The 138,761-nt window shown below is 53.8% G+C and overlaps 29 protein-coding genes across 30 annotated transcripts; 21 read left to right on the forward strand and 8 right to left on the reverse strand.

The window, feature by feature from the left end:
* Positions 1-12,958: 12,958 nt before the first annotated feature.
* Positions 12,959-14,548, reverse strand: IUM83_03171 (RNA-dependent DNA polymerase; the record flags this gene model as incomplete). Its single annotated transcript, XM_067927156.1, has 3 exons — positions 12,959-13,138; positions 13,224-13,901; positions 14,441-14,548. The coding sequence occupies 3 exons, from the start codon at positions 14,546-14,548 to the stop codon at positions 12,959-12,961; spliced, it is 966 nt and encodes a 321-aa protein (XP_067791747.1).
* A 795-nt stretch (positions 14,549-15,343) lies between these two features.
* Positions 15,344-16,645, reverse strand: IUM83_03172 (Retrovirus Polyprotein; the record flags this gene model as incomplete). Its single annotated transcript, XM_067927157.1, has 1 exon — positions 15,344-16,645. The coding sequence occupies one exon, from the start codon at positions 16,643-16,645 to the stop codon at positions 15,344-15,346; it is 1,302 nt and encodes a 433-aa protein (XP_067791789.1).
* A 2,995-nt stretch (positions 16,646-19,640) lies between these two features.
* Positions 19,641-20,357, reverse strand: IUM83_03173 (Tubby-related protein 3; the record flags this gene model as incomplete). The annotated part of the gene is made up of 2 exons (XM_067927158.1): positions 19,641-20,062; positions 20,126-20,357. The coding sequence occupies 2 exons, from the start codon at positions 20,355-20,357 to the stop codon at positions 19,641-19,643; spliced, it is 654 nt and encodes a 217-aa protein (XP_067792013.1).
* An 8,202-nt stretch (positions 20,358-28,559) lies between these two features.
* IUM83_03174 (GTP-dependent nucleic acid-binding protein engD) lies at positions 28,560-29,533 on the reverse strand (the record flags this gene model as incomplete). The annotated part of the gene is made up of 3 exons (XM_067927159.1): positions 28,560-28,756; positions 28,820-29,112; positions 29,184-29,533. The coding sequence occupies 3 exons, from the start codon at positions 29,531-29,533 to the stop codon at positions 28,560-28,562; spliced, it is 840 nt and encodes a 279-aa protein (XP_067792012.1).
* A 320-nt stretch (positions 29,534-29,853) lies between these two features.
* IUM83_03175 (Pectinesterase) lies at positions 29,854-30,447 on the forward strand (the record flags this gene model as incomplete). The annotated part of the gene is made up of 2 exons (XM_067927160.1): positions 29,854-30,352; positions 30,413-30,447. 2 exons carry the CDS (start codon positions 29,854-29,856, stop codon positions 30,445-30,447), a joined length of 534 nt encoding a protein of 177 aa, XP_067792011.1.
* Positions 30,448-30,531: 84 nt separating this feature from the next.
* IUM83_03176 (pectinesterase) lies at positions 30,532-31,550 on the reverse strand (the record flags this gene model as incomplete). Its single annotated transcript, XM_067927161.1, has 2 exons — positions 30,532-31,284; positions 31,341-31,550. The coding sequence occupies 2 exons, from the start codon at positions 31,548-31,550 to the stop codon at positions 30,532-30,534; spliced, it is 963 nt and encodes a 320-aa protein (XP_067791921.1).
* Positions 31,551-34,534: 2,984 nt separating this feature from the next.
* IUM83_03177 (putative thioredoxin) lies at positions 34,535-34,813 on the forward strand (the record flags this gene model as incomplete). The annotated part of the gene is made up of 2 exons (XM_067927162.1): positions 34,535-34,700; positions 34,776-34,813. The coding sequence occupies 2 exons, from the start codon at positions 34,535-34,537 to the stop codon at positions 34,811-34,813; spliced, it is 204 nt and encodes a 67-aa protein (XP_067791920.1).
* Positions 34,814-35,780: 967 nt separating this feature from the next.
* IUM83_03178 (putative polygalacturonase) lies at positions 35,781-36,305 on the reverse strand (the record flags this gene model as incomplete). The annotated part of the gene is made up of 1 exon (XM_067927163.1): positions 35,781-36,305. One exon carries the CDS (start codon positions 36,303-36,305, stop codon positions 35,781-35,783), a length of 525 nt encoding a protein of 174 aa, XP_067791822.1.
* Positions 36,306-37,029: 724 nt separating this feature from the next.
* Positions 37,030-38,229, forward strand: IUM83_03179 (glycosyl Hydrolase Family 88; the record flags this gene model as incomplete). The annotated part of the gene is made up of 1 exon (XM_067927164.1): positions 37,030-38,229. The coding sequence occupies one exon, from the start codon at positions 37,030-37,032 to the stop codon at positions 38,227-38,229; it is 1,200 nt and encodes a 399-aa protein (XP_067791821.1).
* Positions 38,230-38,453: 224 nt separating this feature from the next.
* On the forward strand, positions 38,454-39,275 carry IUM83_03180 (uncharacterized protein; the record flags this gene model as incomplete). The annotated part of the gene is made up of 1 exon (XM_067927165.1): positions 38,454-39,275. The coding sequence occupies one exon, from the start codon at positions 38,454-38,456 to the stop codon at positions 39,273-39,275; it is 822 nt and encodes a 273-aa protein (XP_067791662.1).
* Positions 39,276-41,546: 2,271 nt separating this feature from the next.
* IUM83_03181 (Pectinesterase) lies at positions 41,547-42,566 on the forward strand (the record flags this gene model as incomplete). The annotated part of the gene is made up of 1 exon (XM_067927166.1): positions 41,547-42,566. The coding sequence occupies one exon, from the start codon at positions 41,547-41,549 to the stop codon at positions 42,564-42,566; it is 1,020 nt and encodes a 339-aa protein (XP_067791663.1).
* Positions 42,567-43,470: 904 nt separating this feature from the next.
* Positions 43,471-43,674, forward strand: IUM83_03182 (uncharacterized protein; the record flags this gene model as incomplete). Its single annotated transcript, XM_067927167.1, has 1 exon — positions 43,471-43,674. One exon carries the CDS (start codon positions 43,471-43,473, stop codon positions 43,672-43,674), a length of 204 nt encoding a protein of 67 aa, XP_067791659.1.
* A 3,782-nt stretch (positions 43,675-47,456) lies between these two features.
* Positions 47,457-48,475, forward strand: IUM83_03183 (the record flags this gene model as incomplete). Of its 2 annotated transcripts, XM_067927168.1 has the most annotated exons (2): positions 47,457-47,706; positions 47,763-48,475. In XM_067927168.1, the coding sequence occupies 2 exons, from the start codon at positions 47,457-47,459 to the stop codon at positions 48,473-48,475; spliced, it is 963 nt and encodes a 320-aa protein (XP_067791661.1). The 2 variants fall into 2 exon arrangements, with proteins under 2 accessions (XP_067791661.1, XP_067791660.1); XM_067927169.1 differs by lacking the exon at positions 47,457-47,706 and having other exon boundaries at positions 48,209-48,475.
* A 2,899-nt stretch (positions 48,476-51,374) lies between these two features.
* Positions 51,375-56,955, forward strand: IUM83_03184 (Gag-pol Polyprotein; the record flags this gene model as incomplete). The annotated part of the gene is made up of 3 exons (XM_067927170.1): positions 51,375-51,944; positions 52,494-53,401; positions 56,760-56,955. The coding sequence occupies 3 exons, from the start codon at positions 51,375-51,377 to the stop codon at positions 56,953-56,955; spliced, it is 1,674 nt and encodes a 557-aa protein (XP_067791848.1).
* A 1,853-nt stretch (positions 56,956-58,808) lies between these two features.
* IUM83_03185 (Pectinesterase) lies at positions 58,809-59,828 on the forward strand (the record flags this gene model as incomplete). Its single annotated transcript, XM_067927171.1, has 2 exons — positions 58,809-59,506; positions 59,609-59,828. 2 exons carry the CDS (start codon positions 58,809-58,811, stop codon positions 59,826-59,828), a joined length of 918 nt encoding a protein of 305 aa, XP_067791666.1.
* Positions 59,829-61,509: 1,681 nt separating this feature from the next.
* On the forward strand, positions 61,510-62,950 carry IUM83_03186 (uncharacterized protein; the record flags this gene model as incomplete). Its single annotated transcript, XM_067927172.1, has 2 exons — positions 61,510-62,256; positions 62,309-62,950. The coding sequence occupies 2 exons, from the start codon at positions 61,510-61,512 to the stop codon at positions 62,948-62,950; spliced, it is 1,389 nt and encodes a 462-aa protein (XP_067791664.1).
* Positions 62,951-63,276: 326 nt separating this feature from the next.
* On the forward strand, positions 63,277-63,960 carry IUM83_03187 (uncharacterized protein; the record flags this gene model as incomplete). Its single annotated transcript, XM_067927173.1, has 1 exon — positions 63,277-63,960. One exon carries the CDS (start codon positions 63,277-63,279, stop codon positions 63,958-63,960), a length of 684 nt encoding a protein of 227 aa, XP_067791665.1.
* Positions 63,961-67,094: 3,134 nt separating this feature from the next.
* On the forward strand, positions 67,095-68,498 carry IUM83_03188 (Glutathione peroxidase; the record flags this gene model as incomplete). The annotated part of the gene is made up of 1 exon (XM_067927174.1): positions 67,095-68,498. The coding sequence occupies one exon, from the start codon at positions 67,095-67,097 to the stop codon at positions 68,496-68,498; it is 1,404 nt and encodes a 467-aa protein (XP_067791667.1).
* Positions 68,499-69,313: 815 nt separating this feature from the next.
* IUM83_03189 (Leucine-rich repeat protein soc-2) lies at positions 69,314-70,252 on the forward strand (the record flags this gene model as incomplete). Its single annotated transcript, XM_067927175.1, has 1 exon — positions 69,314-70,252. One exon carries the CDS (start codon positions 69,314-69,316, stop codon positions 70,250-70,252), a length of 939 nt encoding a protein of 312 aa, XP_067791668.1.
* Positions 70,253-70,710: 458 nt separating this feature from the next.
* Positions 70,711-71,607, forward strand: IUM83_03190 (uncharacterized protein; the record flags this gene model as incomplete). The annotated part of the gene is made up of 1 exon (XM_067927176.1): positions 70,711-71,607. One exon carries the CDS (start codon positions 70,711-70,713, stop codon positions 71,605-71,607), a length of 897 nt encoding a protein of 298 aa, XP_067791863.1.
* Positions 71,608-72,115: 508 nt separating this feature from the next.
* On the forward strand, positions 72,116-73,093 carry IUM83_03191 (elicitin; the record flags this gene model as incomplete). Its single annotated transcript, XM_067927177.1, has 1 exon — positions 72,116-73,093. The coding sequence occupies one exon, from the start codon at positions 72,116-72,118 to the stop codon at positions 73,091-73,093; it is 978 nt and encodes a 325-aa protein (XP_067791862.1).
* Positions 73,094-74,172: 1,079 nt separating this feature from the next.
* On the forward strand, positions 74,173-75,141 carry IUM83_03192 (elicitin; the record flags this gene model as incomplete). The annotated part of the gene is made up of 1 exon (XM_067927178.1): positions 74,173-75,141. One exon carries the CDS (start codon positions 74,173-74,175, stop codon positions 75,139-75,141), a length of 969 nt encoding a protein of 322 aa, XP_067791865.1.
* An 82-nt stretch (positions 75,142-75,223) lies between these two features.
* IUM83_03193 (putative U3 small nucleolar RNA-associated protein) lies at positions 75,224-78,172 on the reverse strand (the record flags this gene model as incomplete). The annotated part of the gene is made up of 1 exon (XM_067927179.1): positions 75,224-78,172. One exon carries the CDS (start codon positions 78,170-78,172, stop codon positions 75,224-75,226), a length of 2,949 nt encoding a protein of 982 aa, XP_067791864.1.
* Positions 78,173-78,527: 355 nt separating this feature from the next.
* On the forward strand, positions 78,528-80,237 carry IUM83_03194 (TKL protein kinase; the record flags this gene model as incomplete). The annotated part of the gene is made up of 1 exon (XM_067927180.1): positions 78,528-80,237. One exon carries the CDS (start codon positions 78,528-78,530, stop codon positions 80,235-80,237), a length of 1,710 nt encoding a protein of 569 aa, XP_067791861.1.
* Positions 80,238-82,763: 2,526 nt separating this feature from the next.
* Positions 82,764-83,571, reverse strand: IUM83_03195 (putative pectinesterase; the record flags this gene model as incomplete). The annotated part of the gene is made up of 2 exons (XM_067927181.1): positions 82,764-83,266; positions 83,361-83,571. 2 exons carry the CDS (start codon positions 83,569-83,571, stop codon positions 82,764-82,766), a joined length of 714 nt encoding a protein of 237 aa, XP_067791687.1.
* Positions 83,572-84,376: 805 nt separating this feature from the next.
* On the forward strand, positions 84,377-99,550 carry IUM83_03196 (TKL protein kinase; the record flags this gene model as incomplete). The annotated part of the gene is made up of 2 exons (XM_067927182.1): positions 84,377-84,512; positions 99,240-99,550. 2 exons carry the CDS (start codon positions 84,377-84,379, stop codon positions 99,548-99,550), a joined length of 447 nt encoding a protein of 148 aa, XP_067791794.1.
* A 586-nt stretch (positions 99,551-100,136) lies between these two features.
* IUM83_03197 (TKL protein kinase) lies at positions 100,137-100,572 on the forward strand (the record flags this gene model as incomplete). Its single annotated transcript, XM_067927183.1, has 2 exons — positions 100,137-100,324; positions 100,431-100,572. 2 exons carry the CDS (start codon positions 100,137-100,139, stop codon positions 100,570-100,572), a joined length of 330 nt encoding a protein of 109 aa, XP_067791688.1.
* A 957-nt stretch (positions 100,573-101,529) lies between these two features.
* Positions 101,530-103,155, forward strand: IUM83_03198 (TKL protein kinase; the record flags this gene model as incomplete). The annotated part of the gene is made up of 1 exon (XM_067927184.1): positions 101,530-103,155. The coding sequence occupies one exon, from the start codon at positions 101,530-101,532 to the stop codon at positions 103,153-103,155; it is 1,626 nt and encodes a 541-aa protein (XP_067791793.1).
* A 7,109-nt stretch (positions 103,156-110,264) lies between these two features.
* On the forward strand, positions 110,265-110,642 carry IUM83_03199 (uncharacterized protein; the record flags this gene model as incomplete). Its single annotated transcript, XM_067927185.1, has 1 exon — positions 110,265-110,642. One exon carries the CDS (start codon positions 110,265-110,267, stop codon positions 110,640-110,642), a length of 378 nt encoding a protein of 125 aa, XP_067791792.1.
* Positions 110,643-138,761: the final 28,119 nt, after the last annotated feature.

The raw sequence follows: 138,761 nt of genomic DNA on the forward strand, positions 1-138,761 counted from the left end.
CATATCGACGAGCACGCGATTCACGCGCTCGGTTTGACCGTCCGTCTGCGGATGATCCGCAGTCGACATTGAAAGTTGGCTCCCAAGAAGTGTAAACACTTCTTGCCACAGGTGCGCTGTGAAGCGCGGGTCTCTGTCCGACACGATGTCGGACGGCATGCCATGGTGTTTGAACACCATGTCGACGAGCAGACGGGCCGTCTGCTTCGCGGTCACCTCTGCTGGCACCGCAGCAAGATGTACCATCTTGCTGAAACGGTCTACAAAGACCACAACACCGGTGTTCCCTCCGCTATCCGGGGGAAGACCAAAGATGAAGTCCAAAGACATGGACTTCCAACACTCCGACGGAGTCGGTAGTGATTGCAGTGGAGCCTGCGCGAATGGCGCAGGCTTTACGCGTTGACATACCTCGCAAGCACGGATGTACTTGCGCACCCACTTATACTGGTGGTGCCAGTAGAAGTCGCGCGTGAGAAGGACGTAAGTCTTCTCACGTCCGAGATGTCCCACAGTCGGGGCATCATGATACTCGTACATGATCCTGAGTCGCAGGTCATGGTCATTTGGCACGACAACGCGATCCACGTTGTCGTCGACTGCATTGTAAAGCAGTAGTCCGTCGTGCACACGAAAGCGGTGTGCACGCGCTCGAACGTGCTTGGGCAGCTTCTGACGGGACTTGTCAGAAGGCGATGTGCCATAGGCCAGCAAGAGCTTCGCGTCCGTGTCGTGCGCGTACGCGGCCTTCACATCATCCAATAGAGATGATGTGGGTTTGCTCGATCGCATGGCGTCAATGGCATTGACGTCAACAGCTTCTGCATAGTCCGGCCGACGTGATAACGCGTCGGCCACTACATTCAATCTTCCGGGTTTGTATTCGACCCGGAAGTTATACTCGGCAAAGAATGAGAGCCATCTCGCCATTCTTTGTGAAATGTGTGGCGACTTCACTGCGGTACGCAGTGAAGCATGGTCGGTGTAGACCACAAATGGTGTACTTCCAAGCAAATAGACTCGGAACTTTGCGAGTGCGTACTTCATGGCAAGGAGTTCCTTGTCATGCACCGGATAGTTGCGCTCAGCTGGCTTCAGCTGACGCGATTGGTAGTAGACGACACGATCACGGCCCTCGTGATCGTGCTGCATCAATGCGCATCCGATCGCGAAGTCGGATGCGTCACATACGACGTGAAATGGACGATCTTGGTCAGCCACTGCCAAGATCGGTGCCTCAGTCAAGCCCCGCTTGACTGCATCGAATGCCTTTTGGCAATCGAGTGTCCAATTCCACACAGCTTCCTTCTTAAGAAGCTGTGACAGCGGGCGGATTTTGCCCGCGTAATCCTCCACGTACTTGCACAAGTACGTGGCCAAGCCAAGGAACTGCCTCAGTTCCTTGACACTTGAAGGCGTTGGCCATTCATTGATCACTCTGACCTTTTCCGGGTCAGGGCGAACACCATTCTTCCCTACGAGACACCCGAGGACGGGTATCTCGCTCGCCCCGAAGCTACACTTCTTCAGGTTCGCGTAGAGCTTATGTTTTCGCATAAGCTCAAGTAGCTTCCGGAGATGCACCCTGTGCATCTCTACGTCGGTCTTCCCGTCCACAGCCCGGCTGTGGATGAACACATCATCGAAGTAGCTCGGTGCGAAGTCGCGCACCGAGCGCAACAAGTGCGTCACGCACCTGTTGAAAGTCGCAGGGGCGTTCTTAAGCCCCTGTGGCATTACTAGCCATTCCCAGAGCATGCCGCTTGGCGTGCTCACTGCCGTGAGAGGGATATCGCTCTCACGCATTAGGATTTGATAAAATCCATCTCGCAAGTCGAGAGCACTGTAAACGGTGCTCCCGGCCATCGAATCGATGATAACATCTTTTCGCGGTATCGGCGTCTGCGCCGGTACCGTCGCATCGTTCAGCTTGTTATACGCATGAACGATGCGCCATCCGCCCTGTGGCTTTTTGACACAGAACGTCGGAGCACTGTGCGGGGACTTTGATTCCCGCACTTGTCCTGCTTTGCGATGACTTTCAAAGAACTCGTCGATTGCTTTTACTTGCTCTCGCGGCAGTGACCACTGCCGCGTGACACAGTACTTCGTTCCCGGCACGAGATCAATCTCGTGCTGAATGCCCTTATCCTGCGGAAGCTCCGCAGGAATGTCTTCCGGGAGTACGTCTTTGTACTCCCTTAACAATTCGTAATAGGGACTCGACTTCAGCGAGTCCCAACCTTGTTCCTCGAAGCGTTCTCGCTTCGTCTTCGCACTGAGAGTGTCTTCACTCTCAGTGGTACTTCCAATGAAGAGCTGCCTCAGCTCTTCGCTCTCGCTCTCCGTTCTTTCGTTGTCCGAAAGAACGCAGACTTGCTCGATGCGTCCATCGTGCAAGTCGCGCGTGAAGCGCTTCCATCTCATGGCTGGAAGCGAAGTCAACTCCGACGCCATCGTCAGAGGACTAGCGAGTTCCATCTCACGATACTGGAATCCAGTATCGGTGCGCGTCAAGACGCTTAGCGTCTCGACACCCGGCGTTTCCGCCCCAGTTTGCCCAGCAGACTGCTCTTGTTGCGTCTCGGTCCCGGACCGAGACTTGCGCAGCTTTTTCCGCTTGCGCCGTCTTCTTGTTGTGCGGAGCCCGGCTCCGCACAGTTGTTCTTCTGGTCCAGGCCCGGCCGTGGACAGTTGTTCGCCGACGGACCCTGTCCGCGGGCGCGCGGTATCAAGCCCGGCTTGACCGCATTTTCCTTCGTGCAGCTTGGCTGCACGGTAATGTGTCCCTTCGTCGGCAGACCCTGTCTGCGGGCGCGCGATATCAAGCCCGGCTTGATCGCATGGCGCTTCGTCGTGCAGCCCGGCTGCACGACAGCATGCAAATTGCGTCAGTGCAGTACGTTTGCAACCGTCCGCACTGTTTGCAGCGTCAACTCCCGGAGTTGACACGCCTTCGTTACCTCGACGCCATTCATTGGCGGAACCCCTCATGACCGAGGGTGCGTCGGCTCCCGGAGCCGACGCGTCGTTGTCGACCTGACCGCTTCGGGTCAGGGACAGTCCCTTACACGCTTGAACGTGGGCGTTGGTTCCCGGAACCAACACATCTTTTTCTTCCGACGTCGGCAGCATTGCCGACGTTGGTCTCACTTGTGCGCGCCCTCGCGCACTTCCTGGGCGCTCCGGGACAGCAGCATAAAGCGCTGTCTCGACTGGTGAGCCGCGGTAACAGGGCCATCGCTCTCTGTTCCGCTGTCGCGTCCGAAGCGTACGAGCGTGCGCTTCTTCCAGTCTATCACCGGATCATGCCGTGCAAGCCACGGCATGCCGATTACTACGTCGAACTTATCGTCCAGGTCCAGGACGATAAAGTGTTCGACAAACACTCGTTGTTTGTACGAGAAGCGCACGTTCACGACGCGCTTCTCGGTCTTCACGATGGCACCTGTTGCCAGTCGTACCTCCAGAAGACTTCGAGGTACATTTACTTCCTCGAAGTCAAGTCTCGACAGGTTTCGTAGTCGAACAAAGTTGTTCGACGCGCCTGAATCTACCAAAGCTCGAAGAGAGTCACTCGCTCTCTTCGAGTAAACCTTCAAGATGACTAGGTTCGGCCTGTCATCTTGTTTCTTGCAGTGAGAGCTGGTCTCACTGGGGGCTGCAGTCCTCAGTGTCGCGTGCCCGATGTCGGCACGCGCGACTGCATTACCAGTAGGGCGCCCCGCGCCTACTGGATGTTCGCGTTTATTGTTGGTCCGCGGCGATGCCTAGCATCGCCACGACGGCCACCTCCAGGGGGCATGGGAGCTGTGCACTCCCGTGCAAAGTGACCGGTCCTTCCGCAACGGAAGCATCGCACGTTACCTCCCTGCTGCTGGTAACCAGCAGTTGTTGCGTTCGAGAGGTTCATTGGTTGTGGACCTCCCGTCCTCGCTACCGGGCGCGGTTGCGGCCTTGGCACGTTTGCATGGAGTTTAGCCTGCCGCAGACTAAACTCTTCTTGCATGGCAAGAGTGATTGCAGCTTCGAGAGTACTCGGGTACTCTCGGAAGAGATAGGTCTTCACGGGCCCATCTCTAAGTCCTTTCATGAACGCGACGACCTTGGTCGCCTCGTCAATCGGGTTAGTCACGATATTTGATACCAAATATCGTGCGCGCTGCGCGTAAGCATGGACGTCATGCTTACCCTGCTGAAGGTCGAGGAACTCCGCCCTCGACCGGAACTCGTTTTGCGGGGGCTCAAACGCTTGTTTGAGCTCCTCTTTGAACACTTCGTACGTGCTGAAGCACGTAGGATCGGAGAGTCGGCGTCCATACGACCAACTCCTTGCGCGTCCGCCAAGGCAGGACATGGCGAACGCGACCTTCGACAGCGGGTCGACGATGCGTCGAGCTGCTATGGCTGTGTCGAGCTCGACAAGCCATCGGAGGAGAGGCTCGCCCTCTCTTCCCACGTTATTGCTTACGCTCAACTTTAATGGTTGAGCACGCGGTGTCGTCCCTGACGACGCCGTCACTGAGGAAGCAGCGTCACGCTGCTCCTTCATGATGAACGCCAGAGCAACACCATGTTGCTCCGTCGGCGATAGCGTACGCAGCATCGTGGCTATCGCCGCTTCTCCAATGACTGTTGACAGTCGTTGGAGGGCCTCCCACTCTGGATCAGACAGGTGGGGGCAGTCAGCGCGTGCAACATGCGTTGCAGGCGTATTGGAGCTCTCCATGGGCACCTCCGTGCTCATGGGGTTCTCGGCTCCGCGTTCGTACACCGCGTACGAACGTCAAGCAGTCGGTCGTTGGACAGACTACAAAGTGCTACCAGGTATAGTGAGTCTAACTTGACTCACTACTTTAGCTTACACGTTGCGCAACGTGTATGAGGAAGCGTAAGTACTTAGTAATTACTTAGGTTAATTATATTTGAATACACAAATATAAGTTAAGTAAGAAAGGATTCCAAGTGACTTAGATTAGGTAAAATGAGAACTGTATTGTTTGTGAAATTGATCTTCCTCCAAAATCTGCTAAAACTGTTTATCATCTATGAAAGGGGTTGACAGCGGCTGGCTGTCAGAGTCCCGCTAATGTGCACGTCTCTAATTGATAGAAAGATGCTGCTTTCTACCAATGGGATCTTTGGGTAGGTGTGGACCACTCATTGTGGTGGTCCACTTCAATGTATCCATTGGTGTGTCTTACACCAATGTGAGGAAGTATCCAAAACTTTTAACAGATAACCTATCTGTTAAATTCACAAGTGGCTTGCAGCCACTTGTGCGTGTAACCCCGTTACAGCAGGGATATGCGCAAAGCACACAGAGCCCCACACGGGTAGCTTGCTCACGTTGGGAGGTGTCCCATACACCATCTCATACGGTGTCTTATTTCCCAACCGCGCCATAGGTATGCGATTTTGCACATACGTCATGTACATAAGCGCCTCTGGTCACCACTTGTGTGCCATATCAGCGTCTTTCAATGCGCAGCGAACTCTGTCCAGTTTGCTCTGATGATCTCGCTCTGCAGCACCACTCTCTTCAGGGCTGTAGGCATTCGATGTTTGGAATGCAATTCCTTTGCTTTTACAAAAACTTTTAAAGGCTGCATTCACAAACTCAGTTCCTCCATCGGACCTAATCCGACGAATCGTGAACTTTCCCTCACGCTCCAGCTGCAAAAGTAGCTCCTCTACTTTCTCAAATACTTCTTTCTTATTGCGCAGGACATAAGTCCAACGCCATGACGTGTTGTCGTCAATGATGCTCAGAAAGTATTTAATTTTCCCGCAGCTGCCATACACCCCAATTGTTTTCATGGGGCCGTTTGTGTCCATGTGAATGGTGCTAATCGGGTGTTCGTCTCTCGAACTCCTCGCATTCAGGTAGGACATCCTCCGTTTCTTCATCTCTGCACACGTTGTGCAGAAGAACGGAATTTTTCTTAGACCTGACGCGGCTAATTTTGGCATTCCAGCCACTAACTTTGCGCTTAGCATCGCAATAACTGCCTCTTTATTGAGGTGGCCTAGTTTGACATGCCACTCTTGCAGTGTGCGCTCAAACCTTTTATTATTAAGGTGAGCTAGCGGCTTACAGGACCCTTGCTTCACTGCGTTACACAGCAGTTGTCTTTCTTGCAGCGTTTTATTTTGCATATAATACGCCCCGTTGATAGCTTTCGCAACAAAAACTAATTCGTTTTTGAAAAGTACAAATTTGTAGTCGCCAGTTAAGGATCCCAAAATTTGGTACCCACCGCGCCTGAGCCAGAACTCGCTCAGAATGTTCGAGGTAGCGTCCGGTACTAACGCAATATTTTCGAACAGAAAAGGTCTAATTCCTCGTGGACCATGCAAATACAACTTTATTGTACCAATATGTGTATTTGAATGCTTAGAGCCCTGTGCAAATGTAAACATGTACTGGGTGTTGGGTTCCTTCCGCACAAACCGCGCTGTCTCGCTGGTTAGGCCATGACCGCACCCTGAGTCAAGTACCCAAGAATTTGTGGTTATATACATTTCATCATCTAACAGAATTGGATACAAACTTCGCACCTTTTTCTCGAGCTCAGTCAGCATACCGGCGAAGGACTTCGTCGTCTCAGCAATCTCTTGATTGCTGTCCTTGCCTGGCTGCTTTTCCATGTCCACGTCGCCGTCCGGTTCCTTACCCGCGGCTTGAGCCTTGCCCGTGGCGTCAGCATTCACTGCGTTGACGACGGTATCCATTGGCTCGTCTTCGTCACTGAAGGGCAGCGTGCCCTTTCCCGGGGTCACGGGCACCTCGAAGTTGCTCGGAGGCGGGATCGTGTACCCATCAGCTGTCGGTCGTGACGCGCCGTGTTCAGCGTTGCACGCGTCCACCGCCACGGCTTTAGCCAGGCACTCATCCAGTGGGACTTCACGTCTCACCTTGGCCTTGGCCCTTCCCTTGCCGTTGCCCCTCATCTTGGGCGTTGGCTCGTGGACTTCCTTGCGAGCCTGGCGGCTTGGCCTTGACCAGATGTTCCGGCGGTGCACGCCAGCTGCCTTGTCAAGTGCACGCTTGGGGCAGTTGATCATCTTGTGTGGCCCAACATTGTTCATTTTGTTGTGCCCACCACCACAGTAGTGGCAATTCATTGCACCAATGTTGTAGTGCAAATCGTGCACCGGCCCGTCTACGGCCTTGCGCTTGCCAAGCACAGGCCCCTTCAGATTTGTGGGAGCCGTGTTGACATGGTTGACCGCCTTTCCGCTAGCCAGAGCCCAGATCTCGCTCTTGCTCTTGGTGCCGAAGATGGCATTGAGCTTGTCGCTCACCTTCTCGAGCGTAAACCCATCCTGGGTCAGCTCAACCGAAGAGCCCCACATGTGCCTCGGAAGCACTCCGAGCACCATCACCAGCATAAGCTGGGAGGTCAACATGTGGCTGTGCAGAGCCGCGTGCGCGTTCACGTTGACTTGGCTACGCACACTGTTGAGATCTTGAAAGAGCAGTCCCACGCTCTTGAAGTCGGTGCACACCATCTCCATGAACTGCCGAACCAGCCCGACGACGCCTGCCGCGTTGCTGAGGCTGTACTGTTTTTCAACGAGCCGCCAAATTACATAGATGGGCTCGTCCATGCGCTTGGTCGCGATTCCCTTGAAGTCGCCCGGCAGCGTTTCGCACAGCAGCTGCTTGATGTACGACGACTGCTGACTCAGCAGCGTCTCGTGCAAATCGTGCTGCCATGCCGCGTCTTTATCCTCTGCAGGAGGACGCGGCGGCATTACCGGCTGGCTCTCGAGCAAATCCTCGAACCGAGTCAGCGGCTTTGCACGCTTGTGCTGCAGCTCCTCCAGCGCGCGTTGTTCGCTTAACGCCTTGAGGTGGATGACCAGCTTGCTCTTCCATGATGCGAAGTGCAGAGGCTTTCCGCTGAACCGCAGCGAGTCGACCGAACTCTTGTCAACTTGGGGCTTGCTCATGTTACTTGAAATGTTAAAATGAACAGAATACTGTTGGTAACTCTCAACAATATATTACTCTTAACCTCTTATTCCTATGCCTACTACTCTAGGTCCGTGCTCGGTACCTGGAGGCAAAAGAGGAAGTGAGCTCGTCTTCGGACTGCGTCCTCGACAGCTCACTCCTCGGCCTCTTGTCGTCATCGCACTATGGATGGCAGGCAGCTCTCTGCCTGTACAATCCAGATCGCAGCTGGCGATCCGAACATTTTCCTCTCGTACGTGCTAATATAAACATTAACAACTTAACGAGGTTTTTCTTTCATTATTCAATTACTCGACTGGCAGACAGGCGTTGCCTGCTGCCATTCTACGAGAGGGGCGCGCGCTGCGCGCCTCCTCATTCAACAGTTCAGAACCTGTGCAGTAAGCCAGCAATGTTCTGCAAAGGGGGGTTGAGTACTTGGTGGACTGGATCGCCGTGACACTGCAGCAGTCAGCGGAGGAGGGGGTGACCAAGAACGAGTTTAGGCCCTGGTCCAAGTGAAGAACGTGTGCCAATGAAACGAGGGCTAGGTGAATAGTTGAGATTCTTGGTCACGACTGGCACATGTGCTGTGGCTGGTCCAAGGGTGCACCGCCAACCGCCACGACCACCGCCCATCGTGCCGCCCTGAGCTAAGTACATCATCGTCAAGGCGACACCCTTGATTAGCTTGTGCTTGGCGTTGGGGGCGGGATGGCGAGTGGTTACACTGTAGATTACTTTGTAGATGAAAGACATGAAGCCTTGTCACACCACAGCTTCTTGTACCAGTGTGTATGTTTGGCATGCAAAGCTTGCTCGAAGGTCGTCGAGCTAAATGTTGAGGTGTGCGTTAAATCCCACGAAGGCTGCGCTGGTCCGCAACCGAGATGGTAGCAGCAGCGGCACAGGCAATAACAATTGCACATATTGCAGCAGTTTCTCTATCCATATTGCTAGCACAAAAATTCTCTGGCTGGCACACGTCGTATTGGCGTTCCAGGAAGTTGTGTTCCCGGTCCGAATGGGTACAGTGTACCAAACCTGTTAGCCAATTGAAAGGCTTGAAATTGCCCAGCTCGGAACACGTTCTTCACTTGGACCAGGGTCTTACTCCTTTGCTGATGGTTCGTCGAAATGGAGTAGTTTCCTGGCGTGTGGAGGCCCTCTGCGAACATGTGGACATTCTTCGTTGGTTTCGCGATGTCGGTCGCTTGAAATTTCCATCTATCGCGGCCTTAGCACGCGTTTGGCTAGGGCGCAGTCCTTCCAACGCGTTCCAAGAGCGTGTCTTCTCTACAGGGGGATTTCTGATGAGCAGCCTTCGGACGAGAACCGACAACGAACGCGCGGAAATGCAGGTCATACTCCACCATAATCGAGTGGAAATCCGTCGTATGGAGCTTGACAGCGATGGATACAAAGGTCTGACGATGCAGGAGGTCGACCACTTAAACTTCTAGGAATTACTGGAAAGTACTACAGACACCGCGCCTACTTCCGACACATGGGTACACGGATAATCTTCCAGAGCGAAATGAAATGTTGCAGGTAATTTGATTTAAGGAATCTATACCTGCAAGGTTGAGAGTCGAAGAATTACATCGCCTACCTGTACGTCGTCTTCGTAGCTGCATCCATCAGTGTCAACTGGGGTGTCCTTGGGGCCCAAGTAGCAAATGCCAGTGTGGCGGAAGCAGTTCTTGATCTTTTTCTTCCCCGTTATTTCACGCCAGACCTCTTCGCTCCATCGCATAGCTTGCGTCATGGCCGGGCATGCCTCAGCCAACCGTATAATGGCTCTCTTGTGGCCAATTTTGAGCCACCGGCCCATTGCTGCTTCGCTTGCGAGGCTTGTTCCAAAGTGAGTGCCAGCAGCAGCAAGCACTGGGTGAAGAGGCCCTAGGTGCCTATCATTTTCCCGCGCAAAATGGTCTCTATAATTTAATTTTTGTTTTGTATAAATATAGCACGGGTTATTGCCGTACCCCCGTGTCGGAAGTGACCGCGCAGACTGTACAGTACTACTACTGTAGTATTACTACAGTAACGGAGATCCTCTGAAATGATAGTGATGTTACTGTAGTAAGTCGAAGCCACAGCTGCCCTATTAATACAGTAATTTTGGGAAAATTCGTGTTACTATTAACCCCTGCCTACAACTTGTCGCGACGTGTATCAGATGCATACAAAACGCAGTATACTCAAAATCCTCCCCGAAATATATCTTTCCCGGATAATAGTCATTCAGAGCAACGTAGCATGTGTGTGTGCATATGTATTGTGGTTTGCAGATATTTTGTCGCTCGGATTTAGGGCTTAGTTCGATCTCTGAGATAAAATAATTCGAAGACATAAACATGCGACATGGTAGTAAATCGACCTCCAGACTGGAGGTCCTGGAGTCCAGGTGTAGGTAAGTCTTCCTACTAAATATAACGAGCGCATCGTTGGTTCTTAGGACGCCGAGGTAACGTCGCCGGCCACTGCTACTCCGATACGGCTCTGTTGGTCGTGTTTGACGGCTCGTTAGCTTCGTCGGTGAGTGCACTAGCGGCTCCTGCATCACTGGGCTTTCCGCCTCTCTGTTGCGCGAGCTGCACCCCGCCATGTAAGACCGCATGTTGATACTACGCTACCATACTGAAACCAAGTGTGTCGCTAGCCCTTGTGACTCTAATACTAATCTGTTGAACGTGTTTGATGGCTCGTTAGCTTTGTGAGTGTACTAGCGGCTCCTGCTTTTATAATGAGCCCACCACGTGGTGGTGATTTGCCATTCGACAAGCAACTTCGAGGCTTGGTGACGTTCAGGACTTCCTTCTGTATAATCCCACGCCACAAACCCACTATGATCTAACGCCGCAAGTATAGACAATCGCTTGCCTCTACTAAACGGCAACCGAACCACCGCCTTTGTATTCCGTTTTGATCATGCATATCTACGATACGCATGTCGTCCATCCTTCGACGTTTCGTCGATAAAAAGCAGTTGCTCAGGATAAGAATACATAGCTTCCAACTTAACCTTGTACGCATTCACGTCGTGTGGCACAGCCTCTCTTGCGGCTTTCGTTAAAACTTTTTGTGTCAAATTCATATCAAAATGCAAGGCTCTACAAATGGTGCTTAACGAAACATTTTTCACTTCACGACAATTGTTTCGTATCAACTCCTGTAGCTCCTCTAAATAAAATGTAGGGTAAGCTTTCACGTACTTTCGAACACGAGTTACTACGTCGTTCGGCCAACGCGACGAGCGGTTAGTTTGATTTCCTTCATCTGCCACACCATCGGTCAAAAACAACTTGTACCAACGTTGCAGTGTTCGCACGTTAGGCCCAAACATATCGCTAACATACTGTCGGCATATCCCACGCGGGGACAGATACCATTACTCTAGACTACTCAGTTGACACCTCCTGGAGCTGAGCCTCGCCTAGAACGGGAGCATGACATCATGGGAGTCTCCAGCGTTAGCTGGCCCTTCGTCCACCGTTGACGACAGGGATAGGGACAGTGAGGAGAGAGCGATTATCGGCGACCGCAACCCCGGTAGGTCTTTAGGCTGCTCCCCGCAAGCGTTCCGGTTTACATGCAATATACAGCGGACTCGGAGCGACGGCACAAGTGCGCTAGCCGTGCTCCATGTCCCTCGGCACGACGCCAGCGCGCATACTGACGTCGAAGCCCCCGCGGTTTCTCTCCGCGGTCGTCACCACCCTACTGCTCTACCACGCGCATACGTAACCCCGAACAGCGTACCTCGTGCAGTGCCGCCGTACCCCAATTCCCGATAGGTAGCAACACTAACTCCGCGTCCGACACCAAGTAGCTTAGATTAGCTCGTCGTTAATGCTCTTCCCGCACTAAATCCAGAACTCAGGGCCAGGCTTGCCAGCCCGCAAGGCCGCACCCTCCTATCTACCGAAGTCCCCCCGATCCGCGCCTATCCTGCTTGCTACGGTGTCCTTGCTAACCTACCTCACGCTGTCTCTCAGCCGCTCATCGGTTCTTCCTCGTCGCCTCTCCTTCTCCGCATACTGCACGTCGTTCGTCCTAGCCGTGTCGTCTCTCCTTGCGATCTTCCCGAGTCGCCCAGCTTCAATGGCGACCCTCTGCATCCCTTCTAGATCCCTCGCGCTTGTGGCACCAGCCCGCTGGCTTGCATCCACCACCAACTGACTGCTCGTTCACTCCTTCGTCACCGTCCTCTTCGTCATGGTGACGCTGTCAAGTCGATCACCGTTCGCCCGTCGTCACGCAGGTCACCGTCGTGGAGCTTGGCCACGAGAAAATCCCTACTACTACACGCCATCCCCGGCTGCGAGATCGTCCTCGATCTTGCCGCTATCCAGCAGCTCTTCGAACTGTTGGGCCGTGAGCCATCGCTTGCCCATCGGTCCACCCCGTCGAGTACTGTACTCCACTTGATGCTCCAATACATAGCGTCCGGCGCGATTCCGCACGCGTCGCCTCGCCCGCTCAACAATGTAGACAACGCTGGCAGTGGTGCCGGCTGTCGCCGACGCCCTCGTCCCTGCAGCATCTCGACCGCTCCCACCGTAACTGCACTTGCACCATCTCGTTCAGTGCCGTGGCCGTCGTCTCGGACTTCGTCGTGCGGCTCGGTTGTCGGCCGTCCTTGCCCGGCCGCTTGTTGCTCTCGCTCACCTACTTCCCTCGTGGCTTCGTCACCGGCACTACACCTTCGTACTTCGGCACGTGCACCGCCGTGTAGCCCTTGATCGCCGTCTGGACCCACTTCCTCGGCTTCTGGAGCCCCCTGCCCGTCACGTGCAGCACGGCGCCGCGCAAGCCGTGCTTCTCGCGCTGTATCGGCTTCTCGTCGCCGTTGCTGCTTCTGCTTCTCGTCGTCCTTGGCATCGCCACCCGAGCGCGCCTTCCTCTTTCGCTGGCCGTTCCTTAGTGCTGCTTGGCGTTGCGTGGGTGCCCAAGTCGGCGCATTACCACCAGCGTCACCGCTCGCCGCGACTATTCTCGGGTTCGTCGGTTCCAACGTGGCAGTCGTATCTGCCACCACCAGTCGTTCATCTTGTCCAGCGGCACCTTCTGCCCATTCACCGGTATCGGTGCTTCTTCCAGCGCCACCACCGTTTCTCGTTTTACCCACTGCGTCTCCGACAGGGCCAGCAGCTTCAGGTTCTGGTCCAGCTTCACGCAATGGCACCACTGTCACACTTGGCACTCCGTCGCTTGTGCCACTCGCACCTGGTCCCAGCAGCGCTGCATTCGCCACCCGGCCGTCGCCACGTGAGCCAGTCTCGGCTTCGTCGTCTTCCTCCGCCAGCTCGGCGAGGATTCGTTCAGCAATCGCGCCCAGCGAGTCACTCGGGCAGCTGCTCGCCGCCAGGAAGCTGCTGTGCTTCACCAAGTGCTCGCCTGTGTCGTCCCGTACAACCTCCATGTTGTCGAACCCAGCGTCCTGCACAACCTTGGCCGGTCCTACCCATTGATGGGCGAGCTTCGTGATACCCTTGCCTCTGGACGGCCGCAGCACCCACACCAAGTCGCCTGGGCTGAACTCCCGGCGCTGCCTGACACGCCGATTGTAGAACTTCTCGCGGCGGCGTTGGTCCTTCTCCAGCGCCTTCCGTGCCGCTTCCGTCGCTCTCGCCAAGTTCGCCACCAATCGCCGCTGGTACTCGGCGAACTCCCCGACCTGCCGCACACCGCTCACGCGCAGCAACTCGTTCGGGGCTCTCAGCCGTCTGCCCATCATGAGCTCGTTGGGGCTGAACCCCGTGCTCGTGTGTCTCGCGCCGTTGTACGCATAGGCCGCACACAGCAGCCACTGATCCCAATCATTTTGAGCCTCGGCCACGTAGAGCGCGACCACATCCTTCCACGAGCGATGAAATCGCTCGACGAGCCCTAGCAACACCGGCCTGTACGGTACCGGCGTCGTCTGCTTCGCCTGCAGTGATTCACCAGCGCTTCAATCACCGCGCCGTTCAACTCAGGCGCGCCGTCCATGACGAGCTCGCGCATCGGCCCGTACACCATCACAAATTTCTCCAAGATGAACTTGGCGATGTCCTTCGCCGTATGGTTCGGGACCGCCGCCACTACCGCGTACCTCGTAGTGTAGTCGACCGCCGCAATCACCTAGCGGTTGCCGTCGGGCGTGACTGGTAGCGGGCCAGCCACGTCGAGCGCCCATCGATCACCAGCAGCCCCTACACCTTGGCTCCGTAGCGGAGGGATGACCTCCTTCGGTCTTGCCTTCCTGCTCCCGCAGTCTCGACACGCACGCACCCATCGTCGCTCATGCCCATGTCCGGTCACCAATAGTTCACCGCGAGCCTCGCATACGTCTGCAGGGTTCGTAAGTGACAGGAGTAGATAGAATCGTGACTCTCGCGTACAATGCGCCACCTTCCCCTTTCTCCACACCGTACACGCAAAGCTTAATGTCGTGCCATGGTACGTCAGCCGAAAGAATGTCCTTCCCACCTTCATGTGCACGTCGACCACCGCGTCGTTGCCCACGCCCTCGAGTGCGCTCGCTTCGCTGCTGTCGCCTAGTCCAATGCCAGCTTCGTCACTAGCGCCGCCTCGCATCCGTCGTTCGCGCCCGTGTTGAAGGCCGCCAGTAGTCACCGCGGAGAGTCTTGCTGCGCCATCCCCTGCGCTGAACATCTCCTGGCGCCTCGATACCGTCTCGTGAGTCACGGTGCTGCTGGAGACAGCTCGGGCTGGTCGCCTTTCGCCATCCCCAGCTGCAAACGTCACCTGCCGCCCTTGAGCCTTGGCCTGGTGCCGCCTCGCATTCTGACCGTGCCTCCGTCTCTTTGTCTTCCGTTTCATGGCGTTGGGCCAGCCTTGTTGGTGGGCTGTGCGCCGCTCGTCTTCAATATGCTTTCCCGGGTCCGGATCAGCGAGCTTCAAGGCCGGGTCCCTTACGCTCGCTGTCCGTTTCCCGGTTGCTTGCTCGTTCCTGACCCGTTCTGCCCGTACACCTCGGCGAGGTCCGCCTTCTTCACGTTGCAATCCCGGACGAAGTGCCCCTCCTTGTTGCAGTAGTGGCACTTGGTCCCAGGGCGCGGCACGAACGGTGCCCGTGGTGCCCTCTGCTAAAGCCGTTCAAGGTACCGTTGAAGGCGCCCTTCACGCGTCTCGAACACCTCATCCTGTGTGACGTCTCGCGTGCCGTACACGCTCGCGTCGTGCTGACCTTCGACTTTGAATGCCTTGGCTCGCTGCCTGGCGTTCTGATCACCGCCTCCAGGCCGCTTGCCGCGTTCTCCGCCACTCGTCGTTTGATTTTTCGAATCTCCGCCCCGGGCGGCGCTTGTACCAGCGGGTACCAGTTCAAATCCTGGCGGTATCGCCCGCCACCACTCCGTCGCACTGGCTTTACCGGACAGCACCGGTCGCCCCCAAGGTGTCGTACCTTGGTGGCCTCGCGGTCGTGCCCCACATCGGGCCGTACCCGCTCACCACACTCCCGAAGTTGCCGACCAATCCCGACTGCTCCTTGCTGCTCGACGCTGTCACCGACGCCGACGCTGTGAAGGGCCCGCGCCCGTGCGCGGCCTCGCGCTCGTCCCAGCGCGCCATTGCCGAGTCCAAGCCAACACCATAGCCCTCACCGTACTCGCCTACGTGTGGCACCGCCATGTTCACGGCCTCGTCCAACGTTCGTGGACGATGTCCGCGCACGTGCGTCGCTCCCTCGCTGCTGCTCATGCCTTTCAAGAAGGCATTCACGAGCCAAACTGCGCCTACGTCGCCGCGCTCACCAATCTCCCGTAGAGACTGCGTGTACTCGACCAGTCTCTCCCCGCGCATCTGACGCCGCGCGTTGAGGAGGTCGACCACCTCCGGCCCCGTGTGCTGCGTCATGTACTTGGCGCGGAGCATGTCGGCCAACGTGTTGATGTTCTCCTCCGACTCTGGTACCGACTCCATGACGGTCGCAAACCAGCGTTGCGCCTCGCCTTCCAAGTTCGACGCCACCTCGTGATACAACTGCTTGTCGCGCCACTCAACGCTCATGGTCACCGCCTGCCGCCGGACCTCGGCCCGCACAGTCTTGAGCCACATCGTGACCGGCATGACATCATCCAGGCCCTTGAACTTCGTGAGCTTGAGGGACTTCGCCTTCTCGCGCACGATGATCGGTCGCGCTGGCTCCGCCTCACTCATCGTCGTCGTAACCGGTGTCGCGGGTCCACGCCCAGTTCCAGCACCACCAGGACCGCCGTCACCACCAGTCCCAGCTGCGTCTCCTCGACTACCAGTCAGTGGCGTGCAGATGGTCGCCTCCGCGGTCGTGTCGGTTCCCGTCGGCGTGTCCGCGCCGGTGCCGGCGTTGCCACCGCCCGGCCCACGCGGAACGCCACTCGCATGAGAGTCGCCGTCTGATCCACGGCTTCCTCTCACCGTTCGTTGTCCGCTGTCAGCGCCGGCAGCGTCTCCTCCTGCCGAGGTTCCGCCGCCCGATTGCCCGATCGTCGTCGCCGTCGGCGTGTCGCCCGACGCGCGCCGAATCTCGTCCGTCGACAGCATGACGGTGCCGCCATCCCCAGTCACCAAGGTGATAGCCGTCGTGTGCTGCCTCTTGGCCGCTTCAGCCGCAGCAGCCGTGGCTCGCTCCGTCGAGGCTGCGCGGCGTTGCGCACGCTCTTCTCTCGCCGTTTCGTTTGTCGTCGTCATGTCCGCTAGACACCACAGTAACACATCAATTAATCACACTCGTTCATCGTTTCGTTTCCGTTTCCGCTGCGGGGTCCACCCTCTCGACGCTAGACCCGCAAGAATCTCACGATCCCTGCACGGTTTGCCCCTGTATGACCACCATGTCGGCATATCCCACGCGGGGACAGATACCATTACTCTAGACTACTCAGTTGACACCTCCTGGAGCTGAGCCTCGCCTAGAACGGGAGCATGACATCATGGGAGTCTCCAGCGTTAGCTGGCCCTTCGTCCACCGTTGACGACAGGGATAGGGACAGTGAGGAGAGAGCGATTATCGGCGACCGCAACCCCGGTAGGTCTTTAGGCTGCTCCCCGCAAGCGTTCCGGTTTACATGCAATATACAGCGGACTCGGAGCGACGGCACAAGTGCGCTAGCCGTGCTCCATGTCCCTCGGCACGACGCCAGCGCGCATACTGACGTCGAAGCCCCCGCGGTTTCTCTCCGCGGTCGTCACCACCCTACTGCTCTACCACGCGCATACGTAACCCCGAACAGCGTACCTCGTGCAGCGCCGCCGTACCCCAATTCCCGATAGGTAGCAACACTAACTCCGCGTCCGACACCAAGTAGCTTAGATTAGCTCGTCGTTAATGCTCTTCCCGCACTAAATCCAGAACTCAGGGCCAGGCTTGCCAGCCCGCAAGGCCGCACCCTCCTATCTACCGAAGTCCCCCCGATCCGCGCCTATCCTGCTTGCTACGGTGTCCTTGCTAACCTACCTCACGCTGTCTCTCAGCCGCTCATCGGTTCTTCCTCGTCGCCTCTCCTTCTCCGCATACTGCACGTCGTTCGTCCTAGCCGTGTCGTCTCTCCTTGCGATCTTCCCGAGTCGCCCAGCTTCAATGGCGACCCTCTGCATCCCTTCTAGATCCCTCGTGCTTGTGGCACCAGCCCGCTGGCTTGCATCCACCACCAACTGACTGCTCGTTCACTCCTTCGTCACCGTCCTCTTCGTCATGGTGACGCTGTCAAGTCGATCACCGTTCGCCCGTCGTCACGCAGGTCACCGTCGTGGAGCTTGGCCACGAGAAAATCCCTACTACTACAATACTGCATACATGTACATATTCCATACACATGAATTAGAAAAACGGCTCGCCAACGGTAGTCGAGAGAGTACATGCCGTACTTGTGCAACGTGAAGGTTTTTGGAAACTGCGGTGCTTTGACAGATCGGCAGATCGATCTGCGACCATTCGTCAAGTGTCCAGATGTAAGTGTCCTATTGAATGTTTTATACATATATATATCGCGGCATTACAATCCGTACACAGCCATCACGATTTAAAATAAATCGGCCCGAATTGCGTTTTTGGATCGGTTAGCGTAAATCGAGATCGATATCGAGACTGGCGATTATAACATGGAGGATTTAATGGCCATATGTCTTTATATCGAGCGCCAGATATTACAGTGCGCGTCAAAACTGGTATAGGACCACCCCTGTTCACCCTCATAACTCAATCAATTTTATCATTTTGAGGTGGGGGTTCGACAGTAGTTGTGAAAGACGCTGAGAAAGACCTGCTATGCGCTAACACTCGCGTTTTTGCACTTTAACGGGTGGCTCGTATACAAGAAACTGTAACGGGAGAGCGCACTAATAAGTAGCGTTCAACCGGTGTAACAGTAAGAGAGTAAACCACCCAGCCACGAACACTTAGAGCAGGGGGGAGCTTAGAGTACATTTGAACGTATACTACTGCGATTGTATTGACGTGCTGGTCCGTCGCATTGCTACGAGTACATATAGCAGCGATACCATTGTATGGTATTGCATGCAAGGTACATTTTGCACACATGCTACAAAAGGTATACACGAAAGGAGAGAGACCTCTGTGAGTTGGAGTGGTAGGGTGCTGAACGAGCACACTGCAACCGCGGACTTCCCTCTCCTGCCGTACCCACGTCTCCACCGTTGTCGATGTCAAGAGCGTCAATGAAACGTTGGCAACCGCTTTGTCAGCTTCCTGTCGTGTAGTTCTTATACGGTAACTCGATCTCTCGAACGAACGGTGCGAACCATCTTACCAAAGGGATTGCAGATGTAATCTAGCAGTGCTGAGAGTCCATGTTGTGCTTGTTATACGAGTTTTATCACTAGGTACGTTTGGCGCACGAAGCCTTCTATTACGGTGATTACGGTTTCTACTGATGTCTTTTGGAATTAGTTCAAAATTGCGGGCGTAATTTGGAATTTTCCATTATATTAATCCATGTATAATACCAGTACATTGCAATGTACACGTTGCTTTGAAACCCCCTAATTGTTGAAGCAGTCCGTACATGTGAAGGCCAGAGCCAGCTACAACGGTAAGCAGGTGGAATAGTGGATCTGCATTCATCTGCAATAGTGTCAATTTCGCTGAGTTCGGTCCGAACGGCCGCTGCGCGACTGGTAAGCTGTTTTTTGTCGTACGACACCATAACATTTGCAGTGCTACCCCACCCCGGATTCACGTGGAAACGAACTCCATTCAATTTCAGCAGTCACTGGAGGCCAGTACCTCCTCGCTATCGCACTACACGGGACTACGTTTGTCGGTGACTTTCGAGTTAATCCTCACTTTGAGTTTTCCTCCTTCCCGCTCAAACCTGCTCGACAAATAATGCAGCTCTTAGCTCCTCTCATCGCTCTCCTCGGACTCGCGACCACCGTTGAGGGCGCTTGCAGCGGACCCAACACCCGCACCACTCCTCCGCCTGGAGCCATCGTCGTCGATGCCACCGGTGCACAGCGTGGCAGCTTCCGCACCGTGGCGCAGGCAGGGCTGTCGATTATGGAATTTTTATTTATCTGTCGTCGTGTCCTTCACTAAACGATGAGAGGAAACGTAGGAAGACATCGCATAAATAATGAGACAACTACACATGAGCGAGAAAATTATGCGATAATGAAAACAATAACGAGACCCAGTGCATCTTTCACCGCGTGTATTCTCTTCGTCTTAGCGAGTTGCGTCGTCCACCGTGCGCGCGTCCCAGTAGCCGCTGTTTTGACGCAGGAACAGGATCATTTCCAGCGTAATGGGCTGAAGGCTGTGCCTTTTTTGGCCGAACGTAGTGCGTGCCGTGCTAAAGAACCTCTCCGCAACGTTAGAAGTGGGCTCGATGCAACTCAAAAGCTCATACGTCGCTTCCTTGGTGGCAAGGCGGCGACGCTTCTGCAGCTGCTCGACAAATGAGCCTTCGTCCTCGCTTGCGTCTTCGTCGCTGCTTCCATCACCAGTTCCTTGGCTCACTTCGTCTTGACTGCGAAAAGGCTCCAGCGCGGCCTTCTCACCGCGCTTGAGGCGGTTAACGTTTCCACCAAGAACGCGCACGGTGCCAGCCTCAAAGTCAGGGCTATGGACGATTTTGGCCCGGGGTCCTGCACCATGCATACAACAATTAGTCTTTCACAAATAAGATAATTTAAAACCAGAAAACGCACCGATGAACTTCTCGTAGTGTGGCTTGATTGCGAGAAGCCCGTCAAACCAGACACGCGCATCAAGCAGCGTGACATCAGAGCGTTGCAGCGCCTTCGAAACAGATTCGACCTTCTTCAGGTCCTTGAGAAGAGCTCGCAGGCGTCGGTTTGTTGCCGGAGGAGGCAGATAGTCGACAAGGTCGTCATCGCGCGCGTCGAGGTGCTCGAGAAGGTCGAAGTGCCTGTCGACCATTTCAAACGTCGACGACCACCTTGTGTCTTGACGAATCACTGGCCTCAGAGTTGTTTTGAACCTTTTAAATATATATATCACAACTGTAACGGGGTTACACGTACAAGTGGCTGCAAGCCACTTGTGAATTTAACAGATAGGTTATCTGTTAAACGTTTTGGATACTTCCTCACATTGGTGTAAGACACACCGATGGATACATTGAAGTGGACCACCACAGTGAGTGGTCCACACATACCCAAAGATCCTATTGGTAGAAAGCAGCATCTTTCTACCAATCAGAGACATGCATATTAGCGGGGCCCTGACAGCCAGCCGCTGCCAACCCTTTCATAGATGATAAACAGCAATTAGCAGATTTTAGAGGAAGATCAATTTACAAACAATACAGTTCTCATTTTACCTAATCTAAGTCACTTGGAATCCTTTTGTTACTTAACTTATATTTGTGTATTCAAATATAATTAACCTAAGTAATTACTAAGTACTTACGCTTCCTCATACACGTTGCGCAACGTGTAAGCTAAAGTAGTGAGTCAAGTTAGACTCACTATACCTGGTAGCACTTTGTAGTCTGTCCAACGACCGACTGCTTGACGTTCGTACGCGGTGTACGAACGCGGAGCCGAGAACCCCATGAGCACGGAGGTGCCCATGGAGAGCTCCAACACGCCTGCAACGCATGTTGCACGCGCTGACTGCCCCCACCTGTCTGACCCAGAGTGGGAGGCCCTCCAACGACTGTCAACAGTCATTGGAGAAGCGGCGATAGCTACAATGCTGCGTACGCTATCGCCGACGGAGCAACATGGTGTTGCTCTGGGATTCATCATGAAGGAGCAGCGTGACGCTGCTTCCTCAGTGACGGCGTCGTCAGGGACGACACCGCGCGCTCAACCATTAAAGTTGAGCGTAAGCAATTACGTGGGAAGAGAGGGCGAACCTCTCCTCCGATGGCTTGTCGAACTCGACACAGCCATAGCGGCTCGACGCATCGTCGACCCGCTGTCGAAGGTCGCGTTCGCCATGTCCTGCCTTGGCGGACGCGCAAGGAGTTGGGCGTACGGACGCCGACTCTCCGATCCTACGTGCTTCAGCACGTACGAAGTGTTCAAAGAGGAGCTCAAACAAGCGTTTGAGCCCCCGCAAAACGAGTTCCGGTCGAGGGCGGAGTTCCTCGACCTTCAGCAGGGTAAGCATGACGTCCATGCTTACGCGCAGCGCGCACGATATTTGGTATCAAATATCGTGACTAACCCGATTGACGAGGCGACCAAGGTCGTCACGTTCATGAAGGGGCTTAGAGATGGGCCTGTGAAGACCTATCTCTTCCGAGAGTACCCGAGTACTCTCGAAGCTGCAATAACTCTTGCCATGCAAGAAGAGTTTAGCCTGCGGCAGGCTAAACTCCATGTAAACGTACCGAGGCCGCAACCGCGCCCGGTAGCGAGGACGGGAGGTCCAGAACCAATGGACCTCTCGAATGCAACAACTGCTGGTTACCAGCAGCAGGGGAGGTAACGTGCGATGCTTCCGCTGCGGAAGGATCGGTCACTTTGCACGGGAGTGTACAGCTCCCATGCCCCTGGAGGTGGCCGTCGTGGCGATGCTAGGCATCGCCGCGGACTAACAAAAACGCGAACATCCAGTAGGCGCGGGGCGCCCTACTGGTAATGCAGTCGCGCGTGCCGACATCGGGCACGCGACACTGAGACTGCAGCCCCAGTGAGACCAGCTCTCACTGCAAGAAACAAGATGACAGGCCAAACCTAGTCATCTTGAGGTTTACCTCGAAGAGAGCGAGTGACTCTCTTCGAGCATTGGTAGACTCAGGCGCGTCGAACAACTTTGTTCGACTACGAAGCCTGTCAAGACTTGACTTCGAGGAGGTAGATACACCTCGAAGTCTTCTGGAGAACACGACTGGCAACAGGTGCCATCGTGAAGACCGAGAAGCGCGTCGTGAACGTGCGCTTCTCGTACAAACAACGAGTGTTTGTCGAACACTTTATCGTCCTGGACCTGGACGATAAATTCGACGTAGTAATGGGCATGCCGTGGCTTGCACGGCATGATCCGGTAATAGACTGGAAGAAGCGCACGCTCGTGCGCTTCGGACGCGACAGCGGAACAGAGAGCGATGGCCCTGTTACCGCAGCGCGCGCACCAGCAGGTGCGCGCGGCTCACCAGTCGAGACAGCGCTTTATGCTGCTGTCCCGGAGTGCCCAAGAAGTGCGCGAGGGCGCGCACAAGTGAGACCCACGTCGGCAATGCTGCCGACGTCGGAAGAAAAAAATGTGTTGGTTCCGGGAACCAACACCCACGTTCAAGCGTGGAAGGGACAGTCCCTGACCCGAAGCGGTCAGGTCGACAACGACGCGTCGGCTCCGGGAGCCGACGCACCCTCGGTCATGAGGGGCTCCGCCAATGAATGGCGTCGAGGTGACGAAGGCGTGTCAACTCCGGGAGTTGACGCTGCAAACAGTGCGGACGGTTGCAAACGTACCGCACTGACGCAATTACATGCTGTCGTGCAGCAGGGCTGCACGACGAAGCGCCATGCGATCAAGCCGGGCTTGATATCGCGCGCCCGCAGACAGGGTCTGCCGGCGAAGGACATTACCGTGCAGCCGGGCTGCACGAAGGAAAATGCGGTCAAGCCGGGCTTGATACCGCGCGCCCGCGGACAGGGTCCGCCGGCGAACGACTGTCCACGGCCGGGCCTGGACAAGAAGAACAACTGTGCGGAGCCGGGCTCCGCACAACAAGAAGACGGCGCAAGCGGAAAACGCTGCGCAAGTCTCGGTCCGGGACCGAGACGCAACAAGAGCAGTCTGCTGGGCAGACTGCGGCGGTGACGCCGAATGTCAAGACGCTAAGCGTCTTGACGCGCACCGATACTGGATTCCAGTATCGTGACATGGAACTCGCTAGTCCTCCGACGACGGCGTCGGAGTTGACTTCGCTTCCAGCCATGAGCTGGAAGCGCTACACGCGACTTGCACGATGGACGCATCGAGCAAGTCTGCGTTCTTCGAACAGCGAAAGAACGGCGAGGCGAGAGCGAAGAGCTGAGGCAGCTCTTCATGGGAAGTACCACTGAGAGTGAAGACACTCTCAGTGCGAAGACGAAGCGAGAGCGCTTCGAGGAACAAGGTTGGGACTCGCTGAAGTCGAGTCCCTATTACGAATTGTTGAGGGAGTACAAAGACGTACTCCCGGAAGACATTCTGCGGAGCTTCCGCAGGATAAGGGCATTCAGCACGAGATTGATCTCGTGCCGGGCACGAAGTACTGTGTCACGCGGCAGTGGTCACTGCCGCGAGAGCAAGTAAAAGCAATCGACGAGTTCTTTGAAAGTCATCGCAAAGCAGGACAAGTGCGGGAATCAAAGTCCCCGCACAGTGCTCCGACGTTCTGTGTCAAAAAGCCACAGGGCGGATGGCGCATCGTTCATGCGTATAACAAGCTGAACGATGCGACGGTACCGGCGCAGACGCCGATACCGCGAAAAGATGTTATCATCGATTCGATGGCCGGGAGCACCGTTTACAGTGCTCTCGACTTGCGAGATGGATTTTATCAAATCCTAATGCGTGAGAGCGATATCCCTCTCACGGCAGTGAGCACGCCAAGCGGCATGCTCTGGGAATGGCTAGTAATGCCACAGGGGCTTAAGAACGCCCCTGCGACTTTCAACAGGTGCGTGACGCACTTGTTGCGCTCGGTGCGCGACTTCGCACCGAGCTACTTCGATGATGTGTTCATCCACAGCCGGGCTGTGGACGGGAAGACTCGACGTAGAGATGCACAGGGTGCATCTCCGGCATACTTGAGCTTATGCGAAAGCATAAGCTCTACGCGAACCTGAAGAAGTGTATCTTCGGGGCGAGCGAGATACCCGTCCTCGGGTGTCTCGTAGGGAAGAATGGTGTCCGCCCTGACCCAGAAAAGGTCAGAGTGATTAACGAATGGCCAACGCCTTCAAGTGTCAAGGAACTGAGGCAGTTCCTTGGCCAATGCACTTGTGCAAGTACGTGGAGGACTATGCGGGCAAGATCCGCCCGCTGTCACAGCTTCTTAAGAAAGAAGCTGTGTGGAATTGGACACCCGATTGCCAAAAGGCATTCGATACAGTCAAGCGGGGCTTGACTGAGGCGCCGATCTTGGCAGTGGCTGACCAAGATCGCCCATTTCACGTAGTGTGTGACGCATCCGATTTCGCGATCGGATGCGCGTTGATGCAGCACGATCACGAGGGCCGTGATCGTGTCGTCTACTATCAATCGCGTCAGCTGAAGCCAGCTGAGCGCAACTATCCGGTGCATGACAAGGAACTCCTTGCCATGAAGTATGCACTCGCAAAGTTCCGAGTGTACTTGCTTGGGAGTAGACCATTTGTGGTCTACACCGACCATGCTTCACTGCGCACCGCAGTGAAGTCGCCACACATTTCACAAAGAATGGCGAGATGGCTCTCATTCTTTGCGGAGTATAACTTCCGGGTCGAATACAAACCCGGAAGATTGAATGTAGTGGCCGACGCGTTATCACGTCGGCCGGACTATGCAGAAGCAGTTGACGTCAATGCCATTGACGCCATGCGATCGAGCAAACCCACATCATCTCTATTGGATGATGTGAAGGCCGCGTACGCGCACGACGCGGACGCGAAGCTCTTGCTGGCCTATGGCACAGCGCCTTCTGACAAGTCCCGTCAGAAGCTGCCCAAGCACCTTCGAGCGCGTGCACACCGCTTTCGTGTGCACGACGGACTACTGCTTTACAATGCAGTCGACGACAACGTGGATCGCGTTGTCGTGCCAAATGACCATGACCTGCGACTCAGGATCATGTACGAGTATCATGATGCCCCGACTGTGGGACATCTCGGACGTGAGAAGACTTACGTCCTTCTCACGCGCGACTTCTACTGGCACCACCAGTATAAGTGGGTGCGCAAGTACATCCGTGCTTGCGAGGTATGCCAACGCGTAAAGCCTGCGCGAATGACGCAGGCTCCACTGCAATCACTACCGACTCCGTCGGAGTGTTGGAAGTCCATGTCTTTGGACTTCATCTTTGGCCTTCCCCCGGATAGCGGAGGGAACACCGGTGTTGTGGTCTTTGTAGACCGCTTCAGCAAGATGGTACATCTTGCTGCGGTGCCAGCAGGGGTGACCGCGAAGCAGACGGCCCGTCTGCTCGTCGACATGGTGTTCAAACACCATGGCATGCCGTCCGACATCGTGTCGGACAGAGACCCGCGCTTCACAGCGCACCTGTGGCAAGAAGTGTTTACACTTCTTGGGAGCCAGCTTTCCATGTCGACTGCGGATCATCCGCAGACGGACGGTCAAACCGAGCGCGTGAATCGCGTGCTCGTCGATATGTTGAAGAGCTACGCTCACTCGTTCCAATACTGGAGCGAGTGCTTATCGATGGCAGAGTTTGCCATCAACAACTCAGTGCATGCCTCGACCGGGCATACACCGTTCTACGTGAATGCCATGCGGCATCCACGCCTACCGAGTTTACTCGGAGTGATGGCTCCCACTTTAAGTGGGGGAGGATCTACGACTGCAATACAGCAGCCGCAGAAAACCGCTGACACTTGCACAGTGTCAGCTGCAACAATGGACAAATTACATGAGTCTGCGCAGGGCGCAGACTCCCCTAACAACAAGGTTAACTACCACGGGTCTGCGCAGGGCGCAGACACCGCAAGAACCACGCAGAGGCCGGGCCTCTAGCGGAGAGCGAGCTGAATGACTTCAGCTCGGATGCAATCAGTTTCATCACCAAAAGACAAGCCGTGATTCGGTTTGTCCAAGACACTATAGCAGCTTCTGTTGATCAACAGAAGCTGAACGCAGACAATGCGGGCAGAGGCAACATAAATGAATTTAAAGTTGGTTCATTAGTTTTGTTAGCTACACAAAACCTGCCTAGACATGCAGTTTCGGATTTCGGAGCAAGCAAGCTTGCTCCGCGCTTCATCGGGCCGTTCACTGTGTTGGCACGGCACGGCACGCATACACGCTAGACATACCGTCTAGCATGCGCCTCCATCCGACCTTTTACGTCGGACGGCTGAAGCCATACCGGCAGCACGAGCCATCTAGCTCGGCTGACCCGAAGCCTCGGCAGGAGCCGAGGCAGAAGCGGAGGACTTGGCCTCGGCGACGAGCAACCTCTCCTCCAGCGCGCGGACGCTGGAGCAACCCTTCATCTGGGTCCCCAGCTCGACCTGGATATTCGAGGCGGTCTGCGAGACCGCCGCGACTTGGGCCTTCTGGTTCGCCAGCTCCTGTTTTTAGGGCGGCGAACTCAGCGCCCTGCAGACGCTCCACGACGGTCACCCGGTCGTGGAGAGGCGCATACTGATCAGCCCGGGGCTGATCATACCCGGGCGTGTTCCCACCCCGCCACCGCCGATCCGTGACGCCCACGGCTCAACCCGCTGGATTGTTGAGCGGATTGTTGACCATAGTATCCCGAAAACGAACCCTCAAGGGGCTCGTTTTCGTATTCGTTGGAGAGGATTTCCTCCCCATCGAGATACATAGAGCCGCGGAACGTCTTGCTGGAGGACGTTCCGGAAATGGTGAGGGCGTACGAAGAGCAGTACGCGCTGGCGCAGCGGGAGTAACACGAGCGCTGCGATCATCGCTAGCGCCCGAACCCTCACGTGCTAAGAACTTAGCACGGAGCTCGTTGAGACTCTCGGGCACACGGAACGACGTGTACCCGTTCAGGTCGCGGTCGCTCAAGCGGACCGCGTCTGGAAAGCACTTCGTGCACTGAAAGCCCTCGGGCACAGCGCATGGCACATTTGCTCTCCTCAGCAGCAACATGAAGTTGCTCCAGCTTTCCACGCTTCGAGTACGTCTCGAAGCGATCACGCGCTTGCTTAATCCGATCACGGTAAGCACTCGGCCTCTTGTTGAAGTTTTCAACAAAGGCGTTCCAGCTTTGACAAAGTGCCTGCCATTCGGGCACTTTGCTGCGAGAAGAGGTCTTCTTGCTTTTGGAAACCATCGGAGCTCATGAAAGAGTCCGATGTAGTATCGCGCCTTTGATGCGTTTCCGCATCAAAGTGCAGCTCGGCAGCCACAGCGTCATCTTTGATGGCGCTGCATACGTACAGCGGCACCTCATTCGGAGGTACCGAGTTCCCAAACCGGTCCGCAATCTCGGATGCGGACGGCATCCAGGATCGCGCGCTGCAGGCGCAGCGCGCGGAGAGCCTTGAGCTTTGACATCACGCGCTGCAGCAGCAGCGCGCGGAGTACTGAGAGCCCCAGCGGAAGCGAGTGGGGTATCGCTCAGTACGCGAACGCTTCGAACTCGAAGCGTCCGATTCGTCCCCTTCACGCGGGCGAACGTTCTTGGCGTGAGGGTCGAGCGATTCGCTCGACACTGAGTCTTTACGCTTTGAGGGCGAGTCTTCCTCGCCCTCCATGTCTTCATCGTCGTCGTCGAAGTCGACGACGTCACCGTACTTCGCCTTCTGGCGTTCGAGTAGTCGTCGATGGAGAGATGACTCCCCATCGACTTTGCGGACTTCTTCTGAGGCGCGCTCATCGTTGAATGAGCGCGGATTTCTTCTCCAAACGCGGAGAATTGACGAATGGTCAATTCCAAAGATTGACGTGCGGGGACCCCGCGCGTCTAACCTTATAAGGGGGGATGGTGTAACGGGGTTACACGTACAAGTGGCTGCAAGCCACTTGTGAATTTAACAGATAGGTTATCTGTTAAACGTTTTGGATACTTCCTCACATTGGTGTAAGACACACCGATGGATACATTGAAGTGGACCACCACAGTGAGTGGTCCACACATACCCAAAGATCCTATTGGTAGAAAGCAGCATCTTTCTACCAATCAGAGACATGCATATTAGCGGGGCTCTGACAGCCAGCCGCTGCCAACCCTTTCATAGATGATAAACAGCAATTAGCAGATTTTAGAGGAAGATCAATTTACAAACAATACAGTTCTCATTTTACCTAATCTAAGTCACTTGGAATCCTTTTGTTACTTAACTTATATTTGTGTATTCAAATATAATTAACCTAAGTAATTACTAAGTACTTACGCTTCCTCATACACGTTGCGCAACGTGTAAGCTAAAGTAGTGAGTCAAGTTAGACCCACTACAACAACCGAAAACAAATTATAGAAACGTCACAATATTAGCAATTCTTTCCCAGAAGCAGGTAAACATCACTATTTGTATACCGTAGTTTAGCCGATTGAGTGAGCGTGCGCAGCTTGAGTATCAAAGACTGCACTAAGTCCAAGTCGGCGCTGAACTGCTCCATATCGGCTTGAACGGCTAGGTTCAGTCTGTGACTGGCGCAGCCCACAAGGGGGACGCCCATAAGCGTAGCTAGCAAGCGATTCACAGAGCAATTATCCGCCACCACAAAAAGGCACTGGGTTAGCTGCTTACCGAAATCGCGGGGCAGCATGTTCGCTAGGAACTCCATATGACCGCGAGCCGAGAGGTCTTCCTCAAGCGCGTTCAGCAGGGGGGCCATGCAAAGCAGCGGCGTCTTCCTGGCGCCTTTAACTTCGTAGCAGGCGAAGACGGCGATGAAGTGCTCGGAGGCGTGGGTCCACCCGTCGAAAATGAGGCCGAAGCGGTCCGGGACCTCGGCCGCGATCGAGCGTTCCACAACCCTAGTGAGGCTGTTCATGGCATGGACTAGTGTTTCTACACAAATTGGGTCAAGATTAGAGTAACTAGTCCAGAATAGACATCACAAATTGTAGTTAGCCTTTATACAAATATGACATGCATCGAACATCATTACCGTCTAGCTGCTCGGTTCTCGCAAAACGTGAGGGGCAGATTGTTCTTTTGAATCCAGTCGAGCCATCCAAACACGTTGAGAGCTGAGCGGCGGACGTAGTTCAGCATTGAACCCGTCTCAGCCGTTGATGCCGACAGCATCACTTCCTGGTAGTCAGGATGCTCACGGCGCACATGCTGCATGAGGTCGCTGTAGCCGTTGCGCCGCGTCTGCTTCCGTACCGTGCCGCACCGACATCGATAGTACTCGAGGATGACCTCGTCTCGGTCATCCCGGCACGGACGGAAGTAGAACCCGGTAACTTGGGCCGGGGAGAACGCGGCGTGACGAGGGTGAGAGGCGACAGACATGACAACTGGGCTGGAGGAGGATGTGGTGGTGGTGCGAATTGCTCAAAACTGAGAGTGAGCTCGCGAGCGGTCTGTGGGCGGCTCAGTGAACACCTGAGGGGTAGTAGCTGGCTGAGAGAATGGTTGGAGCGTAGCGCTAGTGAGTTTGTTCGATTGCTTGGTTGGATGTGGAAATAATGATAAAGAGGGTTCAGTCATAAGTTATGACAAATGTTTGCGATGGCTAATAAATTATCAATACGGCACAGGGAGTCGTGGTCATAAATAATTCCATGAATACATGCGAAATTACTGAAAAGACCATGCCATAATCGGCAGCCCTGGGCGCAGGGTGTTGCCAAGCTCTCGGCCTCGACGACACCGCAGACGATATTCGTGTTCCCGGTGTGTACCGTGAGCAAGTGACCGTGCCGAAGCTGAACGGTCCACTCATTATCCAGGGCTACACGTGCGACACAATGGCGTACGGAGCCAACCAAGTGTTGATCACCCAAGCCAAGGCTCAGAAGGACACCCCTGCCTCAATCACCAAGAACCGCAACGACCTCACCACCACGTTGCTGCTCAAGTCGGACAACGTCAAGGTGTACAACCTCAACGTGGCGAACACGGCCGGCAACGTCGGCCAAGCAATCGCCGTGAAGGCCGACGGCGCCAACTACGGCTTCTACGCCTGTAAGTTTTTGGGTTACCGGGATACTCTGTGTGCGAACAAGGGCCCCAACCTGTACGCGAGGTCATACATCAACGGAGCCGTCGACTTCGTGTTCGGTTTGTACGCGAAGGCGTGGTTCGAGTCGTGCGATATCGTGTCTCTCGGTAAGGGCTGCATGACTCCGCTGCAAACCCGTCCCAGTCATTGCTATTGGATGCCATCAGTTCACCCTCTCAAAGGAGAAAATGGTCACCGTTGATTTTTTTCTACTCATGAAGAAATCTTACGTAGATTCAAGAATGTAGATGCTCAATACCTCTAGAGCGTCACGATGTACGTCAGCCTACAGGTACCTGGTGTCAACCCACCACTGAGTCCTGTAGTTCGCCCCGAGGATGTCCGTGATAGGAACAGCCTTCGCCAGCCATCCACTAAACCCCGCGCGCTTATTGGTGGCTGCACCAGCGCCGCGGTTGTTGAACTCCTTGAAGTAAACGTTGGCGACGTTGTTGTCGCCATTCCACTTCTGCCAGCCCTGAGGGTTGATCACGTTACTGAGGCCACTGTTTTGCCACACAACGCGCGAGTAAGGCTTCCAGGGACGACCGAGGTAAGCTGATCCAATACCGCCGGTGCCGGTCACCCGTGCGTTGTTGAAAACGTACTGGGACGGGTTTGCACCGGAGTCACGGCCCTTAGCGGCAATGCAGCCCTTACCGAGAGACACGATATCGCACGACTCGAACCACGCCTTCGCGTACAAACCGAACACGAAGTCGACGGCTCCGTTGATGTATGACCTCGCGTACAGGTTGGGGCCCTTGTTCGCACACAGAGTATCCTGGTAACCCAAAAACTTACAGGCGTAGAAGCCGTAGTTGGCGCCGTCGGCCTTCACGGCGATTGCTTGGCCGACGTTGCCGGCCGTGTTCGCCACGTTGAGGTTGTACACCTTAACGTTGTCCGACTTGAGCAGCAGTGTGGTGGTCAGATCATTGCGGTTTTTGACGACAGAAGCGGGGATGTCCTTTTGCGCCTTGGCTTGGGTGATCAACACTTGGTTGGCTCCGTACGCCATTGTGTCGCACGTGTAGCCCTGGATAATGAGTGGACCGTTCAGCTTCGGCACGGTCACTTGCTCACGGTACACACCGGGAACACGAATATCGTCTGCGGCGTCGTCGAGGCCGAGAGCTTGGCAACACCCTGCGCCACGGTGCGGAAGCTGCCACGCTGTGCACCGGTGGCATCGACGACGATGGCTCCAGGCGGAGGAGTGGTGCGGGTGTTGGGTCCGCTGCAAGCGCCCTCAACGGTGGTCGCGAGTCCGAGGAGAGCGATGAGAGGAGCTAAGAGCTGCATTATTTGTCGAGCAGGTTTGAGCTCCACGGTAAGGTTATACACGTAGAGATGCGGCTTGAATCGCTGCTCAGACCACTTGCGCTTGGGAATGGGGGCGGGGTCTGACGGCTCCGGCGTGGGCGGTTCCGTCGGTGATCCTCTCCCATGAAGCGTCCCGCTGCTTGCATTTATAGCTTCTGTGAGGGAGGGGAATTCGTGAACCCTCGATGTGAGGATAGACTATTCGATTGTAGAAGTCCCAGATTCCAGGAGCTTTTGAGGCCTGGGAAAAGGGCACTGAAGCGGGGTTATTCCTGGTGTTTTTAGTGGCATTTTCTCAGGTTACAGGGCAAAACGTGGTGATGCTGAACACGTTTTCCCTGGAACCTGGCAAAATGTCACTAATTTTTGTCAGGTTCCACGTTCCAAGCGTTGTCTAGACAGCGCCATTAGGGGGATGGCTTGCAATGAAATCCTTTCATGATGCCGGCTTTGTACATGTACGAGACCGCGTAGCCGCAACAAACCCGCGCGGGGAGCCCGCGAAGCAGGGCCGCGCGGTATTTGCGGAGGCGGAATACTGGTATGTACCACTGTAAGGGTGATGGGCGCAAAAATACAAATTTCAAGTGTAATTTGACCAGCGACAAAAAAAAATGTGTACGTAAGTTCTGCCTTGTCGCAAGCCGCACCGCACCGGCGTCTAGAGTACTGTACGGAGCACTTGTTCATTTGCTGAAAGTGTGAAGCGGCTTCACTGAAGCCAATTCGTGTGACAACGCAATGGCGATCAAAAACGTATCGGCGCTTTGCAACTTGCAACTTCACCGTGCCGCCACGCATACCGCATCGCCCCTGTCCTAAGCGAAGTTTTGTCCTAAGCGAATTTTTATTTTGGCCAATGAAAACAATGTATTGACACCACATGTCTGTAGTTAAAATTCCATGTTGACCAGCTAATTATAGGCTGCCACCAGCCATTCGGTCTCAGTGTTCAAAGTGCTATGGGTAGACCACGCACCACAGGAACCGGCAAAAAGCCAAAGCGCTACACCCGCATTGCAGTCGACAATACGCACAAGCGCCGCCTTCTCGAATTCCTGGCTGCTGACTATTCTGTAAACGAAGCTATTCCACACTTCTACCCAAATTGCAGCGAGTCCGATACTCTGCGGAAACAGAAGCAGATTTCAAAATGGAAAAAGCAACAGGGCCACATTGTAGCGGTCTGTGATGAAGGAAAGGGTCACCTCAAGAATCTACGCTACAGTGGACAGGGCACCGTCCTCTCTAGTGACGCTGAAGGTGATATTGTGCTGTGGATCAACTCTATGCGTAAGGATGGCTGTCCTGTTTCGTGCCAGATGCTTAAGTACAAGGCGCTGGAAGTTGCAGCCGACGAAGGACTTTCCCTCGCAATTTTCAAGGCGTCTCATTCATGGCACTGTCGGTTCATGCGCAGACACAAGCTGTCTATTCGAGCACCGCGGGTTCAATTCCCGCCGTGTCCATACTTCGATTTGTCCAAAATACCAAGAATTATTATAACTTTTACTTTTTATCATTTAATTCTGAGACTTGGCAACAGATGTACCGTAAACTGTGTACATTGCAGTTCGCTTAGGACAGGGGCGATGCGGTACCGTAGAAGATTACGATGTACGTTTGTTCTTGTTCGTAAACGTGCAGAAATGTGCATGAACCGAATCTAAGTCTCCACACCGAATTATTTATGTTATCGCATACGGTACAGACGCCTCCGTTGATCCTTTCTATATCACATCCACCCTCCTTTTCGAGTTCAAAATAGACTGTGTACGTAAGTGTACCAGTACCCCGACGTTGGGCTCTTACTGTAACAGCACTGCGATAAAGCTATCAGTCACCTTGGGCCGAGGGCCATATAGAGTCATAGAGAATGCCTGCCTGACCGACCTAGCGCTGTCACTGATGCCTATAAAACGTCAAATTGTTCAAACGACAGGAACCTTTCACTGCGTGTAGCTAGCTGCTAAATAGCGCGAATTCATAGATACAACAGCGGAACTCTACCGATATTTGTGTGGAATGCAAATGCCACATCATGCTCGTTGTAGTAACCTCATAATTTATTTTCTTTTAAAAAATCTTCATTTATTGTGAGATAACTTGTTCTAAACTTTTGAAGTGTTTCACTTTTGAAATTCTAGATTAACAGGCGATCCAGTTAAGAAGAGGGAAAAAAGGGCCCAAAATGGGAAAAATCGTCGAGCCAAGTAATTGCGGTCTTTATTTTCAGGTCGTGAAACTAGCATCATCAGATAGATCGATATTTTAAACCTATAAATATGCTGTCTTTATTCACTTGAACGCAGCTCACATCTTGCATGAGCGCTCGAAAACAGCGCCTCCGCCTGATTGCCCTTGGTGTGAATGCGATGCATGTCTAAATTCGGAAAACGAGGAGGTAGAGTGGTCTGCATTGCCCCATCTCTCTACAATGTGTCCCCATCTCTCTACAATGTGTCCCCATCTCTCTACAATGTGTCCCCATCTCTCCACAATGTGTAGCTTCGTCTCCACAAGGACGGCAAGACGGCGGTGGGCTCGTGGGAGGGTGAGAACAATTTGTCCATCGCGCAGTTCGGCAGGGAGAGCGCGCAGTAAGCACCGCCTTCGGTCCTTGCACTCGGTCTCTGTGGCTCAGGTAATGAGCGGATAGATTCCGCCACCAGAGTCTTCTCGTCCCCCCTCCATTTGGAATTCTGCGCCACAGAGAATTCCCCCCCTCCAACAGGGATGAGAAAAAAAATATGGAAGGATTTTTTCGAAATAAAAATATTAGCAAAAATATTTTTATTTTCATTTTTATGAAATTTTTACCATTTTTATACATTAAACCCCGCTGAAACGAATCGCCTGGAGCTCAGTAACACAGTAATTACCTGAATACTGGCCTCAACGCATACTGATGAGTGGGCTGCCGCCGCAGGGCTACTTCAGCTTCAAATGTGGCGGAGCCGACCATGCCGATCGAGGTCAAGACACCTGAGGACTTCAGCGGCGCCATCGGCGAGAAGCAGTCGGCCACCGTGCAGTTCTCGGCGCCGCGGTGCGTGGGCTGCACGATGGTGACCCCCCAAGGTGACGCGGCTGACGGAGAACGAGTTCCTGGCCGTCAAGTTCCTAAAGGTGAGCACCGAGGAGCTGGAGAGCGTCTGCAAGGAGATTGACGTGGACTGCTTCCCCACCTTCCGCGTGTGCAAGGACGGCGAGAGGACCGCGTCGCACGTCTGCAAATGTAGGGCCCCACCTAATAGAGCGCTGTTGTCAGATTGTGTCCGATACAAAACCGAAGTGTTTTATTTTCGTACTTACACGAATAAAAATGAAAAAAATATTTTTATTATACTTTTTTCACGGATAAAAATATTTTAAAAAAATTGCCATCCCTGCCTCCAACCCATCGAGACCCGAGCCGTCTGTACCACTATCAAATGTCTCATACCTCCAAATCCCTACAAATGCTTCAAACAGCGCTAGTATCGGCATGCTGCTTGCATGCCTTGCCATGGCACAACCAGTGCAGCTACGAAAGCCGGGCTTGATTCATTCGTCATTAGAAATTCTAGTTATGTTCCGACTAAAATTTCATTGAAATAGGACAATTTCCGCATTAATTTTTCTCACTCTTTTTCGTACCAACGGCTACACATGGTGCCTGTGGCAAATATCGGGTCCATTCAACACACCAGCACCTGCATGTTCTTGCTGACTACTATCGTGTTCTACAATATAATGCAGAGTGTGCTCCTGTGTGTAGTGCTGTGCAGCTTGAGCAGGTTCGTGATACATGTATTGGCATCGTTGTCCATCGGTTTACTGGCGCTGACCTAGGTGATCCTTTTGGCCTTCCTATGGCCCAGTAGCGTTGCACCGTATAATAGATGCACTTCAACAAAGTAATCACTGCAAAACTCTCACGTCAACCAAACCGAGAACTCTCGTCTGGAAACCTGGGGAAATGCAACACTAGAAAATACGTTAATCCCAGTGGACACGCTCGCGGGGGGGGAATCTACTCCATGGATGCCACCCCCTACAACCAGTGTGGATAAAGCCGCACCCTTGCGGCTTTATTTCGTCCAGGGCTCTGTCGCGATTTGCTAGATAAAGCCGCAAGCAAATTCAAAAAGCCGAATAGAGCCGGCCCTATAAAGCCGAAGATAACTCCGCGAGATTGGCTATACAACGGTATACGAGAGGCTATACCTACTTGTATACTCGGCTAATTTGTGTGGGGTTTGTGTTAGCGCTCGACTGCATGGCCAGGTAGTCGTCCTGGTTGTAGATCTTGTTTCCTGTGATGGTGACGTGGGCGTTCTTGGTCAGGTCGAAGCTGTCCGTGTTCTTAGAGATGCCGTTGCCAGTGCGGTTGTCGATGGTCAAGCCCCTCAACATCATGTCCTTGGATGTTACGATGCTGGAGGTGCGGAACGGCATCTTCTCGGTGGTGAAGCCCGACACCATCGAGCTGATGACGTTCTTCAGTTTGAATAACACCGGCCGCGCGATCGACTGACCCTGCTCCCAGTACCACGAGCCCTGGCCATCCAGGACGCCGGAGCCCTTGACCGTCAGGTCCGCGCCGCTCACGCGCACCAGCGGACCCTCCCATTCCAGTGTGCTGAACCTCGAGGTGCTCACGAACTCGATGGTGGCGCCGGTCTTGGGCAGGCCCAGCGTGATGCCGGCAGAAACCGTCAGCGAGTCCACACGGGAGCAGCTCCGACCCAAGAGCTAGTTCAAGATGTGCCCCCTCTTGAACGTCACACTCAGACGCCTGAGCAAGTTGCGCCAGAGTTAGTCCCGCGAGGTGGAAATGAGAAATGAGGTCGAGCAGCGCTCAACGAGATGGAGCGCAACACGCTTGAGACACCGTGGCCGTGGTTTGAGTTGGAGGCCGTCCGTTGCCGATGATTCAGATAACGTTCGGGTTCAGGATGCCCGAGAACACCAGGTGGAACTTGTTCTCCAGCGCGGTGTGGCCCGCGTAGGAGCCGCCGGCCTCCCGCAAGAGCTCGGTGGTGGCGCGACTCTCCTTCTTTCGGCTGTGTAATATACAAAATATAACAAGCCCAATTAGGTACGATTTGTCCGGTAATGTCCGGATATTGGCCGCCACTTGCCCCACAAATAAAGCCGCGGCTTTATCGATAAAGCCGCGGCTAAATTATAAAGCCGATCGGCTAAAAAATCGATAAAGCCGAAAAGCCGAAAATAAAGCCGCGGCTTTATCCAACACTGCTACAACACCATACCGGGACACGCGATGCAGATACATACTGTACATGTACAAGTCCTGTGCGGAGTTGGATGCCACTTGGTGATTGGCAACACATCTCGCTCGTCTTCCTACAAGAGCACAACCTGGGTACTGGACGTGTCCCAGTAATCCTGCCTTGGGTCCCGGCCATTGACTTGCTTACAAGCCAATTCGCCATCTCCCGCACGCAGCAGCATGAGGAAGTTCCTGGTCCTGCCCCTGATCGCATCGGCCGTGGCCGCAGTCACGGCCGCCGCTGGTGACCTCCCGTACTCGACTCGGATGATCGACAGCGTCATCAGCCGCAACCAGGGCGTGGTCTCATCGGGCGCCGTGACGAGCACCCTCGAGTCGGGCGTGCTCACGCTCGCGATCCAGTCGTGGCTCAAGACTCACGGCAAGGGCGGCGACTCGGACCGCGTCACTAAGTTCACGACGTACGCCGACTCGATCGTGACGTCCATCTCGCCGTCGTTCAAGGACCCCGCGTCCGCGGCGAAGATGCCTCTTGACCGCCTCACCATCGGCCAGGCCCTTCTCAACATTAAGTCCACCGAGGGCTCGCTCACCACGGCCGAGACGAACACGTTGACGCTGCTCAACACGTCGCTGACCCTGCAAAACCGCAACCAGTACAAGGGCTTCTGGTACTACGTCTACCCGTACTGGTCGTACCTCGACGGCGCGGTGTCCTTCCTGCCCTACATGGCCGCCGCCCCGGGTTGGTCGTACGACGACATGCTGCTGCAGATCAAGCTGCTGTACACCAACACGTTCAACAAGTCCACCGGCTTGGTCGTGCACGGTTACGACGCGCAGAAGAAGGCGGTGTGGGCCGACAAGGTCACCGGCGCCAGCCCCTACGTCTGGGGCCGATCGCTGGGTTGGTACCTCGCTGGTCTTGTGAACGCCTGGGAGAAGATCGGAGACTGCAACGGTGGAGCCAACGCCTCCTGCAAGCTGCTGGCCGCTGAAATCCAGCGCCAGGCCTCGCTGCTGTGCAACAGCATCGCCCACTACGCGGACAAGCAGACGGGTGTGTGGTGGCAGCTCCCCACGCTCGGCGGCAAGAAGGGAAACTTCCTCGAGAGCTCCTCCACGATGCTCTACACCTTCTCCATCCTCAAAGGCCTGCGTCTCGGCCTGCTCAAGGAGAACGGGACTGGTCTCAAGGCCACCGCCATGAAGGCGTACGACTACACCGTCAAGAGCGGCGCCTTCCTCCTCGACTACGGCAACGGCACGGTGGGCTGGAACGGCACTGTGATCGTCTGCAGCCTCAACTCGACGGCCACGTACGACTACTACGTCGGCCGCCCCACCCTGCTCAACCACGCGCTGGGAGAGGGGGCCTTCGTCCTGGCCAGCCTGGAGGTTGAGCAGCTTGCCAAATAACAAGGAGAAACGAATAGTTGTGTCACTGTTAGAAGACTCGACCCAATAGACCAACTAACGAAAGCGGAATCGAAATTCAAGCTTCCCACCCTTGGAGCAGTAGTTGCAGCGTGATAGAGGCCACCAGACCTAATAATTTGTACGATGGAAAGGGGTCATACACCTGGTCATTTCGTTCGACCAAAAAGTGACGGATATCCACAACTGGTTTGTTCAGGTCGACCATGTCGCGCAGCCCTGCATACCATGGCTTCCGCAGCCGCCACGAGCTACTGGCGACACAAGTCGTGTCATCGGATGAGTTTCTCCACTCTATCGAAGCGTACGGCCCCAACGGCCTCGTGCACCCGCGCGAGAGCTTGAGTCCCATCGCGGTGGTGCTGCAGCCCGACGAATCTGTGGACGGCTACGAGTGGAGCTTCCGGCAGTGGCTGGAACGACAGGAAGTGACGCCCGCCATGCTGGAGAGCGACCCGGAGGAGGAGCGCAGGCTGCGACAATGTTTCGTGTGCTCTCGAGTGCAGGACTCCGCTTCCAAGGAGTGGTCCTCGACAAGTCCAAGGTGCAAGCGCCGTTGGGTGACAGTTGACGACGAGCCGAGCAGCAGGGATGAATCCGAGCAATACGAGGCGCCTTGGTCAAAGTATGCTGGTGACTTGGCTCGGCAGCTGACGGAGATGGAAGGCCGGATTAACGCCCAATTCGTGGAAATGAAGCTAGAGCTACGAGGCCTCCGTTGCCGAGAAGAGAGACGAGCGGAGGAACGAGGAAAGAGTGAGGGCGCGAAAGAAACTGGGACGAGTACTTCCCTTTTACCAACTCTGAGCATCGTTCCTGTCAAAAGGGAGAAGGCAAACCAACCAGCGCACAATGCAAGCATTTACAAGACTGCAACCGAGCTGATGTCGAGGGCGATGCAACTCGACTGGGATGGCACTCAGAAGCGGCTTGTCGAAGTCTACACCCGTTTCAACGAGAAGATTATGAAAATGAAGGCAAGCCATCGCAATTTTGTGGACGGGGGGTTGGTAGCGACCGTGAAGTGAGCCTCAAATCGCAGCAGTTCAGCACGGAAGAGGGGCGACGTGATGCTGCGGTGGTTGCACACGAGTGGAATAGAAGACAATGTGAACTCTATCAAGCCTTTGACCGTCCAGACTACGCCGAGGACGAAAGTGGCATGCACGAGAAGTTGGCGGCATCTTATAAAAAGTCTGAGCTGCTTAGCGACGAGATGGAGTCGCTGCAAATAAAACTGAGGAATTGTCTCAGCTGGCTCAACGGGGTAGACGTCGGTGACGTCAAGTGGAACGCTCAATTTGAGGATCTCCAGCAGATATCGAAAGTACTATCAGCAAAATGTGTGATAATGTCGAGGATTCAAGACCAACGCCGCACGCTTTGCGTTAAAATGCTGCAAACAAACGAGGTGATCCGCTCTGAGGTCATCCGTTTAATGGACTGCGCCCACGGTTGAGGAGCTCGGCGAAGTCAAGAAATTTCTTCCCTCTTCCCAGTTCCTCCACAACCCCACACAGCTCAGACTCCATCCAACAAATCGAAGTCAAATGACCCTTCCAGTAGGATCGACGTAACCTTGTGCTAGCGTCTAGGACAATGATACTAAAGAGTATACAAAGGAAGAAGAGCAAATGGCATTGGTTTCTACGTTCAGGAGTAACGTAGTGTGCTCACTTGTTCAATAATCGAGACCGTGAGTCTTCTCGTGCTGTTTTTGCTCAATTTTGTGCTCCATCTTGATCGAACCATGAGCTGTTCTGTTGATTCATCTGAACCAAGTCGTGAACGCGTCTGCGTTTGAACGACTTCACTCACTCTTCATTTGCTTCAACGATGGGAGATCTCTTGGAGAACTTGTCCTGCTGCGCTCGCTCCTACACATACGGTTTCTACTTCGCGTGCTACTCCGTTCAAAATCCAACCCCTCTCCAGCCATAGTTCACCCATTGGGGCATTGTTTGCATCTGCTCGACGAAGCTCATGCACTGTTCTTCCTTGTCCTGCCCTCCCCTCAGCGTAGCTGCTGGCCCTGGCCGTTTGGCCGGAGATTTTACCTTCCGCCATCGCAGCTCCTTGGATCGCGTGTCTGCAAAGTCCAGCCGCAAGAGCTGCTCCACTTCGGGATCGGCCTCTAAAGCTTCTAGTGTGATGAATGATCAGAGCTCGAAACTTTGCTCATACCGCCTCATAGGTTCTCTAGGGAGAAGAAGTACAGGTATCGGCCTTATCAACTGCTTCCCCTGTCATTCTTTGTCGCATTCCAATTCGTGTGTCGTAAAGCCAATTGGCATCCTCTATGGATCACTGCCTTACCGTGATTTTTTTGTCTTCGCCTTATCGTCCGTGGCATCATGATCCTGCCATTGCATGAACGCATTGCGTCTGAACGTTACGTGGTGCTGCGCGGGCAGGCGATAACGAACTTACCGGGTCTACGAGGTACCGTAGCGAATGAAAGATATTGCGGTTTAACAACGAAAAGCTGGCCAATGCTATCATATCAAACCATACTGAGGCCTCATACACATGACAATCACTATTTTTTTTTCATTTTGCAGGCGAGTTCATTTAATGCCATTGGTTCATGATTTTCAATATCCACAGCCGACCCTACTCAACAAGCACATGACCGCTACGTATCTAGGAAAGTTTTGCACTTCCCGCTCAGACGATTACATGTATGTACGGATTGATTTCAACTCGGCAAACGAGGGTTGCGAAAAAGTGCTTGAACCGTCTCAATAGAAGCACGAAGAGAGATCTGAGCGTGGCCACTACAGTACATGTACACAATATGATGTCATTTCTCTAGTGCATACTTAGCAGTGCAGCAGGAGCGGCAACAGCCGCCTCATGACTGTTTTATCTTGCGGGTTTGTGCGAGTTCATGTTTTGGGAAGAGCTTCCACGAACACCGATACTTATTTAGTATTCATGGTTCGCCAGTAACGAAGGTCTTGACCAGACTAAAATGCTAGAACTGACTCATACAGTAGTACATGTAGAGCTGATTCAATGAAACCTAGGATCCTGGCCAAATTCTGGCCGTGCGTGATGTTTTTCTATCACGCGGGGCACGTTGTTGTAAATGTACGTGTACGAAACGCGCGCAACGACGTAACGTTTACAGTGCAGGTACACTTGTATCCTTTGCAGCCTCACATCCGGACGAACACGTGCACGGCACACGAAAATTCAACCAACCACAGTGATTGCAGTGCTGCGGACGCCCCCACGACTACTGTTAGCTGTTTCTCACTTTGAGATTCTCCGCGCCCAAATCAACTCGACTGGCAATGCAGCTCTTGGCTCCTCTCATCGCTCTTCTCGGTCTTGCTGCCACAGCCGAAGGTGCTTGCGGCGGACCCAACGCCCGTATCACGCCCCCGACAGGCGCCATCGTCGTCGATGCCTCTGGTGCGCACGCCGGCAGCTTCCGAACCTTGGCGCAGGGTGTTGCCAAGCTTTCCACCACGACGGCGCAGCAGACCGTCTTCGTGTACCCGGGCGTGTACCGCGAGCAAGTGACTGTGCCGTTGTTGAACGGTCCGCTGGTGCTGCAGGGCTACACCTGCGATACCAAGTCGTACGCCGCCAACCAGGTGACGATCACCCAAGCCAAGGCGCAAAAGGACATCCCCGCTTCTGTCGTCAAAAACCGCAATGATCTGACCACCACACTGCTGCTCAAGTCCAACAACGTTAAGGTGTACAACCTCAATGTGGCGAACACGGCCGGCAATGTCGGCCAGGCCATCGCCGTGAAGGCCGACGGCGCCAACTCCGGCTTCTACGCCTGTAAATTTTTGGGTTTCCAGGATACTCTGTATGCGAACAAGGGTCCGAACCTGTACGCGAGGTCGTACATTAGTGGTGCAGTCGACTTCGTCTTTGGACAGTACGCGAAGGCGTGGTTCGAGTCATGCGATATCGTATCTACCGGCAAGGGCTGCATTGCGGCCAACGGCCGCGACTCCGCCACCAACCCGTCTGAGTTTATTTTCAACAATGCCAACGTGACTGGCACCGGTGGCGTTGGAACTGCTTACCTGGGTCGCCCCTGGAAGCCCTACTCGCGCGTCGTGTGGCAGAACAGTCAGCTCAGCAACGTGATCAACCCTCAGGGCTGGCAGAAGTGGAATGGCAACAACAACGTCGGCAACGTTTACTTGAAGGAGTACAACAACCGCGGCACCGGTGCTGCCACGAACCAGAGAGTTAGTTTCGGAGGGGTGGTGTCGAAACCTGTGCCCATCACGGACATTCTAGGAGCGAACTACAAGACGCAGTGGTGGGTCGACACCAACTTCTTGTAAATTGGTGATATGAACCATCAGCTACACCGCGTACTACTGTAGCGGATTAGAATCTCCAATGAGATCCGTTGAGTAAGAACAAATAGACGGCACCCCATGTTTTTCATCTTCTGACTGGCGACGCTGACATATCTTGAAAAGTCAACTCGTCAGCAACCTCTACCTTGAAGTAAGAAAGACGAATTGAGCGGAATGTTTCAAACTTCTCGTGTGCGTTGGCTGCTCAATTGTTCTGAAGAGGGTCTCTCTGGATAGAAAAATATTCGGACAATACTTAAGTACGAAGTAGTTCCTGGACGCAACCATCTACTGAGTAGATTCCACTCTCAGTAAAAAAAAACTTGAACAAAAAATAATACTTCGAAGTGCTTGATTTTATTAAAAACCTTCTGTGAGCGACAAAAAACAGTTATTAGAAGAGCTAAGGGTCCAGCTAGAAATGTAGAGGCTTAGGTGCAAACCCAGATTGCGAAACTGAGCACAGTAGATTACTTTAAGCAATATCTTGCGCAATGATTCATTACATGTTGAGGTTGGGATGAATCCGGCGTCAATCCCTGCCATTCTCCAATTTGCCTTCTTCCAGCACAAGGAAGTGCCACATCTCGCCTCCGCAAAGCCACTTCCATGGTCGCCGTCGTGAGTTGCTAACGAGACGTTGGGCCAGTCCCTAAACCATGAACACCAACTTGCTCTGGATGTAGCTCGACTTTCAATCGAATTCCGGTGCTGAAATGAAATAACTGCTGAATCCGAAGAGGAGTTCAAGCACCAGTTGCGCAGAAGAGATGTGGAGCTCTACTCCCTGTACTCGAGACCAGAGGTAGAGCGCCGACTCCGACTGGACTTCGCAGACTCGAGAGCGTGGGAGCAACGACACGAGCGTGTTGCAAACCGGCGTGAGATGTTGAGCCGCCCGGGCAGAGTGCGCAGTCGCAATGAGCTGCTACAGATGGAGGAGATATCCCCAGATGCGTTCTTCCGGTCGGTGAAGTACTTCGGACCCAACGGGTCGCTTCGTGCCGGGGCCAAGTTGGAGCCGATCGCAATGGTGCTCAAGACGAACGAGCCGAGAGGGGTTTTCGAGATGGCTTCGAGTGATGGCTAGGCACCACGAATGCCGCGCCAGCAGAATCGAAGGACGACCCGGAGGAGGAACGCCGTCATCGCCAAGCCTTTGCTTACACTCGATCCAGGGAGCACGTTGTTATGCAGTCGAAAAAAGAGTTTCTGTCACCGACGTCGCACAGGCAGCAGTGTTCGCTCCCCCGTTCGCGCAGCAGAAGCACGAGCAAAAGCAGAAGCAGCGGCCCAGAATATAGACGGAGCCGAAGCCGGACGAGGAGCTCGTCGAGCGATTCCCGTCGTCGATGTTTGAGAAGAAGTACATATCGGGATTCTGGCCGTCGCGGCAACAGTTGATCCAAGAAACGGCGTTTCTCTACATCGTCACCAAACCAAGGCAAACTCCAAGTCGGTATGAGGCAGGCAAGGAACAATTTTGCGGAGCGCACGAATCTCGGAAACCGGGACACGGATCTGTCGGACATGCTCAACAACGATCTGTGCGGTGGAGCAGCTCCAACTCCACACTGTATTTCTTTGCTATCGCCGACGACTTCCCCAATCGCCTCGGATAACACAGATTCGGAGTTTTCCGTGAACCAAGTCCCACAAGATCTCAGCACCACAGACAGCGCTTTATCAACGGATCAAAGACAAGATGGCACTGCGAAAACGGACGATAATCCGGTACCTCTCAAGCACTTGGACTGATTAAAATCCTGAATCGACCCTCACAAGCCGAAATCAAGTATGTTTTCTCCGTCGTGATGAGTCAGCAGTAACTTCGACAGGAAATTCTCAACTCGACACAGGTTCCGGCGAGGGCCAAGCACGTCTCCTTTGACCCAACCATGCAGCTTCTGGTCGATGAGTACGCTCGTGTGGTGAACTGTATCATGGTGAATGAAACAGCAATGAAGGGCTTTCAGGCATACGCGACGGAGATGATGGCCTACGACGAGGCAGAAACAACCAGGCAGTGATGGCCAAAAATGTATTGCGGGTATTGGCATTTTGCAATACCAGTAGAAATACTTTATTGCAAGCCCTCTGGGATATTGCAATACGTATTGCAGCGCCGCCGGATATTGCAGTACTTATTTTAAAGCGATTCTGGGATCCCTTTTCAAGGTGATATCCAAAGGTCCCGCTGATTTACGCATCGAGCGCTTTTGGCGCGAACTGCGAGGCGTGTGGTCACGAGAGCTCGGCCTCCAAATTTGGGCGCGAACTCGTTAGCTGGAGCTGTGAGCAGGTCTCACTTTGGTTTTTGCCTTCTAACCAGCAGACGCCATGGCCCTCCACTCCAGCCCACTTTCGTTCGACAGCGTTCCTGGCGACGTCCGCTTCTACTACAACATCTCTCTCGCCGACGGCGTGGTCTCGTATCAATGCCGAAAGTGCCCCACCAGACCGAAACAGGCTTGGAAGTTTCGATACTCGAACGTGCGGAAGCATCTCGCGAGCTGCATTGGAGATGATTACATGGAGAGATACGAGCAGAGTATTCGTGCTCAACCTAATCCACTGGGATTTGTTCGTGAGCAGTACCTGTCCGGGAAGGAGTTGAGCGTATTTAGGTGGCGATGAAGGGGGGCAACGGCAGCAGCGACGCTAGTGTTGAAGGGTAGTATTGCAATAGTATTGCAAACAAACCAGGTATTGCAGTACTTACTGCAGGACCGGAGAGTAGTTGAAGTAGATATTGCGTGCTTGTTACTTTTTTACAATGCCCAGCAATGAATTTTTGGCCATCACTGCAACCAGGTGCCAGCAAGAAATCGAGGAGATGAAGGCGTCGACCGACAACGAAATACAGTGACGCGATGTCGCGTTGGCTGCGGTGCTCTCCCACGACGTGGAGAACAAGTGGGACAACTGCTAGCTCCAAGCGTCCCCACGGAAGCACTCGCTCGAGAAGGTGACAGCAATCTGGTGCAAAATCGCTTGTTTATGGCAGCATTGGAAGTGTAGTTGAGAAATGCGCTAGCGGTGGGGCATCAACACCACGATGACCGACTTCATCCGCTGAAGCACTTGTCCAGCAATCTGGATGGGACTCTGTTCGAGAGGCCACTACTCAAAATGTAGTACGAATCGTACAGGGCTGCCGAAAAATAAATTGGTGCTGAAATTATTGCAATAAATTCGGATCAATAATTTATTGATATGTTCTTAACGGCTAGTTAGCAGTTATATTTCGATTTGTGCTCAAGATCTTCAATAATGTATTGGGGACTACCATCCTTCAAACCCAAGATTCGACCTGATCGAGCGATATTTTAGTGTCGCTTGAACCACATTTGGGCAGCAGCGGCGCTCTCTGCAGCCGTACACGCTGGAGATGCTGCTGTTTCTTCGGCAAAACGCCGATTACCGGGTTGCTCGCACGGTTGAGAGCGCTGAGTAAGTGATAGGTATGCAACCCACCAATACGTTGGCATTGCATTAGCACGATATTTTAATGTCGTATCGTGGGTTTGTTTGATGTAGTGTTCAATTATCTCTTCTCTTTATTTGCTAGCAATAGATAATAGATAACAAGGCATTATTCGGCAGCCCTGAGTACGATCAGTTTAGCACAGGCATTTTGCGATCGAGCGACGCGATCCAGACATTGACCTTGAAGGTGCTAACACGCCATGAGGCCAAAAACACGGTGGGTGGGGGAGGCATCTTGATAACGGCGACTCAATCTTTTGATTTCGCTGAGCCAGGCTTCAACCCAAAAGCTTGAACCACAGCACTGAAGAAGTGAGCGACGTGTTTCAAGCATCCTCACAAGCCAAACTCAACATCACGCACGACATGCCACGGCTTTGCACTACGCCTGCTTGGTTAACAGAATTGTAGACAGCTTAGCTTTAGTTTAGGGGGCGGCGTTCTTAGCTTTCAGCTAGCACGCAGGCCAACTCGCCAGGCGAGTTTTCAGCACCCTCCACACCACTCCCGGGGGCTCCCTCGCATCGAATCACTGCGAGGCATGTTTCGGTGATCTAAGTACTGTCGCTTTTTGCCCCGAACGCGTCAGAGGAAGGTTTGAAAAACAAAACTTTTACCGAGTCTTTATCACGACCACAATCGGAATAGTTTATGGTATTATAACTAACCTATTACAATCGTCAAAGCGCAGCAAGCTCCGATAGACGCTACCAGGTCAAGTACCTTGGCACCTGGGGCTTTCACCTCTGAGAGTCACTCATATTTAAGCCTAAATGCCTTGATCAATGTGCAACATACATATATTGAGAAAAGAAACGCAAAATACATTAAAACGAACTTGGACTTTTGGATGTGGAACCGTAGTAAACTTTAATTGCTTTAAGAAATCCCTACGCAAGAAATTCCTCAACAAGGAGAATAGACTGTTGCACGAGCCTACACGTTATTTTTCTATATATATAAAATACTGTTGTTGAATATTATAATATAATCGAACACATATTTAGTTCACTGGACGTACATGTAGATGTACACACGACGACGACGAAATCCGACAGACACAAAAACCCGGCAGACAAAGTCGTATTATTCACGCGGAGCACGACCGTTCTTTGGTCACACAACACCGAATACTGTATTTCCTCACGACAAAAGTGTGCTTTCCTCGGAAACTGTACTTTAGTTATTGTTTATTAATACTGCCTCAAACTTACGACCATCGTAGTGTAGATCGGCGTCGAAATACAGTGCCGATAGGCGCTAAATGTAACATCACTTGTCCCCTGCGGAGTGGTGTCGCAGTGGTCGCTGTGATACGAGTTCCGTGCACCCCTCCCTCACTTCGAGATTCCCTCCTCCGCGCTCAAATCAACTCGACTGGCAATGCAGCTCTTGGCTCCTCTCATCGCTCTTCTCGGTCTTGCTGCCACAGCCGAAGGTGCTTGCGGCGGACCCAACGCCCGTATCACGCCCCCGACAGGCGCCATCGTCGTCGATGCCTCTGGTGCGCACGCCGGCAGCTTCCGAACCTTGGCGCAGGGTGTTGCCAAGCTTTCCACCACGACGGCGCAGCAGACCGTCTTCGTGTACCCGGGCGTGTACCGCGAGCAAGTGACTGTGCCGCTGTTGAACGGTCCGCTGGTGTTGCAGGGCTACACTTGCGATACCAAGTCGTACGCCGCCAACCAGGTGACGTCACCCAAGCCAAGGCGCAAAAGGACATCCCCGCTTCTGTCGTCAAAAACCGCAATGATCTGACCACCACACTGCTGCTCAAGTCCAACAACGTTAAGGTGTACAACCTCAATGTGGCGAACACGGCCGGCAATGTCGGCCAGGCCATCGCCGTGAAGGCCGACGGCGCCAACTCCGGCTTCTACGCCTGTAAATTTTTGGGTTTCCAGGATACTCTGTATGCGAACAAGGGTCCGAACCTGTACGCGAGGTCGTACATTAGTGGTGCAGTCGACTTCGTCTTTGGACAGTACGCGAAGGCGTGGTTCGAGTCATGCGATATCGTATCTACCGGCAAGGGCCGCATTGCGGCCAACGGCCGCGACTCCGCCACCAACCCGTCTGAGTTTATTTTCAACAATGCCAACGTGACTGGCACCGGTGGCGTTGGAACTGCTTACCTGGGTCGCCCCTGGAAGCCCTACTCGCGCGTTGTGTGGCAAAACAGTGGGTTTAGTAAGGTTATCAACTCTGAAGGCTGGCAGAAGTGGAACGGCGACAACAACGTGGCCAATGTTTACTTGAAGGAGTTCAACAACCGTGGCCCCGGCGCAGCCAGGGGCAAGCGAGTTGGTTTCAGTGGGGCGCTCACGCAGGCTGTTCCTATCACGGACATCCTCGGCTCGAACTACAAGACCGAGTGGTGGGTTGACGCCAACTTCTTGTAAAGAGGATCGGACTTTTTCCCAATTGCAATGGGTCAGCCCATACCGCTGTATCATTTCTTTTTTGTGTTTTTTACATTCTGAATCCTTAAACCAATATTTCAACGCCTTTCATTTCGCAACGAAGTGCTGCGAACACTAGTATGTTTGAATTGTGAGTCTTATCTGCGTTTAGTAGGGATTGAAATCAGCATTGGCAGCTCAGAAGTTGAAGCTCTGTAAGTGTACGACAAGCGCTAATGATAACTTTGTTGGCTCGAGCGCTGGCTGGTTAGTCGCTGAATTCTCTCCAATCTTACCTGGCCGTAGCATTTTGTTTAAGTTTCAGTGAAAACACCCAAGAGCGAGGCAGCTCTGGGTTTGGCGACATGATTTGGGGGCTAATTCACAAGATTCAGATGAGAGGTGGGAATATCGGGGGCTTCGCAGTCGAGGTGACCTGCTGGACTGGTGTGTTGTAGCCCAGGACGTGTTTCTGAAGACGAGGAGGTACTATGGTCCTAATGGGCGGATTCAACCGGCCACTGCGAGCTATTGCGATTGTGTTGCGGCCAGGCGAAAAAACGACTGGGTATGAAGCGAGCTTTAAGGGGTGGTTGTCCAAGAAGAATGTGACTCTGGGTATGCTAGAGTAGAACCCGGAGGAGGAGCGTCGCTATCGACAGTGCTTTGCGTACGCAAGAGCACATGGGGTTAAATACCGGCTAGGCGCACATCCGCTCGAATGTCAGCAGTGTTCAGCGAATCAAAGCTTCCCTAGGAAGGATATAGTGACGAAGTGACCACGACAAGAAGTTGATACGACGCCCATTAAAACTGCTGAAAAACGAGACTATACTTACAGGAAAAGAAAATGACGCCGTCAGTTGAATCTTGTCGACTACGGCTTCAGAGCCTTCGTTTACGCCACGCTCTACGGACAACGGTGAGGAAGGTGACTGGAACTATCAAGATTTTGAGCTCAATGTCGAGCAAAGAGACAACCAATCCCTTCACTCATCTCTTCGACATGAGAATAATAGTATCATTGAAACGACCATACCAAAAACGAAAGAAGTGGCTAAATCCAACGCAGAAATCTACCAGGCCAAGGGCTACATTCAGTCATGTGGCAAAATTGAAGAAAACGAAGCAGCAATAGTTGAAAATTCCAAGAGTGAGCGTCGGATAATTGATTTGGTAGAAACCGATAAGCAAGAGATACAGCGCCGTGATGTCGCTTTGGCTGCTCTTATCGCCCATGTATGGAAAAATAAGTGAAACGAACGGAGTCACCTTTTGCTGGAGTCAACTGAAAATAAAATAGTGGCGACACAGCGATCTCGTAGCTGCATACAAAATGCTGGGGCAGAAACGCAAGGAGATACTTCACAGCTGAAGAATCCACTCAGTTGATTCAAAGCGACGGATGCGAATAGAGACCCTTAATTCCAGGAGTTGCAGGAACTACCAAACATGGTAGCGACAGCTATGTCGTCTCGATCTCTACTGGATGATGAACGCCAAGCTTTGACCTCGGTTTTATTACAATCAACAGAGAGAGTCCGAATGCTGATGGCCGATACTGTCGAGGATGGGATACTGCGATGGATGAATATGTTGTCAAGGGATCGCCTCGACCAGCTGCGGTGTACCAGTAAGGTACCGGTGTGACCTTCGCTCAGTGGTGCCGCCATCATTCGTGTGATGATGGGACGAGGATTACGGGACGCTGATGATGGGACGAGGATTACAGGACGCTGATGATGGGACGCGTGGGTACAAGATTGTGGGTACAGGATGGGCATCTACGTGGCACTCGCTGATTGGCTGAAGGACCTTCTATCCAGTTAGGAATCCAGTAGAGTGTATCCAGCAGGAATATCCAGTAGGCTTAGAAGTAGCACGCAGTTCGCGAACTAAGGACCTAAATCAATCACTTTGCATTCTGACATCTAGTGCTCAAACGACCTTCCTTTTGGTTATGAGCCCAAGCCCCGTTTTCCCTGCTGAAGACTCCGACTACGCTTTCGCCATGGACGCCGCCTCGACCACGACATCTCGCATCAACAAGTTCGACGGAACCAACTTCCACACGTGGAAGTTCAAGATGGCGATGGTGCTCGAGGAACGAGACCTGTGGGAAGTGACAAGTGGAGAGATCAAGCTGGAGCACTGCGCCACTACGCTGGACCAAACGACGTTCAAGAGGAAGTCTCGCAAGGCGCTGGCGATCATCTGTCTCGCGATGGAAGATTCGCAGCTGCCGCTGGTCCGGTCGGCGAAGGATGCGTACGATGCATGGTCAAAACTGGAAGGACACTTCGAGAAGAAGAGTTTGGCCAACAAGCTCTTCCTTCGTCGACGTTTCTTCACGACGATGATGGCGGAAGGTGATGATGTGCTGGAGCACATCAACAAGATCAAGACTCTGGCGGAGCAGCTCGACGCAGTGGGCGCTCCGGTCAGCGAGATGACTTGGTGATCACGCTTCTTGGGAGTCTCAGCGAGTCGTACCAGTTCCTCATCACGGCGTTGAGTCGAGAGCCGACTCGCTGTCGTGGGAACTCGTGACGGCTCGGCTGCTGCATGAGGACATGAAGCGCAAGGAGCAAGGTGGCGGCGTCGACGGAGCCGCGCACGGTCAAGGCCAAGCGTTCATGACAAGCGACAACGGCAAGCGCAGGGACGGCAGGCGACCGCCAACAAGGCCAGCGCCTGCCACTACTGTGGGGAGCAAGGACATTGGATCGCCAAGTGTCCTGTGCGAATCCGCGAGAACGCGGAGCGGCAGAGGCCGCAGCGAGCGAACGTCGCGCAGAGTGAGGACGACTCTGGCGACTTCCTCTTCTCGGTTGGTGGTGGGAGCAACACCACCAAGTCGAATGAGGTGTGGCTGGTCGACTCGGGTGCGACGCAGCACATGACCAGTTCCAAGAAGTTCATGAGGAACTACAAGAATATCTCGCCGGTGGACGTGCATCTCGCGGACGACGGTGTGGTGCAAGCGATCGGGAGAGGCGACATCGTGATGAAGATGCAGACCCCGCGCGGCGTCAAGAAGGGTGTGCTCACGAATGTGTGGCACATCCCCAAGTTGTCGCGCAACCTGTTCTCCGTCGGCAGATTCACCAAGGACGTCGGGCCTGTGACGTTCGAGAGCGACGGGTGCTTCACGGAGACGAAGGGTCTCAAGTGGAAGCTCGGCGCTCGCGAAGGCAAAGGGCTGTTCAAGCTGAGCATGACACCGGTGATGCCTGACGAGGCCAATGTGGCAAGCTCGAAGGATCGCAAAGGGGACACCACGTCGTACCTCTGGCACCTTCGACTTGGTCACATTGGCCATGGCGGTCTAGACGCCATCGTCAAGAAGGGCTACGGCTCTGGCATCGACATGACGTCGGTAAAGCAGTGGGAGCTGTGCGACGGATGCTCACTCGGCAAGCAAACGCGAGTGAGCTACATGAAGTCGTCTCCAAACCGTGCGAAGCAGGTGCTGGAAGTGGTTCACAGCGATGTGTGCGGCCCCATGCAGACGTCTACGTTTGGTGGCAAGCGCTACTTCGTCACGTTCATCGACGACAAGTCGCACTTCTGTGTGGTGTACTTGATGCGGAACAAGTCGGAGGTGGCCGCCAAGTTCGCTGAGTTCGTTGCGTTGGCTGAAACGCAGACCGGCAAGCGTGTGAAAACGCTCCGGAGCGACAACGGTGGCGAGTACACTTCGCGCGAGATGGCCAAGTTCTGCAGCGACCGTGGTATCGTGCAGAAGTTCACGCCGCCGTACACGCCACAGCTGAACGGCGTGGCGGAACGGATGAACCGGACGTTGGTGGAGTGTGCGCGCTGCATGTTGGAGCATGCCGGGTTGTCGAAGGGTTACTGGGGTGAAGCGGTGGTGACAGCCACGTTCCTCCGGAACCGGTGTCCGACACGCGCCATTAGCCACGACAAGTCGCCGCACCAAGTTTGGACGGGAAAGAAGCCACTGCTGGCGAACCTCAAGGTGTTTGGTTGCCACGCGTACGTGCTGGTCCCGAAGGCGAAGCGGTCCAAGTTTGACGCCCGGTCGGTGCGTTGCCGGTTCCTGGGGTACTCGGAGCACGAGAAAGCGTATCGGTTTGAAGAGATCGAGAGCGGTCGCGTGTTGGTGAGCCGCGACGCGCAGTTCATGGAAGACGTCTTCGACGGTGGGAGACGCAAGTATGCTACGAAGGAGGTGGTGATTGGTCTTCCAGATGAAGACGATGAAGATGCCACGGATGAAGAGACTCCATCGGACGAGGACGGCAGTGAGGATGAGGCTGCGCGGGATGAAGACTTCGAACCCGGCAGCAAGCGACACCCGCGGACGCAGTCACTAGAAGAAGCCGTGGAGGTGCCGAGGGCCAAGCGATATGCGCCGCAGAATGGACGTTCGACGCTGGATGAGATGTCTGCGGCGGCCCAAGAGAGTCAAGATTTTGAGGCTGCGTACGTCGTGGATTCAGTGGGAGAGATGCCGACTACGTTCAAGTCGGCGATGGAATCCAGCGACGCAGCCAAGTGGAAGGAAGCATGCGACTCGGAGTACGACTCGCTGCTCAAGAACAAGACGTGGGAAGTGGTGCCACTGCCGAAGGGACGCAAGGCCATCGGCAACAGATGGGTGTTTCGCGTGAAGGAGAACCAGGCTGGAGAGGTCGAACGGTTCAAGGCGCGTCTGGTGGCCAAGGGGTTCTCGCAGAAGTACGGCATCGACTACGACGAGACCTTCGCTCCAGTGGCCAAGTTCACGTCGATCCGGGCCGTGCTGAGTTTGGCCGCCAAGTATGGTCTCAAGCTGCATCAGATGGATGTGAAGACGGCGTTCCTGAATGGCAGCTTGGACGAAGAGATCTACATGGTGCAACCGGACGGCTACGTCGATGAAGACCACCCGGACTACGTGTGCAAGCTGAAGCAGTCATTGTACGGGTTGAAGCAGTCGCCGCGCATGTGGAACAAGACCATCGACGAGTTCATGCTGAAGCTGGGATTCACCAAGTGCGAGTCCGACCATTGCGTCTACGTGAAACGCGACGGACACAGCATGATCTTCGTGGTCATCTACGTGGACGACCTGATCCTGGCCAGCAACGACGACGAGCTGATGGAGTCGACCAAGCGCGCACTCAGCAAGCGGTTCGAAATGACAGACCTCGGCGAGCTTACGTACTTCCTCGGCATGGAGATCAAGAACGACTTGGAGTCCGGCAAGGTGACGATGCGGCAGACCAAGTTTCTCAAGTCGATCCTGAGCAAGTTCGGCATGCAGGACAGCAAACCCGTGAAGACGCCGCAGGATCCAGGACTTAAGTTGACCAAGAACATGTGCGAGGGTGGCTGCAAGCATGAAGACACGATGAAGAACGTGCCGTATCGGAGTGCTGTCGGCGCGTTGATGTACCTGATGGTGGCGACGCGTCCGGACCTGGCTGCTGCAGTAGGCGTGCTGAGTCAGTTCGCCGCCGACCCGTGTCCCACACACTGGCAAGCCCTCAAGCGTGTGCTCCGGTATCTGCAAGCCACGCCCACGCATGGCATCGAGTTCTCGAAGGGTGACGGCTGCGGAGCTGTGTGTGGCTACTCGGACGCAGACTGGGCTGGTGACATCGAATCGAGAAGAAGTACAAGCGGCTACGCGTTCATGATGAACGGTGGGTGCATCAGCTGGAGGAGCAAAAAGCAGCGGACGGTGGCGCTGTCATCTACAGAGGCGGAGTACATGGCGCTGTCAGAGGCGACGCAGGAGGCGGTGTGGCTCAAGGTGTTTTTACGCGAGCTCGGCGAAATGGCAAGCGATGAAGCAATCAAGATCTACGAGGACAACCAAGGCTCCATCGCGTTGGCCAAGAACCCGGAGTTCCACAAGCGCACCAAGCACATCGACATTCGCTACCACTTCGTGCGTGAGAAGGTGGAAGACGGTCAGGTGGTGTTGGAGTACTGCTCGACGAAGGACATGCTGGCCGACATCATGACGAAGGCGATCACTTCTGTGCAGTTCGAAGTTCTGCGACACAAGCTGGGGATCCAAGGCGCAGCCGACGTCGAGTCGCGTGGGAATGTTGTCAAGGGATCGCCTCGACCAGCTGCGGTGTACCAGTAAGGTACCGGTGTGACCTTCGCTCAGTGGTGCCGCCATCATTCGTGTGATGATGGGACGAGGATTACGGGACGCTGATGATGGGACGAGGATTACAGGACGCTGATGATGGGACGCGTGGGTACAAGATTGTGGGTACAGGATGGGCATCTACGTGGCACTCGCTGATTGGCTGAAGGACCTTCTATCCAGTTAGGAATCCAGTAGAGTGTATCCAGCAGGAATATCCAGTAGGCTTAGAAGTAGCACGCAGTTCGCGAACTAAGGACCTAAATCAATCACTTTGCATTCTGACATCTAGTGCTCAAACGACCTTCCTTTTGAATAGACAGCCAAATGTTAGTCAGCAGCAGCAAACGAGAAGATGCGATCACTACGCAGGAGTATTTTGACGTTTGGCGATGAGAGATCACGCATATACTGTACTTCGACGGCACTATGTTGACGCTTTTGACGGCAACTCTTGCTGAAATTCCTGCAGCATCACTTGAACGTTGCCTCTATGAATCCTAGTGCAGGGGTGGATTGTGAATACAAGTAGTGGGTTGCTTCCATGCAGGCACACTTATCCCAGTATTGTGTATTGATGTTAGGAGACGAAGCTACCACGGCGGATGATCATCAGTGGGTCCCCCACGTGCCATTTCGAATTCGCCGGTGACATGTTCGATCAAACTGGCGCGAGTGGTCCAAAGCTCTACTGGCGACTCAGGCCATGACGCTTGACGAACCCATCGTGGAGGACGAACCCAATCCGACCACCTAACTCGGTCATTTGGAAAATACAATGCGTCGGTTTTCTAGCCCATTCCTGTGCTGCTAAAGCCCCAAAAGACAGCAGCAAAGTACAGGGAGACGTTCGAAGACTGGTTAATGCTAAGGAACACGTCGCTCACGATGATGAGAAGTAAACCGGAGCGGAGAATCTCGGTATGATGTGAACTTGAGGGGGGGGGGGGTCAGTACGAAGAACGTAAATTTTACGGACTTACAGGAAAACCCAGATGAGGAACGACGCTATCCACAGTGTTTTGCATACTCGCGCGTGCTGGCATCCACAATGTAAGGAGTATTTTGTCCGCCGTCGAACCAGCGGTGGGGGTGCAGCAGGAGCTCGATGACAGACCAGCTGTAACGTTGGGTTCGTAAAGGGCAAAATGAAAAGTGAAATTGTAACTTAAAGTTCGTACTACTCTAGACTAGCTACTGTACTCACTTCATGGCCACTCGTTGTTGAATGCAATTGTTAGTTGACGGGTCGCCCCGTAAACTTCACCTTGAAGCCGTCTCGGAAATCGTCCCGTAATACGTATCGTAAATTACCACGTAATTATAAATTACGTGCTCCGTAATAAATTATGAAGCAGTAGTGTATATTACGACTGTGTCTCCGGTTGAGGAAGCGCTTCATTAACCATTAAAAGAATCTCCGTGGCTGCTTGCTGGCTGATTGGTTTTATTGCCAGGCATGAGCATGGCGACGACGCTAGCGTCGACGATATTAACACCCGGTGGCTGCACCGTTGATCATAAAGGTAGGTTCACTATCTCTTGGGCATCCCATGTACACATGTATACAGTACCAGTATGTGGGATTCAAGAATATCAACTACATGCACATGTAGTTGATATTCTTGCCTTGAAGCAGACGGAGGGTCTGAAACGATAGTTGAAGGATGGCGGCTGACAACACTGTGGATTCGATTGTGGAGTCTCAAAGTCATCCGAGGAGATACTGAGTGGGGATAGGGAGCCGCAAGTATTCCCTTTCTCCAGGACTATTAACGCATTTTTCAGCTGAGAATAATAGTGCTCCGGGCAGCTGTAAACACTCTCCTCGCTCTACTTCATCCTCCATCTTTCTTCCTCAATAAATAGGCAGGGTGGATCCGACCTTCGGTCTTCGCCATCGTAGCCGCCTAGCCGTGGACGTTTCTTCTAACACCTGCACGCTAATTCGCTTTAGTCGACGAGTACATGCGCATGACGGACCAGATCGTGCTGAACGAAACGGCAATCAAGGACTTCTACTACGTACTACATTCAACGTCAGACCAATTACGATAAGACAGAGGCCGCCCATCAAATGGATAAAATTGAAGAACTGGAAACGGAGATCGACACGAAGAAAAAGCGTCGCGATGGCGTTCTGACGGCTCTAATCGCGAGTGGTGGGGGCAGACAAGAAGATCTGAAGAGCATTGTCCTCTTCATGAACGGAGATGAAACGGTGTCTCCCTCCGAGAAGACCTGGCATGTAAACAGGAAACTGGAGCAGAACGAGAAAGTCGTGACTGCAACTGAGCGGGGTGAAAGCGAGCGGATCGCGTCCAAACATCGGATTCCGGAGCTCAAGGATCTGTCGAAAACCTGGTAGCTGCGTTGTCGCAAAGGCGTTTGCTGGAGGATGCTCGTTAGGTGCAGTGTGCGGAGGGAAGCAGTCATGAACTTCGTCTGAAGAGCACCAAGTTTGAAACAGATGCAAGACTTCTGTACGCAGTTACGAAATGCAGTGTCAAACGACGGAATCTAACACAGTGCTGTCAGCACTGGAAGGGCTGATCTCACTGTTGACGAGAGCTCAAGCCCAATTCGTGTTTCGGCTCAATACAGCCGTATCAGGTTGCATATTGTCCTTGTGAAGATAACTCTGCACCCACGGGCACACGACGATTACGGTCACGTGACTGCCGGCCCGAAGTCGCGCCACAAGTTCGCGTCGCGAACCGTCTCAAAGCGAAAAGCTCGAGATGGTGATTCCGACTATGTCCGTCAGGGTGGGGTCTCTCGTTCTACCCCCTTCAAGGTTTAATTTATGGGGAAATTCTAAATTACGTCCGTAATTTTGAACTAATTAGAAAACACACCCGTAGAGAACTGTTATCACCATAAGAGAAGACTGCGTGCACCAAACGTACATTGTGATAAAACTCTTAAACAAGCACACAGATCGAATGCACACCACTGTATATTACTTCTGCAATCCCTTCGGTAAGATGGCTCGCAGCCTTCGTGAGATCAAGGTACCGTTCTAAGAATACACAACAGGAAGCTGACAAAGCGCTTGCCAACGGTTCATCGACAGCGACAACGGTGAAGACGTACTCCTTTCAGGAGAGGAGAGTGCGCGGTTGCAGGGTGCTCGCTGAGCGCCCTACTACTTCATTTCATAGAGGTTCCCTCTGGTCTACGCGTTCCGTGGCTGGCTGGTTACCTTATTGTCACGGCGCTACCTGTTATTAATTAATAGTACGCTCTCCCGCTAAGTACGCCTGACGGGCTATGTAAAGTACAGTACGTTCTGGAATCAGTTCAAAATTACGGCGTAATTTAGAATTTCCCTATGTACTACCATGTCGGATTCCTCATTCAGGTCTGATTTGACAGGGTATTACATCCTAATGTGGGTAAAACGAAGGGTGTGGTGTGTAGTTAGTTGTCAACGCGAAATTTTTGTTTTACAGTCAGTATGTACATGTACATTTACACTCCGCTCGACTATTACTTGTACGCAGCTGACAATGTTGCGCCTTCCTGAAGACCATGCCATTTTGATGTTCGGAGCGACAGAAGGTTACCGAACACTTATCTCAGGATATTTACAGTAATGCATGTAAGAGGAAAGACAGACTATTGTGTAGTCTCCCTGTCCTCTTGCCTGAGGAGACCGATTCTTACCTAGGACAGGTCGTACCGTAACTTAGAACGTGTTCGCTACGCAGCATGAGAAACGACCTTCCACCACAACTCCGCAGTCTGCCGTGTGCCCGACTTACAGTCGAGAGTGTGTCAATGTTAGGCCGATACTTGTCAAGCCTGGGTGAAGAGATCCACACTATTTTTACCGATTGATCGGCACGACGTGCAGAGCTCAATGCGTGTCGTTGATCCGAAGACAGAAACACAGCGGCACGGTGTCATCGATGTGCAGTACTACACTGCATACTGTAACACATGTGCAGTGGTGGTCGTGCAGTCTTACCATCAGGTTCAACATGCTGTGTACGATCTCAAACTTTAAGTCGAGCGGTTCTTGAGCCACACATGTATCTTACGCGAGCTGTTTCGCCGTGCAAGCGCGATATGCAGCTTCACGTGGAGACGAACAGCATGGCGAATCCAATCCAAGTGTACCAGGGAGGGATACAGCGCGGGTTGCTTGTCACCGTCCTCTGACTAATTCCTCACTTTGAGATTTCCCTATTCTTACTCAAGCCAACTCGACGGACAATGCAGATCTGGGCCCCCCTCGTCGCAATTGCTGGACTCGTGGCCACCGCCGAAGGTGCTTGCAGCGGACCCAACGCCCGTATCACGCCTCCGGCTGGTGCCATCGTCGTCGACTCCACGGGTGCGCACGCCGGCAGCGTCCGGACCTTTGCGGAGGGTTTCGCCAACGTGCCCAACACCACCGCGGAGCACACGGTCTTTGTGCTCCCGGGCGTGTACCCGGAGCAAGCGACGCTCCCGAAGCTGAACGGCCCGGTGGTGCTGCAGGGCTACACCTGTGACACAACTTCATACGCTGCCAACGAGGTGACTATCACCCACGCCATGGCCCAGAAGGACGTTCCGGCATCGATCATCAAGAACCGCAACGACTACACCGCAACGCTGCTGCTCAAGTCCGACAACGTGAAGGTCTACAACATCAATGTGGCCAACACTGCTGGCGCTGTTGGCCAGGCCATCGCCGCTAAGGCCGACGGCGCCAACTACGGCTTCTACGCCTGCAATTTCTCGGGTTATCAGGACACGCTATACGCTAACCAGGGCCCCAGCGTCTACGCCAAGTCGTACATCAGCGGCACTGTCGACTTCGTCTTCGGTCTATATGCGAAGGCGTGGTTCGAGTCGTGCGACATCGTGTCGATCGGCAAGGGCTGCATCTCTGCGAACGGCCGCTCCAACGACACCAACCCGTCCGAGTACGTCTTCAACAATGCGCGTGTGTCCGGCACTGGCGCCCCCGGGTCGGCCTACCTGGGTCGCCCCTGGAAGCCGTACGCCCGTGTCGTGTGGCAAAACAGCGAGCTGAGCAACATCATCAACCCCAAGGGATGGCAGAAGTGGAATGGTGACAACAACACCGCCAACGTTTACTTCAAGGAGTACAACAACCGCGGTGCTGGTGCGGCAACCAACCAGCGCGTGGACTTCAGCGGAGTGCTGACGCAGCCGGTGCCTATCACGGACATCCTCGGCGCCAACTACAAGACCCAGTGGTGGGTCGACAACAACTTCTTGTAAACCTTGTAAGTCAGGTTGAACACGTTCGAGATCCCTTATGCGTAGCACAAATAGACGGTAATGGCCTTCTCTACCGAGTGGCGAATGAACAATAGCACTTACTATATGGGCTTGTCACCAGCGAATTCATATATTATTACTCGAAGTAGTATGTAGATTTGGCATCCTAGCGTGTCTCCTATCCATCCATTTTTTGCTCACCAACAATCGCGAAGTCGGAGGGACAGACAAAACCGTGAGAGCAGCAGTCGAAATGGATCTGAACGCCGGAAGAGAAGCAAGAGTAGCGCTTCGAGGGAGCTTAGTTACGGCAGAGTTGATCGACGCGACAAATGCTTGAGGCTTGCTGATGACCATGCTGAAGCGCAGACAACCCCCTCCTTGCCTGAATGGGCGAAAAAACTGGTCAAGTCCACGACGCAGTGATCGGTTCAGGTGGATCGCCGGTTTGAAGGCCTAGAGCTGAAAGTGCGCCTTGGTCCCGTAGCCAACTCGACCGACACGGCGACATCTGCGGCAATTGAAAACACTGAAAAGACCGATAGCTCGGTGTGCGATGAAAGATCATCTCAAGTAGCTGAAGTAATTCCGACGGAGGCTACGGATGCCGACATTCAGCACCGAAACGCAGATGTCGTTCAATCGGCAACTAAAACGCTGGAGAAATCGGTGAAAAGTACTAGTGCCGACTCTGGGAGGCAGTGTATCGAGGAAAAAAAACACTCGACTGGCCGACCGGATCGCGATGAACGAGACGGCGATGCATGTAGAAGACTCGCGAGCGTACACGATCCAAATGAGACCGCGGCAAACAAAAAGATGCTTAGCCACCATTTGGAGTTATCGAGATAATCGCGTTTAAAGTTGACCAATCAAAATTCGTACATAACCGGACATAAAAATTAAAAGTTAAAAACACTCGCAGAAAGCAATAAACAACTCTAATTCGATTGGTTTTTACACGATGGTTCCGACAATATACAATACGCTAAAATTGAAACATATTGAGGTCACACGCCCCAAATAAAGTCCCGGATTTCGGGGTCCGGAAATGGAGATATTTTTTTTGACCGATGTAACTCCACGAGTTCTAATATTTTATAACGATCAGTAGCTTAAAAGGAGCACAAGACAGAGTTCTTTCGATTCATGCGGTTAAAGCGTGATTCGTACTTAGGTCCGTAAGCATTTTTTTGTTTGACGCGGTCTCAAATAATGTCATGAGCACCAATGAGACGGAGGCGTAAGTTGAAGTTGGAGAGGAGTGATGGTCGTTCCGGCGATCTCATTCCGCATTCTCCGCTCGAGGCAGCAGCATGCAGGGCCGCCGCTAGCCGCTCTCCAAGCCAGTGGACCAGTTCGAGGCCTTGTTCAGGCGCTGGCTGGTCGAGGGGGGCGTCGACCTCGAGTGGCTGAGGAGAAGGAGGCCTCAAGCGGAGCGGCTCATACGCTCAGACTTCGCGGCGCTGAGCGCCTGGCAGCTGCAGCAGCAGAAGAAGAGAGCAACCAAGCCGCCTCCGAGCGAGGCGTCCGATAGCGAGGAGGAGGGGGGGGGATCAGAGAAGAAGCAACGCCGTTAGTGGCCCAGTGCACGGCCAGTGCGCTAAAGGCCAGAGAAGAGAAGGTGGCGCCAAAGTACCAGGGCGTTCGCAGCCGCTGCGAGCTGCTGGCGACGCAGGTGATGGCCGCCGTCGAGTGCCGGGCGACGGTGGAGCGCCACGGCCCCAATGGCTACATGAACCCCCACGACCCGCTGGCGCCGATTCCGATCGTGCTGAGGCCAAACGAGTCTCTGGGCAAGTACGAGTCCGTGTTTCACAAGTGGCTGCGCTTCAAGGGCCTGACGCTGGAGACGCTGCAGGACGATCCCGAGGAGGAACGCCGCTATCGGCAGTGCTACGCGTACACCCGCCTGCGCCGGAAGGCGTGGGAGGAGCAGAACAAATCGCGCCAGCGTCCGCGCAGCTGGAGCCCAAGTCTGTTCAGGAGCCGCGACTACGGCCAGGACTGGGACAGAAAGAGGAAGCTCTCGAGCTTCATGAACGACGAGTACGCGTACAAGAAGTACGCGGGTGATAGTCGTGACAAGTGGCCGCGGCCCAGCTGCTATCGGCGTGGTAGTGATCGCTCAGGTGGCCACGCGACGTCGAACGCAGTGTCAGCACGTCCTCGGTCGGAAGACGTCGAGCTTCCATGCCACGACCACGACACTAAGAGCGAGCCCTTGGAGACGGACCATCAGGATGATGTGGCGAATTGCTTTTTCCAGGACCTTGGAAAGGAAGTTATGTATTTGTACGGCAGACCCGAAGTCAAGGCAAGCGATATATCACGTACTGTGTCTTCTTCGTCACTTGGATCACCGGTGGAGGATATTTCTCAAGATGAAGACGCGAGTTATTCAGTCACTCTGTCAACGCAAGAAGTGGTAGCGCCGCAGGCGAATCACGTTGACCTTTGCAGTGATTTTGTGGAGTCAGGAGCTGAGGAAGCAGAACTTACTTTCGACGACACTGGGTCGACTTCACACACTCCAGTATTTGCTTGGAATCACCAGTGAGAACCAGAACTGTGCGGACATTCTAGACACCGCATCGAGAATCGCCTGTGAATTGGCACAACTCGATAAAGGCCCACTGAAGCTGCGGCTTCGTGAAAACTACATCCGACTCACTGAGCAAATATTAGTGAATGAAATGGCGATAGAGGACTTGGTGGCCTACGTCAAGGCAGCAGAGACTAATGACCAGGAGGAAGCTTCGTACCACCTCATCCAGATTGAAGAGGCGGTGACGTCAATTCGCGAGGTGAAGCAACACCGCGAGACCGCATTGGCTGTAGTGGTGGCTCACGAGTGGACCGGAAAGGAGGCGATTCTGGATAAGGTGCTTCATCTCTCTGATGACGACAGTACAGCCGACCAAGAAGCCCACGAGCGGCTGGCACTGAATTGCGGTGAGCTGGAGCGAATCGACGGGACACTACTGCCCTTGCACGTAAAGCTGAAGATTTTGCTGAAAGATCTGAGCAACGAACCGGGCCCCCAGGCGCATCGAGTCGAAGATCTCCATCAGCTGGCGTGCAGGGCTTCAGCTGAGTTGAGAGCACGTTCTAAAGTTTAGAGTCTAAACTTTAGAACCAGTGCCAAACACTGAGCATTAAACTGCTGCGGCGCAACGATGACTCGCGATGCAGCCGTGCCCTCACTCAAAGAAGTGAGGATTCCCTGCCTCTGGCAGCTTAGTGACATCGTTTGATCGATGTGATTCTGCTAGGAATTCATCTTTATGCCTTCTTTGATAATGCCATTGAAGACAATGAAGTGGTCCTGTCCGTCGGTACCTTCGAACAGGCATCTGAGCGCCTGTACGACGTTTGTTGCCACTTCATTCCCCATCTTTCTAAGCACCAAGCGAGCAAGTTGTTCAGTTAGGAACCCAGCAACGCCATGCCAATTCATCACGGCGAGAGGCACCACACGGAACTACTGGCAAGTCGAATCATGACGCTCGAGGAGTTCCTCGCCGAAGAGGATGAGGTGGCACAAGACGGTAGTAAGTATTCGAAGAAGCCGATCCCCATTCTGCTCAAGTCGGGGGAAACTGTGGATGAGTACGAGGAGACTTTCGAGAGACGCCTAAAGCGGAGGAACGTGGACCTGAAGCTGGTTCAGCATGACGCGATGGTACAGTGGTGTTTCCGGATGGATTTCGCGGAGTCGAGGGCCTGGGAGCTGCGTCGACTGCAAGATGCTACGCTGCCCCGACCAGCTGCAAATGCCATTGAGGGGGATCCTGTTGCTATCAGCCCATCGTCTGATAGATATCACAATTTTCACGGCGGTACAGAATATCGAGGAACGCGCAGTCGGAGAGAACTGCTGGAGACCAAGGTGATGACCGCGACTGAGTTCATGGCGGATGTGAAGAAGTATGGACCGAACGGACCCATGTTCACCGGCGCAAAGCTAAAACCGATTGCTGCGGTGTTGAGACCGCGTGAGTCCTTCGCGTCGTTCGAAATCAACTTTGAACGTGGCTTGCCAACAAGCGGGTATCCTTGTCACTATTACAGCACGATCCAGAGGAAGAACACCGTTATCGACAATGCTTTGCGTACAGCAGGGCTCTAGAGCACATCCATATTCTCAACGAGCAGGGCCATGTTCAGCAGTTCCAGGACCATTATTCTCAACAGCCGAGTATCGGCTGTGTAACAAGCAGAAGTCGGAGCTCGAGCCGGGAGATCAGCTCTAACGAGGACGATCGCTTGGGTGTCAAGAGAAATGCATCAGAGGGGCCAAGGCGTCTCGAGGAAAGTTATCCCGAGAAGAGGCCACGACTCGATTTGGAGGTGCAACCACCGCAAACACTTGCGTTTGACATCGACACAAAGCTTCAGGAGCATAGTTCCGCGTTGGAGCAGAAAATTAGAAAGTGCGTGGATCAGCATAGCAGCGATGTGGTGTGCCGTCTTGAAGATCTTCTACTGTACAAGAAATACAAAGTCTACAAGGTGGAGTCAAACCCGCGAATATCGCTTGTTTCGTCTCCATGTTCGCCGATGCATCAAAACACGCTGATCGTACTGACAAACCTAAGCTGCCAGTCGATTCTTCTCCAAACGCAGATATCGTGCGTATAGCGGAGGAGATTATTGCGAAATCAAACGCCGGCCAGTGAAGGCCAATCCAATCATGGACAAGCTGGCTGACAAGTACAAACACTTTTTCGATAGCGTTGCGATGAGCGAGAGAGCGATGATGATCAACAAATTCAAGAAATACAAGGCGGAGGACATCCTGGAAGCTATTTCAGCGATAACCAAAGAAAGACTGCGACGTGATGAAGTACTTGCGGATTTGATGGCTCACCAGTGGCGGGGTTGTCGACAAGAGCTGGTGCGTTTCTTGCGACAACCTTCTCAAGTACAGGACCCCGTCGAGGCGCATGGGAAGTTAGCTCTGCTTTATGCCAAGCTTGAACAAAGCGTAAAGAAAGTAGCGACACTCCGTCCAAAGCTGATGAATCGAGTGAATTGGCTCAAGAAACGCGACACTGATGATGCTGTCGAGATGCAGCAGTTCTCAAACCAGTTGGAAATATGGCTATCTGCTAATGCCGCCCTAATGAAGCAATGCCAAAGCCTCGGTATGGATCTGGTGCTGCCGAATGGTAAATTCCGCGAGTTGGTCACGGTTCTGATCGAGGAAAACGATTAAATGCCACTGAATGCTGTTCGATAGCATTTAGAGTATGTAGCTGGACTCACTGACACGCTATCGAACGTACGGAAGCAGTGAACATGAGCCCCTGTTGATCAATTGAAATGCTCTAAGCTGAAAACCCCGTTGTTTGCCTTCTTGAAGGGGCCGCAGAGTGGCTGCTACTTGACTTGATCTACGCGATTGCACTTTCTCGCTTGTACCTCCTTAACGTCGTTGGCACAGTACATTTTGCATCCAACAGCTCACTTAGAGTGATGTCCAAACGGAAAAGTAGGTGCAATTTTACTTGACAACTTTTTTTTTCAGAAAGCGAAAAAAGTCGTGAAATCATGTCCAAACAAAAGTCGACAACTGTTTTTAAAAGCAAAACAGCTAGTCCGTGGTCAAAGGTATATTTTGATTTGATCCAGGTAATCCATCCTTTTGATGGTCACGGGCTCGAACATCGCGCACAAAGCATCAAATGATTCAGGTGTGCACCGAACGGTCTTGCGATACGCCTTTCGGAATCTCTGCGATCTCAATTTAGGGAAGCAGTGACTTCGGACTGTGATCTTTTCTCCTCATGGACGTCGCAGTGACCACCCAGCCAGCTGGCTAATCGCAGCTTCCATCATAATAAGTACAAAATGTGTTGCCAATACACTTGTCGATGTTCAAAACTCGACCCGAATTTTTGTTGATAAACCCACTCATTCCACACTATCCATAGCATAAATCGGTGACTGAGACTGAGCACGAGTTCAATAAAGCAGTTCGAGCTAAACGGTGAGGTGGAACTGGCTTCCGCACATACTGAGGTGCGTGAGGCTAGTCCGCGTATCCGCTACTACCGGGCCGGTAGCGGCGCTTTGGCGGAGGAGCCTCACGACATCGCACCGGCAAGCAATGCGTTCGCGATGACTTCGTCTCTCGGGGCCCGCTTGGCAGTAATGAGTCACAAACCTTTCCTTGAGTGTAATGCTGGACCAAAGAACCAACACTCGAGTTCTTAGTGTTGTGTCGACGCCGAAGCAGCATCAAAAATCGTAGAAATTGAAATCGCGATAACGGCTATAAAATGACAACACTGATAACTCTCGTCGGGTTACAACTGCTGGAGCCGGGGTCTGAAATCCAGACTCTGGATTGTCGAGCTGGGGGCAACGCGAACATCCCTGTTAATGGTATCGTGGGAAAGGAGACTGGCGCGCTGTCATTGAATACGTGCAGCGAATCGCAGAATCGGCATCGTAAAATATTCTAAACTAAAATATGCGGGGGTGTTGGAACCGCGCTCTTATTTTTTTAGGTGTCAGTATTCCCCTCAGTTGAAGCTAGTAATATACACTGTATGTTGAAGCATGGCGAAGCTCGATGTGAGCACGCCAGCTCGAAAGAAAGTCGGACGGATACATTGTAAGCCTTCCTCTCCCGAGTTTGCAGGCCTTCCACAGGGCTCTTTAGCGTCAGATCACAGTACGTGTACGTACGCGCAAGTTACTCCTGCACCACAAGCCAATCTCACGACTCGAGCAGTCCGATGGTCCCAGGGACCAACCGCTTGAGGCTCAAGCGGTTGATCATAATACATGTATGATGAACCAGACTGGTGTATCCAAGCTCGTTCATATCCCATGCCAGCTGGGGGTCAAGCGCTGAACAAAGGGCTCCGTTATTATTCACCATGAGTTCGGTGGTTATGACCCTCAACTCTCATGCCTGTCCAGCCCAGTCGAGGGTCGGGCATGTAGTTAGTGCAGCAGACGGAAAAGGAGTGCTGGTGCTCTCCTCATCACTTCCCTCCGACAGGGTGTCAGTCCGACACCTTCAAGGCAACGCTCAAGACTCTCGGTGGTGCAAAATTCCTCGTCCCGTCTTGACGCCTGTATGCCCCGAGCGTAAGCGACGAGCCCATGGGAAGGCCGATCATCGATCAGGTTTCCCTGATCGAATGCATCGGCCCATCCGTTGGTGATGTAGGCATCCTGAACTTATCAATAGGGTCCAAGTCGCACTCCTCTTTTCTCCGTCCAACGAGCAGCTTCAACGCAGTCGCGATGCGGGTGAAGCAGCTCTTCTCACTGATGGTTCTGCTACTGGTGGCGGTGGCGGAGCTTGTCAACCATGGCGTCAAGTCCGACTGCAACGACTCGAGTCTCAGCATACCAGAGGAGGAATCGCTGGTGACCACAGGAGTCGCGTCGGTGAATTTTTCGTCGCCTGTCCTGTTGACCGAGAGTGCAGTGACAGCTAGTAGCATTGCCGGCGCTTCCAGTTCAGGCGAGTCCTCGTCCTCCATCGACTTCCCGACAACGACTGCGCCAGTGGTGACCGAGTCGACAAGGACCAAGCAACCGACAATGACTACACAGGCTCCGACTGAGACACCGGTCACAGCATCGACCGAGGCAGCAGTGACTGCAACGACAGCACCAGCCACGACGCCTCTAGCTGCGATTGAGACTGAAAACGCGACCAGTTCACAATCGGACCAGCCCAGTGAGGTATCTCAAGGCGCGAGGCAGTCAATCACTGCTACTGCCACTCCAGTCGCAGCGAGCGCAGGTTCGACGTCGATCAGCTTGGAGGAGAGCACAAGTACGAGCAATAGCGATAACGCTGCGTCAGACCTCTCAGGATCTAGCAGCAGCCATGATAACTCCAAGACCGACGGCGGCGACGTTTCCATCGCGCATCCAGGGTCAGACTCATCGACGTTCCAGTCTGTCGCTAGCGCAGAGTGCAGCGAGAACGAGGTGGACAACGTCTACACATTGTACACCAACTGTCGCTCGGCCTTCGACTTGTGTGTGTCGGCTTCGGACTACCAAATCTTCCCGTACCAGGGCAAGCACCCGACGCAAGTTCAAATCCAGGGCATGGCAGAGTCGGACGCTTGCATCGCGATGTTCGTCGTGGTGATCGAGGCCAACTTTTCAGCGTGCACCATCGGCGGCATGCCCCTTGTCAGTGCCGTGGAGACGCTGCTGAAGATCAGCGTGGATCTCGCAAAAGGTCTCGAAGCCGAAGCCCCATCCGCCGACGTGTTCCAGGAGCTTCTGACCTGGCGGTACGAAGTCGACCTCGCCAAGGCTGCAGGCGTGCCTCACGACGGCAGCTCGGAGCTCTACGCCGAGTTCGAGACCAATCTGGACGCTGCGCTCAAGAACACCACCATCCGCGTGAACGAGGACCTCAGCGTGGACGTTCGGCTGCCCAACGGTTCGTACGAGACGTTCGAAGACGCCATCGACTTCACCGTCCGAGATGCGAGCGCTGCAGACATGGTCCCGGGCTACGTCAGAGCCAGCAGCGCGGTCGGGTCGTCGTCGTCGTCACCCAGTGGAATCGTCATCGAGTCGTCGAGCTCAGCAGCGCCCCGCGGGTACACCCCTTCTCTATGGAGTCTAGTAGTAGCTGTACATGTAGTCGCCTCCGCGTTCCTGGTCCGGAGAGTATGAACACACACGTCCGAATAATAATGTAGTAGCGTCGATGGTCGGCCCGACCCCGTAAGTGCATCCCCCTCCATCACGTCGCCACTCAGTCGATGACTACCAGCCTGTCGGTCGTAGTCGGCAATGAAGAGACGACGATGCGTTTGGAATACGTACACAGTGCCACGGCTTCCTCTACTTGGACTCACTTCCACGACACCAACCACGCAGCACTGCTGATCGGATGCAAGTCCAACGTGAAGACCGACATCTCAATTTGCGTCGTGGACACGAAGGTAGGCGTCGTCAGGTGACGCAATGCTCCAGCAGGAAAACAATGATGCAACTCGAGATCCATTCGAGAGTGGGGAAGACTGGGTGGCCCGAGCAGGGAAGGCTCTCCTTCGCGTGGTGAGACCATCGTGGTGGTCTGATGACACTGTCGCGAAGGTAACGGCTTCAACTGGGCCAGAGACCGGCAACGTCCTGGAATGTATACCCTGATAATATCAGTTATTTCTCTTCAATATCGAAGCATAAAATCGCACTTTTTAGATCTTATTTCTGGTGTACCTGCAGTATTCAATAACCATTATATGCGTACGCTCAGGTCTTTCTGACTCCTTGGTACCGAGTTTGCGTGTCAAGCGTGCCAGTCACTTTACGAATGTAGCTGGTAAATGCGGCGCCCGCCATTCCTGTCTCTACGGGCCGCTCACCGTCACCCTCTCTGATCGGGTGCTCTGGTCTCCGCAGGCGCATTCCCACTTTGACGTGGTTCTAGCGTCAGCGGAAGCTCCGACTAGCACTCGCCGAATTCCTTCGCGGGTATTTCGACTATGGCGGTGACGTCGCTGCTTACGTTGCTGCTGGCGTTCCTGGTCGTCCAGGCTGGCGCCTCGGGCTCCGGTTCGCTTGGGGAATTTGTGGGCTCCGAACATAACGCCACCGTCGTCCCTGCCAATGTGACGGTCACCACCTCCGCGCCGGCGTCAAACGAGTCGGAGGTGACACTGGCGCCGATCGACACGGCGTCGTCCACCTCGTCGACGTTCCAGCTCGTGGACAGCGTGGACTGCAACGAAACCGTGTCCGACAAGATCTACGTCATCTACAACAAGAACCGCGCCCTCTTCGACCTGTGCGTGAGCGACGCGCAGTACCAGATCTTCCCCTTCCTCGGCACCAAGCCCTCGGCCGCGCAGATCAAGTCCATGGCGGCGTCCACGTCCTGCGACGTGGTGTTCACGGGCGTGCTGCTGGCCGACTTCCCGCAGTGCCAAATCTCTGGCTTCCCGCTCAAGGCGGCGGTGGAGACGCTGCTCAAGATCCACGTGGACCTGGTCTTAGGCTGGGCGGCGTCGCCCTCGGCCGAGCGCTTCCAGGCGATGATGTCTTGGCGCCGATACGTGAACCTTGCCAAGGAGGCGGGCGTGCCCGACGATTCGGACTCGGAGCTTTACGCCGAGTTCGAGGAGAACCTAAATATCGCCCGCACTAACAGCTCCATCCGCGTGCTGCCGAACTACCAGATCGAGTACAAACTCGCGAGCGGGTCCTGGTATGACGCCGACGGGGAGGACTACGCTACCATTGACAGCAGTGGTTCGGACAGCGATGACGTCGTGGGCACGGTTTCGGCTGGAGTCAGCAGTAGCGACAGTGACGCTAGTGAAAGCTCGGCTGCAGTAGGCAACGCCGCGCCGTCGATGGTACCTCACGGAGTTGCCGCCGCGGTTTTGAGCTTCGTCCTCGGTGTTTTACTAGTGGCAGTGTAGCAGGGGGTTAACTCTGTAGTATTTGCAATTTATTTCGTTATGGTCGTCCCCCTATCGTCCGTCAGCCAACTTAGACTCCCGGTTGGAAGGCTATCCCAACTGTTGATATCAAGGTCAGGGTCAAACACCATCACCATTGGGTCGGGACATCGTCGAGCACCGGTGTGGAGTCTTCGTGACCGCTTAGTCTCCGCGCACGTTCTTATCGGACCGAGTGACTGCAGGCATGTACTTAGGCCATGTAATACTGTAGATACAGCTCAACATGCGAGCCGACACGTCGTTGACAGCCACGTCCAGCTGCCAGACGGAATTGATGGGGGGTTGACCACCATGAGCTCTAGTCCGGCAGATGATCGGAAAGGGTGGCCAAGGGCCTAGCACTTGTGCATTTCCTCCCGACGGGCTCACAACCGACGAGCATCGAGACTGTCGCCGTCTCCGAGGTGCCGGGCACGATGAACTTCGTACACCCGGTGCTGAACCTTCTAGTTCTCGCGCTGTTCGCCGTCTTGACAAAAGCTGAGGATCTACCGCGCGCCACTTTCGAGCCGAGCTCCATCGCAGAGGCGACTCCGAACTCGGACACGTTTGCGCTCGTCAACAGCACAGAATGCGACGCGAAAGGTGTTGCGACGCTCTACAAGATCTACGAGCGCAACACCATGGTCTTCCAGACGTGCGTGTCGGATGGCAAGTACCAGGTCTTCCCGTTCTCAGGGAAATACCCGACGCCCACACAGATTGGAAACATGGCTCGCTCGCTTGCATGCCGCGCCATCTTCAGTGCCGCTCTGCTTGCAGGGCTCCCGGAGTGCAACATCGGAGGCTTCTCGCTCCGAGCAGCGGCTGAAACCCAGCTCAAGATCACCGTAGACATTTCCAACTACCCACAGAATCTGGACGTGATCCCGAGTACTGATCGATTCGTCAAGATGATGGACTGGCGGCGCAATGTCAACCTCGCCGAAGCTGCCGGTCTGCCGTGCGACAACAACTCCAAGCTGTACTCGGAGTACGCAAGCAACCTGTACACGATCACGACCGACGGCTTGGTGCGTCTGACACCGAGCATGAAGGTGGAGTACCGACCTGATGTGAACAGCCCGTTCAGCCAAAAGGAGATCATGGATCATCCCGAGTTGCCTATGCTTCGAGGTGGCTTTGGCAGCTACAGCGGCAGCTTTGACAGGTCGGGATCGGCCGCCAAAACGGAATCGACGGGCAGCCATACGATATCGGCTATTACTCCCCAGGCTCTTCCAGGCGTTGCGGACGAGTCAAGTGCTACGAGTTGGAGCAAGTCCCGGTTATCTGTGGCCGTCGCTACTGTGGCAATACTTGTGCTCGTATAACAATCACCTCGCCAGCGAGGTACCCTTGTATGTCTGATCGTCAGTGTAGTCTTTTGGTGTTGTGAGGTGGTGTCGTACACAGCGCGTAGTAGATCGAATACTGCGTGAAAGTCCCTTTAAATCGTTGGCTCATGTGAGCTCATCTATCCAAAAAGCGTTGGCTTCGACGAAGTAATTCGATGTGTTGGCGTTGTTGAAGGCGCGCAACACCTCTGTGGCCAGCGTTTGCTCTGCCGACAATACAGATTGAGAACCGCGCGCATAAGATTTTCAGGTCCACAAACTGCTATGTCGCTTTGGAGCATACGCCAAGTTAGAGAGTGTGAAATGCAGATGCCCGTAGAGAGTGGCTCCAGGTGGTTGTCGGCCCACCTTGTCGGTGCTAATAAATACACGCGCTTGGGCAGAGGAATTTCAGTCTCACCAAGAAACATTAGCAGCAGCGTCAGTTGTCTTTCTCCAAGGAGCAAGACATCCCTCGTTTGGCAGTCGAACGACACCTACACCCATGAGTGTACTACGCTCCGCCTTCCACTTGCTGTTGTGTGTGTTCTTCGCGTCCAACGTAAACGCTCAATACGGGAAGCATGCCAAGAGTCCGAGGTTCGACGTCGCTCCGATCTCATCGCCGGCACCCGATTCGAGTTCGTTCGTAATCGTCGACGACCTCAGCTGTGACACCTCGGTAGTCGAGGTTGTTTACGTGCTCTACACCAAGAACGCAATGGTCTTCCAGACCTGCGTGGCTGAAGGCAACTACAGGATCTTCCCGTTTTCCGGTACACACCCGACGACCGAGCAGATTGAAGCTATGGTTCGGTCGCTGGCATGCCGAGCTATCTTTTCGTCGATTCTGCTAGCAGGAATCCCCGAGTGCGAAATATCCAACTTCCCTATGCGAGCTGCTGCCGAAACACTGCTCAAGATTGGCGTCGACATCGATAAGGACCCGGATGCAGTCGGAGTTGTTCCGTCCACTCAGCGGTTCCTTGAGATGATGCATTGGAGGCGCGACGTGAATCTAGCTCAAGCGCTCGGACTCCCGTGCGACTCCGAATCGCAACTGTATGCCGAATACTCCAGCAACCTGTACACCATCGCAACCAACGGCCTTGTTCGCCTGACACCAGACTTGCTGGTCGAGTACCGGTCTACGATGGACGGTTCGTTCAGCCAGGAGCAGATCATGACAGTCCCCAAGGTGCCAATGCTTCGCGGTAACAGGAGCAAGGTCAAAACTGTCAACACAGCGGGGGAGCCGTGCAGTACGTCATCGTTGAAGGCGTCATCCTCTTCAAACGACAGCGACGTTGGTAAGGAGGCTAGGTCGAAGGTGGACAACCCTGAGAGCACTAAAGGGTCGGAAGCCAAAGCCGAGACTTTCACATCCAGTGCCAACTTGACGAGCGATGCCGCCCCTACCAGCTGGGGTCAAGCTCGAGCGGCTGTAGTTGCCGCAGTTCTCGCCATGCTTTTGTTTGGGTAATGCTGGTGCTACGTCTACGTGCAGTCAAGTAAAAATTTATCGTTGCGTTCGAGAACACTTGGGATACTTTGATGCATTCGCGTTCTCCGACTAACGTTAATTTGTTGATAACTACAATGTAATCGCATATTAAAGCAGCCCTGACACGACCATCAATACGTAGCTTCTAATGTATTAATACGTGAAGAGGATGTAGATTGTCGACAGCGCCAACCAGCTGCACTGACAGTTCTGGTTAGCAACTTCAGACCCTCATCGACGATTTAACTAGACTGTCCCCTCTGTACCGTAGTACAGTAATATCTTCAGGATTTCAGGCCAACCAACGGACCCTAAATCACGTTACTCAAGTTAATGGACTTGGTGGGCTCGTGTTGCAGTGGTGGCTATCATTGTTCAGCAACTCTGTAGGTTTGGCCCAGAAGACAATCTATGGCGATGGCAACTGCGGTAACTACGGCTTCTCCCTGGTGCGCTGAGCGAGCCATCATCTTCATACAACGCCATTTCCGCATGTTGTTCAGACTCACGAACGCTGGGCTGAACCGGAAATGTGGCAGAAACAGCAAAGGGAAGAAGTAGCGTTGATTCGCCAAAGCACGTTTTCAAATAGTTAGTAAGTTACTGCACATATAGCGATACTGTAATAATTGATCAACTATCTGCCGCATCGAAATTCGTGAAAAAGTGTCGACCACTTGAATTCGGGGAGCACGGAGCAACAAGCACGGACAGCATAACGTCGCAGCGGATTGCGAAAAAAACGCAGTCTGTTTGCGAGACTTTAATCTCGGTGCTTCACCTGTTGCAACGCGTACTCGATTGGCGTTCTGTATCCTGCCAAATGCTTTTGCGTAGGCTGTTCCGGCTCGGGAAACGGGTGGGAAGCATGTGCTTTGCTTCACGCTCCTGTCCCGGATGACTTACCCAAACAATGGCGCGGCTCGATTCTACTCGGGCAGGTCCCATCCAGCTCACGTCCCCGATCCCATGCACCGAGCAGAGGCAGAGCGTCGGCCTCACACCACGTTTGCCGCATGCTTCTGTTCGCCACTCGCCAAATTTCGATCAGCGCGCCCATGCGGTCGCCAGCGCTCGCTCTGCTGCTAATAGCGGCGCTGGAGGCGTTTTCATGCTCGTGTGGGGGTGTCGAGGCCGTACCTCGATCCGTTCCGTCGTCGAATGGAATCGTGGACGGAACGGTCTCCGATACCGATACCGTGGTCTCCGGTAACGGTTTCGTTGCGCGGGACTTGCAGGAGCTGACTTCCATCGCGCAGGCCCAGGTCGGATCCAAGACTTTCGCCTTGGTGGACGCCTACGACTGCGACAACGGCATGGTGGCCACCGTGAGGAAGTTCTTCAAGGCGAACGACGAAACGTTCGACACGTGCGTGGACGACAGCGGCTACCAAATGTACCCGTACACGGGCATCATACCCGACGCGAGAACCGTGACGGCGCTCATAAACTCGAACGCCTGCATGGGCATCATCACCGCCGTCGTGCTTCTCAACATGCCTCCATGCGAGCTCGACGACCTGCCGATGCGCGCCGCGTGCGAGACGATTTTGTACTACTCGATCGCGATGCGGCTTGACGTGAACGCCCCATCCTCCGACCAGTTCAACGAGCTCATGACTTGGCGGCGCGATGTGAACCTCGCTAAAGCTGCCAACAAGCCGTACGATGGCAAGTCAAAAACCTACGCCGTGTTCACCAAGAACGTGCGCAAGGCGCTCACCACCAGCAAGGTCACCGTCATGGACAACTTCACGGTCATCCTGGACGACGAGGAGGCCGACTCCATCGAGATGAAGGACGGCAAGCAGCCGTCCTTCGTCCCCACCAACTCCTCCATGGACTACTTTGTGGGGAAGGTCACGGCCGCTGAAAACGGCGTCGACGATGATGCCACGGGTGCCGGAACGGCGACGCTGTCTTCTCAGACTGTCGCTCCCACCCAGGAAACCTCAGATGCAGCGACTGTGACGAACAACGTCATGACTTTGACCATGTTACTAGTGCTAGCCGTTGCTAGCGTGTAGTCTGCCGGGCAGGAAGTAGGTTATGAAGCAGGCCTACATGTAACAAAATCCAACTCTATTCCAATCTGCAATGCCCTGACGTCTAGAACTTCGCCTTACGCTTCAAGCTCAGCTCCTTCTTGGCCTGCTTGCGGTCTTCCTTCGAGAGCACAAGCGGCGCGATCGCCGTACCAGCGCGCTTCATGATCTTGGGCGCCGTCAGCACGTTTGTCACCTGAGACGTGTTCCAGTCGCTGCCCAGAGGGTTGCGCATGGCGGCCTCGTACTCTTCCCGAGACGTGAACGGGTACGGCACGTCCTTCACCGTAAATTTGGCAGCCTTCTTGTCCTTCTTCTCGTTGATCAGCACCTTCTCTAGGCGAGCATCCTTGCGACCAGCCAGCGCCTTCTGTTTGGCCTCACGGGCGATATCCTTCGCCTTCTGCTCGCGCGCGATCTGACGCTTCGATACCCGGACACCATCGCCAGCCCAGCTACCCCATCCAGACATACCCACAAGCTTTGCGATCTCAGCACCCTTCTTTGCGTCGGCATCCTGGCCAGCCAACCGGTCCTTCTCCTGGGCCAGCTCGTCCTCCTCATCAGCGACGAACTCGAACGCACGGCGCACAAGCTCGTCCTGGTCAGCGGCCTTGCCATCCTTCTTGGACTTCTTGTTCTTCTTCTTGCCGGCACTTGTCTGCTCAGGCTTCACCTCAGTTTCAGTCTTAGCCTGGTCCAGTTTCCGCTTCTTGCCGTTCTTGGAAGCCTTTGCAGTGCCACTAGTGAGAGTGGCAATAGCGGAGTCGTCCTTGTTGGTTTCCTTCGTGTCTTGGGCAAGGGACTCGATGGCCGCTGCGACGTCCGGCTGCGAACCCGCGTTCTTCTGCTGTAGTTTCTTCTTGTTCTTCTTGCTGCGCGACTTGCTCTTCGTGGCCGAACTCGAGAGCCACGGGTTCTCCTCACCTTCGGCAGCCGGCTCCATGTCGGCGTCCTCAGTGTCAGTCTTCGCTTGTGGCTCAGACGCGGTTGACTTCTGCGTCGGAGCCTTGGCACCAAGTTCCAGCTCCTTGCTCTGCTTCTTGTCGCCATTCGCAAGCGAAACACTGCCGCCACCCTCGCCAAGATCAATGGCGATCGCGCCCGAAGCACGAGCCGACACACCACCGCTCATGCTGACACTGGCAGTCTGCAACGCACCGCCGGCCAGTGCTCGGTCGACAGCCGCCTTGTCCTGCTCCGTCACCACCACGTTCTTCTTCACCTTCTTGGCCGTGTTGCTCTTCTTCTGAGCAGCGCCCTCGTCGCTAGAGCTGAGGTAGTCCTCGCCTTCCGACAGAATACGGTCGCCATCCGCGCCATCGCCAGAGCGGATCTCGCGAAGAAGCTTTTCGGCCTCCGTGCGAGCCTTCTCACGCTGCTTCTCAGCCGCACGCTGCATGAACTTCATGCCCTGCAGACCGCGCTTCTTGCCAGCCTCAGCTGAGTCGGCATCAATCTCCGTGACCAGCGCGCTGGCCTGCTTCTCCAATCGCTTCTGCAGACGAGAGGCGGCATCTCCCTCCGCATCGTCGTCATCGTCATCCAAATCGTCATCGTCACTGTCCACAGCGTTCATCTTGCGGCGCAGCTCCTCACCGCGACGCAGCTGGTCGGCAATCGCGCTGCGCGTGGCATCGTCCGCCTGAATACCGCGACGAAGCTGGTGCTTGACCCACTTGCTGGTGTTGCGGTGCTTGAGCGTCAGACGCTCCTCGGCGCGCTTCTCGGCCAGCTCCTCGTCCAGCTTGCGCGCCATCTCGGGGTCGAGCGCGCGCAGCTCCTCCCTCTGCTTCGCCATGGCCTTCTTGTCCTGCGCGTTGCGGATCTTGTGGTAGAGCTTGCTCTTGATCTTCTTGACGCGCCTCTGCTTCTGCTCCTCGTAGAAGAGCAGCGAGCGGAGCTTGGCCAGCTCCTTCTGGCGCGCGGCCACCTCCGCCGTGGACACGTGCTTGCGCGCGAGCTCCTCCTCCTCGTCCTGCGCCAGCTTCTTGTCGCTCAGGTCGCCGGCCTGCAGCAGCGCGGCCACGCTCTTCTCCATGTCCGTCTGGGCCACGAACTTGCTGGCCAGCGCGGCGGGCGTGAGCTTCTCGAGCTTGGGGGCCTGTCCGCGCAGGTCCAGCGTCTCCTTGTTCCTGTTGCGGCGCACCACGGGCTCGAACAGGTCCACCTCCTTGCTCTTGTCCGCGTACGCGAGCTTGCGCTGCGCGCGCGCGTCGTGCACGGGCTCCCTGTTGGCCTGCAGCGTGAGCGTGGAGCCATCGCCCTCCAGCTCGCGCACCTGCTGGCGCACGCGGCGCAGGTCGAGGCCCGTCTTGGTCTTCTCGTCGGCCTCGTCGTCGTCCTCGGCGGCCTCCGCGCCGGGCTTGGCCGCCTGCGCGCCCAGGAGGCTGCCGAGCGTGAGCTGCCCGTCGGCGGGCGCCTCGTTGGCGAACTGCGCGTCGATCTCGCCCAGCTTCCGGCGGCTCTTGTGCTGCACGAGGCCGTCCACGAGGGCGCCCAGGTTCCTGATCTTCTGCTCGTCGTCTGCATCTTCTTCTTCTTCTTCTTCTTCTTCTTGGTCGCTGGCGGTGGAGAGTCTGGCGGCGGGCGCCGTGCCCAGCAGGTCCGAGAGGAGGTCTCCTCCATCCTCTTCTTCTTCTTCTTCTCCTTCTTCTTCTTCTTCTTCAACATCTTCTTGTTTCTTCTTCTTCTTGCTCTTGTCGCTCTTCTTCTTGTTGAAGAACATGCCGTAGGCGGCCTCGTCGTCGCTGTCGAAGGCCTCGTCCTCGTCCAGCTCCGAGTCCTCCTGCTCGAAGCTCGGCTCCTCGTACTCGAACACCTCGTCCACGTCGGCGCGCGCGTTCATGGCGCGCTCCTGCTGCGCGGCCTCCTCCTCGTCGTCGCTGAACACGTCGGCGGCGGCGGCGGCGCTCTGCGGCTTGCGCCTGGCTCTGGACTTGGACTTGGCATTGGCGCTGGGCTTGGCGCCGCTGGGCTTCTTGGCCTTGCGCGCGGGGGCTCGGCGCGCCATGGGCGTCAGCGTCAGGAAGTGATTGCTGGCCGTGGCTCTTGGCGGCGTCCGGTGGTTGGCTGCCGGCCGAGGTCGCGGCTAAGTGCGGTTTAATGACACATGGCTACATGTGACGTGGTGCACACAAGTTCAACGAGTGTAGCCATGACCATCGCGTTAGAGGTATTATTAATACGTGTAGCCAAGTAGCCGCTGGACTTATGACCGGGCAGCGCTGGATGTTCATGGGCATGTTGCGACTTGATTCCTCGCTTGGCTTTGGCATTTTCTGGAGGCTAGTGGTGGGTGAGTGGATCGACTCACTTTGCGTTTTGGATCTCGCTCGAAAGGTCGACTAGCAAGTTGCTGGTGGAGGATGGTGCTGCCGGTCCTCGCACCGCTGAACTACTCGCTCACGGCGTACTACCGAGGCGATACCTGTACTGGGGCTCCGTATTTCGTCAAGCTTGAAAACGGCGGGGACTTCTGCTCGAATGAGACGTGCGTGGTCAATCCGCTTTCTCCCAACTCCTCATCGAGCACGGCCGACGTGGACAGAGTTTCGATCGTGTGCTCCACGGACTTCCTCGGGGCTATGAAGGAGCTGTTCGACAGGGCGGACTTCCTTGTGAGGATTAGTTTCGAGGACCCAAATTGCACCTATCTCGACTTCGGCTTGGGGTATTCAGCCACGACGGACTGCGTGGGGGCCTACGACCAATCTGGTGGCGCATTCTACTACAAGAATACCCTGCACAACAACGCGACGGCAACTCTTGAGGACTACAACAGCTCGTCCTGCTCTTCGAGTAGTCTGACCTCGACAGAAACTGTTGGCCGCAGTGATCTCGTCAACCACGCGTGTGGAACAAATGCCTATCGATGGTACAGCAGCTTGGACGAAAATGACGGCGGATCGGCGGCGACGGAGAGTTCCGCCTCCAGCACCAGTGATAGTTTTCACATCGATGCTAGCTCCAGTGGTTCCATCTCAGCTGCGAATGAAAGTTCCGGCAGTAGCTCGGGTATTGTCGTTTGGGTCGTCGTCGGGATCATCGTCGTGATTGCCGCCATCGTCGCGATTGTTTTCTTTCGACGCCGAAACAAATCCAAGTACGAAGACAGTCACGCCCGGCCGACCAGCAGTACACAAGCTGGCAGTGCAGCCTCCCTCGAATCAGCGGTGAACGGACAACGAGGGCTATGGAACGACGATGTTATCACGGCTAAACGGATTCCGCGAGACAAGCTTCACGTGAAGAAGCTCCTCAGCCGCGGGGCATACGGCGAGGTGTACTCCGGTCTTTTCAATCGGCAACAAGTCGCCATCAAGATGCTCATCCCCGCTACGCGCGCAAGTATCCAGCATGTCAACGCGTTTCTCGCTGAAGCCAAGATGACAGCGATCATGGATCATCCACATGTCGTGTCGTTTATTGGTGTTGCGTGGGACTCGCTTTCAGACTTGTGCGTCGTGCTTGAGTTCATGGACGGCGGGGATCTGCGCACTCTGCTCGACAAGTATCTCGCTTCGAGGCACTCGGTCGGGTTCGACCGGCAGAAAGGCACCATCGCACTCCACGTTTGCCACGCGCTGGCATACCTCCATTCGCTTGCACCACCCGTCATCCACCGAGACCTCAAGTCGCGCAATATCCTGTTGAGCAAAACTATGGAGGCCAAACTCACCGATTTCGGGATTTCTCGCGAGCGATTAGATAGAACTATGACTGCTGGCGTCGGAACTTCGTTGTGGATGGCTCCTGAAGTTATGCTTGGCGAGAGATACGACGTGAAGGCGGACATGTTCTCGTTTGGTGTAGTTTTGTCGGAGTTGGACGTCCACACGTTCCCGTACGCTCAGACCAAGAAACAAAGTTGCGAGTCGGAGGGCCGAAAGCTGACGGATGCTACCCTGCTTCAGAGAGTGGCAACGGGATCTATCCGGGTGGAGTTCTCCGAGTCTAACCTGCTTTCGATCACTGAGCTGGGTAATGCTTGCATTTCCGTAGATCCGAACGACCGCCCAAGTGCAGCTGAGGCTTTGTACAAGCTTCAGGTAGTGCTGGCGCAGGAGCTGGCATGAAAATAGCGCTCTACACAACGAATGAGGACAGGATGGGAAACAATACTTATTCGTCAGTTTGAATGGCGATAGCTCCGATATCGTGCGAGAAGCGTTTGGCACGCTCGGGTTCGAACTAATAACACTGCAGTGGTCCCTGCGGCTGGAAACGACCGATGCCGATCCACTTTGGCTCTCACTAAGTACTCGCTCAGAGGCGATGAATGTCTTGCTATTGTACCTTTTTATAGTCGGTTCTTGCCGTTCAATCAATTTGGACCCTCATTGAGGCAATAAAATACGCAGCGTATGAAGACAGCAATTGTAGTAGTTCACCATTGTACTCGGTCTACGCGAGACAAAATCGAAGTTGTGAAGAGGGGACTTGCTACGCGTACGCGAAAAACGAGCATGCACCAACCTACTGCTCCACGAGAAATTATCTGGAGTTCATGCGAGGCCTTTTTAGCTCACCTTGTATCATCCACGTGTTGTTTTCGGATGAAGACTGCTCCACGTTTTGAGTATGCAATTGGTGATCTCGCAAAATCATTCGTGTCTGGGCGGAAACCCGATGACTGAAGCGTACAAGGTGATGGTGAATAGCGATGGATCAGCCACGGTGACTCCATACTTTAAGTATGATGAAGCCTCATCGACAATGGTGGGGGATAGATTTTGCTCACCTGGCGATGCTGTGTCTCTCACAATGGACAAGGATAATATCATTAAACACACCTGTATGATTATGGGAAACGCTAGCGCTATATACCAAAATTTTGGCACGGACACCTTTAACCCCGTTAGTTCCTACCGTTGGTACAGCAGCAATGACGTCGACAGGAGCGATTCTGGGTCGATATCATCATCCCAGATATCTGATACACATTCTTTGGGAGAAGCACGGAAGGAAGCAACATTTTGATCGCAATTTGCTGTCTATTGTAGACGCCAAGATGTTCCTCTCCAAAAAACCCACTCCGGATTAATTTCTTGATCTTGTCTCTGTCACCCGGAATCCTTTTAGCCGTCGTAATAATGTCGTCGTCCCAAAACCCGTTAACGCGAAGAAACCTCCAACATGTCAACGCGTTCGTAGCCGAAGCCAAAATTACTGCTACTATGGAACATCTGTAAATTTTGTAGGGGTTGCGTTGGATTCACTCTCCGATCTGTGCATTGCACTGGAATACACGGATGGTGGTGATTTACGAGCGCTTTTGAATCTCTACGAAGAAGCACGGCAACGACCGGTTTCAACAAACAAAAGATCACGATCGCGCTGCACGTCTGTCTCGCTCTCACATATTTGCACTAACTGTCACCACTCATGATCCATCGTGACCTGAAGTCTGGAACATCTTGCTCAATGAAGCGATGAAAGCAAAACCCACATATTTCGGTGCTTCCCGTAAATAGCTTGATCGGCTGGGCTTGGGACATCGTTGTGAATTGCTCCGGAGGTCATGCGTGGGTGGGTGGAATAAATGAACTCGCTCTGTTCCTACCTAAAAGCGTCCTAAACCTAATTATCTGTCCTAACAAAAATACCTAAAATCCGACCTAAAATCCACGGATAATCCAAGGAGACATTATAATATTCATTTTGTTTTGACTATAGCTTGACAGGACACTAGCGCGTTGGCTCTCGTCCGCGGATTTAGCGGCGGGGGACCCGCCCCTCTCTCGCTGCGCCCGCTACCCGGCCTGCCCCACCTCCTTACGCTACGTCCTCGTCTCGGACAGGCGTGGTGTCTAGAAAAAAAAATTCGGGTTGCAGCGCTCGCTCTGCTCGCTCCCCGTAATGTTACTTACGGTACATTTTTTTTGGTTCAACTTGTCCTAACCGAGTCCTAATAAAAATGCGGTCCACACGATATTTTAGGAAAAATCCTTAGGATTAGGACGCTTTTAATTACGCATTGATTTCTCCCGGGGTCGGACTTGTTGGGGATATTCATAAAACCCCGTCCACCCAATTGTAGAAGGGCTATGTATTAGTTTTTGAAATGATTTTAACGCATATATAAGATGACAATATTCTGAGAGTCTAAGCAACATTCATTTGTTGTGAAAAAGTTCAGTCGTAACATATTTCGACAAAACATTAATATAGTTAACCAGTATCAGTGTATGATAGGATATCAAGGGTTAGGTTGTATTATCCAACCCCCCAACCGTTTCGCAACCCTGCTGAGGGCGCTCCGAGCCCGACGGCGCAAATTCTTGACTGGACAACATTTTTTTGGTAGTCACGACACCTTTTCCTCTTCCTGCTCAGAAGACCCCAAAGTGAAATTGGGTACAGCTAAGGAGGGAATGGAACTGTTTCCTCACAAGAATTTGGTGTCAACCCACCACTCACTCTTATAAATTTCACCGAGGACGTCCGTGATAGCCATCGGCTGCGACAACACTCCGCTGAAATCCGCTCGCTCGTCGGTGGCCGCGCCATCCCCGCTGTTGTTGTACTCCTTGAAGAAAACGTTGGCGGTGTTGTTGTCCTCCCACAACTCCCAACCGGCAGGATTGATAGCGTCGCTGAGTTCACTGTTCTGCCAGACGGCGCGAGCGTAGGGCTGCCACGGGCGGCCGAGGTAGACCGTCTCGGGGCCAGCCGTGCCGGACACGCGCATTGTTGAAGGCGTACGCGGACGGGTTGGTATCGGAGTCACGGCCGTTCGCCGTGATGTGGCCCGCACTGATAGACACGATGTCGCAAGACTCGAACCAAGCGTTCGCGTACTGACCGTAGATGAAGTCCACAGCGCCGCTGATGTACGACTTGGCGTAGAGGTTGGCACCCTTGTTGGCGTACAGGGTATCCTGGTAGGCCAAAAATTTGCAGGCGTAAAAACCGGAATTGGTTCCGACGACCGAGACAGCAAGCGCCTGGCCGTTTTTCTTGATTCTGCCTGCCATGTTAGCGACGTTGAGGTTGTAGACCTTGATGTTGTCCGTCCGGAGACGCAGCGTGGTGGTGAGGTCGTTGCGATCCCTCGTGATGGAGGTAGGGATGTCCTTCTGAGCCAGAGTATGGGAGATGGTCACTTTGTTCGCAGCGTACGAGGTTTTGTCGCACGTGTAGCCCTGCGACCAGCCGTCTATTCAGCTTCGGGATGATCACTTGCTCCTCGTACTCACCAGGGAAGACGAAGAGAGAGTGCTCCGCCGTCGTGTTGGGCAGCTTGGCGACACCGTCCGCTACGGTCCGGACACTCCCGCTGTATGCACCCGTGGCGTCGACGACGATGGCTCCCTTCGGAGGTTTAGTCCGGGCGTTGGGTCCGCTGCAGACACCTTCTGCAACAGCGATGAGTCCCGCAATCGCGACGAGAGGAGCCAATATTTGCATTGTCCGCAAGGCGTGGTTTGAACCCGAAGAAGTAGTTCGAAAAGTGAGGAGATGGTGTTCCGCTGGCCTTGCTGCGAGGCGTGCACCGATCACTTGAGAGCGCAGCAGTATAATCCTGGGAGTCCCAAACTTTTTTAAAAGTTGGTTTTTTTTAAATTTGGGACCAGGATAAGGAAGAGTTTGGGACTTCCAGGATTAAAATTCGTCACGAAATGTAATCCCGTTACAGGGAACATTCGGGCCACATCGAAATATCGCAATTAGTGGGGCAGCTCACAGTCGTGTGGGTGCTTACAGCGGTGACAGGTTGCAGCTCGGTGGGCAGTAGATGGCCGTCTTAATAGGATCACACTCCCTGCTAGGTAAATGTCAGGGCTGCGTGAGCGAGTCGATCATCAAGGCGGTGGCGCATCAACGACGTCAAGTTCACTCCCGAGCAAACAAGCTCTTAGAGATTTAAGCCACCAGAACCCACACACCAGGCTTGAGGCTTGCTCTGGTGGGGATGCCTGTGGCTATCCGACCCATTTCGGGACCGGGTTCTGATACCCCTCATTACACTATGGGGCATTTTTCGGCACTTGGGGCCTCCAGCCCACCAACTATCCTACACCGGGGTGCGGGTTGGCAGGGCGGACCACACCACGGAGTGGCTGCTCGTCCAAGACATTGCCTATCTCCGGCCTCCGTGGAAAGTCCCGCACTCAGCGGGGATCGATCCCGGTACCTCCCGGTCTCCGCGTCAGGGTTTGACCACTGGCCCACGGGGATCGGTGTGACCAAGCTCTTAGACCAGGCGGTCAAGATGCAGGTGGGCTCGAATGAGGCCAGCACCGAGTGGTTCCGCAAGATCTCGGACGCTCTGCAGGCCGCGCGCGACGAGGCCCTGGCGGGCACTTCTCACCTGCGGACCTGGAGGCTCGGCCAAGAACTAGCACAAGGTGAGTGTGGGTTGCGCTACCGAGACATCGTCCACATGTAGCTAACACGAACTTGACTCTTACATGAAAGACACGCTCGAGTAGTTACGTTCCACAAGGATGACCGAATACCAACCTGTCTTTCACGAAAACCAACCTGTCTTTCACGCAGGACCAGTCTGAAGAACGCCGGCGTGGTCCTCTCCAAAGCTGCTGGTCGAGCTGCTGTCCGCTCTTTCCTTGGCGGGCGAGGAGTTCGCACAGCACATGCAAGTGGACGAGGTCGCGGGCAAGCGGTGGGTGTAGAGCGACGAGTGGATAACTTACAGCATTCCAGACGCTCCTCGTAATGAGTGTCCCTTCAGTTCTACGGTTAATTTGCCAAGGAGGGGATAGGTACAATCTTTGTAGGTACCACGGTCGAAACTTTCATTCACTTATCTGACAAATTCGTAGGGCAATAATCCTATGATGAAGGAAAGGAATTTTATTGGCCAAAATTAACCTAGACATTGCCGTTTGTGCTCTGGTGTGGATGTTGAAGAAGTCCAAACTTGCTGTTGCCGCGCCTCCCTCACAAGCAGAAGCATAGTAGTGCCTGACAGCTCTGCTACGCGTCTTTTTCTCTTCGAAGGTGCCAGTTGCGGATAGTCCATTCCTACACGAAAAACTTCCGCTGCCTGCTGCTCAGACATACTCGATGGAATAGCCAATCCAGCCGACACAGCGGCTGCTTGAATGTGCCGTAACATGACAGTCCAGTCAGAGAAAGTTTTGTTCAATGCTTTGCTAGGCAGATCATGTGCTCGAATAGTTTTAAAAGGAGGATATTCTTTGTGGGAATTGCCAAACCACCACAGTTTCCATGCACTAATGAATCAGGATTAGAAAACTAAAAAACCTGCGTAAGTATATGAAATTTCCCGTCATAGTAGTGCACTGTTCGGCGGGTGTTTGTGTCCCCATCACTAGAGGCTGCTATCGCTGGAGGATGCGCAATCCCTGCGCGAGCAAGTAGTTTATCAATGGTCGATTCGAGCTGCTCCTTGGTAATATTTCCAGCTACAACTCCCTTTTCCCAATTAGGTTGCTGATTCTTCCAAAACCACTGGCGGCAACTTGCCAATAGAGTTTTGCATTGCACGTAGCTGCTTGTACAGTTCTACATGTGGCGGAATTCCCGTTGGATTCATCCACGAAGACGTGCCCACCACTAGTTTAGATCGTAGTTGACTCAATTCATCATCATGTCGAAACAAGTACGTTGAAAGCAGTGGGTGGGTAGTTGGCAATGTCTCTCCGAGGTACTTAGCATGGTAGACGAGAGATGCTACACGCAATTTCAGGATATCTTGAAGAGTGCTAGTGGTATGAAGTGCGGGGAACATTTCAGCTAAGCAGTTACGCAGACTAGAATCTTGATTGTCTTCAAAATGGGGAGGCATTGAAAAGTCCTCACGATTAAGCGGGAGCCCAGCAACAACACGCCCAAGGTACTGATCTCCCGCTGATTCGTATCGAATATACCGGTCTTGCACACCACCCAACGACCAGCCAACTCGTAGACAAACACTAGCAATAGAGGGTCCACCGGTCGTCCCGCTGCAGGCAAATATTGTGACACCTTTTCGAATAGAGTGTGTTCCATAGTGATTGATGCCTGAGCGCTCTGTAACGGGCTTTCATAAAATTGTTCCAAAACGCGACTTCTGTTGGGACCCAGGAAAAAGTGGTCCAGGCTGCTGTGTAGGGCGACAAGCTAAGTATATTGCCAGGGCTGTAATCCAGCAGGTTGCAGGGTTGAACGGGTTCGCAAATACGTGCCGTGGGTCTTTAGGCCCGCTTCCTTCTTGATTTGTCTTGGACTTATGCATGATGCAACCTACACTATCATCATGCGCACTTCAGTTGTAGTGGGTCTAACTTGACTCACTACTTTAGCTTACACGTTGCGCAACGTGTATGAGGAAGCGTAAGTACTTAGTAATTACTTAGGTTAATTATATTTGAATACACAAATATAAGTTAACTTAGACAAGACTCCAAGTAGCTAGTTTAAGGTAAAATGAGAACTGTATTGTTTGTAAATTGATCTTCCTCTAAAATCTGCTAAAAACTGTTTATCATCTATGAAAGGGTTGGCAGCGGCTGGCTGTCAGAGCCCCGCTAATATGCATGTCTCTGATTGGTAGAAAGATGCTGCTTTCTACCAATAGGATCTTTGGGTAGGTGTGGACCACTTACTGTGGTGGTCCACTTCAATGTATCCATCGGTGTGTCTTGCACCAATGTGAGGAAGTATCCAAAACGTTTAACAGATAACCTATCTGTTAAATTCACAAGTGGCTTGCAGCCACTTGTACGTGTAACCCCGTTACACCATCCCCCCCTTAAGGTTAGACGCGCGGGGTCCCCGCACGTCAATCTATTGGAATTGACCATTCGTCAATTCTCCGCGTTTGGAGAAGAAATCCGCGCTCATTCAACGATGAACGCGCCTCAGAAGAAGTCCGCAAAGTCGATGGGGAGTCATCTCTCCATCGACGACTACTTCGAACGCCAGAAGGCGAAGTACGGCGACGTCGTCGATTTCGACGACGACGATGAAGACATGGAGGGCGAGGAGGACTCGCCCTCCAAGCGCAAAGACTCTGTGTCGAGCGAATCGCTCGACCCTCACGCCAAGAACGTTCGCCCGCGTGAAGGGGACGAATCGGACGCTTCGAGTTCGAAGCGTTCGCGTACTGAGAGCGATACCCCACTCGCTTCCGCGGGGGCTCTCAGTACTCCGCGCGCTGCTGCTGCAGCGCGTGATGTCAAAGCTCAAGGCTCTCCGCGCGCTGCGCCTGCAACGCGCGATCCATGGATGCCGTCCGCGTCCGAGATCGCGGACCGGTTTGGGAACTCGGTACCTCCGAATGAGGTGCCGCTGTACGTATGCAGCGCCATCAAAGATGACGCTGTGGCTGTCGAGCTGCACTTTGATGCTGAAACGCATCGAAGGCGCGATTATTACATCGGACTCTTCCATGAGCTCCGATGGTTTCAAAGCAAGAAAACATCTTCTCGCAGCAAAGTGCCCGAATGGCAGGCACTTTGTCAAAGCTGGAACGCCATTGTTGAAAACTTCAACAAGAGGCCGAGTGCTTACCGTGATCGGATTAAGCAAGCGCGTGATCGCTTCGAGATGTACTCGAAGCGTGGAAAGTTGGAGCAACTCCACGTTGCTGCGGAGGAGGCGAATGCGCCGTGCGCTGTGCCCGAGGGCTTTCAGTGCACGAAGTGCTTCCCAGGCGCGGTCCGCTTGAGCGACCGCGACCTGAACGGGTACACGTCGTTCCGTGTGCCCGAGAGTCTCAAAGAGCTCCGTGCTAAGTTCTTAGCACGTCAGGGTTCTGGCGGTAGCGATGACCGCAGCGCTCGTGCTACTTCCGCTGTGCCAGCGCGTACTGCTCCTCGTACGCCCTCACCATTTCTGGAACGTCCTCCAGCAAGACGTTCCGCGGCTCCCATGTATCTTGATGGGGAGGAAATCCTCTCCAACGAATACGAAAACGAACCCTCAAGGGTTCGTTTTCGGGATACTATGGTCAACAATCCGCTCAACAATCCAGTGGGTTGAGCCGCGGGCGTCACGGATCGGCGGTGGCGGGGGTGGGGACACGCCCCGGATATGATCAGCCCCGGGCGGATCAGTATGCGCCTCTCCACGACCGGGTGACCGTCGTGGAGCGTCTGCAGGGCGCTGAGTTCGCCGCTCTGAAACTGGAGCTGGCGAACCAGAAGGCCCAAGTCGCGGCGGTCTCGCAGACCTCCTCGAATATCCCGGTCGAGCTGGGGTCCCAGATGAAGGGGTTGCTCCAGCGCGTCCGCGCGCTGGAGGAGAGGCTGCTCGTCGCCGAGGCTTCGGGTCAGCCGAGCTAGATGGCTCGTGCTGCAGGTATGGCTTCAGCCGTCCGACGTAAAAGGTCGGATGGAGGCGCATGCTAGACGGTATGTCTAGCGTGTATGCGTTGCCGTGCCGTACCAACACAGTGAACGGCCCGATGAAGCGCGGAGCAAGCTTGCTTGCTTCGAAATCCGAAACTGCATGTCTAGGCAGGTTTTGTGTAGCTAGCAAAACTAATGAACCAACTTTAAATTCATTTGTGTTGCCTCTGCCCGCATTGTCTGCGTTCAGCTTCTGTTGATCAACAGAAGCTGCTATAGTGTCTTGGACAAACCGAATCACGGCTTGTCTTTTGGTGATGAAACTGATTGCATCCGAGCTGAAGTCATTCAGCTCGCTCTCCGCTAGAGGCCCGGCCTCTGCGTGGTTCTTTGCGGTGTCTGCGCCCTGCGCAGACCCGTGGTCGTTGGCCATGTTGTTGGGGGAGTCTGCGCCCTGCGCAGACTCATGTGGTTTGTCCATTGTTGCAGCTGACACTGTGCAAGTGTCAGCGGTTTTCTGCGGCTGCTGTATTGCAGTCGTAGATCCTCCCCCACTTAAAGTGGGAGCCATCACTCCGAGTAAACTCGGTAGACGTGGATGCCGCATGGCATTCACGTAGAACGGTGTATGCCCGGTCGAGGCATGCACTGAGTTATTGATGGCAAACTCCGCCATCGATAAGCACTCGCTCCAGTATTGGAACGAGTGAGCGTAGCTCTTCAACATATCGACGAGCACGCGATTCACGCGCTCGGTTTGACCGTCCGTCTGCGGATGATCCGCAGTCGACATGGAAAGCTGGCTCCCAAGAAGTGTAAACACTTCTTGCCACAGGTGCGCTGTGAAGCGCGGGTCTCTGTCCGACACGATGTCGGACGGCATGCCATGGTGTTTGAACACCATGTCGACGAGCAGACGGGCCGTCTGCTTCGCGGTTACCTCTGCTGGCACCGCAGCAAGATGTACCATCTTGCTGAAACGGTCTACAAAGACCACAACACCGGTGTTCCCTCCGCTATCCGCTATCCGGCGGAGTCGGTAGTGATTGCAGTGGAGCCTGCGCGAATGGCGCAGGCTTTACGCGTTAGCATACCTCGCAAGCACGGATGTACTTACGCACCCACTATACTGGTGGTGCCAGTAGAAGTCGCGCGTGAGAAGGACGTAAGTCTTCTCACGTCCGAGATGTCCCGCAGTCGGGGCATCGTGATACTCGTACATGATCCTGAGTCGCAGGTCATGGTCATTTGGCACGACAACGCGATCCGCGTTGTCGTCGACTGCGTTGTAAAGTAGCAGTCCGTCGTGCACACGAAAGCGGTGTGCACGCGCTCGAAGGTGCTTGGGCAGCTTCTGACGGGACTTGTCAGAAGACGCTGTGCCATAGGCCAGCAAGAGTTTCGCGTCCGCGTCGTGCGCGTACGCGGCCTTCACATCATCCAACAGAGATGATGTGGGTTTGCTCGATCGCATGGCGTCAATGGCATTGACGTCAACAGCTTCTGCATAGTCCGGTCGACGTGATAACGCGTCGGCCACCACGTTCAATCTTCCGGGTTTGTATTCGACCCGGAAGTTATACTCCGCAAAGAATGAGAGCCATCTCGCCATTCTTTGTGAAATGTGGCGACTTCACTGCGGTGCGCAGTGAAGCATGGTCGGTGTAGACCACAAATGGTCTACTCCCAAGCAAGTACAGTCGGAACTTTGCGAGTGCATACTTCATGGCAAGGAGTTCCTTGTCATGCACCGGATAGTTGCACTCAGCTGGCTTCAGCTGACGCGATTGATAGACGACACGATCACGGCCCTCGTGATCGTGCTGCATAACGCGCATCCGATCGCGAAATCGGATGCGTCACACACTACGTGAAATGGGCGATCTTGGTCAGCCACTGCCAAGATCGGCGCCTCAGTCAAGCCCCGCTTGACTGCATCGAATGCCTTTTGGCAATCGGGTGTCCAATTCCACACAGCTTCTTTCTTAAGAAGCTGTGACAGCGGGCGGATCTTGCCCGCATAGTCCTCCACGTACTTGCACAAGTACGTGGCTGCCAAGGAACTGCCTCAGTTCCTTGACACTTGAAGGCGTTGGCCATTCATTAATCACTCTGACCTTTTCCGGATCAGGGCGAACACCATTCTTTCCTACGAGACACCCGAGGACGGGTATCTCGCTCGCCCCGAAGATACACTTCTTCAGGTTCGCGTAGAGCTTATGCTTTCGCATAAGCTCAAGTAGCCGGAGATGCACCCTGTGCATCTCTACGTCGAGTCTTCCCGTCCACAGCCCGGCTGTGGATGAATACATCATCGAAGTAGCTCGGTGCGAAGTCGCGCACCGAGCGCAACAAGTGCGTCACGCACCTGTTGAAAGTCGCAGGGGCATTCTTAAGCCCCTGTGGCATTACTAGCCATTCCCAGAGCATGCCGCTTGGCGTGCTCACTGCCGTGAGAGGGATATCGCTCTCACGCATTAGGATTTGATAAAATCCATCTCGCAAGTCGAGAGCACTGTAAACGGTGCTCCCGGCCATCGAATCGATGATAACATCTTTTCGCGGTATCGGCGTCTGCGCCGGTACCGTCGCATCGTTCAGCTTGTTGTAGGCATGAACGATGCGCCATCCGCCCTGTGGCTTCTTGACACAGAACGTCGGAGCACTGTGAAGGGACTTTGATTCCTGCACTTGTCCTGCTTTGCGACGACTTTCAAAGAAGTCGTCGATCGCTTTACTTGCTCTCGCGGCAGTGGCCACTGCCGCGTGACACAGTTCTTCGTGCCCGGCACGAGATCAATCTCGTGCTGAATGCCCTTATCCTGCGGAAGCTCCGCAGGAATGTCTTCCGGGAGTACGTCTTTGTACTCCCTCGACAATTCGTAATAGGGACTCGACTTCAGCGAGTCCCAACCTTGTTCCTCGAAGCGCTCTCGCTTCGTCTTCGCACTGAGAGTGTCTTCACTCTCAGTGGTACTTCCCATGAAGAGCTGCCTCAGCTCTTCGCTCTCACTCGCCGTTCTTTCGCTGTCCGAAGAACGCAGACTTGTTCGATGCGTCCATCGTGCAAGTCGCGTGAAGCGCTTCCAGCTCATGGCTGGAAGCGAAGTCAACTCCGACGCCGTCGTCGGAGGACTAGCGAGTTCTATGTCACGATACTGGAATCCAGTATCGGTGCGCGTCAAGACGCTTAGCGTCTTGACATTCGGCGTCACCGCCGCAGTCTGCCCAGCAGACTGCTCTTGTTGCGTTTCGGTCCCGGACCGAGACTTGCGCAGCATTTTCCGCTTGCGCCGTCTTCTTGTTGTGCGGAGCCCGGCTCCGCACAGTTGTTCTTCTTGTCCAGGCCCGGCCGTGGACAGTTGTTCGCCGGCGGACCCTGTCCGCGGGCGCGCGGTATCAAGCCCGGCTTGACCGCATTTTCCTTCGTGCAGCCCGGCTGCACGGTAATGTGTCCCTTCGCCGGCAGACCCTGTCTGCGGGCGCGCGATATCAAGTCCGGCTTGATCGCATGGCGCTTCGTCGTGCAGCCCGGCTGCACGACAGCATGCAAATTGCGTCAGTGCGGTACGTTTGCAACCGTCCGCACTGTTTGCAGCGTCAACCCCGGAGTTGACACGCCTTCGTCACCTCGACGCCATTCATTGGCGGAGCCCCTCATGACCGAGGATGCGTCGGCTCCCGGAGCCGACGCGTCGTTGTCGACCTGACCGCTTCGGGTCAGGGACTGTCCCTTACACGCTTGAACGTGGGTGTTGGTTCCCGGAACCAGCACATCTTTTTCTTCCGACGTCGGCAGCATTGCCGACGTGGGTCTCACTTGTGCGCGCCCTCGCGCACTCCTTGGGCACTCCGGGACAGCGGCATAAAACGCTGTCTCGACTGGAGAGCCGCGCGCACCTGCTGGTGCGTGCGCTGCGGTAACAGGGCCATCGCTCTCTGTTCCGCTGTCGCGGCCGAAGCGCACGAGTGTGCCCTTCTTCCAGTCTATCACCGGATCATGCCGTGCAAGCCACGGCATGCCCATTACCACGTCGAACTTATCGTCCAGGTCCAGGACGATAAAGCGTTCGACAAACATTCGTTGTTTGTACGAGAAGCGCACGTTCACGACGCGCTTCTCGGTCTTCACGATGGCACCTGTTTCCAGTCGTACCTCCAGAAGACTTCGAGGTACATTTACCTCCTCGAAGTCAAGTCTCGTCAGGCTTCGTAGTCGAGCAAAGTTGTTCGACGCGCCTGAATCTACCAATGCTCGGAAGAGGGTCGCTCGCTCTCTTCGAGTAAACCTTCAAGATGACCAGGTTCGGCCTGTCATCTTGTTTCTTGCAGTGAGCTGGTCTCACTGGGGCTGCAGTCCTCAGTGTCGCGTGCCCGATGTCGGCACGCGCGACTGCATTACCAGTAGGGCGCCCCGCGCCTACTGGATGTCCGCGTTTTTGTTGGTCCGCGGCGATGCCTAGCATCGCCACGACGGCCACCTCCAGGGGCATGGGAGCTGTGCACTCCCGTGCAAAGTGACCGATCCTTCCGCAACGGAAGCATCGCACGTTACCTCCCTGCTGCTGGTAACCAGCAGTTGTTGCATTCGAGAGGTCCATTGGTTCTGGACCTCCCGGCCTCGCTACCGGGCGCGGTTGCGGCCTCGGCACGTTCACATGCAGTTTAGCCTGCCGCAGGCTAAACTCTTCTTGCATGGCAAGAGTAATTGCAGCTTCGAGAGTACTCGGGTACTCTCGGAAGAGATAGGTATTCACAGGCCCATCTCTAAGCCCTTCATGAACGTGACGACCTTGGTCGCCTCGTCAATCGGGTTAGTCACGATATTTGATACCAAATATCGTGTGCGCTGCGCGTAAGCATGGACGTCATGCTTACCCTGCTGAAGGTCGAGGAACTCCGCCCTCGACCGGAACTCGTTTTGCGGGGGCTCAAACGCTTGTTTGAGCTCCTCTTTTCGTACGTGCTGAAGCACGTAGGATCGGAGAGTCGGCGTCCATACGCCCAACACCTTGCGCGTCCGCCAAGGCAGGACATGACGAACGCGACCTTCGACAGCGGGTCGACGATGCGTCGAGCCGCTATGGCTGTGTCGAGTTCGACAAGCCATCGGAGGAGAGGCTCGCCCTCTCTTCCCACGTAATTGCTTACGCTCAACTTTAATGGTTGAGCACGCGGTGTCGTCCCTGACGACGCCGTCACTGAGGAAGCAGCGTCACGCTGCTCCTTCATGATGAACCCCAGAGCAACACCATGTTGCTCCGTCGGCGATAGCGTACGCAGCATTGTAGCTATCGCCGCTTCTCCAATGACTGTTGACAGTCGTTGGAGGGCCTCCCACTCTGGGTCAGACAGGTGGGGGCAGTCAGCGCGTGCAACATGCGTTGCAGGCGTGTTGGAGCTTCCATGGGCACCTCCGTGCTCATGTGGTTCTCGGCTCCGCGTTCGTACACCGCGTACGAACGTCAAGCAGTCGGTCGTTGGACGGACTACAAAGTGCTACCAGGTGTAGTGGGTCTAACTTGACTCACTACTTTAGCTTACACGTTGCGCAACGTGTATGAGGAAGCGTAAGTACTTAGTAATTACTTAGGTTAATTATATTTGAATACACAAATATAAGTTAACTTAGACAAGATTCCAAGTAGCTAGTTTAAGGTAAAATGAGAACTGTATTGTTTGTAAATTGATCTTCCTCTAAAATCTGCTAAAAACTGTTTATCATCTATAAAAGGGTTGGCAGCGGCTGGCTGTCAGAGCCCCGCTAATATGCATGTCTCTGATTGGTAGAAAGATGCTGCTTTCTACCAATAGGATCTTTGGGTAGGTGTGGACCACTTACTGTGGTGGTCCACTTCAATGTATCCATCGGTGTGTCTTGCACCAATGTGAGGAAGTATCCAAAACGTTTAACAGATAACCTATCTGTTAAATTCACAAGTGGCTTGCAGCCACTTGTACGTGTAACCCCGTTACATCAGTGCTCGGTGCAAATGGTCTGTACCGATTCAAAACGGCACATGAGATTCCATTGCGTAGTAAGGAAAAACAAATGCGCAAATCCGGCGTCCTGACGCTTAATAGTTGCCTTGCACAACTCCTGGTAAAGTGAAAACGGTAATGGGGGATCCCGACTGATACTTTGATGCCTGTAGCCGCTTCAACCCCGAAAAAAAGGTTGACATGCTCTTCTCGTAAGAAGGAGGAAGAAGGATCTGCTTCCGACGGTAAAGATCTTTGAGAGCGCTTCGGTAGCTGTTCAGCGTGCTAACACTCACTGCCTTCCGCTTCTCCACTAGAAACTCTTCAAACTCTTGCGATGTGAAGCGGCTAAGGTCGATCTGGCCGCTTCTGTCTAAAACATGGTGTGCTTCACTGTTTTTGGTGCTGATGATCCAGCGCGATATGGTTCGCAGACTTCCTTTCTTATGCGTGCTGAGTTCTCGTTGAAATGCATGGATCGCGTACATCTTGGGCAGTAATGTCTCTACGTGCATAGGTAGCAATCGTCTCATCAACAGCTAGGACTCCGCTCTGCTCTTCCGCAGCGAGCACCAAAATGCAGTCTGTCGCAGTCTCCTTAGCTCCTGGAGCGACCGCTGGAGGGGGAATGCTGTCCACACCCGAGGTGCACTTCGTCCCTTTGCTACAGGGCCTCGGTTTGTCCGTCGTTTGAGACACATCACTGGCATCATTGAGTACGGGGGTGCAAATCGTGGGTTTCGAGCTCGGAATGGCGATGGCATTGACGTGCTTAGCAGTAGTCAAGGCGGCAGCTACACCAGACAAAGTGGCAGATCTGGCGGTGTTGGAGGAGCACGTACTGGTCGGGTGAGTGACGGGTGACCGCTTCGGCCACTGAGGCGTCTTTTGAGGCCGTTGCCGCGGTCGGGAAGGGCTTGGGAGTGCTGCCAGAGTGGGTGGTGACTGATGAGTCGATAGAGAGGCCGTTCTGCATGCCGCGAGTACCGATCCCCGTGGGCCAGTGGTCAAACCCTGACGCGGAGACCGGGAGGTACCGGGATCGATCCCCGCTGAGTGCGGGACTTTCCACGGAGGCCGGAGATAGGCAATGTCTTGGACGAGCAGCCACTCCGTGGTGTGGTCCGCCCTGCCAACCCGCACCCCGGTGTAGGATAGTTGGTGGGCTGGAGGCCCCAAGTGCCGAGAAATGCCCCATAGTGTAATGAGGGTATCAGAACCCGGTCCCGAAATGGGTCGGATAGCCACAGGCATCCCCATCAGAGCAAGCCTCAAGCCTGGTGTGTGGGTTCTGGTGGCTTAAATCTCTGCATGCTGCGAGTGCGGATCGTGCGGATCGTGCGAGAAGTTGGCTTGGCGTTTGGTGCTCGCGTTTATGCGAATCACTGTCGACTATTTCCCGTCGGATTTTTCTCCGACGAAACACATGCCACTCAAGCATCATACAGCAGCAATACAAACTTCAAGTCATTCGCCTTCTCCTCATTTATAATTTCCGCAAAAACGTAGGCCAAAAATCCTACGATCCAATACAAAGACGTAGATACTGCCTACGAAACAACGACGACCCGTTTTTGTGCTGTTTCTCGCATCATACGCCAGCACATAGAATAATCAGATCACTTTGGGATGTTCTTGTTTGCAGAGTTGTTGGCTGAGACTCAGGTCGTCGTCAATTGTTTCGTCTCATCAATGAAGTTATCTGCACAAATGGAAACGTAAAGGTGTTGCTGAATGTCCACAGTAAACAGCAGTTGGCGTCGAGTTTTCCTGAGCAGATTCAGGGCCGTTCTTAACGGAGCGGGTGTGCGGTAGGCTCGGTAGGCCCGGTAGACTGCGCACCGGCTCTGTGCAGCAGTCGGGACTACCTCGAGGGAATTTTCGATCACGGATCGGTAGGCTCCCTACGCACACCACGAGGGGTGTGTGTGCGCTGTCCGTGGTAGGCTGCCCAGATTCTGACTCCCCATCCAAATGGATCGCCCTCGAGAGTTGCTGCGCACCATTGTCTAGCCCAGCGCGAGCTCCTCTGAATAATCTTCTCTAAGGGCAAGTGCCTGCGTCGCTGCAGCGACACACACGGCAATGTCATTCATCTCTTCATCACTGGACGAACTGCTCCATTCCTCGTCGTCCGAATCGACTAGCTGAGGGAACATACATAGTATCTGCCACACTGTGGCCCACAGGGGGTTCGGGGCGTTTTGTGAATGCGACAATTTCTCGGACACAGGTACAGTCTGGTACAGCGGCCTACCGCCCTACACTCCGTCATTCTTAACGACGACGCGCAGAGTGGTACTCTCTACGCACACCGCACACCCAGCCTACCGCTCCGTTAAGAACGGCCCTCAGACAGACATTTATAGGAAGAAGGAAGCATAATCCCAGTACTATGTTGATCATATAGATCCTATTTGTCGTCAACAAGTCCGGGGTGGGTGGGTGGAATAAATGGTTTATTCTCAATTCGAAAAACCCATCCCGCAACCCTGGCGTCCAGCATCCATCACGGGGGCTCAACCACGAGCCCGCAGCTCGTGTGGACTCTTCGACTCCTCGACACTCATCACAACCGCTCCCTTAAGGGGCAGCCCCAACTCGGTTCACTTTGTCAGACTGGATGGGCCCATATACTTACAGCAATATGCAGGCTTAGAACTCGACATGGCGCCGTGAGCTTTAAGAAGTGCTGAATAGGACACGATACGACAGGAGTATCGCTGCTGGGCTCCCCATAAGCCCAGTTTTCTTGGCTCAATACTCAATTACTACAATAATCTGGGATGTAACACCAACCAAGACGTACAGAACATGTTAATATGTAGTAAGGATACCCTCGAACTGTCGTAATCCTTTCCGATTTCTGAGTTGGCGGAAAATGACGTCCAATTCCTGCGATTCGATTAAAAATAGGTTCTAATAGAGTTGAGCCTGGGCTCCTCAAATGACTCTACATTACTATATTTACGTTGCTCTCCGCAGGATAACGCCCAGTTCTTCAACGTTACTATGATCGCTGAGGGTGGTTGACCTGTTACCACCCCTCGGACGAGACTTTCAGAGGGGAGCCATAACTGCGATTTACCGTCTCCATTGACAGGTTTGGGATGTGTGGAGACGGTAAGACCCGGAAATAGTCTCCTGCGCCGCTCTGCGAGTGGGGGGAGACGGCAAACTCCTCCAAATGCCGTCTCCTGACCGTTTTATACCTGAAATTGCACGAGAAAAAGGAGACGTAAAACCTCGGGAGACGGACTCTCCAGGTTTTTGGGAATAAGTGTCTCGGGTTCGTCTCGTCCGAGGGGTGGGGTGGGAGGGGGCAATATTCACACCGCTTCGCACCACATTCTCTGGGTAGAAACAGCGAGCTGGGGTGAAACTGGTGATGTGTACGTATAGTAGTCCCCCCGTATAATCGCACCATATTCTTACATGGGATCGAGGGACGATAGTGTCGTTCATCTTGGGGTATCTCGGCTCATTCGACAACTCACCACCAAGCAAGCACACTTCACCCGCCAAGCGCACATCGTGATACACAACAAGCGAAATGAAGATCGTCCCCACCGTTTTCAACTTGGCCATCCTGTCAACTACTTCCACTTTAACCAGCGCTGGCGAGGGCAACGTGGCATTGCTGGCGTACTACGAAGACATGGACTGTGCCACAAACACGCTGTTTGTCAACATGTACGCGGGGGATTGCAACTATCCTGATAATGGCTGCGCTGCCGGCAACATGGTCGGCGTTACGACATCTTGCATCTCGGATGCTGAGGCGTACCTCGAAACTGCCTTTAACGGGGCTGCGCACGTGGTCGTCGAATACTATGACGACTCTCAGTGCAAGTTGCCCGTCTACTACGAGGCATTCAGAGTCGATCAATGCTGTCACGGCTTCCACTTCGACGGGATCGATCAATCTGTAACAGCGACAGTGGAAGAGGACGGATCGATTTCGGTGGTGCTGAAAGAAGGCGACTGCAGTTCATCACAAATCCGTGATACTCTATCTATTGCTAAGGCTGATCTCAGAAATACCTGCTTAGCGAGGGATGCGACGCCACTCGGCAACGTCACCCACGGCGCCATTTTCTATTACGTTGAAGCGTCCGTGAAGCCTTCAGCTGGCACACTACCGAGCTCTACGACTAACACACCAACACCAACATACTCCTCGTCTGCGATACCAACAAGCTCGTCGGTTGGCTCCAATTCCTCAACGGTGACAGCGTCACCTACGCCGACTCCGACCACGGTGACCACGAAAACATCTCTTGCGCCCGGAGGCTCCGCACTATCTTTGTTCAGGACGGTAGTGGTGGCGTTAGCTGCAATTTTCGTTTAGTTCAATGGAGACTAGAGCCACGAACTGAGCTTAAATTTATCACACTTCGAAATACGTTATACTCTGGACTTTAAAAGGTCGTGTTCGCGGTGCCAGTGTTTGTTTCGAGCTTTCGTATAGCATACTTTTCAAGAAGTTCATTGGGAAATGTCTGTCTAAATCATGAAAACTTCGCTGTAATCTAGCAGTGGAATCACATGTTAGAGACTCGAGGTGGTCACCATTCTGTTCTTTTTTACTCACGGAGGTACTTGAAAATTAAAGTTGGTTTAGAACTACCACTAATCGGAGTAATTGAACAACGTTTCTTTGGTAATCACGACACCTTTTTCTCTAGAAGAACCCTAAGTCAAATTGTGTACAGCTAAGGGCTCGTACCACAGTTAAGATCAGCTTTCTCCCTGGTGGTCGTTGTCACCGTACCGCGGATTGATGTCACTGCGGTGAAATACGACGCCATGGCGAACTATCTCGGTGGCGAACAGATCCCTACATCGTGTACGCGAGGCAAATCGGCGACTGCGAAGACGGCGTTTGCTACGACTTTGACGTCGGGGAACGCGCGTCGACCGACTGCTCCAAGGAAAACGACCTGCAGGTCATGGGCGACTTCTTAGGCGATGCCCCGTATATTATCCACAGCTTGTACTCGGACGACGATTGCTCCACATTTGAATACGCGGTTGGCTTCATCGCGACAAACTCCTGCCTGGGCGGCAACGTGACGGCATTGCTATTCCACCAGGGCAGCATGAACGCGGATGGATCGGCCATGGAGATACCGTATTACGTGTAAGTTGGGTCGAAGGGGTCCGTGGCGGGGGACGCCTCGTGCTCATCGACAATCGTGGCGGTAGGAGCGGCTGACAGAGACGAAGTCAGCAATCATTCTTGTGTGCTCTTGGGCAACGTCAGCGCAGTGTACGATTTCTTCACGACGGACTCGGTGAATCTTACAATAGGTACACCAGCAACGACGTCGATAGTGTCAGCTCCAGTGTCAGCTCCAGCGAAGACGGGGAAGTTCAGGAGATCCCTTCACGAACGCCAGCTCGAGTGGCTCCGTCACGACAGAAAGCAGCAGTACGAGCGACAGCACTGCTACAGTGACAGGAATTGTCGTCACCGCTGTCACCGTCGCTGCGGGAATCCTCTTTTTCTCATCAGTAGGCGAGTCACAGGAAACATACCGAAACCAGGTCAAACACGAGCAGCGCTGACCCTGACGACAGAAACGGCATCGTAATGGAAGGCCAGAGAGGGAACTGGAACGGTGAAATCATCACTGCAAAGTGAATTCCGCGAGACAAGGTCAAAGTGAAGAAGCTGATCTGCCGTCGAGCCTTCGGGGAGGTCTACCCGGGTCTTCAACCTACAGAAAAATGCTGCTCCCTTCCTCACGTACCAACCTCCAGCACGTCAACGCGTTCCACGCTGAGGCTAAGACCACTGCTACCACGGATCACCCCCACATCGTCAACTTCGTCGGTAATGCGTGGGACTCGCACTCGGACTTGTGCGTCGCGCTCGAGTTCATGGGCGCCGGGGATCTCCGAGCTCTGTTGACCAAGTACGAAGCCTTCAACCACCCAGTTGGTTTCGACAGGCAAAAGGCCATCATCGCGCTTCACGCTTTAGCGTATTTGCACTGACTGTCGCCGCCCATGATACACCAGGACCTCAAGTCGCGAAACATCCTCCTCACCAGAAAATTGGAAGCTCACGGACTTCGGCATTTCGCGTGAAATGCCAGATCAAACGATGACTGCTGGGGTCGGGACGTCGCTATGGATGGCGCCGGAGGTCATGTTCGGGTAGAGGTACGACGAAAAGGCCGACATGTTTTCTTTCGGAGTGGTGTTGTTGTCGGAGCTGGGTGTACACACGCTGCCGTACGCTCAGGTGCGGAAACGCAGTCGTGAGGAGGAAGGACGAGGCTGATGGACGCTACGCTGTTCCAGCGGATGGCGATGGGGGCAGTTTGCGCGGAGTTTTCGTCCTTCAGCCCCATCGTGAAGCTCGGGCACGACTGCGTGTCGATAGATCCTAAAGACCGACCGACCGCAGGGGACACGCTGCACAGACTTCAAGTCGTCTTGTCGAAGGAGCTACTTGCACAAGCACCACCTGCGTAGATAATGCACGTACACCGGCTGATGTTCGTGAAAGGGGTACGCCTTGTAACGCGTGGTTTGCTGTATGCCTGGCTGCCGTGGTTGCAGGATGCATTAGCAGCTGGGCCGTGTCACCTGGAGGATTGTTTGGAGGTTCTCCTACCAGCATGATCGACCCCAATCGCCACCCGCCAGCACCTCACGCCCCGCTCAGCCAAAGCAGAAGTACATGAACATGTATGGACGGAGACCGCGCGGTACCTTGATTCCTTTGAACGAAAGTCTCCATTCCAGTGCACCACCAACTCCTCCGCCGCCTTTCCAAGGCGTCCGTTCCGCAGCCCCGAGGCCATCACGACCCCATGCCACTGCCGACTGCTTGGGTAAATATCCACCGCCAGACTGCGGCGTGGCCTGCTGGTGTTGACCCCCTGCCTCGTCGATGAGCCTCTCACGCTCCACTTGTGCAAGACCAGTGCACCAGGGCCCGTATGTTCCAACAGCGAAAAGCGCCAGTGCCTCTCACTCTCCGATCTGCGTGCTAGTCCCCCGCCAACCCAACCCGTCTCAAACGGTGACTACCGGACGCGAGCAAATGCTTCGGCGAGCTCTCCTAGTCGCTGCATTCGCGTCGGTCGGTCGGTCGATCAACGCGGCGACCATGTACGAGATTTCGGCGTCCTACCTTGGTGACCAATGCGGCGGGACTCCGTACGCCGTGTACGCCACGGCGGTGGACAGCTGCACCCCCTCGCAGTGCTCCCCGAGCTCGAGCAACATCGACGCGGACGTGCAGACTGTCGATTGCTCCTCGAACTTCATCGCCACTATGCGCGAGAAGTTCGGCGACTCGCCCTACCTGATCGAGCTCATGAACACGGACACGACCTGCGCCAAACTGTCCATGGCCTTCGGGTACCCGGCTTCGGGTGCGTGCGTCGGTGCCTACGACAAGAGCTACTACGTCATCGCCACTCTCAGCCAGAACGGATCGGCTTCTGTCCAATACTACAACGAACGCTCGTGCCTATCGAAGAACTTGTACCAGACGGATAGTGCCGACCAGGCTGCACTGGAGAAGCATTCGTGCAGCAGCAAGGGCTACTCGTGGTACAGCAGCAACGACGTCGAAGGGTCCAGTGGCACCACCTCCAAACTGAATAACGTTGAAGGAGGGCCCCGAGGACTCAGCACCGTTGGCATCGTCGGCATCGCCGTAGCTCTTTTCCTCTTTGTAGCGGCCATCGTGGCGGTGACGTTGTTTGTGTACAAGCGCCGGATGAAGGCGCAGACGTTGAAGGACACGAACGCGACGCTGCACTCGGATAGGAGCAGTATTGCGCTGCTAGGAACACCCAAGACTGGACAGGCTGGGCTTGGACGAGGCGTTCTCGGACAGACTGGACTGTGGAACGACGATGTTATCACGGCCAAGCGTATTCCGCGTGACAAGGTGCAGATTCAGAAGCTTATCAGTCGCGGAGCATATGGCGAGGTACACGCTGGGCTGTTCAACGGCCAGCAAGTCGCTGTCAAGATGCTGCTGCCGGCCACACGGACCAACATGAAACAGGTCAACGGGTTCCTCGCTGAAGCCAAGATGAACGCCACCATGGACCACCCACACATCGTGTCCTTTGTTGGTGTGGCATGGGACTCGCTCTCGGATCTTTGTGTCGTGCTGGAATTCATGCACGGAGGCGAGCTGCGCTCTTTGCTCGACTCGTACCTGAAGTCGAATCACCCAGTTGGATTCGATAAGCAGAAAGCCACCATTGCGCTGCAAGTCTGCCACGCCTTGACATATCTCCACTCGCTAGACCCGCCTGTGATCCACCGGGATCTCAAGTCACGCAATATTTTATTTACCAGCGACATGGAGGCGAAGCTCTCGGATTTTGGAGTCTCTCGTGAACGTCTGGACCAAACGATGACTGCGGGGGTGGGTACGTCGTTGTGGATGGCGCCGGAGGTGATGATAGGCGAGAAATATGATGACAAGGCAGACATTTTTTCCTTCGGTGTCGTGTTGTCCGAGTTGGACGTCCACACGATGCCGTATGCTCGAGCGAAAAAGGAGAACCTGGAGTCAAGTGGGCGTGAGATGGTCGACTCGGTTCTTCTCCAGAAAGTGGCGCTGGGAATGTTGCAGGTGGAGTTTTCCGATGCTAGTCCGGAATCTGTTGTAGAACTTGGTCGTGCTTGCATGGTAGTGGATCCGACCCAGCGGCCGAATGCAGCGGAAGCGCTGTATAAGCTTCATGTTATTTGCCAAAAGATGGCGTGAGCTCTCTAGCTGCAATTTTTAATTTATAAGCACGTGATGCTTTACCAGAAGGCCCGGCTGTCAATTGAACAGAAGTGTGGATATAGCTTGCACAGCTCTTTCTATCTGTGAGGTTTCGTACAAACATGTTGTAACCCTATCGAGTAGCCATTGAGACCGACTCCGAGAAATTCCGATGGTTCCGGGTCACGGCGGATATGTGCGCAGTCGCCGACTCAATCGAAGCGATGCTAAGTAGCGTGGATCCGGATACAACGGATCGATTATACTAGTACATACACACGCGTGCAGTCATACAGAAAGAGAGCGAACGAGAAATAATTGCGGGGCCGATTGCAGCAGTGTCATGACAAACCGCCAGTGTCGGTGTATGCACGCTGCTACCGCACCTAAGAAAGTAGAGATGTCCATTTTGAACCAGAAAACCAGTGTAGATGTGAGTCGTTCAAACGGGAACCCAGTGCGAGCGGCCGTGGATCTTGGACTTTCGTTTTTTTCTTCTCATTTCAATTGCGGCGTTGAGAAGATGACCTGCCCTGCTGGCACTCATCAGCCTTTGTTGGGCTCGAATAGAAGCTGCGTCACTGTTTGAAATTAGGGCTGGTCACAACATCGCTGATTGTACCAGCTCACCTTACGTGGTAACCGCAAAACCGAAAGGCGATTGCTCCAGCGATGCAGGCGCCTGTCTTAATGCTGCCTATGAGGACGGATTCATCTCGACTAACTCCTCTGAGAACTACCAACCCATCATGCGAAACTTTTTTTTAGCAACTCGACGTAAATCATTCGCGAGTTTGACTCGGGTGGAAGCTGCGCCACATTTGAGTATGCGCTCGGGTTTCTCGGGACAAATTCATGCACGGGAGGGCCGATAATAGAGGGGCTGTACTACAAGAGCACTTTGAGTTGGAATGGATCGACAATTTTGCTTTTGATTATGGTCACTTGCTGGAGGAGGATCCGATTTGCTCACCTGGCAACGTGACGTCCGAAACGGTAGACAGACCCAGCTCAAGAACCACACGTGCTTATCGGTAGACTACCCGATGCGCAATAGCATCTATACGTATGTGTATGCCGGTGGGACGCTGTCGGCTTATACAAATGGTTTGGCAGCAACGACCACTACACCAATCACCGGATTCATTTGCGGTAGCGTCATCGCTGCTATCCCCTTTGTCGCAATCGCGACCATTTGTTACTATCGACACGTCAAGATGAGGTGCAGCATAAGCAACAATGGGCGACAACTGAGGAGATAGACTACGCAAATTCACTCGAAGCTACTACTCGTGACGGATGCGGACTCTGGAACGACGAAGTTATCGTCGCTAAGATAACCCCACGAGACAGAGTCAAGACCAAGAAGCTCATCACTCGAGGAGCCTTCGGGGAGGTCTACGCTGGACGATAGTATTGCAACCAAGTCGCTATGAAAGTGTTACTGTCTGCTTGTAGTGGGTCCCGGGTCTGAAGGCCTCAAACTCAATCAACACAGGGCGATGCGGGTGGCTAACCCGCAGAGAACTGATGCCGCGCGTATTGATCGATAGATAGAAAATTGAGGAGTGAGATCGGAGTCTGATGGTAACCAGCTCGACGTCTCCGTTGGACTCTGTCCAGATAAATGTGCAGTTGGGCATACAAGTTCTAAGATATGCAGGAAGCATACCGGAGGAGACACTTACAGTCTGTCCGGCCTGTTGAGTAGTGAACCCATTCTTGTCAATAAAGACAGACACGTGGGTCACCTATTGAGTCAGCTGCGGTGGAACCAGGGTTGTCAAACCTCGGCATCCACTACAAAGCACGTGAACGATTTCGTCACCGAACCGCGACCTAAAATCATCCTGCTGAACAAGGATGTGGTAGCTAAAGTGACAGACGTCAGCATCTCGGAAGCAAGACTCGACCAAACGGTGACGGCTGGCATACGGGGACGTCGCTGTGGTTGGCGCCAGGGCGAACGGTGCGACGCGAAGGCTGACATGTTTCTTGTTCGGAGTGGTTTTGTCCGAACTGGAAGTGCATACGCTTCCGTACGCACAGAAGAAGAGGAGGCCGTTTGGATAGCGGAGGACGCGCTCTTGCGGACGCCACGCTGCTTCAAAGAGTGGACGCCGGAACCATTCGGATAGAGTTCTCGGATATAAACGCGGCCTTGATCACAGAGCTCGGGTGTGCTTATGTGTCTGTGGACCCATCGCAACTACCAAGTGCAGCCGAAACCTTCCTTGTACAGGTTTCGACTCGTCTTGCACAGTGAATACCTTGCATAGACTCTGAACGATGTACCCGTAGTTTCGCGCCGACACAGATGTCCACATCATGGCTTCCGACCATCGTGGTGTTGTCGCAAGTGAGTCTGTTCAAGCGTTTTTCCGTCCACAGCTTTCACGAGGTCATCTGAAGCGGAAATTCCGTGCGGGTACAGTAGGGCGCTAAACTTGATAGTGAGATTTCAAGCTGCTGCAGCAGTGCTGACAGAAATGTACGTTCTATGCTTGACTGGTGCTGTTGCGTGCATTTGCCAGGCAGCATTGTGCGATCAAGTAGATATCCTATACCGACTTCCCTGGTTTGTAGTGGACACCCCACTTACCGGCACAGCGTACCAGGCAAAAAAAAGCCTTTGCCTTTTTCGGTTACCGGTAGGCATACCGAATGAGATTCGATTTGAAATATTATTAGCAGCTAGCGTACTCGATGTCTCCAATGTCGTCGTCCGAGTCGATCTAGCACGGGTTCTAGCTCTCATGGACACTTTGTGTCGGGCTTTGAAGGCGTGCCACCAGCACCACGACCTTTCATAACCCTCCACACCATACTCCCCTGCTACTACATGTACGGCCTTGGCCTCTAGCGTCAGCATTAGACTCGAAATGGGCATTACCCGCTTTACGAGCTCCAGTCTGCCACCTGTGGTAGCTTCGCGCCGATTCAGGTGGGGCGAGCTTTCTTCTTGCTGTTGCTATTCTTGGCAGCACACCGTTTTCGCAGTATGGTCTCGATTCGTATCCACTTCGGCACTAGTTTACATCTAAACTCCTAAGCAAACTCGCTAAGGTCAAGACGAATAACCTTGCTAAGGGCATTCCCACCGGTCGTGTCAAAACCAAAGTCAAAGTTAGGTCAAACTGAGGATACAAAAGATCCGGAAAATTTGATCGAGAGAAAAATTCGCACCCGTCGCGGCGATAAGTCAGTCAAATCTTTTTCAGCTAGGGGGAGGGTAGTCGGTAGTGGAGATGGAAGACGTACCAGTAAGCGCTCTTGCGCAGGTGAGCGCGCAGGGTGGCTTCCTTGACATCCTCAGTTTGGATTGTGAAGATGACGACCATGAGCTTATCGCCCAGCAACTTCTGTTCCCAGCGTCTCGATCTAGCTGTCGTGACACGACAGTGAAACGCGGCGGTTCTTGGCCAGGTAAGAGTAAAAACAAAGAGCGGGACTTTGAGACGCGCTATAGGCGCTTTATGAAGCAGTATTTTGATGAAACCCCAGTTTACAACGATGACGAATTCAGGAAGCGGAATCGAATGAGCAAGCCAATGTTCATGCGCGTTCTGGAAGGAGTGCTGGAGGTTGCTTCTGAATACTTTGAGCAGCGCCGAGACGCAGCAGGGCGGCTAGGAATACACCCTATCATGAAGATATCTGCTGCTCTGCGGGTACTTGCGTACGGTGTACCCGCAGTGTGTATTGATGAGAATCTGGAGATATCGAGTACTGTTGAGTACGACAGCATCATGCACTTTGTAGAGGCGGTTGATAAGCGGTTTGGGGCTGAATATCTTCGTTCCCCGACTGATGAAGACATGCTGCGACTCCTAGAAATGACTGTTAGTCGAGGTTTTGTGGGCATTTGGTGCAGTATTGACTGCATGCACTGGGAGTGGAAGAATTGTCCATATGGATGGGCTGGACAGTTCAAGGGCAAAGAGAAGAAACCTACTGTTGTGCTGGAGGCTTGTGCCGATCGGGACCTCTGGATTTGGCATGCAAGTTTCGGGTGGCCGGGGTCTTTAAATGATCTCAACATTCTTGACCGCTCTCCTGTTTTTGACAGATTAATGAACGGGACTGCTCTGCGCGTTGAGTTTGAGGTCAATGGACATGTCTACAACATGGCTTACTGTTCAGCTGATGGAATATATCCTGAGTGGCCTGCATTCATTAAGTCATTACCTCAACCTCTCGGAAACAAGCAAAATAAATTTGCTGAAAGACAAGAAAGCGTGCGAAAGGATGTTGAGCGAACGTTTGGTGTTCTTCAAGCTCGATGGAGGATATTAGCCATTCCATGCAAACTACATTCCCGGTTGGACATGAACAAGGTGATGCGGGCTTGTATTATCTTGCATAATATGATTTGTGAAGAGAACCGATATTCGAACGTTGATGAGCACGGTTATTTGTTCAAGGACAAACCAACTAAACACTTGTACAAGCTACGCGTCTCACGGCCAAGTGGACTTCGTCCACGATCAATTAGTGAGCTTGGGGTAACTATTCATTCAATTGAAATTGAGGAGCAATACTTCAAGCTGCAGCACGACGTAATGGAACACATTTGGAGAGTTTTTGGGGAAGAGGAATAAACTGTTAATCTCAAAGTATGCATACTACGAACAAATGTCCACGACTTGGAATGTATTGCTTTTTTTGCACTTTTTTTCTTTTGCTTGTGCTTGATAGTTTTGGTGTGGCATGTCAGCATCACAAGTCGACGGCATCTTCGCCATTTTGCACATCAGGAATCGAGGCGCTTTCAGGTGATGATTGCGCTAGGGGAGGAAAGCCCGGAGTTATCGATGGGTCTTGCGTCCCTGAAAGCGTAAGGCTCGTGATAGGGCCCAGCACCACCGGCATGGCAGCTGGTAGAGGTTCAAATGATGGAGAAAACGACATGTCGGCAGTTGGCGCTGTGGACTGCGAGTCAGTCGCATCACAGCGATTTGAGGTTGGTGCTACATTTTCATTCGATCAGACTGCATAACACTCTGAGGCGTTGCCGCCTTCCCCTGAAAGGATTCGTTCACCAGCGCATCCAGGCGGCGCAATAAACTCTGTTGACGCTTTTCAATGTAGGCGGCATGTGTTGGGCTAGTGGGTTCGACTTTGAAAAGGTCGTTCAGCATTCGGTGAAGCGCCTCCTCTTAAGCCAAGCGTTGCTGTGCTTGGTTGACGCGAATCTGCTCCTTCAGGACCTCAACTTTCAATGTCATTAATCTTGAAATGTTTCTTGAGCGACAACGGTGCGGTGTTCCATGGATAGCTCCAACTTAGCACGTTTGGCGTCTCTGACACCTTTTGGTGACCGCTTTTCTTCAGTTGTGTCGATTTGCGCTGGTACTACCGCGATAGAATCGGATGGACGTGTTTCCAGCGTACCCTCTGTCGCCGTCCGATTCTTGTTGCGGGGGCTTTTCTTCCTATTTTTAATCGAGGCTTGAAACTTGGGGTACTTCGCCAGCACGTCGTAGGGTTCGAGGAAGGTGAAAGCTTTGTTGTGGCGCTCCTGATACATGGACAGCGCCTTCTTCATCATGTCTCTTTCGGATGATCCTGACTCTCGCAGAGCTTCGGCTAAGGTCACGCAGCTGCTGTACTTCCCGATAGACCTCTGCATCACGCCGAACCGCGCTTGAAGGCTCGTCCAAGCTCGTGGCTTCAGGTCTCCCTTTGCGATCGCATTGGCAATGCCTGAGCTCTCCATCTCGTCTTTGATGCGCGTCCAGAAGGTTCCTGCCGACTGAGTAATTCCAACTGATGCATCTGTGGACACGTGAACATACGCTTTAGCCAGCTCCAGGTTCTCCAGGTCCTGATAGATTTTTTCCCAAACGGATTTTTTTCCTGTGCCATTTCGAATCTGCCCCGCTACCTGAAGCGTCGCTTGAGAAGTGACCATCCCCCAGCTATCTTCTTGCAATAGTTGACAGAAGGATCGCTGGAAGATGGCCGCTGATGAAATTTGGTTTGGTTTTAGTCGAACCGATGCGAGCGCGAAAAACTATCCAAAAGCTATTTGATGGTTAAAAATGACTTTTGGTCGGTGTTTTGACCCAACCTGTGGGAATGCTCTAACGTCTTTGAACCCCTCTACAGCTCGGGCAACAGTCAGCTTATCGCTTGCTGAGAAGGACGTGCGTTGCTTCTTGCGGCGAGGCGAGCGCGCACTCCGTCTGACTTTCTCTCTGCACCCCCTGCGTCTCTCGCTCCCTAGGGCTGCGCCATGGCGAACGACGACGGCTCATCCGTGCACGCATCCGGCCGCTCATCGGGCGCGGGAGGGTGGAGAGCTGCGACGAGTCCGTGTCCGTGGGGACGTTCCGGCATCTCTGCTCGCCGGGTGTATCAGATATGGCTACTGTACCAGTTTAGTGGTATAACTACTTAGCAAGGGTATTGGTAAATAAAGGGGCTCCCTTAGCCACGTGTTGGGCTGCAGGACAGTTGGTCGGGAAATGACCAGCACTTCGTGATTTCCCCGCCAGCTCCAAGCATCTCCTCCTCTCCCTCCGCCCACCGCAGGGTCAGTTTTGTAACACTGGTAGCACTTGTTGGTCAAGAACCGACGACCATGGTCCCTGCGACGCGCAAGAACGACCACGACGTGCCAGCCGCGGAAGGAGAAAGACAATCGGAACTAGAGGCATAGATCGCACTGCTGCGAGCCGAAATTGTGACCCTACAGGCCAAGAACCAAGGGCCGCGCCGGCCAATGACCGAGTCGAAGCCTCGAGTCCCAAGCGGTCTGCCCAAGTTCAAGGGAAGCGCGACGAGGACGTACGCAAGTGACTCTTCCCAGTGGAGTTGATGTGCCGCATCAACGGCCACGACGCGACGGACAGCAACGACACGCTGCCGGCAATCGCTGGTACCGCGATGGAAGAACCTGTATCGGGATGGTTCCTGTTCTGGGCCTCTCGAACGCCAGCGGAGAAGCAGACATGGGGACGGTTTACCCACGACGCCCTCGCGTACTTTGAAGCGTCAACTACCAAGCGGTGCTCCGGCAGAAGCTTCGTCAACTCCGCCAGACCGACGACATTGAAGAGTACAACGGGAAGATCTCGTCGCTGATCTTCCGCGTTGAGAGTATGAGCGAAGTGGACCAAGTCAGCTACTACTGCGACGGCCTCAAGCGCGCCACACAGGCCTACGTCAAGCTACAGAACGCGACAACGTTGAGCGAAGCCATGGATCAAGCCTCCAAGTACGAGATGCCCCACTTCGGTGGCGATCGCAGGCCGGATCGCGAGAAACCAGAGCGTGTGCAACGGTTGCATGGGCCGCCGAGCTCGAACGCGTTCCGAAACATGAGGCCGTTCAGCAAGCATTCGTACAAGCCTGGTCACTACGCGCCTGCGGAGCAAACCAAGAATGGTCCTGTGTGTTACCACTGCAACAAGCCTGGACACTTCAAGCGTGACTGCAGCAAGCTGAAGAGCGAGCAGGGAAACGACCAGCCACGCTAGTAGAAGAGGGACCAGACGTGGCGAGCGCTAGCGAAGAAGGTTTAACCGTAAACGAAGCTACGTTGAATCTACTTTGCGAAGACCCTCTTGTCTACAACCGCGCACCATTGTTTGCTGTTAAAGGGAACATGGAGCAGCGCGAGAACAAGATTGGCACCAAATGCTTGTTAGACTGTGGTGCTACGACGGTCTACGTGTCACGAGTGTTTGCGAAGAAGCATGAGCTGAAGACGCACGTGTACACGGACCGAACGATCAAGGTGAAACTGGGAGACAGCAACATTGTGGAAGCGGTCCTGGAGTTAGCGAAGATAACCGTTTGCCTCCATGACACCCCCAACTACCAGTATGTCGCTGTCGTGTTCGACATTCCCGATGAGTTTGACTGTGTCCTCGGGATGCCATTTTTCGTGGATGTACAACCAGCGATCGACTGGAACCGTCGATGCTTCAGGAATAGCGTACCATTGGAGCCTCAGGTACAGAAACTTCGACTCCCAGCGGGAAGTGCAGTCAGACTATAGGTTTCGGGCTTCACCGAGCTGTGACCAGCGAAAGCTCGTCTACTGTAAGCCGTGATTCCTGTCGAGCCGTCGTGCCAGAAGCACTGTTGGAGGGCGAAGCCGAAGCTACTGAAAGATCAGCTGGTGACGTGGGGAACCTCTCTAGGCGAGAGAAGAAGAATGCCAAGGTTGAGGCAATGGTTACTCTTGGAGTAGTTGACTCGGAAGGAGTCCAAACGAAGTACATCACACGAAAGAAGCTGCGGAAGTTTCTACGGCTACCTGCGAAGGACCAGCCCGAACACGATTTCACGATTGTGCTGACAAACGACACAATCAAGGAGATTCAGCGTGAATCCGACGAAGTGACGAACCTGACAACGTCGGAACAGAAAAAGCAAAACGATTCCTACAAACCGATTGGGAGTCGTTCAAGAAGAATCCCGCGTACCCTGTCATCCTCGAGTACAAGGACAGTGTGTTTACACCCGAGCTGCCTGACGGATTGCCGATGGAGCGTGATATTGAACACCGTATCGACGTGATGAACCTCAACGTTGCAATGTACCAACAGCAGTGGAGACTCTCACCGGAGCAGAAGGCTGAGATCGACAAATGGGTGCGAGAAATGATCACTAAAGGATTGATTCGGCCGAGCATCGGCCCGCATGCAGCTCCGACATTCTGCGTTCGTAAACCAATGGGATGGCGCATCGTACACGACTATCGGTATCTGAACAGCAACACGATCCGACAGAGCGTACCGATGACGCGTAAGGAGGACGTTTTCGACAGTATGGTAGGTGCCTACTACTCCTCCTGCTTGGACCTGATGTCAGCATACTACCAAGTGCGGAGGAAGATAGACCACGTCAAGGACACAGCGTTCCAAGCACCAAGTGGATTGTACGAGTATCTGGTGTTACCGATGGGAGTAAGCAACGCACCAGCGACGATGCATCTATTGACCTCTTCATTATTCAAGGGCCTTTCACACACACGCCCATTCTACGATGATATCTACGTGTTCACGAAATCGAAGGACATCAACGAGCCCCTGCGAGCCCTTCGTGATGTGTTGGAGATTTTGAAGAAGAACAAACTGTGCGTGAAGCTCTCCAAGTGTGTTTTCTATGCTGACGAGATTCCGTGTCTGGGTGATTTCATCGGTCGGAATGGAGTTCGCATTGATCCGGACAAGGTGCAGACTATCCGTGATTGGCCTGTACGACGAACCCAAGAGCAGCTTCACAATTTCCTCGGCTTGACTGGATACGTACAGCGGTTTTGTGAGCAGTACGCTGAGCTCACAGCTCCATTGTTCACGTTGTTGCAGAAGAAGCACCAGCGGAATTCGAAGATCACTTTCAACTCGGTGTAGCTCCAGAACTTCAAGGAATTGAAACGCCGGTTATCTGACACTCCTGTTCTGCACCTACCTGACTTCACCCAGCAGATGCATCTGCGAACTGACGCAAGTCAGTATGCTGTTGGTGGTGTGCTCTTTCAAGTCATCGATGGAGTTGAGCGTCCAATCGTGTAACGGGGTTACACGTACAAGTGGCTGCAAGCCACTTGTGAATTTAACAGATAGGATATCTGTTAAAAGTTTTAGATACTTCCTCACCTTGGTGTAAGACACACCAATGGATACATTGAAGTGGGCCACCACAATGAGTGGTCCACACCTACCCAAAGATACTATTGGTAGAAAGCAGCATCTTTCTACCAATTAGAGACGTGCATATTAGCAGGGCTCTGACAGCCAGCAGCTGTCAACCCTTTCATAGATGATAAACAGTTTTAGCAGTTTTAGAAGGAAGATCAATTCACAAACAAATACAGTTCTCATTTTACCTAATCTAAGTCACTTGGAGTCTTATCTGATATAAATTATTTGTGTATTCAAATGTAATTAACCTAAGTAATTACTAAGTACTTACGCTTCCTCATACACGTTGCGCAACGTGAAAGCTAAAGTAGTGAGTCAAGTTTGACCAACTACACCTGGTAGCACTTTGTAGTCCGTCCAACGACCGACTGCTTGACGTTCGTACGCGGTGTACGAACGCGGAGCCGAGAACCCCATGAGCACGGAGGTGCCCATGGAGAGCTCCAATACGCCTGTAACGCATGTTGCACGCGCGGACTGCCCCCACCTGTCAGATCCAGAGTGGGAGGCCCTCCAACGACTGTCAACAGTCATTGGAGAAGCGGCGATAGCTACGATGCTGCGTACGCTATTGCCGACGGAGCAACATGGTGTTGCTCTGGGGTTCATCATGAAGGAGCAGCGTGATGCTGCTTCCTCAGTGACGGCGTCGTCAGGGACGACACCGCGTGCTCAACCATTAAAGTTGAGCGTAAGCAATTACGTGAGAAGAGAGGGCGAGCCTCTCCTCCGATGGCTTGTCGAACTCGACACAGCCGTAGCGACTCGACGCATCGTTGACCCGCTGTCGAAGGTCGCGTTCGCCATGCCCTGCCTTGGCGGACGCGCAAGGAGTTGGGCGTATGGGCGCCGACTCTCCGACCCTATGTGCTTCAGCACGTACGAGGTATTCAAAGAGGAGCTCAAACAAGCGTTTGAGCCCCCGCAAAACGAGTCCCGGTCGAGGGCGGAGTTCCTCGACCTTCAGCAGGGTAAGCATGACGTTCATGCTTACGCGCAGCACGCACGATACTTGGTATCAAATATCGTGACTAACCCGATTGACGAGGCGACCAAGGTCGTCACGTTCATGAAAGGACCTAGAGATGGGCCCGTGAAGACCTATCTCTTCCGAGAGTACCCGAGTACTCTCGAAGCTGCAATCACCCTTGCCATGCAAGAAGAGTTTAGCCTGCGGCAGGTTAAACTACATGTAAACGTACCGAGGCCGCAACCGCGCCCGGTAGCGAGGCCGGGAGGTCCAGAACCAATGGACCTCTCGAATGCAACAACTGCTGGTTACCAGCAGCAGGGAGGTAACGTGCGATGCTTCCGTTGCGGAAGGATCGGTCACTTTGCACGGGAGTGCACAGCTCCCATGCCCCCTGGAGGTGGCCGTCGTGGCGATGCTAGGCATCGCCGCGGACCAACAAAAAACGCGGACATCCAGTAGGCGCGGGGCGCCCTACTGGTAATGCAGTCGCGCGTGCCGACATCGGGCACGCGACACTGAGGACTGCAGCCCCCAGTGAGACCAGCTCTCACTGCAAGAAACAAGATGACAGGCCGAACCTAGTCATCTTGAAGGTTTACTCGAAGAGAGCGAGTGACTCTCTTCCAGCTTTGGTAGATTCAGGCGCGTCGAACAACTTTGTTCGACTACGAAGCCTGACGAGACTTGACTTCGAGGAGGTAAATGTACCTCGAAGTCTTCTGGAGGTACGACTGGAAACAGGTGCCATCGTGAAGACCGAGAAGCGCGTCGTGAACGTGCGCTTCTCGTACAAACAACGAATGTTTGTCGAACGCTTTATCGTCCTGGACCTGGACGATAAGTTCGACGTGGTAATGGGCATGCCGTGGCTTGCACGGCATGATCCGGTGATAGACTGGAAGAAGCGCACACTCGTGCGCTTCGGCCGCGACAGCGGAACAGAGAGCGATGGCCCTGTTACCGCAGCGCACGCACCAGCAGGTGCGCGCGGCTCTCCAGTCGAGACAGCGCTTAATGCTGCTGTCCCGAGGTGCCCAAGGAAGTGCGCGAGGGCGCGCACAAGTGAGACCCACGTCGGCAATGCTGCCGACGTCGGAAGAAAAAAGACGTACTGGTTCCGGGAACCAACACCCACGTTCAAGCGTGTAAGGGACAGTCCCTGACCCGAAAAGGTCAGGTCGACAATGACGCGTCGGCTCCGGGAGCCGACGCACCCTCGGTCATGAGGGGCTCCGCCTATGAATGGCGTCGAGGTGACGAAGGCGTGTCAACTCCGGGAGTTGACGCTGGAAACAGTGCGGACGGTTGCAAACGTACCGCACTGACGCAATTTGCATGCTGTCGTGCAGTCGGGCTGCACGACGAAGCGCCATGCGATCAAGCCGGACTTGATATCGCGCGCCCGCAGACAGGGTCTGCCGGCGAAGGGATACATTTTCGTGCAGCCGGGCTACACGAAGGAACATGCGGCCAAGCCGGGCTTGATACCGCGCCCCCGCGGACAGGGTCCGCCGGCGAACAACTGTCCACGGCCGGGCCTGGACCAGAAGATCAACTGTGCGGAGCCGGACTCCGCACAACAAGAAGACGGCGCATGCGGAGAACAGTCTGCTGAGCAGACTGGGGCGGTGACGCCGGACGTCGAGACGCTAAGCGTCTTGACGCGCACCGATACCGGATTCCAGTATCGTGAAATGGAACTCGCTAATCCTCCGACGACGGCGTCGGAGTTGACTTCGCTTCCAGCAATGAGCTGGAAGCGCTTCACACGCGACTTGCACGATGGACGCATCGAGCAGGTGGGTTCTTTCGAACAGCGAAAGAACGGAGAGCGAGAGCGAAGAGCTGAGGCAGCTCTTCATGGGATGTACCACTGAGAGTGAAGACACTCTCAGTGCGAAGACGAAGTCGAGTCCCTATTACGAATTGTTGAGGGAGTACAAAGACGTACTCCCGGAAGAGATTCCTGCGGAGCTTCCGCAGGATAAGGGCATTCAGCACGAGATTGATCTCGTGCCGGGCACGAAGTACTGTGTCACGCGGCAGTGGCCACTGCCGCGAGAGCAAGTGAAAGCAATCGACGACTTCTTTGAAAGTCGTCGCAAAGCAGGACAAGTGCGGGAATCAAAGTCCCCGCACAGTGCTCCGACGTTCTGTGTCAAAAAGCCACAGGGCGGATGGCGCATCGTTCATGCCTACAACAAGCTGAACGATGCGACGGTACCGGCGCAGACGCCGATACCGCGAAAAGAGGTTATCATCGATTCGATGGCCGGGAGCACCGTTTACAGTGCTCTCGACTTGCGAGATGGATTCTATCAGATCCTAATGCGTGAGAGCGACATCCCTCTCACGGCAGTGAGCACGCCAAGCGGCATGCTCTGGGAATGGCTAGTAATGCCACAGGGGCTTAAGAATGCCCCTGCGACTTTCAACAGGTGCGTGACGCACTTGTTGCGCTCGGTGCGCGACTTCGCACCGAGCTACTTCGATGATGTGTTCATCCACAGCCGGGCTGTGGACGGGAAGACCGACGTAGAGATGCACAGGGTGCATCTCCGGAAGCTACTTGAGCTTATGCGAAAGCATAAGCTCCACGCGAACCTGAAGAAGTGTATCTTCGGGGCGAGCGAGATACCCGTCCTCGGGTGTCTTGTAGGGAAGAATGGTGTTCGCCCTGACCCGGAAAAGGTCAGAGTGATCAATGAATGACCAGCGCCTTCAAGTGTCAAGAAACTGAGGCAGTTCCTTGGCTTGACCACGTATTTGCGCAAGTACGTGGAGGATTATGCGGGCAAGATCCGCCCGCTTTCACAACTTCTTAAGAAAGAAGCTGTGTGGAATTGGACACCCGATTGCCAAAAGGCATTCGATACAGTCAAGCGGGGCTTGACTGAGGCGCCGATCTTGGCAGTGGCTGACCAAGATCGCCCATTTCACGTAGTGTGTGACGCATCCGATTTCGCAATCGGATGCGCGTTGATGCAGCACGATCACGAGGGCCGTGATCGTGTCGTCTACTACCAATCGCGTCAGCTGAAGCCAGCTGAGCGCAACTATCCGGTGCATGACAAGGAACTCCTTGCCATAAAATACGCACTCGCAAAGTTTCGAGTGTATTTGCTTGGAAGTAGACCGTTTGTGGTCTACACCGACCATGCATCACTGCGCACTGCAGTGAAGTCTCCACACGTATCACAAAGAATGGCGAGATGGCTCTCATTCTTTGCGGAGTATAACTTCCGGGTCGAATACAAACACGGGAGATTGAATGTAGTGGCCGACGCGTTATCACGTCGGCCGGACTACGCGGAAGCTGCTGACGTCAATGCCATTGACGTCATGCGATCAAGCAAACCCACATCGTCCCTGTTGGATGATGTGAAGGCCGCGTACGCGCACGACGCGGACGCGAAACTCTTGCTGGCCTATGGCACAGCGCCTTCTGACAAGGCTCGCCAGAAGTTGCCCACGCACCTTCGTGCGCGTGCACACCGATATCGGGTGCGCGACGGACTGCTTCTTTATAATGCGGTCGACGACAACGCGGACCGCGTTGTCGTGCCGAATGACCATGACCTGCGCCTCAGGATCATGTACGAGTATCACGATGCCCCGACAGCGGGACATCTCGGACGTCAGAAGACTTACGTCCTTCTCACGCGCGACTTCTACTGGCACCACCAGTATAAGTGGGTGCGCAAGTACATCCGTGCTTGCGAGGTATGCCAACGCGTAAAGCCTGCGCCATTCGCGCAGGCTCCATTACAATCACTACCGACTCCGTCGGAGTGTTGGAAGTCCATGTCTTTGGACTTCATCTTTGGTCTTCCCCCGGATAACGGAGGGAACACCGGTGTTGTGGTCTTCGTCGACCGCGTCAACAAGATGGTACATCTTGCTGCGGTGCCAGCAGAGGTGGCGAAGCAGACGGCCCGTCTGTTCGTCGACATGGTGTTCAAACACCATGGCATGCCGTGTCGGACAGAGACCCGCGCTTCACAGCGCACCTGTGGCAAGAAGTGTTTACACTTCTTGGGAGCCAGCTTTCCATGTCGACTGCGGATCATCCGCAGACGGACGGTCAAACCGAGCGCGTGAATCGCGTGCTCGTCGATATGTTGAAGAGCTACGCTCACTCGTTCCAATACTGGAGCGAGTGCTTATCGATGGCGGAGTTTGCCATCAATAACTCAGTGCATGCCTCGACCGGGCATACACCGTTCTACGTGAATGCCATGCGGCATCCACGTCTACCGAGTTTACTCGGAGTGAGGGCTCCCACTTTAAGTGGGGGAGGATCTACAACTGCAATACAGCAGCCGCAGAAAACCGCTGACACTTGCACAGTGTCAGCTGCAACAATGGATAAACCACATGAGTCTGCGCAGGGCGCAGACTCCTCCACCAACAAGGACAACGACCACGGGTCTGCGCAGAGCGCAGACACCGCAAAGAACCACGCAGAGGCCGGGCCTCTAGCGGAGAGCGAGCTGAATGACTTCAGCTCGGATGCAATCAATTTCATCACCAAAAGACAAGCCGTAATTCGGTTTGTCCAAGACGCAATAGCAGCTTCTGTTGATCAACAGAAGCTGAACGCAGACAATGTGGGCAGAGGCAACACAAATGAATTCAAGGTTAGTTCATTGGTTTTGTTAGCTACGCAAAACCTGCCTAAACATGCAGTTTCGGATTTCGGAGCAAGCAAGCTTGCTCCGCGCTTCATCGGGCCGTTCACTGTGTTGGCACGGCACGGCAACGCATACACGCTAGACATACCGTCTAGCATGCGCCTCCATCCGACCTTTTACGTCGGACGGCTGAAGCCATACCTGCAGCACGAGCCATCTAGCTCGGCTGACCCGAAGCCTCGGCAGGAGCCGAGGCAGAAGCGGAGGACTTGGCCTCGGCGACGAGCAACCTCTCCTCCAGCGCGCGGACGCGCTGGAGCAACCCCTTCATCTGGGTCCCCAGCTCGACCTGGATATTCGAGGCGGTCTGCGAGACCGCCGCGACTTGGGCCTTCTGGTTCGCCAGCTCCTGTTTCAGGGCGGCGAACTCAGCGCCCTGCAGACGCTCCACGACGGTCACCCGGTCGTGGAGAGGCGTATACTGATCAGCCCGGGGCTGATCATATCCGGGGCGTGTTCCCACCCCCGCCCCCGCCGATCCGTGACGCCCGCGGCTCAACCCACTGGATTGTTGAGCGGATTGTTGACCATAGTATCCCGAAAACGAACCCTCAAGGGGCTCGTTTTCGTATTCGTTGGAGAGGATTTCCTCCCCATCAAGATACATGGGAGCCGCGGAACGTCTTGCTGGAGGACGTTCCGGAAATGGTGAGGGCGTACGAGGAGCAGTACGCGCTGGCACAGCGGAAGTAGCACGAGCGCTGCGGTCATCGCTAGCGCCCGAACCCTCACGTGCTAAGAACTTAGCACGGAGCTCTTTGAGACTCTCGGGCACACGGAACGACGTGTACCCGTTCAGGTCGCGGTCGCTCAAGCGGACCGCGCCTGGGAAGCACTTCGTGCACTGAAAGCCCTCGGGCACAGCGCACGGCACATTCGCCTCCTCCGCAGCAACGTGGAGTTGCTCCAGCTTTCCACGCTTCGAGTACGTCTCGAAGCGATCACGCGCTTGCTTAATCCGATCACGGTAAGCACTCGGCCTCTTGTTGAAGTTCTCAACAAAGGCGTTCCAGCTTTGACAAAGTGCCTGCCATTCGGGCACTTTGCTGCGAGAAGAGGTCTTCTTGCTTTGAAACCATCGGAGCTCATGAAAGAGTCCGATGTAGTAATCGCGCCTTTGATACGTTTCCGCATCAAAGTGCAGCTCGGCGGCCACAGCGTTATCTTTGATGGCGCTGCATACGTACAGCGGCACCTCATTCGGAGGTACCGAGTTCCCATACCGGTCCGTGATCTCGGACGCGGACGGCATCCACGGATCGCGCGCTGCAGGCGCAGCGCGCGGAGAGCCTTGAGCTTTGACATCACGCGCTGCAGCAGCAGCGCGCGGAGTACTGAGAGCCCCAGCGGAAGCGAGTGGGGTATCGCTCTCAGTTCGCGAACGCTTCGAGCTCGAAGCGTCCGATTCGTCCCCTTCACGTGGGCGAATGTTCTTGGCATGAAGATATGAGGGCGAGTCCTCCTCGCCCTCCATATCTTCATCGTCGTCGTCGAAGTCGACGACGTCGCCGTACTTCGCCTTCTGGCGTTCGAAGTAGTCGTCGATGGAGAGATGACTCCCCACCGACTTTGAAGTCTTCTTCTGAGGCGCGCTCATCGTTGAATGAGCGCGGATTTCTTCTCCAAACGCAGAGAATTGACGAATGGTCAATTCCGAAGATTGATGTGCGGAGCCCCGCGCGTCTAACCTTAAGGGGGGGATGATGTAACGGGGTTACGCGTACAAGTGGCTGCAAGCCACTTGTGAATTTAACAGATAGGATATCTGTTAAAAGTTTTAGATACTTCCTCACCTTGGTGTAAGACACACCAATGGATACATTGAAGTGGGCCACCAAAATGAGTGGTCCACACCTACCCAAAGATCCTATTGGTAGAAAGCAGCATCTTTCTACCAATCAGAGACGTGCATATTAGCGAGGCTCTGACAGCCAGCCGCTGTCAACCCCTTTCATAGATGATAAACAGTTTTAGCAGATTTAGGAGGAAGATCAATTTACAAACAATACAGTTCTCATTTTACCTTAAACTAGCTACTTGGAGTCTTATCTAAGTTAACTTATATTTGTGTATTCAAATATAATTAACCTAAGTAATTACTCAGTACCTACGCTTCCTCATACACGTAGCGCGACGTGTAAGTAAAAGTAGTGAGTCAAGTTAGACCCACTACAAATCGCATACACAAGCAGGAAGATGAAATCAGCTTAGCTCAAGTACCCAACGCAGCAACAGGAGTTACTCGCGATTGTCAACGCATTAGCTACGTTTCGGATTTACTGTTTGGATCGACCGGTAATGGTGGGACGGATCACAAGTCGCTTGAAGGCATCTTCCAGCAGAAGATGGCGAATCGGCGCCTCGCTCGTTGGTATGATATTCTGGCTGAGTACCAACCCGTGTTTGCCTAACTTCTGGGCGCTAAGAACGGAATCGCTGACGCCCTGAGCCGGTGACCCGACCTCAAACCGGAGACGAAGGATTTTCACGATTTGCTCATCCCCAGCTTTAACGAGACAAGCTACCATCTTCGTATTGCGGAGATCAAACCTACCGACGAATTGATCAAAGCTAAAATCGCTGGATATGCAAAGGACAAGATTATTGATGACATTCGATGCGCAATCAAATGACGTGGAACTACATCAGCGCCACGAGGGGTATTGGGAAAGCAGTGCAAGCCTTACTTCGAGGAGAAGAACCTGATCTGGTACCAAGGCTTCACAGACGAGCAGCCTCGTATCGTGGTCCCGAATATCGTGGCACTCAAGCATCGTATCATCACTGAAGTGCACGACTCCAACTACGGTGGGCATCCCGGTGCGGACCGCACATACCTGAAACTTCGCGCGGATTGGTATTGGCCACACATGGTGCGTACGATCAAGCAGTACATTGCAGACGGTGAAGATTGTCGGCGCAACAAACAGCGGTTGACGAAGTCACCGGGACTTCTGGAACCATTACAAATTCCGACCGACCGATGGCGATACATTTCGATGGACTTCATTACTGATCTACCGGAAACCAAGCGAGGACGTAACTCGATTTGGGTGGTTGTTGATCGGCTCACCAAGCGGGCACACTTTAGTGCGATTGCAAAGAACGTTTCTGCTCAAGCAGTCGCGACGCTGTTCATCGATTACATTTGGAAGTTACACGGCAAGCCTCAAAACATCGTATCAGATCGCGACACCAAGTTTGTCTCTGGATTTTGGTGTCAAGGGTTCGAGAACGTCGGCACAGAGGTGAAGATGTCTGTTGCGTATGTGCTCAAGGCGACGGGCAGACAGAGCGCACCAACCACACGCTCGACGAATATCTACGTTGCTTCGTGTCTCCACGTCAAGATGATTGGGATATGCATCTCGAAAATGCTGAGTTTGCCATCAACGCCGCGGTCAACACAAGCATCAAGATGTCGCCATTCGAAGCTGACATTGGATATATCCCTCGTAACCCGCTGGCCGCTGTCGCAGCAACAAGTCGACATGGTCTGCGCGGAGGTCGACGTCAAGGCGTCAAGTTTACCGATCACCTGGAAGCTGTCCTGCGTCAATGTCAAGAGGCGTTAGAGGATTCTCAAGCGCGGATGGCGGATCTGTACGATCGCGGACGAAAAGAGCAAGTGTTCAAAGTCGGTGGTCAAGTGTACCTAAGTACCAAACACCTGGACACAGCACACACCGGATTTTCCAACTCGCGCAAGCTCGGACCCACGTGGATTGGACCGTACTCCATCGTACGCACGGTTCACAAATATGCGTACGAAATCAATTTGCCTCCTGGTCTTAAGCTGCACCCAGGCTTCAACACCGGCTCACTTAAGCCATACGAGTTGGCAACACGCCTCGCTCGCCCACAGGAGGTCATTCTCCATGATGGTAGTGTTGGTCAGATTGTTGAAGCAATTATTGGCAAGCGCAAGAAGCTGGGATCCGTACAATACCACATTAAGTGGGTAGGGGAAGCGGATGCTACATAGGAGCCTCTGGAGAACTTACACCAAGTTTCGGGGCTGATTCAGGCGTATAAAGATAAGCAGAAGCAACGACCACGAAAGCGACGACGCAAGTAATCGCAGGATCGATGGCAAGGAGATTGGTTACGGTTCGGTACACGGGAACAACACTGATTAGACCACATCAAAATCAAACCAAAGCGGGTATACAATTATCTAGGTAATCAAGAACCCGAATCTAGCGAATCAGCACTCGGCGCACGAAGCGAACCTCCGCCAACCAGGGCGCAGCATACTCAAGCAGAGGACAGCCTCTTCATCCGACGCGATGCGCCTGGTGGTCGTTACGATCATCGTGAAGGCGTGAGACTTGCGCTGCGGGCCTGGCTAGGGGTCCGCGCAGTGGTTGACACCGGGGGCAAGAAGGAGATGGTCCAAACCAAGGCACGACGAGACTCCGGTAAGCCGCTCCTGCACTTGGTTAACTCGCAGTATGTCCTCCCAGATTTCCGGCTTTCCCGCAGCACGCGCAGAGCGATTTTGTTGCTGATCGAACGTCCACAACGTGGACCACACGACACCTGCGTCTGGAATGGGCTTACCTTTGACAGCTTGGTCATCGTAAAATTCGTTGACGGCAGCCCCGAAAACCAGTCGGCCACCCCAACGGCATCCGTGGCACGCGACAGTGCGTGGAAGGCACAGCGACCATCATTCGCGGCACCAGTGGCCTGCGAAAACTCATCGGGACGGGAGAGCACAAACTCGGCGAAGGTCATGGGGCCACCAAGCGCTTTGTACGCGTCGACGAGGTCCAGATATTCACCGAAGTCATCTTCTTCCAGCATCCAGCGCGGCTCGTAGGAGCTCTAGGCCTTGCCTGGAGCTACGATATACTGCACCAAGTATGGTGAATCATCGGTTACATCCGTAACCAGTCTGTCCGTGATCATCCAAACATGCCAGCGCTGTTTAGTGGCGGCTCCCCGACTTGAAACTTTACGGCGAGCAATGCGAGCGAGGGACCGGCGAGGAGTACGGCCCCCAGTAGAGATAGCAGCACTCTGCTTTGTGCGAACCATACTGGGCTCTCGATGGAGCGAGGTGTTGCGCGCAGCAAGCACACGCAAAGCACGACAGGTCGTCGGGAGCTGATGCAGATGGACTCGGGTCGCGACGAGCTGTTACTACCGAGCTGGAGGCACCGAAAGCTGGAAACTTCTTGAGTGCCGAGCCGAGACGTTCTCCACGGCTCTCCAGCTCTTCCTCATCACATATAGCTTTTAACGGACGCGAGGACGAGGAGTACCAGGACTAGAAGACGCGAGCCAAGCATCAAGACTCCGCCAAACGATCCTGACGGGCTTTCCAAATGGGGAGGGGTGAGTGTATCAGATACTATGGCTACTGTACCAGTTTAGTGGTACAACTACTTAGCAAGGGTATTGATAAATAAAGGGGCTCCTTCAGCCACGTGTTGGGCTGCAGGGTAGTTGGTCGGGGAATGACCAGCACTTCGTGATTTCCCCGCCAGCCCCAAGCATCTCCTCCTCTCCCTTCGCTCACCGCAGGGTCAGTTTTGTAACACCGGGGGAACATCGCCGAACGAGTGGCAATCAGAATCACAATACTTGTACCATACCGGTAAATTTGTATCTAAATGATTATAGCGGAACTTATATGCCGAGGCGATAGCTGGCTCTAAATGCTGCAATTTCATTGGCCGCGCTTATATGCAGTTGTCCACTACAAGCCAGCGAAGTCGGTAGCATACTGGAAGCCGACTAACTGGAGTGATTCTAAGGGAAAGGCTGTTATCTGATCAAACGCACGGGTCCCGATTTTGAGGCTAGCCTACGGACTATCCCAGAGACCTAATATTCGGGGCTTATCTGCGTCAGTGCGTTTTCGATGTCGTCGCTTCGTCTCGGCCGTCGAAAGCACACCTTGAAGACCTCGAGGACGTTGACGAACGGCTCGAGCTTCGGCCGTGTGGTCCTGAGCCTTGACGCGTCGATGCGGAGACCGACGTGGAGGCAGTGCGGGGCGACTGACGACTTGAGGACGATAAGGCGGTCTGGGAACTGGTGCGATAAATGATGCGTAGTTAGACTCCAGCATTTTGCAAATAAAACGCGGTGTTCAAGGGAAACAGCAGTCATTCTTGTGCGATCATGCAGTGTACTAGCCATCCTGGCTTTATGGCTACACGAGGGAACTAATACTAAGGCACGCAGCATAGAGATACGGATGATGGTGCGAATTATACGGTAGTTGTATCATTTCGTAAGGGAAGCATTGTTGAGTGAGCTCTATCCGACAGAACCGTATCTATCTGACGAAGAGGTCTACTGACTGAGCAGCAAGGCTTTTACGAGTACCGTAAGTGAGATCTACTTCAGAAAGATCTCCTCATTCTAATCGACCTGTTGACTACAGATTTTGCTCTCACTTCCGGTAGCGTGTACCGCTATAGACTTTTTAAAGTTTAAAAATTAAAAAATGAATATTATGTATTCAGTTTAAAAGGAACGGAGACGTGCTAAATGTGCGTTCATCACTGGAGCCGTCGAAGTCAACAGACTCCCCCCCCCACGCCGTGGAAGGACATGCCGGTGTGCTTGAAGCAGTTCTCGATCGTGCGTTGTGTCTGCATCTCGTTCCAGATGACTCTGCTCCATTCCGTAGTCTTTAACTGGTCCACCGCGTAGCCCCTTCCCCAGTGACTTACTGTCCAGCGGCTTCTTCTTCACGCCCTTCACCAACTCGTACACCAAGTGTATCTGCTTGCGTCTGTACGCCCGCTTGCAGGCCGCTATGACGCCGGCGTCCATCGGCTGCAAGAAGGCTATAGTGCTACTCGTCAACCTTCTGGATGATGGCTCGCTTGGCCTCGATCTTCTTCCCAGCTCCCACCGGATATCCGATTGACTCTCGGATTTGGGTAGTGCCGTCAGGCACGATGATAATCAGGGTGTGGCAAGGAGGGTTAACGGCTTGTGGGAAAGCTGGAAGCTCTGAAACTAAACGCTACGCCTAAACTGAGACGATCTGCTTGCGTTGGTTTCGTCCTTGTATCTTCCCAAAAGTTCTTTTCATCCGCTGTGCGGCTAGAAACTCCCAATTACGTTACCGGAAGTGAAAACTGTATCCGATGGATGGCAACTGGCCAAACGGGTTTTTCTGTCAGGGACTTTCCTCCTCGTGCTACGGTTGAGTAGTGCGTGTAACTAATAATGAATCACTTTGAAATCGGACGTTTTCCTCTCAAGCGTCTTCTCTATACTGTTCCTGCTGCTTGGTGACCAAGGAGACAGGATACGCTGGAGCGCTAAAGCTACTAAAGGATAACTTCTTAGCCACGTACGACCTACAGTAAAGAATTTCATCTTCGCAGTGCTAGTATCTCGTAAGCCACAGATTTCTGCTGCAATGGCAGGGTTCGGGTTCGGCTCACTAATCGATTATGGGACGATGACGGGATGGCATCGTACTGAAAAGCACCCATGTACACCACGACTGCTTACTCCCGCCACGTAAGATCGTGGGATTACGGGATGATGATGCAACGGCAAGGTTCGCTCTTGACTTTAACTAACAGTATTGCGAATGGTTCGTTGTTGTTCGTTGTGGCGGAGTTAGCATGAGCGAGTAGTCGGTTGGATAAGCGCATCATTTCACAAATTGACAAATCGGACTAAGTCACTACCCGGAGCCTGATGCAGCCTTTCGCCGTCCATACGACTGATGCGGTCACCCAATCCACTATCGTCGGACCCCTTTTACTCGAGCCAAGCGGATATATGACACTACATGTAATAGGAGTGATCGAATGCCTGCGCGTACAGAGGACGAGAGCTACCCACTCGAGAGTCTCGAGTCGTCTCGAGTCGAGATAACTCCCAGCCCGACCACGTCGGCGTCGCCACACCCTGATACGGCAGTCTGTGCCCCCACCAACGCAGAAAGACTGCCTTCTATCAGTCTTGGACTAGGGTTTTATTATCCGACACCACGTGGGCAGACTGTCACAGCTATCCATACGCAACGGCGTAAAGCAGTCCGAGCGAACACAGCGGATCGTCGGGAGCAAGGCCGTCTCAGCCAAGCCAGATACCGATTTAAGCAGCGCACGAAGATTAAACTCCTTGGGGACGCCATATCCATTCTGCAACGAGAAATATCGCAATTGACGGTTCAGCGAGACAAGACCTTATGGAAAGGGAAGCCGAGCGTCCACAGTGTTATCGTGGAGTACTTTCATTTCTTCCGCCACGGCGTTGACGTGTTCTCTGGGGCAGACTATACTAGAATCGGCAGTGACACATGTGATGCGGCGCAGCGGCAACAAGTTTTTCTGGAATATGGGATGGCACCGAACATTGAGCTAGGAGAGAGTCGAGGAGTGGTAGCGTTAATGGATCATTGGTGCCAGTATTCGGCGTATTTCCAAGACCTAGAGTTCCGGTTGGAGCACATGAACGAACTGTCAGAGGGCCTCGTTATCGTCTCGGCATCTTTACGAGTGACGGTCACCACGGAAACGATAAAACATGTCTTCCCGCACCTTTCGACTTGTCCCAGCGAGAACCGAGATGTCAAGACCATGCTTCTTGACGAAAAGCTCATCGGGGCGCAGTTGCTTCTCCCGTCGACACTTCATTTTGAGTGGGACAGCGCGACAAGTAAGATCGTACGGCTGCAGACGTTCACTGACTTCTTGGTGCCTCTCTATCGAGAATTTGGCAATCTGAATGATGCATCCTTCGTGCTAGATGGGGCAAATATCACACTGGATGGTGCTATTCTAGCGCGTGGACTGTAACACAAGCAGCAATAGAATATTGTATTTACGTGTCTAATACCCTTGGATGTTGCCTGTGATTTTTAAGTCCAACATGGAAACTAACTCTGGCACCCCGTTACGAGGAGTGGTGGGAATTCCATGCAGGTTTGCACCGCCGAGCCCATTGGGATGTATAAGAGCTATCTAACACTAAGCGTCGTAGGAAGGCTCTACTGCACCATTTTGTTACGACTCTCACGATGAATACATCCAATCCAGCCAGCACAGCGCAAGTTCCGACACTAGGCGTTGGTGTTGTCGTGACTACTGCTCAGACCACGTGCAGGCCACACGTGACAAGTTCACCAGCCCGCCCTTCGTTCTCCGGGGTGGTGTTCGCGAACGAAAGCTGCACCGACTTCGTGATAGGCTACTGTGTGGGCGGATACAACGAAACAAGCGTCATTGCGAGTCTCAACAAGGGCGGTTCGGCATCGATTCAGCGTTACCCGGACCGTCGTGTTCATTAGATTCGTTGGACTCAGTCGAGAGCGACGATAAGGCTGCGCTCACGACGCACGACTGCGACGCGAATTGGTTCCAATGATATTGCAGCAATGATGTTTTGGAGGCCAGTGGAAGCAACTCAACCTCAGTCTCAGCAGTTGGAGTACACTCCAGTAGTGCTGTTAACATCGGCGATATTATTGGGATCTGCGTGGTGCTCTCGCAGTCGTGGTGTCCGTAGTGGTGCTTGTTATCCGCAAGCGACAGACGAAAGCTCACGGTACAACCCACTCGAGGACAAGTGTGCGATCGCTCAGCGCAACGTCGCTGGATGTGGTTCTGCGCGGGCAATCTGGACTTGGATCGACGACGTTATCACAGCGCAGCGGGTCAGGTGCTGATCTAAAAGCGGAGAAGTCAAGGCTCTTCTAGCGAGGTGTACGCTGGGGTCTTCAACGCGACAACCTGCAGCACGTTAACGAGTTCCTCGCAGAAGCTAAGATGACAGCCACGATGGATCATCCTCATATTGTGCCGTTCCTTGACGTTTCCCGGGACTCGCTCTGTCTCTCGATCTCTGCGTCGTCCTCGAGTGGCGGGGAACTGCGCCACTGCTCAACGAGTACGCGAATACTAAGCGGCCGGTCGGTTTTGACCGACAGAGGGCCACCATCGCGCTGCAGGTCTGCCACGAATTAACGTACCTGCACTAGCTGATGCCGTCCGTGATCCATCGCATCATTCTGCAACATGCAAGCAAAACTGTCGAACTTTGGCATCTCTCGCGAGCGTCTCGATCGCACGATGGCTGCTGGTGTTGGGACATCGCTGTGGATGGCGCCCGAGGTCATGCTCGGGGAACGGTGCGACGTCAAGGCCGACATGTTTTCGTTCGGCGTGGTCTTGTCCGAGTTGGACGTCCACTCGCTGCCGCATGCTTGAGCAAGGACGCAGTTTCTCGATTCAAACGGCCGGGAAGCCGTCGAGTTGATCCTCCTTCAAAAAGTGACACTCGGGACGATCCAGGTCGACTTCACCAGCTCAAGTCCTCGATCCATCGCGGAACTGGGATGCGCCTGCGTATCAATTGACCCGACGGAGAGACCAAGCGCAGCAGAGGCACTGCATAATCTCCAGACGATCTTGTCGAAGCGAAGGATTTTATGAACTAACTCAGAGGCAAACTAGTTCCCACTGAATTCGATGTCACCGGACATGCTTTTGTGACACCATCCTCCACCGCGTGCAGGCAAATCTCACGGGAGACCGTAGGTAACGCAGTTTACCGGTACATGTATGTCACGATGATCATGGGACGCTGACCGCGTGTATCCACAATCGGTGCCCTCCTCTCCAGCGCGTTCACTTTCGATTCCGATTCTGCTCGACACGGATGCGTTGTTTCCTCTTTCTAGTCGTGCTGCTCTTCGGGACGCTGTTGGGCGTTAATGGGACGACGTACTTGATTCGGTCACACTACACCGGGACAACGTGCGATGGCACGCCGTACCTCGTCACTGCTGAGGAAAATGCAGCGTGTATGGACAATGGGACTTGTACTGCATACGAAGGCAACACAAGCACCATAACGGCAGACATGGTCTCCCACGAGTGTACGACAGAATACATCACGGCGATGACGCGGACGTTTGGTGAGTCCCCGCACATTTTACAGGCAGAATTCAGCGACGATAGCTGCTCCAGCTTCAGTGTCGGGTACGGATTCCCGGCAACGGGCAACTGTGAAGGAGCATTCAACAAAACGGGGAGCTACTACGTCATCGGCCGTCTCAACTCTAACGGATCCGCTTCGCTCCAGTATTTCTCCGAGAGTCCCTGCTTAGCCGAGTCGTCGTATATGACAAGGACGGCCGACCAAGAAACGCTGACCAACCATCTCTGCGATGCGAACTGGCTCAAATGGTACAGCAGCAGCGACGCTACGAGTACTGGATCAACTGGTGGCAGTAGCGAGATTACCATAACGATGAACGCTTTGCTCGGGATCGCCTTTGGATTCCTTCTTCTCCTTCTGATCGGCGTGGTCTTCATCCTGTTCAGACGCCGTTCGAAGGCGACTTACGCCGCAAGGCAGTCGAAATGGCCAGTGAATTCGCAGTCCGAAGCCCTTGATTTACGCGAAGTCATCGTACGCGGTCAAAGCGGTCTTTGGGACGACGACATCATCACTGCGAAGAGGATCCCGCGCGACAAGGTTGCTGTCGCGAATCTAATCAGCCGTGGTGCCTACGGTGAAGTCCACAGCGGATTCTTTAACGGACGAGAGGTGGCAATTAAAATGCTGCTGCCTGCAACACGCGGAAACCTCGGCTATGTCAACGAATTTTTCGCTGAAGCAAAGATGACAGCAACGCTGGACCACCCGCATATCGTTTCATGTATTGGCGTTGCTTGGGACTCACTGGCCGACCTGTGTGTTGTTTTGGAGTTCATGGAAAGTGGAGATCTACGATCACTGCTGAACAAGTACCAGTCTACCCGTCACCCTGTCGGCTTTGATCGACAAAAAGTCAAGATTGCGCTAAATGTTTGCCAAGCTCTAACCTACCTGCACTCGCTCATGCCTCCTGTCATCCATCGGGATCTCAAGTCACGCAATGTGTTGCTGAACGGCGACTTGGAGGCAAAGTTGTCGGACTTTGGCATCTCGCGCGAGCGTCTGGATCGCACAATGACAGCTTGCATTGGTACATCGCTCTGGATGGCCCCAGAAGTCATGCTGGGCGAAAGGTATGGCGTCAAGGCCGACATGTTTTCGTTTGGTGTCGTTTTGTCAGAGCTGGACGTGCACACAATGCCGTACGCACGCGTAACGAAGGAAGCTCAGGACTCGAACGGCCGCGAGATGACAAGTGTGGCTCTGTTTCAGAGAGTAGCTTTGGGCACAGTACAGGTTGCGTTTTCCAACGCTTCTCCTCTGTCGATCGTGGAACTGGGCCGAGCTTGCACATCGGTTGACCCGACACAGCGCCCGAGCGCTGCTGAAGCAATGTACGTGCTTCAACGTGTCCTCGCGAAGCTGTAAGCGAGATACGTACGCTGTTGATAAGGCTACACTATTGTTTTGCCTTGTCCAAATCGAATTCAGTTCTCAATTCTCTGGATTTTATCCAGAGTCCTAAGGCGGATGCCTCTCAGGTGCCATTATTCTCCAATCGAAATACCTGCTGAATATGATTAGTTCGGTTCGGTTCAACAGGCGCTTGACGGATCTGTGATATTGAATTACCTGTGCTCTAATCAAATTATGTAGGTGTGTTGACCCATCCAGTTTTTATTAAGTTAAAAACTATTATTTCAAATAACTTGTACTCCAGTATAATACCTGTAACAGGTAATTTATCTGATCACTCGAGCGACATCCGCGGATTTTTTCCGCGTCCAGGCAACATGCAGTCCTCGTGGACGTGAGGGGGTGGTCGCCTCCGTTCATTAAGACAAAGTCGTGCGCCGCACGAAGAGAAGCTCTGAAGTTTCGTGACTAAATTTGAAGCAGATGAAGCAAAGCTACGCCCTGCCTCGATTTGTTTGTTTCTCGTTGCCTACGCGGCGTGGTCGCGGTCACAGGCAAACTGTAACAATGCCGTGCTTCGCCCTGGATTCTCATTTGTGGACCGCACAGCATAACAATAGATAGATTTTTGCTGTTGTATAGTACTGCTCTCATCTTTTTTTCTTTAATAACAGGAAATGGGTGGTTTAGTTGTTTCTTCCACCGCACTACTGCCCCAAACATAAAGTAGTCGGAGACTGTATTGCAATCCTAAATGGGAAATTCGCCTTCACTTTTTGTCAGTCACATTCGGAGAGAGCACTGCTTGATACACTTTTAGTAGATAAGACTGGACATGCATATGGGTCTGCACAAGGTACTATGTCAATAATACGGACGTGTTAGCTCGCGCGTACCGTACGATGAACCAAAATTGTCCGGGTTATTTGTCAGATGATTTTATTCTACACCCAATTCGTTGCACTTTCGAGACCTAAGTCTTACATTTTGATCGAGAAATGTTGGCATTCCATGAATCTTGAGAAATTGCCCTCAAGTCACCTATGTTGTAAACTTTCGTGTTACCAAGAAGCAGTCAAGGTCTAGTTCTATTCATTCGTGGACCATGACATGCATTCTCTTATTTTTCATTTTATTTTCCGCGGATAATGCCGTTTGCGCCCAGGGTGCACTCAAGTTCTCCTCCGTACCTGCAGTTACGGCCGTATTATTTTTTTCTCTTTTAGTGGAATATGATATAGTATCTGTTTACAGAGCTACAGCTGACACTCCCAGATTGAAACTCATGTTGCGCACCTTAGTTTACCTACATAGGACATCGTTTCTCCCAAGTTCACCAAATAAAACATCCACAGTCTCAACGATAAAAGTGTTGCTTCCCGTGGCCACCGAATGTGAGCGTCGTACCACGTATTTTCTATTGGAGTAATGGACCTCACAGAGAATTAGGACAGAGGAGGACAGTATGTCATAGGCATGTAGTTCTCAAATTTCCAACCCGCCCTGTCATCTGAAGAGCCAAGCCATGACGTTCCTGCCCTACATCGTCGTTATCCTTGTTGTCGCTGCTGCCGTGCCCAGCTCTGCCATACAGGACCTAGGAGAACAAGCCGCTCCGCATTCCAAATTGTGAGATCATGCGACGTGGATGCCTGTGGCCCAGCCAACTCCGACAAAACATTAAAACCAGCAAATACTCCAGCTCTCTTAGTGATCGTCCTCTGTACAAAATCTTTAAGCTGTGCTGTGTTCAAAGCTGCTCAACTCTCCGTGCATTGTGAAGTAGATATCTAGTGGGCGGCTGAACAAGCAAAGCAAATCAAGGCATACACTTCGTTGAAGCAACCAATTTGAGGTTCTTGTCAACACAATCAATACAAGCCATGCACTCGACTACTCAGTGAACCATCAAAATGAACGTGTCAGACAAATAGATATTGTGTGTTACTTTCATTTAATGAAGTCCGCGCGGAGCGGGACGGCGTCTGGGGGGACAAGACTAGAGCTCGGGAAAATAATATTTTTTTTTTACTGAGAGGGTGGGTCAACTGTCACTGGACTCTGTAGCACCCGCGGCCACGGCAGCATTACCCGTCACCTCCATCCTTCCCTTTACGCCATTTGACGAACAAACCCTTGTTCGACTCCAAGTACTGCCCGCATCCAAGGCGGCCAGCATCCAGCTCTTCGTGCCCACTCCTGGCCGTGGTCAACAACGATGCCGAGAAGAAGATCAACAGGAAGTGTCATACTGCAGGATTCCTGTAAAGAATCCTGCTCAACCCGAAAATGCCGTGGTTTTCCTAACTTTTTGTTGTTGTTAGCAAACTAATGATGTCAAGTAAATAACATATTAAGAGACGAAAGAATAATGGATCAATGCCGTGGACATGGAAGGTAGCTTACTTATGGCGGCACGCCTGAACTAGGTCGTCTGCGACTTGTCTTGGAACACCTGTATTGTGAAGTGCAGTTGCAAACATTCATATAGATTGCCGTGGCATGATCGACCTCGCGACTGAGATACTATTTCGACCAAGGAGAACAACATTTCTTGTCATTGAGGCCAACTTGCTGCATTTCTCGTCCTCCACCTCGTCGATATCTTCATTCGCTTCAGCATGCGATTCATCATCTCGGTGCAGTGCCGCCATAACTCTTGGATTCCACTTGACGCCGGAAAATATTTCGACGATCAATTCGGCTGGAATACACACTGTAGCACACAAAAACGTCAAAATAGGGATATTGCGAAATTCTCGTCCACTTCTGTCGCAACTCGTCATAGTGGTCACGCACGCACAAGTTTCATTATGCCAAACTAGGCAATCACCGGGGGTCACGCACTATAACATTCTTGCGTATTATACATCTCACCCAATTCTATTAGGAACCGTCGGATTCATAACTCAATCGAGCAGCCCTCCCGATTTTAGGTACATCGATCTAGTATTAACGCTTGACTGTATTATCATATACTTATTTTCGCACGCTCGCCGCAAAATCCAGAGCTGTTCCGGGCGAAGCACGGCTTTGTTTCTTCAACATGCTGATAGCGGAGCGCAGAAGGTATTCACTCATGAGTCATAAGAAATCGAACATCAATAATCATGAGTCATGATTATTGATGTTCAATTTCGTAAATCTTTTACGAGTTTTCTTTACCATACCCTTTACCCGAACCAGACCAGGCCCTGTCTTGCCGAGTAAACCGCTAAAACGGACCGACAAGATTCCTGCCTCATCTAAAAATGACAGGGACGAAAAGAGACAACGCTTTTGCGTTTAGAATCCTAACCCCTTAAACGCGAGAGCCTGTATTAGGCACGATTATAAAAAAGCTTATATTGTATTAGACACGATAAGGATTCAATGTTGTTTTTAGTATGGACAATACAAATTTTAAGTCAAAGAGGGTTCGGGGTGCCGTATAGGCGCACCCACCCCCGTGCATTGGAAAGTACGATTGAAGTGTCTCAGTATAGAGACAGTACATAGTGTGGACCACACCCAGTAGTAACGCACTGACGCCACTCATTCACCCGCATTCCAGAATTCGCCGGATTCGGAGAAGAATGGCGGGATTTACTGCGCGCTGGGCGGAGCTAACCAAGCAAGGATGGAAATCCAAGCGGCCCACGGGTCTCTCCAACGACCACACGTACCTGCGCTCCGGAAAGACCAAGAAGGATGTGAGAGGCGTGGACTACTTCGTTGGAGCAGAAGAGCTGATGAAGTACCTGGACAAGATCGACCTGGGTAAGTGTTTCTGTTAGTTGAGAGACTGCTAAGGCGTAACTAACCTGTGCGAGCGGTGTAGATGCAGCGCCACCGCGCTCCAGCGCTGCCGCCGGAACGCCAGAGGCAGTTGAAGAAGACGACAACGGTGCGCCTCAATGATATCGTATATTATTCAAGTTACGCGAGTTCCTAATCTTGTACGCGCGTGTTTCTTCTGCAGCCGCGACTGCTTCGACCGATGCGACCCGAAGACTCCATCAAGACGCAAAGCCACTCACGCACCCACGCCTTCTCTCCGAACGCAATCTCCTCACAAATGTGAGAATCGTCCATCTGGCTGTGACGCGCCTTCGCCCGATGACTCGGCATCTGCAGCCAGTGAGCGATGCGAACTCAGAGGATTTTATGGCTCCTCGCTGCAACCTGGACGATGAATTCTATGAAGCTGATGGTGGTGGATCAAGCCCGCAACCGCATCGTTCGGCACGTATGGCTGCAATCTCTTCAGGTCGGTCAATCCTGTATGTTCAAGTTATCGGATCAATCTAACCTGTATGTTCAACTTTATCTCACAGCCGACCTCAATACTGTCCTCGAGACAGACAACCCAGATGAATTCAGTGCAATGGCGTAGGACGCATAAAACGACGATGGGGTTTCTGATTGGACCGAAAGCTGCTTCGGAGAAGACGAAACATGCGATGACAACATGAACGTGGACGAAGATGCTGAGGAGCTTGATGATCCAATGTTTGACGAAGCATGGCTCGATGCTGCCGGTGGAATCGAGAACGTCGCCAGCGGCACGGTCAATGCCGACATGTTGAAGGACATGTGTCGTGTAGGAATTCACGATTTTACGAGTCCTCGTCCCTCAGCCTCGACAAATGGGACGAGTCCTACCAACAACACACGCTTCCCTCGAAAGGTCGGCGAAGATTGTTGGGATTAAACCTGAAGACCAGGTCCGATCCCTTACACCGGGCTGGAAATATGCCTTGTGTTGAAGTATCGGTCAGGAAGGTAGAGCCCACACACAGGCACCGCCAGCCACGAGCAACGGCTGGGGTGCGTAAATATAAACGCTTTCGCGCTAAACCCACTGTGGTCCCTCAGAAAGGAAGGGTACCGGGCCGGTCAAGGCCTTTAACAGGGGCGCCGAGGTGAAACCTCGGCCAAAGAGTCAAACACACTGGGGGGGTCACGCCACGCACCCAGGTCAACGTACAAACGTACAGGGAGGACTCTCTACCTCCCAACACTCGGCCACTATCCACTCTTGGCCTTACCTCTCGGTCAATGTACCTTAAGCTCACCGGCAGACATACCCCGCGTCGGCCGAGCGTATCCTGACCCTACAGCGAAGCTAGCTAGACTTACCATAGACGGACTTGACCCTGATGGCTTGGGGGGAATATTCTGCTGTGATTTAATAGTTAGAGGCGGTGAGGCCTCGACTATAACTAATCCCTAATGTCTATACAAATATCTAATATGGACCGAGCCTTCGGTCTAATCCTACAACCGGACGAGCCTTCGTCTTAAGTCCGGATTCCTAATAGGAGGCAAAAAGGGTATCCACTATGACTACCTGGAGGGCTCGGCGGGAATTTATTAGAACCCGCCGTGCCCCACAGTCACTAACTAGCTTTCTGTCACTCTGGCGCGGTAAATGTGAGTAGCCAATAGGAGACCTCGGTCTTCTCCTCTCAAAGCCTCGATGCCGTTAGACCTCGGTCCGGTGACTCCACTCCGCAGTCAAACCCAATCTCACAACGGCCCCTCCTCGACGCGAACCTGCCAGGTGGTGAGCGTCGTGGTGCACGTCATTGCTGCCAGCATGTCTGCTCCCCCGAGCCCTCGGCAAGGGCTGCGGGTCTTCACGTCGGAAGCTCTCGGCCGCGCTCTCAGGGTAAGCTATGATAGTGTCTTCGAAGCTTCGCTGGTTTCCTCATGCTAATCCTCCATGTCTTCTTTGCATGCCACAGTATGATCCAAATGCCTTCATCGTGCCCTTCCCTCCTGAGTTCACGGCTAGGTTGGTCGAGGCCTCGGCGGGGCCAACTTCCGCCTCTGACTCGCACAGCGGGGCACCCCGAGGTCTCCCGTCATTTCCTGCGCGCGGCCTTCCACCGAGAGGTGACGCTGTGTCCAACCCCAGTGCCTCGGCTCGTTCGCCACCAACTCCCGCCTCTGATTCGCACAGCGGGGTGGTAACGAGCTCTGAGGCCGCGGGTTCGGGCCGCGTCAACGGTTCGCCTCCCTGCTCTCCGCGGAGCCCTCGGTTGGACGAGCCTGGCGGCACTTCATCCAACCCGACTCAGTATTGCCGGCTCGAGGAGGGTGAGGTCTCGGAGGCGCCTTCTCGGCGCCCTCCGAACCCTCGTCGTGATGTTCTTGAAGACGCTGTCCGGGACGCCGCCGAGGATATGGTCCGAGAGCTGCAGGATCACACCGAGCAGCGTTTCGCAGACCTCGGTCACCTCATGGTCGGCTTGGTGCGTCATCCTCCGCTCCGCCTCGACTCTGATCTCGACCAGCGCCTGGAGGACGCCCAAACTCTCGGCGCGGTGATCCGTGCATTGGCTCCAGATGCGCCGTCGCCTGCCCCCGGCTGGGACGCAGAGATGGCGGACCTTCGGGCGGAGGTTCGTTACTACCAAGAACAGCTCACGTACAGTGATGCGCGGCTACGCCGAGAAGTGGACGAGCGTCGCAAGTTCGAGGTCCTCTGCAACCAAGCCTCGTTCGAGCGCAACCAGCTCGCTGAAAAGTTTCGAGTCACTCGGGAGGAGCGAGACTTCCTTTCTCGCAAGATGGACATCGCGGTGAATGCACTCCGGCAGAGCGCTGAGATGTCTGACAACTTGAAGGCTCGATGCTCCAAGTATGAGAGCTCGATCAGGGAACTTCGGGCGGTCATCAAGAAAGACCGAGAGGGGTTCAAGTCGGGGCTAATTTTTGTACACGAAGGCAGTGGAGAGGTTTAACACCTTCCTCCGCCAGCAAGATGCTCAACGATCCAGTTTGTGTGGCCTCGACCTCCCCGATGACTCGTCGCTTCCGCCTGTGGTTTCCTCGTTGCTCGGAGAGCTCGACGAGCTGGGCTTGCGATTGTCCGAGGTCGCGGTGGACTCCAAGCGTCCTCACCCGATCTCCTCGGCCTCGACGACCAGCTCAAGCGTCGCCAGCTCCCAAAAGGTCTCCGGACCATTACAGGCGGCTCGCATCAGCATTCCACCTGATTCCTCGGTCGAGCTGTCGGACGACGAGACCATTACTGCCCCGCCAGCCAAGCGTCTGAAGCGTTCAGCCAAGGTCTCGGCGAAGCCGTCGTATCATACCAAACTTTCGCCGACGCTTGCGGCAACGAAGTCCCAAGTTCAAGTCAGACGTACCTCTCGCCTTGGTAAGCCGTCGGTGGATCTAAGGGCCAAAGCAGCAGCGAAAGCAGCCAAGTCTCGGCCAGATTCGGGTGCTATTCCGCGACCCATGGCCCAGGACTCGTCATCTCCACCGCACGGGTCGTCTCCTCCGCGTGGAGGCGGGACTGGCAGCACGAGGACTCGGCCGGCCGACAGGCCTTCAACGGCGAGTAGTGGTTCTCTTTCTCAGTCACCACTGGAAATCTTGGAGGTCGACGCCGACACTTCGGTCCACGCGCCTCCATCGCCGCATCCGTCCGATTCTTCGACAAACTCACTGCCCGGCTCGCCAGCTAGGCTGGAGGACGCCGAGGTTCCAACTTCGCCTCCGGTCCCACCGGGGTCTCCGGACGACGAGTTGGAAGCTGGCCGAGACCTCGAAGAGAAGGCGCCGGCCCTGTCGACCAGGATTCTCCATTCAAGGAGTCGGTGGTGATCAAGCCTCGTCGGATCGGCCGTCCGGTTCGTCCTGCTTCTACCGTGGCCTCACTCCAGTCAAAATCATCGGGCGAGCAGGAAAATGCTCCCGATGATTTCGCCTTGGGCCTAGATGGAATATCGGATGCGGAGCCCGAGGTTACGGACTTTACTGGACGTGATGCTGGAGATGGGTTTCGGTTTGGGAAACTGTCCGAGAATTTCTGGAGGGAGAGTCTGTCAAAGAGGTTTCCCCAGCAGCAGAAGCTAGGCAACGCGAAGAAACCTGCGGCTCCTCCCTCAAAAGCTCCCTCCAAGAAACGTCGGCAGCGCAAGACATCGCCTCCACCGAGTCTCCGGCGTGAGCGTGGCGAGCCTACGAAAAGTCGGCAAATTGCTTCCAAGG

This window comes from Phytophthora cinnamomi (genome assembly GCF_018691715.1).
Source record: "Phytophthora cinnamomi strain GKB4 chromosome Unknown Contig38, whole genome shotgun sequence".
NCBI classification, from domain to species: domain Eukaryota; phylum Oomycota; class Peronosporomycetes; order Peronosporales; family Peronosporaceae; genus Phytophthora; species Phytophthora cinnamomi.